The sequence below is a fragment of the Simochromis diagramma genome, unplaced genomic scaffold (assembly GCF_900408965.1).
Source record: "Simochromis diagramma unplaced genomic scaffold, fSimDia1.1 OVJJ01000618.1, whole genome shotgun sequence".
Lineage (NCBI taxonomy): Eukaryota > Metazoa > Chordata > Actinopteri > Cichliformes > Cichlidae > Simochromis > Simochromis diagramma.
In genome coordinates, this window is record NW_024387423.1 from 7,013,852 (window position 1) to 7,158,030 (window position 144,179).

The window sequence follows — 144,179 nt, forward strand, 5'->3', positions numbered from 1 at the left end:
TATGTGCATGTTGTTGTGTAAGAGGCTTAGAAACGTGTTTCTATGAGTATGCAATCCCCCTGCAGAGTTTATGAGTGGGAGGCCTCCACTAGCAGAGGGGTAGGCCTATCACATGGACTACGTTTGTATTATTCCTCAACCCAGCGCAATAATTTCACAACTCAGTAACATAACACCATAACCTCATCAGCAGCCTTTTGCTTGGATGATGACAGAATGTCGTTATAACACTTTCAGTTCTGTCTTAACAATCTGTTCTGGTGGACAAATGCATCTCCATAGCATAAAGCACTAAGAAATCTCTGAGTTCAACTTTTCAATAATAGGCTGTGAAATTTAATTACAAGTAGATAAATACTCTTTATTTATTCAGAAATATTCATTATTATCTGAATATTTATTATAAATAAATTATAAGGAGCATTATACTGAGGGTTTTTAATGGATTCTTAAACGTCTTATATGCCAGATTTCTAGACTATTCATGTCGGTTAAGATTTTATGTCTTTATTTTAACTTTAATCAGTGTAATTTTATTCATGTGCAATTTTTTTAGGATGTCAATCCTGAAACGTTGCACAAGTAACGGCCCGATATACATTACAGCAACTTTAGCATGTGACTGGATTTACACAGAGGTGCCTACTTCACTAAATTCCCCTGTGGATTTCACAGCAAAGTAACAATTTTCCTCGCTGTCACAAGCTCAGCTGATATCTGGAGCACAACAACTGAGGCTGGAGGCAGGCATTTTTGTTCCTCACAGGGGAAACTCATTACACACACTGACTTCAATAAGCACTCAACTGCCTACCTTTCAGAAAAAAAAAAGGAGTTTTCTTTTTGTCTAAAAAAAATTACTTTCGTGTGACATGTGACTATTTTAAGAATGGCTATTAATAAATAATAAAGCAATTCAACAATCAATTTAAGGCAAAATAAAATCCAGCAAGTTTAAAGCTTGTGTGCATGCCAATACTTTCATATGCTATCAGCATTTTACTATGGTGTTTAGGCTAATTTAGCAATACTACAGTATAATATTTGGAAAGGATGATTAGAAATGACAACTTCATGCTGCAGATAATTTCTGATAATATCGAACAGTGACATTGGCCCGGTTTTCTGTCTATGCTGATGTTACTGTGATGATTCGGGATAAAGGGTTTTGGTATTAATAGAGGAAGTGAGAATTAAAGAGAGGCTTGAGTGTGTGAGTTCAATGAGGGTGTTATTTTTAGATAGATGCTCATCTCTCTCCTCTTACCACCTGTGCATATAGTTCCGCTGCTGGTGCTCATACCAGTGAATGTGATGGGAATGAGATTTGGTACCCAAGAATATAGACTTGTAAGTTGGCATTTCTTCTGACAGGACTTTGAGACTTTCAGCTCACAAAGCATTTCTTTCCCATCCACAGCTGCATTTCAGTGTAGTTTAGTCTTCCTTTGGGAGTTAATCTGTGAGTCAATGAGTAAGTATTGTGTAACTATTGTAGAGATCATATCGTATTGTATAATTTTTGTACTGTACAGTACTGTGCAAAAGTCTTGAGAGGCCCATCTCTCTTAATATTTTGCTTCCAAACAGCCAGACTTTCTTGTAATCTTTTAAGCTGATCTTGAGCAGTAGTTTTACAGGCTTTCTGAAAGTCTTTCAAAGTTTTTCTTTGGATTCAGTGTAGTTCTTGTTTGTGGTCGTTTTCAGAGGAATGTTTTTTGTTCGTTGTTAAGCCACTTAGCAATTATTTACTTGGATGAAAATAAATAATTGTTATATATACACACAGTATGCTGAATATAAACTACTTAAACAGAGATACAGATAATCTGCATGTAACCAGGAGACAGGACACACTTTTACGCCAGTTATCACCTTCCTTTGTTTCACAAAGCACAGTTAGAAACCTTGACTGTCACATAAGTGCCTTGATGACGCAGACATCTGTCACTTTAATTCAAGTAAATAATTGAATATACCAGAGGAAAGAAAGAGGGTAGAAGTGGGGGAAGGGTGTGACTGTGTGACAATGCAAAAGGGACTGCAAGCCCCCAAACATCTGTCATCCTATCCTGTCCCAAAGTGGTGGATTTGCCCTGCTAGACAGCATTTTGTCTGGTGATTAAACTGTGATTACAACACAGAACCTTCTCTGTCTGTCTTTTTAAACAGATATACTGTTGCAAAAGCCTGAAGTGACAGAGGCAAATGGATTGTTCAGACGTAGGAGGCCAAGATCTGTGGTTTGTGAAGCCTAGAAAACCCATGCCATAAAACCTTCAGAGCATAGCAAATCCCCACTTTTCAATCCAAGTCAATCCTTGGCTCTTCCTGCATACTTGTTATTTCACTCACTGTGGGGTGATGCAAACAACTATTCACCACTTTAGCTGTGTATCTTGGAACCATCATGCAACACTTCAGCTATATATGTGCTTTCTCTTATCATCTATAAGAGAACTACTGATGCATGGCCAAGAAGGAAAACTTCAAATAACTGGTCAGTCTGGCCTTCATGGTCTGAGCCACTAATAACATAATCAAATTGAAGTTGCCTTGAGTTCAGCCTGTTCCCAAACAGAATAAATTACCCTCAGTATATATTTTCCCTGGGACTAACACACTAACCTGCTTTCAACCCATTTCCATTTTCTCACAACAAACATCCAGAGAAATTTGCTGGGAGAAATGGACAGCACACAGATTTCTCTGTGCAATTTCTCATTTACTCCCCCGAAAGCAGTACATGAAGGCTGCCTCTATTCTCTCCAAGCACTAACTAGTCTGACTCCTGGGAGTGGAAGAATTTTGTGCATCAACTTCGGTTTGGGAAAAAGAAGGCAGCTGCCAAGAAGACGTCATATGGGAACTACCAGTGTAATTAATGTTTTAAACACCACAGAGCTAAGAGCTCATATGTATTCCGCTTAAAAGCCACAGAGGGAAGTGTGACTTCTAATGTATAACCAAAAGTCTAATAAGTAAACAATGTTACACATTTGAATTAGAATATTTGCTTATTTTATGGAATGTTGTTTTTAAGTGTCTGTACAGTATCTTACTGTATATGCAAATATACATCATGCTGCATAACAAAATATGCAGCATGATGCAAAATAATATGCAAAATATATAAATGATGGGTAAATGATGCTTATATGCTTTTAAAATAGAAGACAATCATACGCCCTGCATGTGCAGACAGTCTAAAAAAATTAATGATTCAATACCAGGTTAATATAATGCTGCGAGAACCTGTGTCCAATCACAATTCAGAGCGAGGCATCGAAAGCAGGACAGACTGAGGCTCCTGCCTTCTTCCAATGAGAGGAGCCCAGCTTCGTTTCCGTGCAGTTCGGCCCCTCCCTGCGATGATGTAATGTGATGAATATTGAAACAGGTTGCTCGGTGGTCGGGAGGCGCTCGAGTCAGCATCTCTTCTGCCTCCCCATCATCACTACCCTTTAGCATCCGACAAAAAGAAGAAGAAGAAGAAAAAAATTCCCAGAAAAGGTAAGAGATGGATTTGAAAGTGCATAATTTCCACGTGGTGATACCTTTTTTCTTTGAGTACTCAGGCGTGTTTTAGATGAATGTGGGCAACAATAACCTGTATGAAGGGCAAATGTCTGACTGTATTCCACATTATGTTCTCAGGCAGGCCTCCAAGGTGGGATGATTTACACTTGCTGCTGCTGTTTGTTTGTAGAAGACACATCAGGCAATACATGAGCCCGTATGAGCAGTTTTTTTCCCCTCAGTTTGGACTGATTTAGTATTCTTTGGTTTTTCGGCGCTAAATAGGAGACTGTGAGGCAGCCAGTCGATTCCTGGTCCATTTAAAACTGAAGCAACAAAGAGAGAAAAAAGCATGAACAATGCCAGCTGTGTAATAGCTTTAAAAGGGCGTTTTTCTTTTATTGCCTCTGACACTTTTGTCGCTCATCTTCCATTCAAGTAATGAGTCAGCGGGCATGTTGGAAACGAAGAGTAAGATGATGGCTGACAGGAAACAGCTATCTCCGGATGAGTGTGAGAGTGGTTCTTAGTGATCCATCACGAGGCTGGATCGCCCTTTGTTTCTTTCAGGGCGCTCGGGGATCAGATCAGGGGCCACTCTGAACCGGCTGTCTGTCAACTGAGCAAGTAGCGCTGCTTAATTGGCTGGCTGCTGTCTAAGGTTTAATAGCCAATGACAATAGGTTACATTAACCTCGCAATCTCTCTCTTTTTCTCTCTCGCCTACTTCCCACCCGTTGGGTGCGTGTGATGTAAATGTGGATTGTCTAATTACCCGGCCGAGCTGCAGCTGATCTCAAACACATCTCATCTAACAGGGTCTGTATGACTGACTGCTTAATCAGTGGTGCTCACAACACAACTACTGGCAGCTTTCCTCTGGCAATGGTGTAACCTAATTAGCCTTGCCTATACACGGTGATCCGTGGTGCCTCCCGGTGAATCTCTGCCAGTTCCCCCCCCCCAAATTTTATATATTTTTTCCCGCAGGCTTTACTCCAAGAGGCAAATTATTTGATCGACCTGTAGAGCATCGTTCTTCAGCCTACATCCTCTCTATTTTTTATGTCTAAAAAGTCAATTGTCCCCCAGGTACAAGGATACTGGTAAAGGGGATGGATGTTGTTGATGATGAGCTGATCCTCTGACACCATGATGAACCCATCATCTGCCGAGTCGCCGCGGCAGCCAGACAATAGCAGCCGGAAGCAGCAGCAGCAGCGATCGTCGTCTCCGGCTGGGCTAAAAGACGCTGCTTCTAAAGCTACGCAGAAGGGCAGCAACCCATCAAAGCCCATCACATCAAAACAGGGTGGAGGGGGAGGAGGGGGAGGAAGAAGTAGCCGAGGTCATTCTCCAGTCTCCACGGGCAGGGAGCGGCAGGCCGGAAGCGCTCCTGCCACCAGAGGCGCGGCTGCTGTCCAGCCTGCTGGTGCTGAAAATCCGACGCAGAGCAGGCCCGCGGCGGCGGCAGACAGAGGAGCCGTCCAACCAGCAGAAGACGCTTCCTTGCCCTCCAGAGCTGATCAGAACCGCGTTGTCTCCGACCAACCCTGCGCATCCAAATCCCCCAAACTGAGGAGCAAAAATCCGAGGGGAGGGGAGGCAACTAGCAACAAAAAGAGCTCGAAAGGCACGGTGGGCTGCGGACCCGGCTTCTGGAAGGAGGGATGCTTGCAGTCCGAGCTAATACAGTTTCACTTGAATAAGAGTTTAGGAAAGAAAGGGACAAAGATGCAGGCGAAATCAGCATCTCCGCCGGGCTCTGAGCCCGAGCTGTCCCCCGAGCGCGACAGTTCGCAGGTGGCTGCACAGCCAGACCAGAAACTACACGAAGAGCTGGAGAGACTGGAGGATGAAAACGAGGATTTGAAGGTAATGCAATTCTACGCCAGGGTTTAAATTTTCTTAAATAATAGGCCATGTTTTTTCTATTCTTCTTCTTTTTTCTTTTGGCGTGTTCAACAGTCGCACTTGTTGTATTTGCACGCTTACTGCATGATCATCGCTGCTGTAGTGCTGCTGAAAACGACATATTTATGGAAGTGTCAAATTTACCGAACAGATGCTGGATTCGATTATTTCATCACGCATTTCATTTCCACGTTTTATTAGAATGAAATCGAGGAGATGCGGGCAGAGATGGATGAGATGCGGGATACCTTCTATGAAGAAGACGCATGCCAGCTGCAGGACATGCGCAGAGAGTTGGAGAGAGCCAACAAGAACTGTCGGATTCTCCAGTACAGACTAAAGAAGGCTGAGAGAAAGAGGCTCAGGATCACAGAAAGTGGCCAAGTGGATGGCGAGCTGCTTAGAAGTCTGGAGCAAGACCTGAAAGTGAGTCTTTGGATGTCCCATCCTCATCATCCTCATCCTCATCATCATCTAAATTAACGATCAAAACAATGACTGGACCTCCTTCCTCTTTTTAATTTCCTATATGCTTTTTTTCTTTATTCTGTCTTGATTCCTCTCCCAGGTGGCAAAGGATGTGTCTGTGCGCTTGCACCATGAGCTGGAAAATGTGGAGGAGAAGAGGACAAAGACAGAGGAGGAGAATGAGAAGCTTAGGCAGCAGCTGATAGAGGTGGAGGTCACCAAACAGGCCCTGCAAAATGAAATGGAGAAGGCCAAAGAGGTGAGAGGCTGAAGCCAGTGTGTCTTCATTTGTTCGACTATCTGGGACAGTTACACAATGCAAATTGTTACCTGAACCAAAAGTTAGACTATAAGATGCCATTTGAATATCACTGGAGAAAATGTGAAGGTGAGGTTGAAGAACGGGGTTCAAGAGCAGATCAGGCAGTAATTCTTAATATACTTTCAGAGTTTTTCCACAGTTTTCCAATGAATGTATGAGCTCCAGATTAAAATGAGCTAAAATGTAAGTAAAATAATCCAAAACAAAACCAGAAAAACCTGCTTTGGGTACTCTGGGTTTATAGCAATGTAACAGCCAGGTTCGTTGTCAGTGCAGCAGCTCTACTACCCTGCAGTAAAATTACATATTTAGGACAAAATGTCTTTCTTATGATGTGATGTGTAAGAAATATTTATATTCACAAACCAGTTGTTTTTGGGTGTTTTTCTTCAAGGCTCTAAAATAACAACTGCACAGACAGCAGCGTGCTTTGAATTTGAATATCTTACCAGAAACATTCTGGAGGGCGAGTTTAAGCAGTCCTCTTTTTCCATTAGTGAGTGTTCAGTGTTCCATAAATCTGGATGATATCACTGCCCTCAGTAAGAAAACGCCAAGCTGCCGCTGATGGTGATGTAACCACTGTTTCCCCGCAGCTCTCACTCAAAAGAAAAGGCAGTAAGGATGGGCAGAAAGCAGACAGAAAGACTCCACAGACCCCAACAGAGGTGAGTCAGCAATTTATAAGATTATAAAGGTATAACCTTTGGCTGATATGTTTAATAAAGAGGTTATTTTTCCTGTGTAAATCTCCAAATGAAAAATAAATGTGATAGACTGGCTGGATAGTCATATTTCATAGTGAGTAAAAGTAACATGGAGTAACATCAAACCTGGATCTTGGGTGTAAATTTTTAAGCAGGCTACCAAAGTCATGAGAACACCAGAGAAGCTATATTGCTACTGTATTGTCTCTGGTTTGTCTATGAGACTAAAATACAGAGAACTTAAAGAATGGGCAAAAGACTTAAGACGTACTTCATTTATCTCAAAAGTTGGGAAGTTACTGAATGAAATAAATGTTCCATCTGTTCACAGGAAGAAAATGAAGATCTGAAATGCCAGCTAGCTTTCATCAAAGAGGAAGCCATCTTGATGAGGAAAAAGATGGCAAAGATCGACAAAGAGAAGGACCGACTTGAGCAGGAGCTCCAGAAGTATCGGTCCTTTTATGGGGATGTGGACAGCCCTCTGCCTAAAGGTGAGGCTGGAGGGCCTCCCACCACTCGTGAATCTGAGCTGAAGCTCCGTTTACGCCTTGTGGAGGAGGAAGCAAACATCTTGGGGCGAAAGATTGTGGAGCTCGAGGTGGAGAACAGAGGGCTGAAGGCTGAGCTGGATGACATGAGGGAGGACAGGTACTTGGCACTCATTCATCAGAATCCTGATGAGTCAACCGGCAGCTTAGTGGAATGACATGATAGCTGTTATGAAAAGGAAAACTGGGGACTGGGGAACATTAAATATGTAAATTCTGACAAAGATAGTTATTGAAATTATTTCAAGTTTGATTTGCAGAAGCTGGAAGAGTAAAAGCACCCGACGTCCTCATTAACACTGCTCGTCTGCTCTTTACCCCCTAGTCTGGCAGCAGCTGGAGTGGATGGCTCTAGCAGTGGAGGTCAACAGAGCAGAGAGCAGGGTGAGGCTCTCTCAGAGCTCAGGCAGCAGCTTCAGCTGGTGGAAGACGAGGCCGAACTTCTCCGCAGGAATCTAGCAGATGTGGAAGAAGAGAACAAAAAGGTAAAAAAAAAATATATATATATATTTTAAAAAAAATCTACAAAAAAATTGAAACATTTCTGCAACATCAAAAACAAACAAACATTTTTTTGCAGTAACTGCGAAAAATGTAAATATTAAAAAAATAAAAATGCTGACAGCTTTCTAGCACCAATTTTCATGAAAGTTGCAACAGACTAGATCTAGTACTTGACATTTTTAATCTTAGCAACATAAGATGGCAAGTGTTTCCTTGTTTTTCTTTTGGGTAAATGACTCTGATTGATGTTAAACACACATCAGGATAACACTGAGTTTCCTCTTCAGGTGACAAGTGAGCTCAATAAACTTAAATACAAGGCTGGGTCCCACGAACCTGGATCAAGACACGGAGGAGGTTTGTATGTTTTTTAATATTCTAAATGCCTGTCATTGATGTTGTAGCAGGAGTCAAGCAACTGCACTGCAAGTAAAGAGGCATCTCTTCTTTTTAAGCTTATTAAATCTGAACCAGGTGAAAAAAATATGTGAAAAAAAACCTCCAGGAGCTGCACATTCAACCCTAATTTGAACTAATGCTCCATTTTCCATTGTTGCATTATTTCAACCCCAGGAGGAGCTGACCCTGCTAAAGTGGAGGCTCTCCAGGAGGAGCTGAAAGCAGCGCGTCTGCAGATCAACGAACTGAGTGGCAAAGTTATGCAGCTCCAGTACGAGAACCGCGTGTTGCTCTCCAACATGCAGCGCTACGACCTGGCCTCTCACCTGGGCATCCGTGGCAGCCCTCGCGACAGCGATGCAGAGAGTGACGGAGGGCGGGACGATGACACACCTTCAGCCTCGGCTTCCTCCCCTCGCCTCCTCCCGCCACATCGCAAACGCGAGGGCCCAATTGGAGGAGAGAGTGACTCAGACGAGGTGAGAAACATCCGCTGCCTCACCCCAACGCGCTCTCTTTACTCACCTGTAGATAGTCGTTTTTTATCCAGAAGCCTGAAGGACCGGCAGCAGATGATAGACATCCGCATCGAGGCGGAGAGGCTGGGTCGGACCATTGACAGGCTCATCACTGACACCAGCACTATCATTTCTGAGGCCCGAGTATATGTCACCAATGGGGAGCTGTTTGCTAGGTTGGATGAGGATGAGGAAGGTGGCAGGTAATTGTTACATGAAAAAAACGATCACAGTTTTGTGTGATCACTACACTGTCGTAGTCTCCTCCAAATTTACCTGATTTTGAAAGTCCAAACTTGTTCTTCGTCAGGATCAGAGAGCACGAGCTGCTGTATCGTATCAACGCACAGATGAAAGCCTTCAGGAAAGAGCTGCAGAGCTTCATAGACCGCCTGGATGTCCCCAAGCAGGACGACAAACAGGCAGAGGAGCCACTTTCTGTAAGCTGATAAAAACAAGAGTGACTGTCACATTCCCCCCCCACCACCACTTTTCTTCTTCTAATGCTCATCATTCTTCTCTTCACTCCCATTTTTCCTTCAACTGCCATCGCTCCAGATGTTTCAGCCCATCATTTTGCTGATCCTCATTCTTGTTCTGTTTTCCTCACTGTCTTATGCCACCATTTTTAAACTGGTATTTCTTTTCACCCTGTTCTTTGTACTGTAGAGCACACTTTCTGCATCACATTATGTTTATTTTTTATTGCTTCTTTTTTTTTAAACATATTCATTTATTTCACTTTTTGTTATGTTGAACACATTACATAAGGTCACACAAGGTACAGTTTCTTTCATTTTCCAAGTATGACCCACTCATCTGTTCAGCTGCTTTCAACATTCCCTGGAGACCACACACCTAGAAGCGACAGTGGAGTTTTAGGTGAGTAAGCCATTCAATTTTCCTACTGTGAAAACCTGTGATAGAATTCCCTTCACAGGTCAATCTAGGTTTAAGATGAGCATATCTGATTCTTTGAATCAGAAAGAAAAGCTGTCTGAAAATATCTGTGAGGGGAAAAGTTTACCCCGAGCTGTGCACGTGCCTTATTTATGTGACTACAGGAATAAACAAACTTTTATGAATACACTGTCAGGTCTGTGAAAATGCACATAGGCCTACACACACTCAAGCACCCTCCCACAATAACACTGACACTCATACTGTAGGACTACATCTCCTGCAAGTTCTTCTTCTTAGGCAGCTGTGCTGAGTCACCACCAAATGTCAGCCTAATGTACAACAGATCATCCACACAGTCACGGGAAGCATAACAGGAGCACTGTCATTTTACCTGCATTAGTGTTGCACTGAGAATCTTACAAAATGCCTCTGGGTGAGTCTGCAAAAGCATACCGTTGGTGGATCTGTTTATCCAGCGGACCTGACCACCAGGACGGGGGCGGAACCGGTCTACTGCTTTCATCCCACCGGTGGGATGTTTTACGTCACATATTAGGGCCAGCTGTGGAGGGAGAGAGGAGGAGAGACGTTGAGGGAAAGGGAGAGAGAGAAAGGGGGGGATTTTATTCCAGTTAATGAAAGCATAAATTCAGCGGTAGCCTCTCGCTCTCCGATCTTTTTTAACTGAACCGCCGCATTCCAGTTACTTCAGCCAATTTTGCTGGCTGAAATGAAATGTGTATGTTTGGGGGATGAGGACATTCACTGCAACACTCGGGATTATCAGAGGAAAAACAGGTAAGAGCGCAGTGTTTGGTTAAGCTGCACGTGCTTCGTATTTTTGCGCGTGAACATAGCATACTAACACAAACGCTATGTAGTGCATGTAAATGTAAGCCGTTACTGTTATTTCGCCTGCTAATTACAACGTTAATAATAAAAGCAGCACGAGTTAGCCCACGTTTTACAGGCCTGAAGTTACAGACAAGGCTAGAGTCACAGTGGTGGCTCTGAGGATGAATACAAACACACCCTTCGTCGCTTTCCTCGTGATAGTCACCCCCTCTCATGCTAAGACAGCGGATGAGAAATGGCTAAGAGAGAAGAGATGGGCAGGCTTTGTTTACTGGGGAGGTAAGTTTCTTTTGCAGGAGTTTGAGATATCGTGTGTTAGTATTACGCTAACAAAAAAAAAAGTTTCCAAAAAAAGAAAGAAAGAAATTTATGTGCGCCGTTTCTAAAGAGTAAAGATTAGCTGTTTTTAGCTAACAGTGAGGTGATTTGTTGCCATGGGTACAACACAAGGTGGCACCTCTTGCGACGTAATTAGAGGAGCCCGGTGTAGATTAGAGCATCTCTTTTACTCCTTAATACCCCTGCAGGCGCCGTTCAGCTATTTGGCTTTAAGGGTATAAACTCATGGTTACAGGGGGTAAAAATACTCCGCAGCTCTTACATCAGTGCACTCCACGATATATTTTTGGGAGCTTCTCCCATTCGCCTCAGAGTGGTTACTGGGTGTCTTGTCATTGCTTGCTCTGGATTGTCGCCTACAACGTCTCTGTGTGTGGGGCAGAGACGCGGCACGGAGCTGAGCGTCCCGGGATGTATTTTTTTATTTTTATTTTTTTAAACATGTGAAATTAAAAACAGCGCAGGTTTAGGACACAGCAGAAAACCTGCAATTTATTTAAAAGAGAGAGCGAGAGAAATTACCGTAGGGATTTGCTGCAGAATGAGGGCTTAACTTCACCCCAGTGAAGATATGGAAGGGACTCGAGCGTCCTGCGTGAGCGCTGCTGTGACTGCTCATCCGAGCGCTGCTGTTTGGCCGACGTGGGATTTGATCGGGTTTGGATAACTTTTTCTGCCACTGGTCACCACTTGAAAAGCAGCTGGAGTTTACGAGAAAGCATGCCGAACTATTTGAAAAATGTTTCCTACTTATCCCATACGGAGAATCGATGGATCTACTTAAAGATTTGCTTTGTGATCGTACTCTAACAATCGATCCAGTCAGGTTATTGTTTTAATGTGTTCTTTTAATGCACTTGAGAAATGTGGAGCGCTTTTGTGAACGGCGCGGGGCTGCACAGTGGGGGCGGTGCTGGCGGGGGATACGTCCCTTCTCAGGGATGGGAGTTTGTCCCGTGCTCCAGGATGGAGAAGACAGACAGAGGCAAGGGAAAAAATCGCAACCCGCTGAGGAGGATCTCTTCCCCACCCACGGTCTTCAGTCAGATCTACGACACGCAGCTCGGTGCTTCCCCCGCAGGTGCAGAGGGTGAAGCGGGGTCCCAGCTTGAGATTCGTAGGGGGCAAATGTGGCCAGGTCCAGAACCCCAGCAGCAGCAGCGGGAAGCCCAGCATACACGGCTAAAAAAGAAATTTGAGGATCTAAAAAAGCGACACGTACATGACAAAGAAGAATGGATGCGCCAGAAGGAGTCATTGTTGAGAGAAGTGGCTGACATACAAGTAATTGAGAACATTACCACTCACCTTGAACCTTGAACCTTGTCTGTCAGCTATACTAAAATACGAATATTTTGTCAGTAGCACACAACTATAAATTGGTGTATTTAATGTTTAATGTTCTTAGATTATTCTTTGGAGTGAAATTTAATGTTTAATCTTTTGTTTGTGTAACCAGCTGTCTATTATCAAACATCCGTCTTCTGAGAACTCTTCTGAGTTCTTCTGTGATTGTAAAGAAAAAAAATTGGTTTCCTGCAGGGAGGGGAGAACAGGAGGATTCTGTTGGACCTGAAGACGGTTTTAGAAGAAGTGCAGGTGGAGGTGAAGAGAGAAGAAGAGAAGAGAACAGAGCTCCAGTTGCAGTATACCAGAGACAGATGTGCATGGGAGCTGGAGAAAGCTGAACTTAAATGCAGGATTGCACAGGTAAGTGAGGGATGATGGTGACTTTATTTTTAGTATATATGTACACACACAGACACATCTTATTTTAATAATTGCATATTTTCTTGTGTTTGCGCATGGCTGGCATTCATTGTGGTGTAAATTGGACTTGCTGCCAATATGGCAGGGTGATAAGTCACAGTGGCTTCTATCCAACTCAAGCCTCAGCTCAGACAAAAGATTTGCATGGAGGAGACAAACTTAGTTTTCCCACCGAGCCAGAAACCAACACCAAACTTGGCTTTCAACTGCTGGCTCTGGGAAAATGAAACATTAGCCTGTTTTGGCAATGGATAGCTATTGTTAAACGTGGTGAAAAAGGACAGAAACTACTTGAAGTTAAGTTTGCATACCAGTGCCATGCTGTGTTGGGCACTGTATGGATCACTTGAATGACCATTCACAGCTATTCTTCAAAGCAGTGTGGCTTTAGGGATTTAGCATTTTTTTCTGGTTATATCAGAAAATGGATTTATTTGGCTGCTTTAATGCCTAAATCTTATGAGACTTGTTCTTCCTTTGTAGATCAAAAGAAAGGATGAAAACTTTTCATGCTGTGAACTCTGTTAATATTAAGACTTAACTGCACGCTGACTGCTTTGCATGTCTCTTTGCTCGTTGGAGCTATAGTTTCTCTGTGATGTTGTGATGGCAGCAGCTTTATCTGCTAGATGAGCCCCATATCATTCCTATCACAGACTTTAAACTGATTGATCTCCTTCTGAGTGAAGTCATGAATCTCCTAAATTCTATAACATGGTGATAGAAATTAAGGGGTTGCTGCAATGATACTGCTGAGAAGTAATAACACTAGAATTAAACTAAGTTCCAGGGATTTGTCAGATCACACACATTGGTTTAACTATCATAATGTAGCTTCTCTGTATGTGAGTAGAGAGCAGACTGTGACTTCTCAGCTCTTCTCTTTGTCCCCCAGGGCCTTTTCACAGTGTGGTTGAAAAATAGCCAAATAAAAACGGACATTTACTGTTCTGCTTTGTGTCCGTAAAGCTCAGTGAACCAGTGTGAGAAAGACAATTCAGTTTCTGCAGAGCATACCATGATACCAGAGAAACACACACACACTGATGTTTTCACCAAGATGCTGTAAATGTACTTATCTGTATTAGAGACAGTTACCTGCCACCTGAGAGCTTTTTTTTGGCACAGGTGTCTGTCAGTGTCTGTCCTTGCTTTATGTTTGCAAAGGCCTCATAGTAGTTTGTGTCATAGTGTTTTGTGTTTGTGTCAAATGAGAGTATTTAGAATGTTGCCTCTCATGCACACTCACAGTTTTCTGTATGGATTGCACAAACAGACAAAAGTGAAATGTGACATGCTGAGTAAGATTTACTCCATTGTAGTTGTTTGTCTTGATGCCACATCCTGCCACAGTTTATGCTTTTGGGCACGTGTTTACCAAGAGTAAAAATAAGGCCGCTCTTAAAGATCCAAATCCAAACTATTTACAGCAGAGAACTCTACTAACTGACTTGCAGACTTCTAATTACCTTGCATATCAAATAGGGGTGGGGGTCTATTGTTTGTTTCACTCTTTTCACTTCTGTGTGAACTACAGAACTAAACAAATCTTAGTTGTCTGTGAAACACTTCACAAAGGTTGACAAGAACGAATGCAAATCAATGAGTGGAAGTCAGTCGCGCAAACTCGGTGTAGCTTCATTTCACTTTGAAGTAATATGTGAACAATTTCAGCATGGGTGACAAACTCCTCTGTCATTTTCAACATGTTGGTTTCATTGTGCCAGAAGCAGAAGTATCAGTTTTTTAGTGAGACAAAGCAAACACATGGTGTACTAACGGGCAATAAATCGCTAGGGCGCTTTGAATGTGACCTTTGATCACGTTGATGACAATCTATAATAGTAATGAAATGAAGAATACAGGGAGTGCAGAATTATTAGGCAAGTTGTATTTTTGAGGAATAATTTTATTATTGAACAACAACCATGTTCTCAATGAACCCAAAAAACTTATTAATATCAAAGCTGAATGTTTTTGGAAGTAGTTTTTTAGTTTGTTTTTAGTTTTAGCTATTTTAGGGGGATATCTGTGTGTGCAGGTGACTATTACTGTGCATAATTATTAGGCAACTTAACAAAAAACAAATATATACCCATTTCAATTATTTATTTTTACCAGTGAAACCAATATAACATCTCCACATTCACAAATATACATTTCTGACATTCAAAAACAAAACAAAAACAAATCAGCGACCAATATAGCCACCTTTCTTTGCAAGGACACTCAAAAGCCTGCCATCCATGGATTCTGTCAGTGTTTTGATCTGTTCACCATCAACATTGCGTGCAGCAGCAACCACAGCCTCCCAGACACTGTTCAGAGAGGTGTACTGTTTTCCCTCCTTGTAAATCTCACATTTGATGATGGACCACAGGTTCTCAATGGGGTTCAGATCAGGTGAACAAGGAGGCCATGTCATTAGTTTTTCTTCTTTTATACCCTTTCTTGCCAGCCACGCTATGGAGTACTTGGACGCGTGTGATGGAGCATTGTCCTGCATGAAAATCATGTTTTTCTTGAAGGATGCAGACTTCTTCCTGTACCACTGCTTGAAGAAGGTGTCTTCCAGAAACTGGCAGTAGGACTGGGAGTTGAGCTTGACTCCATCCTCAACCCGAAAAGGCCCCACAAGCTCATCTTTGATGATACCAGCCCAAACCAGGTACTCCACCTCCACCTTGCTGGCGTCTGAGTCGGACTGGAGCTCTCTGCCCTTTACCAATCCAGCCACGGGCCCATCCATCTGGCCCATCAAGACTCACTCTCATTTCATCAGTCCATAAAACCTTAGAAAAATCAGTCTTGAGATATTTCTTGGCCCAGTCTTGACGTTTCAGCTTGTGTGTCTTGTTCAGTGGTGGTCGTCTTTCAGCCTTTCTTACCTTGGCCATGTCTCTGAGTATTGCACACCTTGTGCTTTTGGGCACTCCAGTGATGTTGCAGCTCTGAAATATGGCCAAACTGGTGGCAAGTGGCATCTTGGCAGCTGCACGCTTGACTTTTCTCAGTTCATGGGCAGTTATTTTGCGCCTTGGTTTTTCCACACGCTTCTTGCGACCCTGTTGACTATTTTGAATGAAACGCTTGATTGTTCGATGATCACGCTTCAGAAGCTTTGCAGTTTTGAGACTGCTGCATCCCTCTGCAAGATATCTCACTATTTTTGACTTTTCTGAGCCTGTCAAGTCCTTCTTTTGACCCATTTTGCCAAAGGAAAGGACGTTGCCTAATAATTATGCACACCTGATATAGGGTGTTGATGTCATTCGACCACACCCCTTCTCATTACAGGGATGCACATCACCTAATATGCTTAATTGGTAGTAGGCTTTCAAGCCTATACAGCTTGGAGTACGACAACATGCATGAAGAGGATGATGTGGACAAAATACTCATTTGCCTAATAATTCTGCACTCCCTGTATTTATACATGTTACTCTGTGCATGTATGTTTTAAAAACTGCCGTTAAATGCATTCGACTGAGTCATAAAGTTAAAGTGGTATCAACTGAGCTCTTTAGTACAGTATCCTGCTAGCTGAACAGCTAGATGCTGTTTATTTATTAGTGCAGTTTAAGGAGACATTTTGAAAGCAGTATCAGACTTTAATTTATTCTCTTTTGGTCGTTTTGTAGGTGGTGAATCATAAAGAAGCTGTGAGATTTAGCCATATGAGTAGTTTTTTTTAAAGTTTGGTTTCACTGATATGTTTTGTAGATTAATTGCTGTACCAGAGATTGTGGGCTCCAAGCCAAAGTGAGTCAAATAAAGGGCTGCAGTATTTTATCAGCAGTTGTATGTTTGTGCTCATATATTCATATATTAAAGGCACATAATTTACTTTGGTGGGCTTTTGTATTTTGTAACTGCTATATGTTGTTTCCAGATACCAAAGAAGCATCCAGGGTCCCAGGCAGAAGTCTTAGACCCGATATTTCCAGGCATATTTCCCTGCATGCCACTGATTTATGAATGCTGCTGGCAGCTAGGAGACATCTCATTCTGCTTTAGCAGCCAACGCTCCCTTCTCCCTTTACCCCAGCCTCCCGCCTCCCCTTGGAATGTAACATTGTACAAGCTGTGTGTTCGCTATTTATAGTGGGTCACCCTGGTGACACAGTTACCTTTATATACCCTGTGTGCCATACAGTGACTATCAGGGTGGCCAAGAGTAGTTGGAGGTTGTGTATCAAAACTGAATTTAAGGATGTGAATGAGTATGTTTCCTTGTGCTGGAAGAAATGCTGGTAATCTGCGTCTCTGTTTACATGTTCCTACAGTATTTCCTTTATAAGACAGTTTGACTTCCTTTGTCAATCATTGAAAACTTTGCTTGGCTCTTTATTGTGACTCCAAGCATGTTATTTCTGTATTTTCACAACTTGTTTACATGTAGATGTTTAAATAGAGTGTGGACAGCACCCATCATCATCCATCTCTAATTGTGGAGAATTTTGAAAAGAGCTACAGGCAGATTGTGTTGACTTGTTTTCCTACTCCATAATTTGTTGATCCCAGGCCACAGGCAAAAATAACACCATGACCGAGGTTTTTGGTTTGTGTCTGCGGACGGACACTGAAATAACGCATTTGTGCAAGCTTATGCATTATCTCCCTCTTTCTAACAAACACTACATACAAACTCACACACGCACAACCACACACACACACCCAGGCACACTAATATACTGTATGCACAGGCGTTGTCCTGGGCTCTTTCCAGCACCAAAGCCTTTTTTTTTTTTTTTTTTTCTTTTTTTTACTAGCAACAAAAATGCACATTTGCCACGGAATGCACAGATCTGTGTACTGAAACATCCCCCTGTCCTTAGTTCTGTAAAAAAGCACATTCTCTACATCAGATGGGTTTTCCCCAACACTGCTATATTAAACTGAGGCCACCAGTGCTCTAGTGTTTGTTATTTTCAGGCTAAGTCAGTTTTCTCTTTCTATCCTTTTCTCTTACAGTTCATAGTTTTGCGAGATTTCTTTTCATACTCAGTAATTCGATAACATACTTTCAGTGTCCATGTTTGGCTGTTCAACAGGGAAAATCCCAGGGGAAATGCCCATCCTATCTTATTTAAAAAGGACCTTTATTTAATTAAAACAGAAAATTCAAATTGAATCCAATAAGATTGGCATATTAGTAATGTTTTCAATGCTATTTGCATTGAAAGGAATCATGGTTGTATCCTTATTTGTGTTTAAAAAAAAAACATCTTAACACAAATAACTGGATTACCAGACTGTCATTTGACTGAGGTCACATCTGCAGACATATTTTCCTGTGTGTGAAAATGCCATATCCTGCACTGTATCCTGTGTTCGTTAAGTACCATAGAAAAGAAAGTTGAACCCTGAACCTATGAACCTGTGTGTGGGTTCTTACAGGATATTTTCAGTATTCAGTTTTTTTGTCTTTCTCTCTCTTCCTACTTGTGAACCCACTCACACTTATCCCCATGGTGTATTATTCCCCCACTTCCTCCACCTTCTCTTCCTGCCCCTCCTTCATTCTCTTAATTCCACATTTAACATTTTCTCCTACTCCTGCCTTCATGTCTTGTCATCTGGCTTTCATCCTCTGGTTCTCCAATTGCAATTTATCCTTTATCACGACTGTTTTCTACAATGTCTCTCCCACTCTTTTTCTTTCTATCTCCCTGCTAACTTTTTTTCTCCTCCTCTGCAAACTGTGCACTCCCTGTCTGGCTCTTTCAGTTGGAGGGTAGAGAGGCTGCTGGACTGGTACGTGGAGGGGTCCAGTCAGCAGCAGGACCTTGCTCTTCAGCTTCACGGTGCACTCGAGAACAGCACGGTGAGACATTGACGACCTGCAGGGAGAGGGAAGAGCAGCAGAGGATCCTGGCAGATACATATTCTACGGCCATGGACCTGCGCAGCCGCATGGAGCACAGCGAGAGGGACTGGTTGAGAGAGAAAGCTGAGCTATTGGAAAGGTTTGACGTGGAGAGAAGAGAGTGGGAGAGCCAGCTGAAGGATATGCAGAAGAAAATAGAAGAGGTAAGATGCTCTTAGTGTGAAGGTATGTCTACATTTCATTGGATTTGTGGTTAAAGGTGAAAGTTGTCTTTACAGTCACAGTCAGGGCAATTTTGTTTTGCAGCACGTTTATATAACAGTAAACACAACAACAACAAAAGCTTATCACAGAAAAAGTGAAACATCCCACCAAGTATGCAAAAATTACAAACGTTGTACAGTAGTTGTTGAGTAGTAGTTAACTTAGCCACTTTTAATTGTCCATCCATAGCAGGAAATTATATGATGTATGGCTTCATATAGCTGCTACAGTGTGTAACACTTCCCTCCTTCACATCCTGTTCACCATCAACTGTGTGAAAACATCCTCCCCGATCATTACAACGGAGTTTGAGGAAAGAAAGGCATTGGAAGAATTAGAGCGCTCTGTTAGTCCTCTGGACTCTGAGACAGGCAAGAGGCAGTGATTAGGACTGTCAGTGGCCTGGTGTGCTGCAGTAATGAACTCCTCCATATGTAAACATCTATGTTAGACAAGTCTGCAGCAGTCAGAAAAATTACTGGTTTCTTATTTCTATTTGGATAATAGAATGTGCTGATATGGTGCAATTGGTCCCACCTTGGTGTGAAATTATTCACACTTTTCTAAAGTGCAAATTGACTAATTGAACACAAGTTTAGGAAATCCTTGATCTTTAATGTTTATGGGGCGATTGTGGCTCAAGAGTTGGGAGTTCGCCTGGTAATTGGAAGGTTGCCGGTTCGAGCCCCGGCTTGGACAGTCTCGGTTGTTGTGTCCTTGGGCAAGACACTTCACCTGTTGCCTACTGGTGGTGGTCAGAGGGCCCGGTGGCGTCAGTGTTCGGCAGCCTCGCCTCTGTCAGTGCGCCCCAGGGCGGCTGTGGCTACAATGTAGCTTGCCATCACCAGTGTGTGAATGTGTGCGTGAATGGGTGGATGACTGGATATGTAAAGCGCTTTGGGGTCCTTAGGGACTAGTAAAGCGCTATATAAATACAGGCCATTTACCATTTACGTTTAGAAGTATACCTGTTTATGTGAGAACAGCAGAAAAGGTCAATGGTGCCTTACTTCTAACACTATTGGACATCTACAACAAGCACTGCATCTGCAGAAGTCTGGGCATTGCAAATGATCCCACTCATCTTTTGTGCAGTCTGTTTTCACTTATGCAGTCAGGGAAAAAGGTACAGGACCATTCGCTCAAGGGTCACGCTCCTGTTAAACAGTTTTTGCCCCTACATCAATCAGGCTGCTGAATTGAAACAATAGACTAGACATTACTAGCTGTTTACCATCCTGCTATTTTGCACTATATACATTTTTATTTTTGTTTAAATGTTGTTTTGTTTTTATGTAGTTTCATAAAGTTGAGAAATTAAACAAGTGGATTGAAATCTGACATGCCCAGAAAAGCAGATTAGTGTTTTTATACCCAAGTAGTTGGACAGAGAGCAAAAGCACTGGAACAATTTGCTATGAAAAGAACATGTGGCTCTAATTTGCCCCCTTGAGACCAGAAAATTAGAGAGGAAAACAACAGAGGAATAAAGAAGGCTAAAGCGCAGTAGTCCCATCTAGACATTGCATGATGGGAAGGGAGCCTAGTCGGCATGAATTGCTTACTATTTTAAGATTTCCATGGTAGGAGGCCAAAGGTTATCCAATGTTATTTAAGAGAAGTCTTTGAATGTTATTTTCTTTAGTCTGCCGTGGTCTAAAAATGTTCATTAGCTATCTTGCCTGACTTCTCATCATTTAACGTGAAGTTATCATTATGCATAAGCAGTGGATCCAGAATTTTACTGTATAATCATATGGTGCCATTTAGTCTTCGCACTGCTTGAGCCTTTCATGAACTGTTTTATCTGTTATATTTAATCTCATCCAAAGGTTGAGGTTGGAGTATGCTGTAGCACACTAGTCTGTTAAAAGATGCATTCTTGTCACTAAATTAATAATATCACTGGATAAAAAAAATCTTATTACAGATATTATTTTTCAAAAATATTTTCATTCCAAATGAAATATTTGCCTAGATTAATAACAATATTGCATTTCCTTCACTATTAGAAACCTGAAAGTCTGTCAACATAGCTGTGCAAATTCTGACCTCTATTTCCTCTTCTCATCTCTAGCTGTACTGTGAGGTGAGAACCAAGCGAGCAGGGCCTGGACTGGACAGTGGCAGACCGGATGTTCACAGTGATGCCGTGCATAGACTCAGCATCCGCTCCACCAGCACAGGGTCGAGTCTTCTCAGCGATAACTCCCACTCGGAGCCACTCAGCAGCAGCAGTCAGTCAGAACCAAACAGACATCCATCTTTACCTGGACTTTATCACAACAGAAGCATCAGTGTTGATGGTGGTTGCGGTAACAAAAACAGTCACCACTCCACCTGCTTCCAGAAAGACAGTCTGTGTGATTTTATTGTTGGTAATGAGTTCGCTCGGAGCCAGTATTCACAACCTAAGCTTGTGGATGTATTGAAATCTGCAGGGACTTGGCAGCAAAGCTCAGTCAGTGATAATAAGGAAGATGTGGATACAGCAGAGCTTGATGCTGATTATCACGGAGCCCCAGAATGTGGAGTTAAAAAGGAAAATGTTTGTAAAGGCAATGAGGAAAGAGGCCTGAGCGACGGCAGTGACAAGAAGACAAATACGATTGCTCTTAATGCTGTGAGGGTTTTATCTATTTTTTAATTTGCTATTAACTCTAACACTAGATATATTACATTGTATTTATCACTGGTGATGTTAAACAGTATACCCTTACTCTGCCCTGTACTTGTATTTTAGTCATCACTTGGTGACCTTTTGCAGATAATCCTCTTTATGTGACATACCACCAGCTCTAGGTTTTAGTGATAAAATACTCTGGCATTACACAATATTCATCTTGTCTCATTGTCTTTCTTTCTGCAACGTTTGTCTGTTTCAGGCTCTCAAAGAGATTGCCCGTGTAAGTGAGGAGCTTTGTAGTTACCAGGATGAGATCAGAAAGAAGAACGGCGATAAGAGGTAGATCCCTGTTTTTATGTTAACTCTCTGGCACCAGCATAGGAGTAGGATAATCTGTGTCTGCTGAAGCTCACCATGTACATAGTGTCAATGCCATGTGTGTTTTATTACAAAGTGTAAATACATGACATTTCTCTTCAAACTTCAGATGTAAATTGTCTAGATTGATTTTGTAGAAAGATACTGGACTCAGTTTACACTTTATTTGCTTTCAGGAATCGATCTGAATCTCTGTGCCTATCTCAGGAAAGTGACATACTCTTTGGCCATAACGAAACGCGCCTAGATGTGGATGAAGCTCCTTGTGACCTCAGCCAGATCTACGATGATCTCCTGGCCTTGGAGAGGGAAAATTGGATCACTTTGTCTCCAGGTAACACCTGGCAAGTAAAAAAAGGGCTGAGTGAATCCTGGACAACAAATAACACTGATCCAGATGGCTACACAAACACACAGACAAGCCATGGAGTGCACTCTGAAATGGATACAGCAGCCCCACCCATCCCTCCTCGGACCTCCTCCTGGAATCTGAGCACTCCCACCCATCCGGACACAGAACTGCACATCCCAGAATCTCCAATATCAACTGTGAAGAAGTGCCATAGTCCCTGCGCTTTAGTGGACAGAAAGTGTAGCAGCCCATCCATTGTCAGGAAGTTTGGGGCTATGCTACAAGAAAATGAAGGAAAAGTTTTTGTAGATGGTGTGGTAGCATCGTGCTCGGTGCCTGCTAACTCTAACTGTAATATGGCCTGTTGCCATAACCGCTGGTGCTGTGATACAAGCAAGTTCACTAACAGTAAGTTGTCCACATATGGGTCTGTGCAGAAAAGCTTCTCTGAATCCAACATACGGACTGCCAGGAAAGATCTGTGTTCAGATTACTGTCCAGGTGTTGGAAATTTAAAAGGTGCTGAGGCACAAACACCTCCAACTGTCAGAGAATTACCTGTAGAGTTGCTCCTGTCTTCACCTGTCAGCCCCAACCTTCAGGGATCCAGAAGAAACATAATGCTGGAACAAAAAACAGCTGAGTTCAACCGAACTTTATTTCAGGCAGAGATGGGCCGTGGGGTTGATGGAGAAGACAGTCTTAATGCAACGAATACCAGCTCAGTGGGTTTCCAACCGGTCCATACAGAATCTGAGGTTTTACCTTCCAAAGAGACTAAGTTTGAGCCACATTTTACTGATGCAACCTCTAGCATCATGGGTGTGCATCCTGAAGCAACTGTCTCAGAGTCTGCAATACAGAACCCTGAGGTCCAACCAAGGTCAGTAAGATGCACCACTAAACCAGAGGAGGCTATTATAAAGCAAGAACCTCTTTCTGTATTTTCAACTGTTCCACCACAGGCTGTTCTTAGGGTAGCATCAGTACCCTCTCATAATCCTGCACACCATTGTGAGGTCAAGCACAAAGTTCGAACAGCAAGCAGTCCTTCGAAGAAAACACAACACAGAGGAGCAACAGAGGGTCTTTTTTCTGAACCGGTCTTGCCTGCAAGTACTCAGCCAGCTCAGCCTGTGGATGATTCCAGCTCTAAGAAAGAGAATCCCCATGGAGCAAAGGCTCAGCCAGTCAGAGCTGCTGTTTCACTCCAGCAGCTGTCTGCTGAGAACAAACAAAGACAGATGGCACAGCCAAGACATGTTTCAGGGTCTTCCTGCCAGTCTGACTCCTCCAGGCCTGGGCTTCGAATAATGAATGACCATCCGTGGAAACCCCTCACTCTTGCTGCATACCCGAGGCCTGAGGGATCCAGGTCCAACTATGGAGCAGTTGAAAGAATTCTAAAAAATTATGAAAGTGCAGCTCGGGCACAACAGAACCAACAGAACGAGATGCATTCTAACTCTAACCCATTCTTCAGTGCTGCACATGAGAAGAACGCCACAGAACTGGACATGCTGAATGTGAACCCTCTGCCTTTACCTCTTACTTTGAGACACACACAGAGTGCCCCAGTCATGCACCCCAGTCATGCACAGCTAAGCAGCCACAGTGCCAGTGGTGTGAAAGAGATACAGCTTGTAGTGCAGGTGGGTGGAGCTTGACAGAATTATGCACACTTGTATTAATGGAAATGCTTTTTTCATTCAGCAGATCTTCACAATGATGATGTTAATATAAAGAAAGTTCACTTGAAGAAAGTCTGCAACTATGTATTTAAGTTTGAACAAAATCTATTTAAGTAACACTATATTTTTGGGGCCAGTTGGATGGACCAGGAAGTTGTACATTTTGTTCTGTTCCATTATGAAACACTAGGCAATTACCCTTGACTGAGGACAGCTCCAGTGGGAATGTTGTTTATTTCTGGTATGTGCTAAGAGACAGAGGCAGGCCAAAGCCTCCATTATAATCTGGGCATCTGGGCCATTCCATTGCTTAAAGGCTCTTAACAAAAGGAACTGGCAGTGTGGTATATAAAGTTTAAAAAAGGGAGGTCTGCTCACCCTCACTGGCTTGTCTTTCATCTTTCAATGGTTCTATAGTGGAAGTGTTTTTCTGGCCTTTGTGTTGAAATTACAGAAGTATCTGCAAGAAACCAGCTGACTAAATGCCCTTGGCAGATTGCAGAGTGGAGTGAGCTGAAGTGATTATGCTTCTTTCAAGTCATGCAAATGTTTAAGAAATTGTGCAAGTAATTATCAGCCAGTTTTATTTGACCTCGTGAAAAGAACGTAATTGGAGGCACAACTGAGGAGCACTACCCAAGATGATTCTGAAGTGCTTTTAAATCGGTTCAACTGCAGCATATGTAAGATATTCAGTTTCACTTTCCCCTCGACCACCATGTGTGACTTTTTCCACATAAGAATGCTTTATTTTAGTGTTCCTGTTTGAAATGTGCCTGTTGTTTTCCCTAGGGTCAAGAAGACAACTAATGGAACACATGACAGAATGTAAAGTATCTAAGTGTGTGAATTTGATTGAAGACAGGACGGTGTGATGATCCTAAATGTTAATTCATTTTTTTCCTCTCAGGAAAATGAAGAGCCTTCCTCCACCCACAAGAGCTTTTCAAGACCTGCCCGCCCAGCCAACCGTCGTCTCCCCTCGCGATGGGCCAGCCGCTCCCCCACTTCGTCCTCCTCCACCTCGTCCTCTCCCTCTACCACTCCTGTTGTGCCTCCATCCATTCCCCTTCAGAAGCTCTCCTCTTCTTTTACATACTCACATGCCTTTCACATTGAGACTATCATCATTTGATCTTCACTGTGTGACCGAACCAACCAGAAGCCTTGAATAATAACCTCTGAATTTTGAACCTTTGCTTTTTACTGTTGTATATAAAAATCCAGACTGCCTCTTAGCTACTCCAGACTAAGAAGTGCTTTAGTTGTGAGTTCATCAGCGAACTCTTAGAATGTATGGTATCCAGTGGAGCCTAATTGACCAAGAAAGGTAAGAAAGTGTCTGAAGCAGCTTCAGTAATTCAGCAGTACACTCTGATTAATCTGCTAGGAATCATACCTTACATCCGACGTTGAATACATCACCTTCCAAGGAATAACACAGCCGGCGTGTCATTTATTTATATTAACCATCTGAAAGGATAATCTCTGCTCAGGTCTGGATTCTAGCTTTGACTAGTGTAGCCTTGCTAATCCATCAACAACAGACACTTCACTTCTCACTCTGATATATAAACTGTATTTACACATTGAAAGTGATGTTGATTCATGATAAAGTGGTTAAACTAAGTAAAATCCAAAAGAATGTGTTTACAATGTACTTTATTTTGTATTTTGCGTGCATCGTGTTTATGTGCTTTTTTAGCACAAAGTGTGATATTACATATACAACATGTAGCATCATGTTGACTTCAGAGATAAAGATGGTGGATTTTCTTTTAGCATTACTTTCTCCCAAACAAAAGTGTCAGTTTTCTGCCTTCTTGATCACTATCTTCAGTACATGCCTGGATTGTACCTTGCCTGTGACTAAAACACATTGCTTTACACTTACTTGTGGTTTTAATTTTTCTTTACTAAGCAAAAAGAACATTTACTTGATATCAACAGGTTAAATGTGAGGTTTTTTTTATAACTTGGTACCAAAGGCTGATTTATTCAACATTTCCTCTTTTTTTTTTTTTTCAATTAAATGCATTGTTTGTAATTACATTTCTTTTGTCCATCCACTTCTGATGTTTTCTAGAGTTTCTGTCAAAACTAATTCTTGAGCTCCTGCTTAATTGCATAACATGGCTAACAATGCATATGAAAGACGTAGAACAGCCTTTTTCTCTACTTTTCCTAATTCTGAATGGTCACATATCAGGACATTACTCAGCTGAGTAGTACAGTATTTTTGAGTCAAAGTGGTAAATCATGAAAGTGATGCCTTTGCTGTTCATTTTGTGTAATAAACATAAGGATTTTGCTTCTCTTTTCACATGACATGTCAAGAGTGTCTTTGTAATATACCTGTAATATATCTAGGATATGCTATATGTGCTTTTGTCATGCTCTGTTTGTTAGCGACGTTTCTCAAAATTGTTGACAGCTTAAATCGTGTTGTGAAAGCAACAGACCAACATAACACAATATGAGAGGCGTGTTATTATACAGTAGAATAGAAAAAATAATAAATTGACTAGTCCCATAAACCCTTTTATTTGACCTATTTAATATGATAAATATGTATAAGCACGGTGGTTAGCACTGTTGCCGCACAGCAAGAAGGTCCTGAGTTCAATTCAACCATCAGGCCGGGGTCTTTCTGTGTGGAGTTTGCATGTTCTCCCCGTGTTTGCGTGGGTTTTCCCCGGGTACTCCGGTTTCCTCCCACAGTCCAAAGACATGCAGCTTGTGGGGGATAGGTTAATTGGTTAATCAAAATTGCCCATAGGTGTGAATGTGCGAGTGAATGTGAATGCCAATGGTTGTCTGTCCCTGTGTGTTGGCCCTGCGACAGACTGGCAACCTGTCCAGGGTGTACCCTGCCTCTCGCCCTATGACAGCTGGGATAGGCTCCCGCGCCCCCCGCGCCCCTGAAAAGGATAAGCGGAAGCGAATGGATGGAAATATGTATAAGCAATGACTTATAACAACAGTTGCCTTGTGGCACTACATGTTGCAAATTAAAGACTCCACAATATTAGAGAGAAAAACCCAACAATCACAAAAATCCCCTGTGAGTAAACTCATGACGATGGCGGGGAGGAACAACCCCCTTTTAACAGGGGGTTGTTCTTCATCCTCCCCTGAGTCTGACACAACCAGAGGCAGTAAAGGGTGGGCATTTGTGACTGGCAGGTGGTGAGGGTAAGAAGAAGAGAAAAAAGAAGATCATAGGTAGATAAGGTCAAAACACAAACTACAGGAGAGGGCAGACATTGAGTAATTTATTTCTCAGCAATCAACCCATGCCTGATTCCCAGGCCGCATGTGTCTTCAAACCTTATCCTTTCACTATGAACAATAATTTAGTACATTTTGGACATTGGTCAGACTTTGCGCATAAATAATTATGTGAGAGAAATCAAGTCACAGTGCATGATGTTTCAGCTCACAGAAATGAAGCACCAGAATCAAACGACTGTCTGGCTCCAGTTGCTTCAATCTTGCCGGCCAAGATCTTTGGTAACACTGTGATCTCTTCCTGTGAGTGCAGAGCAACGTGACATCAGGAACTGTCTGTCTGACACTAGACACTATAATGTCAATGTGTAAGCACTTCTGTTCCCACCTTTTCTTTTTGCAGTTTTTCCCCACATTCCTTTCTGTAAATATGTTTCCATCACATGGAGTAAATATGCATTTTTGTGTTTATTTTTTCCTTGCCTAAACACAAAAACATGAAAAGTACCATGCTATTTATGAATGTCAAGGCTCTGTTTGGTGAATGCATTAGTTATGCAACTTCACACACACTCACACACCCTGAAACCTTGCACTCTAGGCTGACTGAAATAACAGGTGCGACAATGTTGTGGTGCCAGAAATCCTACCAGGGGCTGATATAAATATAAATATTGTCATTCTCTTCTGACCTGCCCAGTCTAGGACCATATTGGCTGTCTGACCTGTTTTACTATGTCAAGGTTGGGCAAGAGTGCACACTTGTGCTATCCTGTAGTCAGATCTGGAGGTTTCCAGATGCTAAAACCATTATATAACCAGTGCTCTTTATCCTGTTGCTGATTAAAATAACACTGAGGGAAAGAATTTAGAGAACAATCTGTATTTCATCAAGGAGGCAAAGAATGGTAACACTTAAAATTACCGTCACCAAGTGTTGACACATGAGCTATAAGAGACTACTGGTTATTCTTGTAATAGTTAATGGAAAATTGTCTTTAGCAAGCCTTTATTTGTAATGTCATTAGTGAAAGATCAGAAAGATAAATATCAGAATTTTAATACTGACCAGCAGTTTCACGGCCAGGTGAGGCCTGCTTCCTTGTTTTTTTTTTTTTACTGACAAATGAAGTAGACATAATATCTGAGGTTAAGTCACATGAGTGTAGTTTATACCTTTTAACTTAATTTTAAATATGAGACCTAAAGAGATCTACCTGCGAGTGAGAGGTTTATAATTAGGCTGAAAACGCCAAATAAACCTATGAGAGAGATAGCAGAAACTCAACAATTTGGTGCATCGTTAAAAAGAAGGAATGCAATGACCAGCTCAGCAAGAGGCCTGGAAGACCAAAGAAGAATACCAAAGTGCATAAAGAAAGTATTATTTCAGTGGATAAGAAAAACAACTTTACAGCATCTAACCAAGTCTTGAGGAGGCAGGTGCATCACTGCCAAAGTCTACAAGAAAGAGACATCCTCTTGCAAATTGTTGACAACAAGGTGCAAACCAGTGATTTCACTCAATTAGACTTAGCCTGCTGGAGGCAACATTATTCTGTATGGGTATAGCAGCCAGTGGAACCAGGTCACAAGTGTTTATTGATGATTGATGAAAGTCAGAATTCTGAGAGTAAAGTCAGAATTCCAACTTTTTTCTCAGAATTCTGACTTTAATCACAGAATTCTGATTTTTTTCCTCACAATTCTTTTTCTCAGAATTCTGACTTTAATCACAGAATTCCGACTTTGATCACAGAATTCAGATTTTTTTCTCAGAATTCTTTTTTCCCCCTCAGAATTCTGACTTTTCTTTTCTCAGAATTCTGACTTAAATCACAGAATTCTGAGATTACGGTTCTGACCTTAAAGTCAGAATTCTGAGAAAAAAGAATTCTGACTTTTTTCCCCTCAGAATTCTGACTTTAATCACAGAATTCTGACTTTAATCTCAGAATTCTGAGATTACAGTTCTGAGATTAAAGTCAGAATTTTGAGATTAAAGTCAGAATTAAAAAAAAAAAAAAATTCTGAGAAAAAAATCAGAATTCTGTGATTAAAGTCAGAATTCTGAGAAAAAAAGTTGGAATTCTGACCTTACTCTCAGAATTCTGACTTTAATCTCAGGATTCTGAAAAAAAAAAAAGTCAGAATTCTGAGAATAAAGTCAGAATTCTGACTTTAATCTCAGAATTCTGAGATTAGGGTTCTGATCTTAAAGTCAGAATTCTGAGAAAAAAGAATTCTGAGGAAAAAAAATCAGAATTCTGAGAAAAAAGGTCAGAATTCTGACTTTTTTCCCTCAGAATTCTGACTTTAATCACAGAATTCTGACTTTAATCTCAGAATTGTGACTTTACTCTCAGAATTCTGAGATTACAGTTCTGAGATTAAAGTTAGAATTCTGAGATTAAAGTCAGAATTTTGAGATTAAAGTCAGAATTTTGAGAAAAAAGAATTCGGAGAAAAAACAGTCAGAATTCTGAGATTAAAGTCAGAATTCTGAGGGGAAAAAAGTCTGAATTCTGACTTTAATCTCAGAATTCTGGAAAAGAAAAAAAAAAGCCCGCTCTTTTTTTTGGTGGTCCTAATCCTCTTCCGTACCATTCTCATTGAACCCCCTTCTCTGGTAAAAGAGAAAATATACACACAAATAAACAAGGCACACGATCATTCAATACACATCATCAAAAGAAGAAACCAAATAAGTATCTATCAACAAATGACCCACTTAACTTAAACCATAACAGACTTCTTTCCACTAAATCCAAAGCTTGCTTTTATCTATTTAAAAGCAAAATACAGTTGTTTCTTATAGTACAAATATAAATCAATTACATCATGTAAAACGATTAATTGTAGAGTAATCCACCCTAAAACCAGCGTGCTTATCTCCCAGAAAACCCACTGCAGTTAAATAAGACAGCTAGGTTAAACTACTTCTGACTGCTGATAGAAGTAGCAAGATGAATTGTGAAGTGTACATAGTAATACGCTCGGCTCAGATTCAGCCCAATGCTGCAAAAATCAGATAGAGCTTCAGTTAGTAAATGGAAAATCAAAGCATACTTTAAAGCAACCCAAGGTTTTCTCAAGGCAAAGAAATTGGATATTCTTCAGTGGCCAAGTCAATTTGATATCAACCCAACAGCACATGCTTTTCCATTATTAAATACAAAACTGAATGCAGACAGACGCACCACAAACAAGCAGAAACTGAAGGTGGCTGCAGTAAAGAGCTAGCAGAGCAACTCGAGCGAGAAAATGCAGCATTTGTTCTAGACGTCAGGCACGCCTTGCCTGCAAAGTTTTTTCATCCAAGTAGTAAAAAGGTTGTTTGTCCAAAATTTTACAAGATTTTTGTAAAACTCATTGAAATAAAGATGAAAGCCTGCACTTCAGCCACATATTGAACACTGTGAACATTAAGCATGTCCGAAAAAAATAACTTAGTATTTCTTAATTGAGAAATTTGTGAGTTGTAAAGAATGTAGTCTGCATAAAAATTGGTTCATAATGTGTTGTTTCAAATGCATGGTACACATTACAATAGGTGTCTTTTTGTCTGCCAGTGTTTCAGTTGCATCTTGAATGGTCACGTCCCTGTTGCTGCCTCCACTGAAATGTATCCACAGCCTTACCAGAGTCTCCTGGCACTCTGCCGTCCACCCCCACAGACCTCTAAGCACTCCTCACAGGAAACCTCTGGGCCCCAGAGAACCTCTGGCACCTGCAAACCTGCCATTCTTTGTGCTCTGAAATACACCCTTACAGGCTCTTATCTCATCTCTGAGTGTAGCTGAGATGTTACTCAGTCTATTGGACCCCCTATTATAGGGTATTGTGCTCTATATGTGGACAAAAAACAAACACATATTTTAAGGATATTGTCGGTCAGATTTCCAGGAATTGTACTTAAATCAATGTAATGTCCTCTGAGTGTGTATGTGTGTGTGAATGTGTGCCTGTGTGTGTGTTTCCTTATCTTGATGTGTTGGTATAGAGCCATGCTGACTGCGGCACATTCCCCGACTTCCTGTGGAGCCCCAGACAGCTGCATATTGATCAGTACACTGATGCATCAGTTTGAAGGCCACATACAGTAAACACACGGCCACACACTGAAACACACACAGACATACAGGGCATGCAACAGCATTTGTGCATGCATATAGGCAGATGTGAGAAATGTATCCCTGCCTTTCTCCCATTAGCGAGGCTGTAATTTCAGACAGCCTTCCATTATCAGTCCGTGGCTGCATCACTGATATCCAGATGGATAATAAAACAGGCTAAAAGGGCTGAGCAGACAGTGACTGAAAGTAGATGAGCACAGTTTGAAAGATGGAAGATACCACACCAGGCTACTTGTTTATCACACACTACAGAGAGACCAATGCATATGCAAACTGCACAAAGCCACGATGTCCTTTAGGTTCTGCACTTCACACAGTGATATTTATGGACAGGTTGCAGGTTAGCTGACCAAGCTTAATGCACTATGCAGAGCAAGAAAGGGAGTCAACGTGTCTGGAATGCCTTCCTGGGAAGAGTCCCACCAACATTTGAATTCCTTCCCCACTTTTAAATAGACTGGAGAGGGGTGGACTTTTAAACAGAGTTGACTCTATTGCTGCCTTGGTTACAGTGCAGTGTATCCTTGTTGATGACCTTTTTACGTTTGCACTATGACTGTGTCTGGCTACAATAAACCATTTAGGGGAAATTACACTTTGATCCAGACAGCTGCCGCTTGTATGTGCAAAATATTTTCCTTTGAACGGTCCTGTAAAACAGTATGCGATGACAGTTTTAAATAAGGCCACTGCTATCTGATCAGCTGTGGTTCTAGGCATGTGAACGCAACAATATTTTGACAAGTTCTTCTCAGATAACCGTTTTGTGTCAAGTGAAAAGGAATCCTCAGTAATCCGAACGAAATGAGGGGGGTATTTTTGGTTCCTCTGCTCTTTCCACAGAGATGCTATGGGCTGTGAATAGCGGTAGAGGATGTGTGGATTGAAGGGAAGGATTTATGTGTCCACTAACCACATGCCAGACCACGGGGCAGGAAGTGTCTCAGCCTCCTTCTGTTTTTGGCACATATTTTCCACCTTTTCCTTCACCAACTCTTGCTATTTACAGTAAATTATCCTCTCATTCTTATTTATTTATGATTATTCACTCTCTGCAAGCCCATGATTTCTAACTCTTACTCAACCTTCTCTCCTTTCTCCTTCAAATGATGATAAGACTGTGCAAATCTTTACAAACCTCAGTTTTTTCATTGTTGCTGTGACTGTTGCTGTGAAAAAAATGTAATGAATTGTCTTAAAGATGTATTTAAAGGTAATCCTTGGACAGTACTGTGATCTCAGACACATTTTTGTCTATCACTCACAAAGGTTTTATGTTTTTTGTGAAGCAAATAGTTCCTTAGACAAAGCACATATCATAAATTCACTGGGAACCAAAATACATTCAAAACCAAATAAATATGTAAATATATGCGAATAAATCGACCCCTTTGCCATTATAGTATTGCTGCTCAGGAGAAACTGAGCGGAATCTTAACCCCCATCTTGATCTTATTCCAGCCACCTATTTCATATGTTTTGCAATGCCTACTTTGTGTATACAGTTTTGGTTGTTTGACAAAATGTTGACATAGTGCTAGATTAGAAAGAATCCACTGCCATGACCTGCTCACTGGTGTCAAGTAAAGATGTTTTATACTATAAATCATCACCGGTTATAATAGGGTTTTACCATGAAAACCCACTGTACAATAGTGACAACTTTACAATAGGTCATGTTATTATGAATGCCAAATGCCTGTGCCGACATGGAAATATGAGTCCTGGGTGCTTTTTGAAGGGCTGGTGTCAGTGCTACTGAATAAGGGCATGTCTGCAAAAGCCAGAGTCTCAGTGTGCAGTGTTTACAGACATGTGATAAAGAGCAGGTCTCTCTGTGCAGTCCATAGGCCTATGATGGATAACATTATAGTTCAACAATAAATTATAATTTTTTAAAATATTGTTCAGTCTATGCACCAGCATTATATATATATTGTTTCTTTAAAAAAATATATAAAATCTGTTTATATATTTATTTTATTTAAAAATGAACAAAAGTGCAGGAAAGGAACATGAGTATTACTCCGCCCCCTGGTGGAGGACTTAAACACCTACAGTCACACGTTGGCTATCATACTTGTTTCCTGAGTTCTAGTTTCTAGGGGGGCAGATTTCAAAGTGACACCACCGGACTGTCATAAAGCAAGGTTGGTTTCGCGTTAAGTGTTTTATAATGGAAATAGCGACATGGTAAAATTTTATAAACGAATTTTACGAAACATATTTCATTCGTTATTAAAGCTAGAAAAGGACTCCTAACCCAGTGTATTTCATTTGCTTCACCTCTAAACAGAACCGTATAAAATGATTTCAAAGTTTGATTCTTCGTCTGGGAATTTTATTGATAAATTGTTTACTAACTCTTTGTGTTGATACTCTTGTATCGTACTGCAGTAGTTTCAAAGATGTTTTCCTACATGTACTGTATGCCGGGCTGGGTAATACTACAGACATGTTACAGATGTCAAATGCTCCGGTTGTTTTTGCCCATTTCATCTTAATGCTACCCCCCCCCGGCTACAATACATTTTAATGTTCCTGTTTTATTCACAATATGTTGTGGAAAGACAGTTTATGTGGGTTTGTCTCTGTACACAAACACAGTGGGTTTTAAATCAAGCAATCAACATGTTATTAAAAAGCAGATTTTTAGCTTTAATTCAAAGACTTTTGCAAATATTTTGAATAAACTGTTTAAGAATTACAGCAATTTATACACATACACATTTACCTATTTTCAGTTTATGAAAAATATTTGTGAAATGCATTAACTGAAAGCTCAAAGTCTGAATTTCAGTCACAGTGATTGTTTAAATTAAACCTCACAGAGGCAAAACTGAAAAAACTGTGTCCTTGTCCAACAAGTTGAGGACTTGTGAAAGAATACATCAAAGCCCTTGTCTTCTATCATTTTTGACACAGTCCTGCTTTGAAAAGCAAGAAAGTCAATTTGTGTGAAGGGAATGAACATGCACAGTATGGTTAAAAAGATTGCTGTTGTTTTAATCAGTCAGCAGATTATCTTAGCAAAGGTTACCTCAAAGTGTCCATTACATATTCCCACTATGATTCTATATAAAGTGATCTGTCTAAGTTAGGGGAGAGGCAAGGTATTGATAATAAAATATGGCACTCTATCCAGTTTAATTAACAGAGGTCTCTACTTCATGATCCTTCATGGTGGCATTAAAGTGAACTACAGTTAACCAGCCACAAGTGAAGAAGACACATTATTAAAGCATATCATTAAATCAAGCATATTATCATATTAAATACTGATAATATGCATTGATGCCATAATAAGGTGAATAAATATATAACTCCTATTATGTGAATCCTTAGGGCTCTTTTTATTCACTTTCACTCACACAGATAATGTGATGTGTTGCTTATTATCATCTTGCAAAGTATCCTAGTATCATTTTATCATGATACCATCAGTATTGTACCTAACGGTGTGTCGTATTGTTTGGCCACAAGTCTGAGGCAATTTCACTGAATCTAGCTAAATGCAAATATTTTCTCTCTGTGTTTCTCTGCCATCATGCAGCAGCAGGATGGTCCTCTGTGCGCTGAGGCAACAGGTCCTGAGGTGCAGCAGTCACTGCAGAACCTGGGCCAGGTGATGGAGACTAGACATCATTGCTCATCGCCATAATGGCAACAGCAAATAAAGAATGTCAACCATGCCAAGTTAAATCCATTTTACGTGTTCACGTATTAAAAACGATGAATTTCATGTTGATCCTAACATCACAATTTCAGCTAAACTGGATTATATATTTACCATTTATTTGCATCACTTAGCAACATACATCCCCCATGCTGATTTAAACAGAGGTTGTAGTTGTTTTTTTTTTTTTTAAACCATTCCTTCTTCCTCTGTTTGTGAGTGTAAGCATGCAGTTTGACCTTTGAGCAACAAGAATCTATTTGGCTGCTTTGTAAAAGCTTTCTTTAAATGACAGTTATTGATATCTTAACAATCAGCATCATTAAACTCATTTAACCTGCAGTACTCTCTGGTCATATCAGTACAATTTAATAAAACCTTATCAGCTAAAGTCCTAATAAACGGTCAATAAAAATTTGGGCCACGGAGCACATGTGTTATGCAGTGTGTGTCCTGCATAACCGCTTTCTTAAAACCCTTCCATATTTTCATTAAGATTTGATATAAGAGTATAGCTAATGAATGGATATTACTGCCTGCTCTGTGCTTTTGTACTTGGAAGTATCTTTTTAAAAAGTAGACTTTTAAAGAAATAGCCTCTTAGGTAGGTAAACTTACACTAGCCTTGCACCTTACACTTAATAGGATGTGATTTAAAAAGCACTGATAGTATGCAGACATTCTGTAACTGTGTTTAAAATTATTAGAAAGTCTGAGATCTTTCATGTGTAGACCCTTCAATGACTCTGATGCCATTGGTTTGTACATTTAACATGACTAACATGTCATTTAACTTTAATGCACATATAAATAAGAATGGAGTTTAAAGACAAAAAGGCATTTATTCATCCATGAGTGTTTCTCCAAGGCTGCCACAGAGGCAGAGGAGTAGCTGTGTTTACTCCAGCATCCACGGCTTCAACCAGGATGAGATCAGAGAGAAGCTTCAGGCCTTTCATGGAGGCTCCATTGATCTGCTGAAACAGGACTCTGGCATTGCGGTGCTGACCATCAACAACCCATCTCGCATGAATGCTTTCTCTGGTAAGGTTACTTTACATTTGACGCAGACTGACAGATAAAAATTAGCCTCCCATAAATATTTGTAAGTGAAATTGCACTTTGGTTTATTGCTTTGATTATTTTTTGCCCTGCTGGCAGGCAGTATGATGATAGATCTGGAAGAAAGGGTGAGCCAGCTGGAGAACTGGCCAGAGGGCAAAGGCCTCATAGTTCAGGGTGCGGCTGAAACGTTCTGCTCTGGGTCTGACCTTAACGCTGTCCGAGCAATATCTAACCAACAGGTAACAAAGGGGACAAATTCTTTACTGCATTCATGTCTATCTTGGTGTGACTGTCTGCATCCCTCTTGCTGAAGATGCCTAAATGATGCTTTTCTTGTCTCATAGGATGGGATGAAGATGTGTATGTTCATGCAGAATGCTCTTACGAGGCTGCTCAGGTAAGGACTCTAGTTTTCCTCTCTAGTGCTTTTTTTGCAAACTACAACCGTTACCTTTATGCGCTTAAAGGGGTCTTAGTTTAGTTTTTATATAATGTGCACCACAGTATGCTTACAGGAGCATTTTCTTAGTGTAGGCTCCCCCTGATCTCTGTTGCTCTGGTGGAAGGGAGAGCATTGGGAGGCGGCGCAGAACTCACGACTGCCTGCGATTTCAGGTAACGCTCCTGAGAAGTTTCTGTTACATAACAGCATTTTATCCAAAAGCTAATAATCTAGCATGCGTATGTTATTCCTTTCTCGCAGATTAATGGAGGCAGGCAGCGTGATCCAGTTTGTCCATAAACACATGGGTCTGGTCCCAGGCTGGGGCGGTGCTGCCCGACTTGTCCACTTGGTTGGAAGCCAGAACGCACTGAAGTTGCTTGGCGGGGCTGTAAAAGTGGATCCCGAGCTTGGTGTAAACATTGGACTGGTGGATGGAGTCCTGGAAGGCCATCAGAAAACAGAAGGTGCTGCCCCTCTCCTGCAGCAGGCTGAAAACTGGCTCAGTCGCTACACAAAGGGACCTGCCCCAGTGATCCAAGCTGTGAAGAAGGTGGTGCTGTCAGGCAGAGAGCTTCCTTTGTCTGAAGCTCTGAGGACTGAGAAGGACATATTTGGGATGGTGTGGGGCGCTCCGGCTAACCTGGAGGCCCTGGCGAGCAAGTCCAAACACAAATGACTTTTGTGGAAACTAATTTTAGGGGACTGAAGTTATATATTTGTTTTGATTGAGGACTTTTACTAGGTGCATCTGTTCAAATGCAGTGATAGTGAGAGATGAGTCATTGCACAGTGCTGTGGTTGTGATTCTTGTTGCATCTCTTTGACTTTATGCCTACAAGTTTAGATGTTAAGAAGCAAAAACACCCACTGAAGCTTCCTTTTTTAATGTTGTATACAGAACTTCCAGGTAAAGTAAATAAATACAAATCTGGATTATGCATCTGCCCCTTTGCTAAAAATACAGCATCTGTGGTGCACTGTCAAGTCATAAGAAATGTAGTATCATTCCCACTGTGGAGACTGAAATTATTGTGATTTGTTTACACTGATGTCCTTGATAGTAACAGTGAACATGCTGTATGATCCTGTTGTGTTAGGGATTTAGTTTTCTAAACCCTTTCAGTGCCAATTCAGCAGATAAACAGTCTGTATCCTCCAGCTCCTCTGACTATGCAATTATGGAAATGATTAGATCACTCCAGGCTGATTAACACTGAAGCAGTCAAGACACTGAGGTATAATCAGCATGAGAAAGACTCATCTTTCTGTAGGACAGAGAAACACTGCAGTCATCTACCCTCTTGTGCGTACTTGTAGTTTATATCAGCTGATCCTTCAGATTTCCTCAGTGTCCATGTCGCTGTGGCCTATTAGGAAAACCTTGGCTTTAGGAATGTTTTCCGAGTGGGTATTGCTGCTTTGCTCAGTAGCTCTCATCTTCTGCATTAGGAACATTCAAAATTCTGAAGCGCTGGGCCAATTAAGCATTTCAGCCATACATAGTAAATATCATAAGTTGTACCCCCCCCCGTCCCCTCCCCCTCAGTGTGTTGTTCATTTTTCAGTAACCCGCAGAGCAAATAAGGCTCTGTAAAAAGTACAATGTTCAAGGACTGCAATGGAAAAGGACAGGTCCCTGGAGCTTGCTGAGCTTGTATCCCCTGTTCCCCTTCCAAAGGTCATGTTTCCTGGCAAGACAACCAGCTGGAGTGTTACTCTCTGCTGTGGTCAGAATACCAAACACCATGGATGTGAGTGAAGGGAAGCCAAATACTTGGTGTAGAGAAAAGGTGGATGAAATGTTACGTAAAGTGTCCCAATTGATTGCGCTACTTTTAAAATCAGGATGGAAATATTTTCCCAGACTATGCACTGTCACAGAGACGCCAAAACAACAAAATACAGTCTCCAAACAGAGCGAAATAACTTCTGGATGTTGAAATGACACTTTATTCTTAAATTACGAACCATAAAACAAACAAAAAGGTTACTAAGCAAAAAAAAAGGTTACACAATGATTTATTCTTCCAAATGGAAAGTTTAAAACTGAGCCGATGACTGAGGCATGTAAGAAATAGAAAACCAATGCAACTTGAAACTTCTGCAGGATGACCAATAGCAATGGTATAGATTTGTTCTCTTACTCCCCCAGACATAATATATAAGAGGGTTTACAACCATAAGAAATGCACAAACACAAAATTAAAACATTTACTCAAACTGAAAACATCAATTCTCCACATCCTGCCAACCAGTAGTGTTTAAGTAACTCTCTCTTCAAACACGCACAGATTAGAATACACATTTATTGAGAATACTTTAATCTGGGACACTAACATGGAAGCTTCAGAGGCATCAGCAGCTTTAAAGGCACAATGCTGCTACTCCACAGTAAAATGCCAATTCTTCAAAGCTGGGAAAAGTTTTACACATTCATTAAAACATCTTAGTTGTCATAAAACTGCAGGCGAAATCAAACACAAAATCTTGGCATATAGCCAGATAACCTCAGGTTTCCAGATATTCTAGATTGCTAATCATTAAGTGTCAAATTTACAATCCCATACAGCTTAAGAGCATCGTGTTGAAAATGTTTCCGTTCTTCATCATGAACAAACTATATTCTTTCTTTTCAAACCACAATTAGCTCTGAAATGAAAGACACTTCGAAAAAGTTCAGTTAAATTTAAAACTTTAAGAAAATGCTTCATAATTAGTTAAATGTGAAGGAGACTGTTGAAGTAAGGTGGAGGCTAGGAATAAGGTATTAAGGGTTAAATTCTCTGCACGAGTAGGCAGATGACTTGAGCTCTAATGAGCTCATTTCTGCGTGCTATGTTAGCTGAGAGAGTTAAGTGCAGATGACCAGAATGCAGCCGTTCATAATGGCTGAGTTCCAAAATCCCATTATGCCTTCTTTCACTGGAAGTCACAAATCTGACTGGGGCTAACACTCTGCCCCCCCTCTGGGTGTTAGCTAATAAATGTAAACAATAGGTAGGTTTGGCCGAAGTCACTTTTAACTTCCACTTGCCTGCAATTTGAAAAAAGCAAACTTTATACACCTGCAGCCAGTAGTGCACAGACTGATTACAGCCAAGTCTGCTGCACCTCCCTCAAATGATGTGCTGAACAGAAAACGCTGTGTATTCATCTGTTTACCAAGCTGTACCCTCTCTCTCTCAGAATGAGAACACTCAGTTCCAGAACATGAAAACAAACTTCTGCTGACTCTGTATTTTTGTGATGAGACTGTTAGAATCACGCAGATACCTCCAGATCATTGTGATCCCAGAATGGGGCACACAAATAGAGGAAAACGTGGTTCTGTTTATTACTGGATGTGTAGTGCATCATTTCTGCAGAAAGTATTCCACCCCCATTTGATCTGTGACCAAGTGAACGACAGCATAAAGCGAGGAACAAATTAATGAGGAACACAGCCATTTGGTGATAATATATTAATGATCGCTTCACACCTCAGTCACTGTACACTGGCCATCAGGCATTCTGGACCTTCCACTGCTACTGGATGAGGGAGACGGGGAGGCAGACTCTGAACGAGGAGGGGCTCTGTTCTCTGGATTCAGTCTTTGTCTCCTTGGCCTACCCTCCCACGGCTCCACACGCTCTCCATCTCCCCCGTTCTCTTCTTCATCCTCCTCATCCTCATCATCACTCCAATCTCCAGAGCCAGACTCATCTACAGAGGTGTGAGGGTCAGAGGACCTGGAAGGTGAGGCCTCCTCCTCCTCATCTTCCTCTCCTTCCCCAGCCTCAGACCGCTCATGAGAAGGTGTGGGCCTGGGGCTGATTTGCAGCTGGGAGAGAGCATCCTCCAGAGGGGGGCTAGTACTGGGGCCTGGCTGACCACCGAGGGAAGTGGGAGGTCTGGCAGGAGCTGAAGGGGCTGATACAGTAGAAGAGATACCTGTAACCTGTTGCTGTATATTTGTTAGTGTGGTATCAGCCCCATCAGCAGAGTTCTCTCTACTTGTAGCCCCCACGGCCCCACTAACACCCTCAGTGTCCAATCGCAGTCCTGCCACCCCCTTCTTGGGAATGTCTAAAACGTCTCTTTTCATCTTACGTCTGCGACCGTGCTCATTACGCCTATACTGCACCATGTTCTCCAGGTCAGCTACATACAAAAAACCAGCAATGAGCATTTCGGCTGTCTTCTTACCCTTGGAGAAAGCGTCCTCCAGCTCACGGCTGGTTCGCTCATCATACTGCCACCAACCATTACGCCCCTCATAATACCAAGCGTGATCACTTGCTGCCCCACCTCGACCTCCTGCTGATGCTTTCAGCTCCTCTGGAGAGAGAAGTGTAGGCCTTTCCAGGAAGTCATCAGGTACTTCTTGTCTACAGAGAGCACATCGTTTGCTCTGCCAAGATGCTCCCTTTACACAGAGGAAACAGAAGACGTGATGGCATGGCAGTTGGACTGGGTGGACGCAGCTCTGCAGACAGATGGCACACTCAGGAACTGATAGGGCTGGGGATGAGTTGCTGGAGCCAGAGCATGATGATTCTGCACTGTTCCCACTTCCACCACCACTGTTGCTGCCTTTCTTGCTGGATGGGAGTGAGCTAACAGAGTGGTCTACCTCTCCACAACTAGCCATCATGAGGAAGTACTGAAAAAAAAGACAAGAAATATCATAAAGGAAAATGTTACAATGAAGGTGTTCTACCCATTTGTTTATTAGTAGTGTTAATTTCAAAACAGATGTATATTGTGTGAAATTATTAATATTACTGGAGATATTATTCTGTGGCTATCATGCCTAGGTAAATGAATATATCTTTCAATGAAATGGACACTATGCAGCTGATTTTTTTTTATTTTTATTGCTGTCATGACTTCACTTAACACAATGTTACTGTCACAAATTAGCAAACAAATAAAAGGCTAAATAGAACCAGCTTTTAATGTTGTTTAAAGGTACACTGGTACCATCACAAAATTCAAATACACTATCCATTTTGGACTTACTGGAATGAGCTTAGTGCTGATGTATCATCAGGAGAGCTGTTCGACCTTGAAACTTGCCACTGTCAAAACGAAAAGAGAAGTGAGCGAAAATGTGTTTCATCTTAAAATACATACAACTGTTCGGTACAATAACAAGCCATTTCTTATATGCATACATTTCCTCCCAATCAAACCCTTCAGCTCTGGCGTTAAAACCGATTACTTACAGGTTGGGATTAATTCACTAGTTATAAGTGAAACCTAAGAGGCTACTGTGTGTGATACAAAAGGCTGCTCAGTTACCTCACAACAATCAGTGAACTGTGCTTTGTGACTTAAACCTTCTATCGTTAAAGCAGGGCTAGTTACAAGCACATTATTTAATTAAATTTAACAGCTAACGATGTGATGGTTATAATACTCACATTAACTATTAATAGTATATACAAAAACTTGTCTGGCTGATTACCCAGCAGCTGGTCAAACAGTACCGTTTTACTCGTAAAACGAGTCGAACAATAACGACACAGAGGCTTTTCTCGACTGACAAAGCTTCCATAACAATGAAACCTGTTGTAGTTAGCTAGCCCTGGCTAATCTGACGGCAGCATTGTGACTCCAGCAAATAGACGGCGTTCATTTGATGGCGCTAGCTTATTTTAGCAGGGGCGACATAAAGAGTCAGAAGACGTGTTTTTCTCACGACACAAACACCGCAACGACCGTACACGTACCGTACCGCTGTGTTGAGCTGGTTTTCGTTAAAATTCTTTTGATGGTACTAATGTCCAATTCTAATTTGCCCACTTCTGCTGTTCACTGGCTTTGTTTTCCTACGAAAAAGAAGCTGAGACAAAGACGACGACGCAGCCGTACGAACTGACGCAAATCAGACGTAAAATCGCGCGACCATTATCTTCGACGCATGACAACTCGGTAGTCTTCCGGTTTGCTCGTGGCTAGAGGACGTTGGTGTCACGGAAGAGAGGGGCTCCGAAGGCATTTCAATTTTCACTCATTTCAGTAGCTGAATCAACATTCAAGAAGATGTTTTCCCGTGCTGTGAGACCTACCGTTAGCCTCGTGCGGGGCTTGGCCACCTCGTCACAGAACAACGCCAAGGTGGCGGTGCTCGGGGCTTCGGGCGGCATAGGCCAGCCGCTATCGCTGCTACTCAAGAATAGCCCCCTGGTGAGCCACCTCTCCCTGTATGATATCGCACATACACCCGGAGTGGCTGCAGACCTCAGCCACATCGAGACGAGGGCCAAGGTGACCGGCCACATAGGCCCCGACCAGCTCGGCGCTGCGCTGCAGGGTTGCGACGTTGTGGTAATTCCAGCCGGCGTGCCCAGAAAACCAGGCATGACCCGCGATGACCTTTTCAACACCAACGCCAGCATTGTGGCCACCTTGACCGATGCCTGCGCCCGCACTTGCCCTGAGGCTCTGATCTGCATTATCGCCAATCCCGTCAACTCCACCATCCCGATTACATCAGAGATCATGAAGAAGCATGGAGTGTACAACCCAAACAAAGTGTTTGGTGTCACAACCTTGGACATTGTAAGAGCTAACACCTTTGTTGCAGAGCTCAAGGGCCTGGATCCTGCTCGTGTTAATGTGCCGGTGATTGGAGGCCATGCTGGGAAGACCATCATTCCCCTCATTTCCCAATGCACACCTAAAGTGGAGTTCCCTGCTGACCAGCTCTCCGCCCTGACTGAAAGGATCCAGGAGGCCGGCACAGAGGTGGTCAAGGCCAAGGCTGGAGCTGGATCTGCAACCCTCTCGATGGCCTATGCTGGCGCCCGTTTCACCTTCTCCGTCCTGGACGCCATGAATGGAAAAGAGGGAGTGGTGGAGTGTTCCTTTGTCAGGTCTGAGGAGACAGAGTGCAAGTACTTCTCCACACCTATCCTTCTGGGGAAGAACGGCATCGAGAAGAACCTTGGCCTCGGCAAGTTGTCCGCCTTTGAGGAGAAGCTGGTTGCTGACGCCATCGGTGAGCTGAAGGCCTCTATCAAGAAGGGCGAGGATTTTGTCGCCAACCTGAAGTGAACAGTTGACCCCCTTAAAAAACAGCTGTGATTGAGAATTTGTTCAGTCTATTTAAAGGCATCTGGCTAAATTTCCATCTGTCAGTGTCTCCTCTGTCGTTTTTGATTTAGACTCATCTTGATTCAGATACCATCCTTTTGAACTTGGTTGTATTTGTCATGTATAATTAATGTTCTCTTCTCAAACATTGCTTTATCTTGCACTTAAGATTTGTGTACATACTGTAATGTTGTCTATATTTTGCAAAAGTACATTTAAATCAGAATTTCATATATTTTCATGTGCAACCCCACATTAGTGGAGACTTCTCTGCTAAATGAATGAGGAGGAAATACTGTCATGCCTGATGCAAAATGCAGTAGATGCTGCTGTTGAGCAAAAATAATCACTCCACCAATAAACAGTTTAGCTTTAAAATGTTTCTTTATTTATTTTTGCATAAAATGGCTTGAATGGGTACACCCAGATGTGACTATCCTACATTTCATATCTCATATTCGCTTACTTGTTTAAACTGACCAAATTGGGTTATGGATTATTCAAAAATGCACACAAATTTAATAACGCACTTTAATAAATTCAAGTATATTTTGCCAGAGTAGCTTCAGCTACAGAAAGATGGGCTCCCAGTATCTTTTTTTTTTTTTTTTTTTTAAAGTAAGTTTTTAAGGCCATAGCTTCTTACTACTGCAATCAGATCTAAGCCAAATGGAGAGCGTGGCATCTGTGTACTGAGTTTCACTTCCTATTTGAGATCAGCTAATACTTGTTTGGATTGCACAAGATGAAGGTGAAGGGGCAAAAAAGAGAGATTAAAGCAGTCACAGGTACAAACCCATTATAGTTTTATTTGACATACAAGTGTTTTGGTTTCTAGTCGGAGCTGTATTGAGAGCTTCTATTTACACAAGAAAAACCAGTGGTAGATTAGATTTATCACTTATCTGGATAAAATTAACATTTCCACCAGACATGCATACACTTGAAACTTTATGACCATAATCCTTTTATTCATACCAAGCGGGTTCCCCTTTAGCTGGACACACCAGATAGTTTGCTTACAGTGAATATTCTAATGATCTTGCAAATACTGCAAAGATGCAGTTGCCTACAAGGTAGGTCGCCCTCAGCTGTAGTGATTATGAAGATGTCACGAGATGGAAAGAGCAAAAAAAAAAAAAACCCTCACTTTTTATTTTTATTTTTTCTTTACAAAATCTGCACCAAATAAAGAGATCTAAAGAACAAGAACAACAATAATGAGAATTCTTCTACATAATGCTGGAAAATCTACATTCAAAATCCAAGATGCACAATGTTGTACCAGAGCCCTATTAAATAACCATTTCAACAAACGTGTAATGTCTTTGTCTCTCATTACATTTCTCTGACAGTCCTCCACACTGTCACAGACAATTCTCAGTGTTCTGCAGTCCCAACAGCAGTCTCAGCAGTGTCTCCTGGACTTTTCATAAGAGACGCTCTCAGCGGTTGAAGAGGAGCTGAAAACAATAGTGGCTCCAGCCTTTTGGCTGAATGTGCCCCGTCCTGCTTGTGCATAAACAGTATATTCAAATCATACAGGTAGCAGCAACACCCCTGCAGAGAGAGGTTATGAGTGGGGCAAACAGAGGTGAGGGCGGGGAAGTTTTGGAGCACGAAGGATGGGAAGATGACAGAAGTAAGGTGGTGAGGCATTGGATGTTATCTCCCCCGAGCACTACTGGATAGGGCCGTCTACAGGTGAGACTAGCTCTGTCTCGTGGCCTCTGCGGTGCCTGTGCTCTGTTTTGTTCCTGTTAACAGAATCTTCACGTTCACCCGTGTCTCTCTCCTTCTCTCGTTCCCTTTCTCTCTTCCTCTCCCGCCTCCCCTCCTGATTCTCCTTATCTTTCCGGTTGTTGCGATTCCTTCCTTCTCTCCGCTCATTCTTCTTCCGTCCTGAAAATTAAGAAGATCAAAAAAATTAAGATTTGCAACGTCAGTGGATTGTGGGAGGTGTCAGTAGAAATGACTGCACAAGTATTTTCACAAAGGAATTTGGAATAAAAATATTGTTAAAAACTGCAGTAAATATAGTAAGATGTCAATAATATTTCAAAAGATTGTCCTGCTGGGAAACCTCTTTGAAGTAAGAAATGCCAATTCCAGAAAGTATGCACTTGAAAGTAAAGCATTTTGCACAACTTTCTATTACAGTGCAACATGCTAAGGTTCTCACTAGATGTCAGTGTTTAACCAGCGGAAGCAGCTACACTGTCGGGTCTATCAGCTGTTGCAGCCCTCTCCGTGTGTGATGAGTAGACCTTTGTCCAAAATAGAAAGCCTTTAAATAAACCCCCAATTTATCTGTTCTTGCAACACCATCTCATAAACAAAACAGAGAATTTTGGAATGTTGAAGGTTTATCTCTGCTCGAGCCATAGTTAATAATGATAATAACAAGATCCAGCCGCAGGGAGTTTTGGAGACAGGACCTGCAAGTGAAAGCAGAGGAGGCCCTTTCCTGTTGTTGTACTGCTGCCGCTCATGTGTGAGTGGAACGGAGCAGCACGGCCTGCTCGGCTGTTGGCTGGCCGGTCGGGGATTGTGAAACTGCTGAAGTCGGCAGTAGGCAGAGACACAGGGAGAGGGGAAAGAGAGATAAAGTGGGAGAGAAAACGAGATCCCTGTCTCTCTCCTGTCCGCTTCACGTTCACCCCCCAGCCTTCCTATGCTCATCATCTCCCACTCCATTCATTAATCAAGGCAGGTGTCTGCTTGGACCAGGGATCAAGTCTGACCCACACATTTGGAGCTTGTGATATGAAGCTCTCTCTGCCAGCTGTGTTTAACCTTCTAGAAATAATGAAAGAACAAGAGGACAGGAGACAGACACCACAGTGAGCAAAAAGTAAGTAAAAAAAAAAGAAAAAATCATTGCGAAGACAGGTGATTTTAGTGATGGATGGTTGGATAGATGGACGGATGTAGTAATCTGACTCACTGACTCATTCGGGGTATGCCCCCTGTCCTCTGTAAACACAGGAAGTCCCCTTTGCTCTCATTGTTTTCTCTGCCCTGACACCATAACTATTTACAAGTTCAGTGGATTAGTCATACTGTAGCCCCTGTGCTTTTGTCGAGCCAGAAGAGAAACCTAATCCATGCCAGTGTTGAGATGATTACGAGAGTGTTTATCAAACCAACCTGCGTTTGGTTAGTTGGAACAGTTTCTGATGGGCCTTTTGTAAACTGTGTGTTGACATGTGTATAATGGTCCACAAATGGGACCACCTTAAGAGGTTTTGGAACATTTTCAACCGACATTTAGCACATTCCCAAAAGTCAAGTTTTGATGAAAAATATCGCAGAGTCTTAAAAGACTTTCAGTGAAGGATTTTTTGGCTGTGGGGAAAACACATGAAACACTTCCAGTAGCGTCATAATGTGGAACTTGAGCACATGGACCATCAGCTTTCTAAACCACCGTGAATTTAGCTTTTCTTTGCACAAACACTGGAAGCGATCGGAAACGGTAATTTCTGAACAATGCAAAGGTTGCTACTCTTTTGGAAATAAACGGGACGTAATATGTCATTTTTTTTTTCTGTTTGTTTCAGGATTTAAATTGGTTGCATGCATTATTTGGTGAGGTTCAGAGGCACTGACCGGCAGATTTTTAAACCTTATGTCAAGTCCTAGGGGCCAGAATTGGTCCAGCAAAGACTCCAATCTGCCCCACTGAAAGGAGTACATAGGTTTTGAACTTTTAGCTGTATTTTAATACATTTTACAGCTTTTCCTATTAATAAAGACCTCCCCCATTACCATTCAAACTGTGCCAAGGTAGATAAGAAAAGATTTTCTGTAAATTAACCACAAAAAAAGAAAAGGAAAATAGGTCTTTTATAAATATAGACAGTCTGGATGATTAGTTAAGTATCTTTATGCTGACAGAAATGAGTTTCCTTTGATCCAGCCCACTAAAGATCAAAGTGGTGATAAAAAATGAGTCTGATATCCCTGCGCTAGATGTTCAAGTTAGCAAGCGAGCAGTGTCCTGGCATCTCAGCACATAGCTGGCATGCTTGACAGTCATATACATTTTGATATAGTGTTAAACCATTAATAGTAGCTACTCTTTACGGCTGAGCCAGTTGTGGTAACTGCCACAGCTGGGAAGCAATGGAAACATTTATGATTATATGATATATGACATTTCTGGCAAATCTGGATCCAGTAAAAATCTTGCCTGTAACTACTCTCAAATTCAACATAAGACGCCACAGATGACGAACATTTGTCTTTTGTTGTAAGTTTCCTGTAATCTATCATTAAGGATCATCTGGAATATATGCAAAAAATATGTGAGTTGGCATTTACAGGAGCTTTATAAGGCTCTAAGATTAATGCTGCTCTAGTCCAGTAACATGGGATATATAGGTTATAGCTTAGGGGAAGCTGGGCACTGAGGCAATCATATTTTAGGGGAGGGCTGTGCAATCCTATGCGCCCCTCTGGAGACAGCTCTGTTATCAGGCCATGTTATTCCCTTTGAAATGCCTGCCTGTACATTATAAGTTAGTGTAGATCTGCTGAACTGGCTATGATATAACTGCAAGAAATCTGTTACAACATTGTCACAAAGGACAGGATTCAAGAGGGCTTTACTGACTGCATACACAATACTCTGTGTGTGTGTGTGTGTGTGTGTGTGTGTGTGTGTGTGTGTGTGTGTGTGTGCGCGCGCGCGCGCGTGTGTGTATGCTGGAGCAATAAGTGAGCAAGCATGCTACACTAAAAATATCAAAATAAAAAAAACCCAGCAGAAGTATAGAGTGGTGAAGGAGGAATAAAAATCACAGACCGTATTAGATGACTCTATAACTGTGGTGCGAACAGCAGACAGACAGAGATCAAATGAGAAAGTAAAGGGGCAGTGAGGGTAAGGGGAGGTTTGTGTCTATGTATGTGAATGTTTAGTGGGGGCACTGTAGGTTTTATGGTGGCACATCCCCTGTGGCAGGCGTTCTGTCGTCCGGGGAGATTTTGGCGAGAGCCAGGCGGGGATTATAGGCTATGGGCTGTCCCACAAGTGGAATGTTGGCTGCATGGTTGGCAGAATGTCATGGGGGGCTGTGGGTGTGTGTAAACCTCCGCCCTCGCTGACTGCTTGCTGTTAGTGGGCTCAACTGTCTCTAATATGCATGAGTGTCACTGCGGGTGTATATGCTGGAGTAAAAGGGGGGCTAAGGTCCATCCAGCTACAGCGATTTTGAGGTGAACTGCAGGCTAATTGAAGGACAAATCAGACATTACAACTATTGAGAGAGAGAAGGCAGCAAATGAGGTTGTGTATGTCAACATCAATAAATTAGCTCTGAGACTTAGCATGTCTGCTTCCCCACAGTTTTACACCTCTTCCGATTTTATATCACTAATTTAAAAACAGTGCTTAATCAGACCCAGGTGGCATTTGGGATTTTGAAATTGTTCTGCAGCTTTGCGGATGTAGGAGCTACAATAGCTGACACCTTTGGAGATCAAAAGCTTTTTTCCCCTAATATCAGTCATTTTGAAACAATGCATATGAACTGTGCTGTGATTGGACACATACAATCTATCATGCATACACATATTTTGTATATATTTACATTTATTTGATTATTTATATTGAAACAGGTTTTAAACAAGTTGCTAAAGTTGTCGTTGGGTTAGTTCTTTGTTGCACTGCAGTATGTGACAATTCAAAGATATACTTAGGCTAAAAAAGTCGCTCGTGGTCAAGGTAGCCATTCGTGTTACCTGAATCCTTGTTGCTTGCACGAGTGGCAAAAGTACAGACATTCTGTACTTAAGTAGAAGTGTAGATACTTGTGTTAAAAAGTACTGTTGAAGTACTGATTCAACTTCTTTACTCAAGTAAAAGTGAAAAAGTAAAGTCTCTGAAATGTACTCAAAGAAAGAAAGTAAAAAGTAGTTGCTTAAAGGACAATTTTGCCATCCATTTATATGCACAGGTAATAGGACCACAGGTAAATGCCTGGAATGCCACATTACCAGTCCATTCCTGGGGGCACGTGAGAATGCAAATGTCAGCACGGTTAGATGGGACAGTAAGCAGTCTTTAACCTGCCCAATCTTGATCTAGTACACCTGAGTGTTTACATACTACCTCCTGCCATGTGCTACATGTGAGAAAGGGTTATTTTTGACAGTTTCCTGGGATGAGTCGCGCAACTTCATCTGAAGATTACATGCAAAATTATGAACACTTACCCTGCAAAGTACAGCACAGCCCCTACCTTCTAACTGGTTTAAACAAAAAAAAGAAGGAAAATTATCTTGCCAACATGTCAACATTTACTGATTATGCATGCCCGTAGCCTTTTATGAACTGATTAAAGGTTCTGTCGCATATTTCCTAGATTTAATACACAGACATTTGGACACAAAGTATCACAAGAGTTTAGGTTTGCGGTACAGATGAGTGAAAATAAAAGCAAGAAGAATAAGGAGAAAGAAGAGCAATGGTAAAGAAAAAAAACACAACAGGGTCAGGCCAGATTGGATGAAATGAGTGAAGGACTTAGTGTTCTAATGTGGAAGAGTAAAACAATGTACTGAGAGAAGCAGGAACAGAAGAGGATAGAAGGGGGCTGGAGGGGCAAAAGAAGAAAGTGCAAAAGAGGAGAAAAGGATGAGGACAAGAGGAAGGATGTATCAGTGTCAGAGAGCTGTTGGAGGATTACTGGAGGCTCTCTGAAGTCAGACACTGACCCTCTAGCGTGTGCAGAACGTAAACAGCGGGTAGAGGATACACCGAGGCAGATAATTAGCTCCCACGCACCAGGGTTTCTCTTGGAGCTGGGGCAACCGGGTTATCCCACAAAGGAGCAAAGTCGATAAGAAGGGTCTGTACTGTGTCTGTGCACAGATCTTTCTTTCTTTCTTTCTTTCTTTCTTTTTCGTTCTATCTGTCGCTCTGTGTCTCTGTACCCCTTTCGTCAGTCTCTGGGTACATCAACAGATCCGTCGACTCTACGCTAGACTCTCGGCACCGACCCCAAAAGACTGGGTGCGCTAGCTGGGAGCTTATATGGGGGTCTATGTTTTCTTTGGTTTGTTGGGGAGTGTGTGTGTGTGTGTGTTGGGGATGATGATGAGGGGATAGATCAGTGAAAAGATACAGCTAGGAAATGTGTGAGAGAGAGACAGAGGGCATATTTCACAGTCTGCCTTACAAATCACGCCAACTCAGTATACTGTCTTCACAAATTACCACTCTGAGTAATGGCTGTGTAGTTATTTCAGTGAGACAATGCTGGTATGTGTGTGTGTGTGCCTGCATGGAAATGTGAGTATGTGCATCTATCGCTCTTGTTTGAAATGGAGAATGGCATATCTATATCTGGAATTGTTTGTGCCTGTGTTGGTTTGCATATGTGTGTGTGGGAGAGAGTTATTGCATATGTGTGTGTGTGTGTGTGTGTGTGTATTGGCAGCTGTGGGGATAAACCAATACTGATCCCCTGGTCGCCGCGTGCCTCCCAGGGGGAGGATGTTGATGTTGAGCTGGCTGTTTCTGCTCCAGAGTCAACTGCTTTTTTGCTGCATCACACACACACACACACACACACACACACACACACACACACACACACACACACACACACACACACACACACACAGTGTTTGTTCTGTAAGTGTGAGGCCCCAGGGGGCTGGATCTCAGCCTCCTACCCTGTCTGCAATCTGTCATTTAACACTACAGAGCCCAGGCGAAAAAACAACCAGCCGTAGCCACCAACCACCTCAGCAACCACACGCTCAGTACACACAACACAAGATGATTGTAAATGCACTATAGCTTCGGGTTTAAAAGGGGACGAGCCCGTCTGAAAGCAGTTTGCACTCTATTCATTAGAAATAATCACGCTATCCCCTGTTTACTAGGAGCACAGAAAGCGGTTTTACTGTTGAAAATCCAAAGAGCTCTCGTGGGAAAACACGCAGCATAGCCATTGCAACATCACACATGTGTTCTCCCCACTGTCCTCACTCTAGCGACAATGACAGTCCTCTGAGTAAACAGTCGTAGTCCTGAGCGGAAGAACGGCTAGCTCTGGTTGTTCAAGCTTAAGCAGTGTGGTCTGGAATTCATAGAGAATTGAAACCATGCCATGTAGCTCAAATACAATGTTGGCAGTAAGTGTGATGGGTCAGCAGCAATTACCAAAGACAGTGTAATATATAGTAAGCATCTTCTTTGATAATTCCTTCTGGGGGGGAGGGTTGTGTGTTTTTATGTCGCATCACGTAGGATTTAAGTTGGGCACAAAAGCAGTGCTACTCTGTCACAGCATCTTCTCAGAAATTATGGTTTGTTTGTTTTTTCTTTACCTGGACATTTCCTCCTCCTGACCATGCACTCTCTGATCTCAGAGACCTCAGGGCAGGGTTTGCCCAAGGACGACGGGTACTGCATGACCTGCCTTGTGCGGGTCTCCTGGCCCCGCTTGAAGCCACAGGTTCTACCAGATTTCGAGCAGGGGCTCCACTCGCTCCATTCACCCACCTCACAGTGCACTGACAGGAGGAAATTGGCAGAAGGGGAAATATAAGGATAATAAATATTTTGCAAAATTTTGACATGGGGTTACTCGCTTTTTCAAAATGGGTATTTACCAGACATTTTTCTTTAACATATCCACACTCACACTGGACTGACCTTGCGGTATGCACTCCATGAGTTTGTCATTGGGCTCATAGTCCTCTGGACAGACATGGTGACACATACCACTGAGCTGGTATAGGCCCGGCCGGCACTGCTTACACATGTCGCTGCTCACACATGACTCACAGTCTGCAGGACACTCTGCACAGACAAAATGTAATCTGGCATGTAATATGTTTAATGTAGTTCTATATAAACTAGTTCTGCAACCCAAATAAATGAAATAAAAGGCAAACTTAAAAAAAAATCCCCATGCCTGATTAATGTAAACTCTGAGTACTCACTGAGAATACACTCCCTCTGTGCGTCGCTGCGGACCATGCCCTCGGGGCAGTTCTCCTGGCACTTGCCCAGGTGAAGGTAGAATCCTGCTCGGCAGTGCGTGCAGAAGTTCTTGTTGAAGCAGGAGTCGCACTCCGACCTGCACTCTGACAGAGAAACACAGACCCACCGCCAGCGTTTATTTAAACCATACAAGTTATCGTGTGTGTCCTGCGCGTTAAATATACAGGGTGTCACTGTGTCTGTGTGTGTGTGTGTGTGTGTCAGGCTGGAAAAACAATATGGGACACTGCGGGGAAATTAATGTTTACAGGCTGGATCATGATAAATGATTTTAAACAAAGCAACTCTTGATTTCATATAATGTCACCAAAAGGAAACATGCTAACAGGGTCAGTCTCATGTTTTTCACTTGTTCAAGAACATGTAGGCCTCTACTTCATGCCATACTACACTTCACTAGGCAGGGCATATGATTTAATGATACACACAAAGTCAAGTTACGCTTTTAAAGACACCATATTTAGCCTGAATATTTCAGTGCTTGTGCTCGTTTAAATTTGGATGTTCTTTTTTTATTGGAATCATGCAGTCAGTTAATAGATCCATAAAAATTCTTTTTAAATTTTTATATTTGCAGTTCATTTGACTCACTTGTACAGGTGTTTCTTTCAGGAGAGCGTGTGCCATAAAAGCCTGGCGGACAGGAAGTCATGCACACCCCGATCTGCTTCATCCCAATCCTCTCCAAATGCATGAAGAAGCGCGGCTTGCAGGAGAGACAGCCATTGTAGTCAGAGCAGGTCAGACAGCCACCCTGCTGGCACCCTGAGCTCACACCAGAGATCGCTGTCGAGAGGAGCGGGTGGATGGGTTTCACATTAGATATAGATCTCACACACAAAAATATTAGGATTCTTATAAAAAAGGAATATTTATGAATAAATATGACATATTTTTCCAGATATTTTAGGGCAACTCAAAGTTCTGAGTGCATGTATAACTCATTCCTTCAATGTTCCACCTTTTTGTACTGTATAAAAACGCAAAAAGAGAGAGAATACCAGTGCTTTTCAAAACTACAAGAGTGTTGCTTTTCTTACAGAACCTTTTATATCTTTTTATAATTGAGGCAAAACTCACAACAAGCACTTGATATCTGAGTTTTGCATTCTCAAGTTTCTGTCTACGATAGCTTTAAAATCTTGCAGTGATGGTAATAAAACAGGGAATGAAATGAAAATGGAGAAAAGGTTAAAATCCACATCTTTAAGTGTGAGGCCAAAGGTAAATTTAGCTCCACCGGGAATTAAATATATTTACAAGGGTTGCATTACAGAAGACAAACCACTTAATGTCACATTAACTTAAAGCCCAGTGCCAATGACAGCAATTTATTCCATATTTGCAACTCTGTTTATGTGCATAAGTACTGAAGTGTTTAGTTTATGTTGATATATATTCAAGAGTAGAGTTGTCCTCCCCAACTATATACCAGTTTGAGATGATTCACCACACTTTGTCTTCCATGGATGAAAGTACAGGTTGTAGGTTTTAATCATTTTAACTGTATGTTGCAACTTTGTCCCCGGCATGTTTAATGTCTCTCAAATTCCAACATGTTTGCATCAGTGTGATAGTATTTTAAGTAAACGAATCATAACAAAGGCTAATAGTGACAAATTGTAGAAATATGACTTATTTGAAAAAACATAACAGCCTTGTATAATATTTGCTCTTTGGTGTCTGATTTAAATTGGAGCACAATGAACAGCGATAAAGTGGACAACCACAGAGGTGATTTACTGAATACAACCTGACATGCACACCAGGTCCCAGGCACCTACAGTGTTGCTGTCTCCATGAAGACATTGGTTAACACACTTCTTTAAATAATGGCATGTGTAAGTTAATGGAGGGTTTTGAGAAACCCTCTCATGGACAGCTATGTGACAGAAACATATTAATCCATACAAGGAGTGACTCCTGTGTGAGTATATAGGCAATAAGAGTCTTTGAGAGATTTCCCACGTTTTATATACTATTATATTCACCTGCGCTGCTGCTTCTGTTTGAGAGGTGTTGCCATAATCACATATGTCAGGTAAATTAAAAGCAACCCCTGCAAGAACGTCAGGAATTGGTTTTCCTCCCCAGTCTTGGCATTGCATGCCATTGGCTTTCATTGGCCAGCATTTTCAACTCAGGGTTTAGCTGTCAGTTTACCATAGATCATGGATACTTTGTTTGAAATATCCTGACTATCTTTACAACTGCTGTCCATTTGCCCACATGTGTTCCTGCCAAGTTGCCCTGATTCACAGAAGCCTTAAAACACAGGAATTTGGCCTTCCCCTGGCTTTTGCACCAACAAAACCTCAGTTGGACAGTGGTAACTTGCATAACAGCAAGAGTTACACATATAATAAACACATTTGCACACATATACGTTTTGTTTTTCTTTTTTTTTTTTTTGCAAAAAAAAACCCCATTTCATTTTAATCCATTGTGTTACATGCTTACCTTCATGCCTCTCAATTCACCCAGGCTTTACTGTGCACAAACTCTGTTGTTAGCCATAAATCAAAGCATCCTCCATGAAGCTGAAACGTCTTCATTAACTATAACTAATATTAATGTAATTCCCACTATTAACCCGCCCCCTTTGTTTCTGGGTGAATCATCACAGACAGGAAGCTCACAGCTTGGGTTCTGTCTCTGTGTGGTGATTTGGACCTGCTAACTGAATGGTCATTGACCCACCCCCACTCACTCTTACCCCCTGCTTTCCCTCTAATGTCTGTACTCATTCACCCTTTCACCAACTAATCCCTCCATCCTCCCTAATATCTGCTTTCTTAGAGGAAGTTGGGATTCATAGAAGAGCCTATCAACTGATGGCTACTGAGTCAGTCTGTAAGAAAGAATATTAACCTACTCCTTAACACAAAAACCAATTAACATTGGGTCAGTATGTCAATATATGCTGAGGTTACAATTTTTTTAATCTTTTTGAGTAAAACAACATATTTTAGTGTATCGTCCTGCACAGAAGTTGTTGACGTTCTCGTTTCATCTCTTTCACACTCTGCTGAGAGGCTCTTTAATATTGTTTAGAGGGAAATAAGCACAGAAAGTGAAAATATGCGGGGGGTCTAAAGCAAACACTGATGTCTACATTTGTGTGGTACAAACACACGTTTAAGGGAAAATAATCAACTCATTACATGCCCGATAGATTCGACATCTATCTGGTCCTGTGTGCAGGTCTGAGCTCTGCAATCCAATGTAAAGAGAAACAGGTGTAGTGAGATCTTTTAGCCCCAGGTGGCAGGGATAAAAACATCACTCCGAAGGTCCATTGTTGTAGATCACAGACAGTTTTGACCATACTGGCAAGCGATACATGGAATATTCCAGTTATCACCGCTCATCTCAAACGGAGTTAGTCACAGAGCACATCTGGAGACCCTCAATGATAAAGTGTGCGTAGGAAGAACAGAAAAAATACTTTATTGATAATTATTTCATAGTGTCATGGAAAAAAGCTGCTCATTGCCCAAGAGAGGAGACATATTGTTGGACCCCAGAGAGATATATGAGAGCCGAAATACCTTCACAGTCAGTGTGGAACTTCTCTGCTGTTTGCTGGAGTCAGTTTTGCATTGACTAACATTTTGCACAATTACAAGAGTTACATTTTGGATTCATATTCACCAGAACATGAATCCATCAGAATGTACCCTGCTGATGTGCACCAACAGATTAAAAAAAATCTCCAAAAAATGTTTTTTAATACTTTATAGTATAAGGCAGCAAATTCACGTAAATCTCACTAAGTATATGAGCTAAAGCTTTATTATTCACCAACCCTGAAACCAAACAAACAACAAACTCCGCGCATGAAGTCTGCTCCGCTGACCGCTAGAGAGCGACGGGAACCATGAGACCGAGCGCACAGGGAGGCTGCTGCAGCCTTCAGGTGAATGAATCCAATTAAGGAAAAGGGGTTTTAATAGAGAGCTTGAGTCGCTCACCCAGTCTAGGCATGGGCAAAATATATACATTTAATAAAAAAAAACAAAAACGGAAATACTAGTTTTCCAAATTAAGCAAACATACATAACATTATTGCAGAAATTAGAGTTGGGAGTATGGATGATGGTAATGTGTTGTTGTTGTTTTAAGTATTTTGTTTTTATCTATTTATTTATTTGTTAATTATTGCTTTTAATCCTGTTTCATATGCAGAAAAATTAAATGTCACCTGAACTTTTATTTGATGATGTTTTGATTTGGTGATCACTTTAAAAGCGCATCAGGAGGATTGTTTGTTAACTTTCATATCTGCCAATTTATTACACGGCGCAAAATTAATGTAACCGATTAAGAAATCTGACCAAAGACTAAATATTGGAAGATTTGTTTTAATGGCAACAGAATGTACGATGCAGATCTTCGTAACTTCGATTGAAATCGGTTAATAAATATTGTTGAGCATAAGCTGAAATTAAGTGAATATCAATTAAAAACTAGAAGAAATAATATACAAGCCTAATAATAGGACTTTGTGGCGCGGAACAGCACTTTACTCACGTTTATGTTGCCGGTGCCTGGAGCTGCTGTGCTGCTGACAACCAATGTAATCCATGCAGTGCAAGATGATCAAAACAAAGGAGAGTTGTAATTGCATAGTAGCCCAGAGGTGAGACTCGTAAAGCCAATGTCAATGTTCGCCAAAACACTTATTAATAAGATTCCGTTTTCTGTCCCCAGACGAAGACAGAGGCGGGATTGCAGGTAATTCCTAGACACAGCGGGACCCCCAGCAATGTGGTGATATGTGGTGATGGTAATGTACAGTGGCCCAATGATGCCTGGGCCGCTTAGACTGTAACATCCTGGATAAGGTCCACATATGTGCCAAGAAAGCCAGACTGAGTTAGGGATCCGTTATCCTTGTAGTAATAAAGAACATCCCCCCCAACAAAAAAACCCCAAACAAAAACCAAACAACCACGCCAAAAAGATGGATTTTCATCCGTTGCGAGGAGGAGAAAATTAGAATCAAACATCAGTGAAGGTCGCAAAGAAAAAATAGAATGATTAATGAAGCATTATCGTGACTCTCGAGAAGTTTGAGGGATTAAATCCATTTGTAGACCTCCAAATGAACCTTTCCCTCCCTCTCCAAGTCTTTCTCAGAAGAGATGCGCCGTGCGTCCCGGTGTACAGACTGCGCTAATATGCCGAGGGTCTCGGCTTCATCTGACCATCAGCTGACGTAAAAGCCACTACAGGACCAACAACAGAAAAGACAAATTAAGTTTTTACGTTAAACAGCTCGCGTTGCTCTAACCACCAAGCGCACACCTCCTCCTTCTCGCTGAGCTACAACTGAACCAAAGTAAATCTCCACAGTTTCAGCGCTTTTCTGCTTTGCGTGCAGGACCCATTCACTTCCCTCAGCCCGCTGATGACTTCAGCTCTCTCTCTCTCACTCTCTCTCTCCCTGTCGATCTCTCTCTCTCTCCGAAGCTTGGGGTATGCCCTCTAAATAAACTTTGGAGTTCAGAGAGAGAGAGAGAGAGAGAGAGAGAGAGAGAGAGAGAGAGAGAGAGAGAACCTTGTTTTTCAGCGAGGGTTTAGTAATGTGAGCTGTTGCTTCTCTGTGATTCCTATTTGGTTTTGCTGTGAAGCTTTGGATGATCATTACTCAGTTGTTAAAAGATGTAATCAGATGTATACTTGAGTTTTGCTAAATCTTTTGTGCAAATTAATTTCTGTTTGATAAGCAGAAGAAAATGATAGACGGATGACTGAATCGATGGGTAATTTCTACATCTCATAAAGGAGGTATTTCCCATCCTAAATAATATAATAAAACATTAGTGCCGATGTTTTTGAAGATGTTTTTGCTTTGGCTGACATTCTTTGGACAAATTCAAATCAAAACAGTTTTTCTCCCACTGAAGTGACATTTTAAAGTCACTCTAGTCGTACTGAAGTCTGCTGAGTACGTATCTGCCAAAAACTGTTATTTCATGCATTTGAAGCGTTGTGAGATTGCTTAAATGAGGCAAGTGGTGCAAAATGGTCTCATAACGTTCTTGATAAATGCAACCTTTTTCTTTTTCTTTTCTTTCTTTTTTTTTTTGCGACAGGGAGGGATAGTTCAGCAGGGAGGTAGAAAATCCCCAAAAAGCAGTAGCACCTCACTGTATTGCCTCTAGAGGGAGTTCCATAAAAGCTTGTGGCACAGATTCTGCCCAGAAAAGCACGGGGATCAGTAGGTTATGGGGAACTTTACACTTGACCTTTGTTTGATGAGTCACCGTGTTTTTTCTATTTATACAATGTAGAAGATTATTCAAGAGAATAACAACAAAGTTTAAAATAGACACATAACCCAAGAATAATATTCAAATCTTGTTTTGGCCTCAAATTATTTAACATCAAGGAAATATAAATACACTATCAGTCAGTGATACATATGTCGGGACGACCTAAGCACGCAGACGCAAACAATGCAGGTTTAGACATTTTGGTGATAAATTCTGTTAAATGGATGGACTTTGTGATTTACCTCTACGTTTAGTGAACTACAGCCTCTGGAGACCAGAGCAGAGCAGTGGAAAGGGCAGCTGAAGCTTCATTTGTCTAACTAGTGTGTTGATGTTTAGGGGAACAGTATCCATGAGTCCAGTGCTTTTCCTCCCTGTGGCTTCTGGTCTTTCATCAGTCACTGTGCTGAGGAAAGCAATACAAACACAGTGTGGACTAGTTTTTTATAGCAATACTTCCCTGTTTGCCTGTCTGTACTAACTCAGGACCAGGACGGTGAGACATAACAGAGATTGATGCATTGTTTTAAACCCTTTCACCTCCACCGAGGCGGACTCCTAGATCCAAACTTTGCCACAGATGCGTTAATGTGGAACATGTGACTCTAATACACACATTTGTGTCTTCTTGCCTTCCTTTTTGTAAACTGGTGTGTCTTTGAGCAGCGGCATAGTAACGCCTTTGTTAAACTTTGTCAGACTATGAAATGTAATCTCATGTGTCTCTCTTCCATGATTTTGCAAAAAAAAAAAAAAATGGGGGGGGGGGGGGGGGAGTGTTGCAAAAACATTCAGATACAATGTTATGAAAAATTATGAAATTTGCCACCTTGCTTCCTTTAGTCCCATCAGTTTGGTATAAGGGATATGGAAGAATAATGCTGGTCTTTGTGTGCCAGTCTGAGCAAGCCCATGGGAATAGGCACGTGTGTGTATGTGTGTGTGTGCGGGTGTCTATGTGGCACTGGGGTGTGGAAGGTTAAGGTCACTTGGTCAGTCCCTGAGACCGTCCAGTGAGAGAATCACTCGACACCTGTAAATGAAGTCGGGCAGGTGCACAAACCCTCTCGACCAGCGATGGATGTACGCGACAAGATTTTTTTTTCTTTTTAATACCACATCCAGTCCTATTTTAGCCTTAATCCACTTTAGGCATTGTACGAGACTTTGTACCATTATACATGATGACACAAAGTCTGGCACAAATTAATGTTAACATAAAGAACTTTTAAATTCCCAGCTGTTGCTTCTGGTGTTTTGTTTAATAATATGTGCCTAATCCTGACTAGAATATATTGAGTCTGGGTTGATCTGTGGAGCATTAAATTCTGATCTTATAGTCTCTTAAAATATTTGCTTCCAGTATATGTTAACTGCAAAAAATGCATTTGCTACATAATGGATGGGATCAGTTGTTGAACCTGCTGCCTGTCATCCAGCCTTCCCTAAACAGTTAAGCCACAGCCATCAAACGTTCAAATGTCCTAAAAATGAAAAGACATTTTGAAAGAAACACACACAGACACTTATAAACTTAAAATTAGCATCAATTTGGATTTATGTAACCACCAAAAATGAAACAATAAAACTTGCTCTCCTTTTAGCTCTGTTTTGGTTTCTATTACCACCTGAGTGAGATATCTGGTTCTTCTCTGCATTCACCAGCTAGTTGCTAACTTTATCTGTTTTCATGTTGGGCACCCCACAAGTTTTGAATATAATCTGCCTGTTATCGGCCATGCACGGCCTACCAGTAATCTGTATCACATCATTCAATGCTGAAAAAGTGTAAAAGTCTTCAAACAGTCTCGGCGACTAGGATAGTGGTGTAGTGATTAGCTCTGTCGTCTTACAGCAAGAAGGTGCAGGATTTGTATCTGCTTGCCAAGATTGCCTGTCTCTTTCTAATAACACATAATGCGTGTTGCTCTCTATTTATTACGTATTACAACAGATGATAACCCAAGCAAGACTGGGATACCTACTGGTTATTGTGGCGCTATAACAACTAATCATGGCAATTTGATGGGCTTATAACACATCAATCAGCTGAGGTGATGTGTGCCATATATAGCTGATTTATCATTTTTTAAGCACATCAATATTCAGGTGATTTTCAGAACATGAGAGACTGAACTTTAATGCATGTGTGGGAATGTCAAGAGCTAATTACTTTTGCCATTTTCGAGTTTAGGCTATAAATAAGCCAATCTTTAATATAAACAGATATGTGCTTTGTTGTAACCAATGACATTGCACAGCCCTCATTAAGAAGCCATACTCCTAATCTTTAACTGCATCAAAGGATTGAACATACCACAACATCACAAAGCCATTACCTATGATCTCCAAAATGTTCATTCCCAGGCCTATGACTCATAAAATTCCCATTTGACAGTGACAATGCTGATCAAGTGTCCTGTCATCAGCTTAGGAATTAGGCTAGTGTGGACTTTTCTGACATTGCATCTAATAAAGCTGCAGATATCCCAGCAGCTATCCCGCACATTCTCCCTGCATGAAGCAAGCAGAGAGGGAGACAGTGACATGGGGCAGCAGAGGGTGTACAATGTTATGAAAATAGACATGCAGGAGCACACACACACACACACACACACACACACACACACACACACACACACACACACACACACACACACACACACACACACACACACGTGTACACATACACATAAATAAAGGCTCTAGAAGTTCCAATAAATACATAGTGATTCTTGAAATTCTGTTAGACACAAAGACAAAGAGGATTAGATTCGTATAAACAAGGTTAAGACAGGTGTGTGTGTGACTGTGTGTGTGTATCTGTGTGTGTGCTGGGGTGATTGAGGGGATCATTTCATACTAAGAGGGATTGAGAAGGTAGTCAAGGACAGATAATCACTGCGAGCAAGAGCTGTCAGCTGTACACACAGAGGGAAAGCAAGTTAGAGTTTTGCATAGAGAAGGTCAAAAGAGAAGGGCACCATAGCTGTGTGTGTGGGTGTTCATGTGGGTATGTTTGTGTTTGTGAAAAGGAGACAAATTACCACTGATTCTCAATATTTAAGCGTGTTTCCCTCAGATAAGCAAAAAATGCAAAAAATACACACAGATCCGTGTTGAGGATTGTGACTTTTTGGTAAATGTGCTTTGCTTTCGTGCCAAGAGTTTGATGAGAAGTGTGATACCATTTACATATCTGCCAGGAGATGATTAGCTTAACTTAGCATAATGAATGGAAACTGGAGGAAATGGCTATCCTGCATCTGTCAAAGCAGCAAAGCCTACCTACCACGTTGCATTTTGCGCAACCCCCCCCCCCCCCCCCCAAACGATGTACTATACAATATCCGAAGTGCGGAAACAATCTAAGACTTAAAAACTGGAGTTAAAGGGGATAATGTACTGGAATATTTCTTGGCTGGTAAATGTGAATTCCCAGCAAGTCATGTAAAACACCAAATTGCTGTTTTTAGACAGCCAGGCCTGTTGTTTTCATGTTTTCCACTTGTGCAAAACTATGCTTAAAGTTTCTCGTAGACATATGAGGGGTATATTAATCATCTCATGTTTTAATCAGACTACAGGGAGTGCAGAATTATTAGGCAAGTTGTATTTTTGAGGAATAATTTTATTATTGAACAACAACCATGTTCTCAATGAACCCAAAAAACTCATTAATATCAAAGCTGAATGTTTTTGGAAGTAGTTTTTAGTTTGTTTTTAGTTTTAGCTATTTTAGGGGGATATCTGTGTGTGCAGGTGACTATTACTGTGCATAATTATTAGGCAACTTAACAAAAAACAAATATATACCCATTTCAATTATTTATTTTTACCAGTGAAACCAATATAACATCTCCACATTCACAAATATACATTTCTGACATTCAAAAACAAAACAAAAACAAATCAGCGACCAATATAGCCACCTTTCTTTGCAAGGACACTCAAAAGCCTGCCATCCATGGATTCTGTCAGTGTTTTGATCTGTTCACCATCAACATTGCGTGCAGCAGCAACCACAGCCTCCCAGACACTGTTCAGAGAGGCGTACTGTTTTCCCTCCTTGTAAATCTCACATTTGATGATGGACCACAGGTTCTCAATGGGGTTCAGATCAGGTGAACAAGGAGGCCATGTCATTAGTTTTTCTTCTTTTATACCCTTTCTTGCCAGCCACGCTGTGGAGTACTTGGACGCGTGTGATGGAGCATTGTCCTGCATGAAAATCATGTTTTTCTTGAAGGATGCAGACTTCTTCCTGTACCACTGCTTGAAGAAGGTGTCTTCCAGAAACTGGCAGTAGGACTGGGAGTTGAGCTTGACTCCATCCTCAACCCGAAAAGGCCCCACAAGCTCATCTTTGATGATACCAGCCCAAACCAGTACTCCACCTCCACCTTGCTGGCGTCTGAGTCGGACTGGAGCTCTCTGCCCTTTACCAATCCAGCCACGGGCCCATCCATCTGGCCCATCAAGACTCACTCCCATTTCATCAGTCCATAAAACCTTAGAAAAATCAGTCTTGAGATATTTCTTGGCCCAGTCTTGACGTTTCAGCTTGTGTGTCTTGTTCAGTGGTGGTCGTCTTTCAGCCTTTCTTACCTTGGCCATGTCTCTGAGTATTGCACACCTTGTGCTTTTGGGCACTCCAGTGATGTTGCAGCTCTGAAATATGGCCAAACTGGTGGCAAGTGGCATCTTGGCAGCTGCACGCTTGACTTTTCTCAGTTCATGGGCAGTTATTTTGCGCCTTGGTTTTTCCACACGCTTCTTGCGACCCTGTTGACTATTTTGAATGAAACGCTTGATTGTTCGATGATCACGCTTCAGAAGCTTTGCAATTTTGAGACTGCTGCATCCCTCTGCAAGATATCTCACTATTTTTGACTTTTCTGAGCCTGTCAAGTCCTTCTTTTGACCCATTTTGCCAAAGGAAAGGACGTTGCCTAATAATTATGCACACCTGATATAGGGTGTTGATGTCATTAGACCACACCCCTTCTCATTACAGAGATGCACATCACCTAATATGCTTAATTGGTAGTAGGCTTTCGAGCCTATACAGCTTGGAATAAGACAACATGCATGAAGAGGATGATGTGGACAAAATACTCATTTGCCTAATAATTCTGCACTCCCTGTATTTAACACAATCCTGGAGACTGGCGACCCCTAAAGAGACCAGCTGACAGAAGAAGAAGAAGAAGATCAGTCATTTCATTCACCTCTGTAGGACAGTCTCATTTCTCAAAATGTTGAACTGCTACGTAAAGAGTTTTTTCCTTAAGTTTGCTTAGTAAAACATATTTTTCTTAGTTTTTAATATGTGCATGTTTAAGTTCAAAATGTGCCTGTTTAGCACGAGTGTAATCAGGAGTGGCTTTTTAGGTGTTTTCTTTTTTTTTTTTAGCCTCTAGAAATTAGAGGAAAGAAAGCAACCCCTTTTTGACAAGAGTGAGAAAGTTTCAATATTCTCCCCGTTCTTGCTGCCTCGGTTTTGGGTTTGTTATGAAGCCATGCGAGACAATGACAGCGTACAGGGGATCAAACACTGCTTCCTAGGAAATTTTAATCACTGGAGCACCACCAGCTTTTTTTCCCCCCCATCACTTGTTGCCAGGCAACAGGTGTGGCAAACCCAAGGTATTCTGTATGTGTGTGCGTGTGGTATATCTGTTGAGAGGAATAGGAGGGTACGCAGATCAGGGTGTGTATAGAAAAACCTTGGGGCTATTTTATTAATCTGCATGGGGAGCCCTTTCTTTCACTGCTCATGCTTTCTAGCAGGCGGCCTGTCTACCCTCGACTTTTGTCCTGTGATCTTTCAGCTCTGCAGGAACCCATGTCGCCCTCCAAGACAGCCTGTGTGAGAGTAGCTGTGTGTGTGTGTGTGTGTGTGTGTGTGTGTGTGTGTGTGTGTGTGTGTGTGTGTGTGTGTGTGTGTGTGTGAGAGAGAGAGAGAAAGAGACTTTCAAAACCCTCCAATCGTTATGGAAAGTTTGCAAAGCCACATCTCTCTGGAAAAATCTAGTTTAACGTGCAAATACTGTTAATCACTTTTGTTGACTTTTTACAGAACACATGGTTCAAGAACAGCCCTCGAGAAATGTCAAGCTTACTCACTATAGAAAGTTGAAAGAAGGCAGATGGCCTGAGCTTTATTTTTCTAGTGAACAATTTCCTCTCAATATAAGGGCTCTAATGGAAAGAGCCTGAATTAAAACATGTGTGAAAGTACAATTTCCCCCTTCGCTTCTCACCCAGGCAGAACAACCCTGGTGAACCACACTGCAAAAAGAATTTGTCTTTTTATTAAGTAAATTAATTCAAACATTTCTCTGTCCAAAGAAAAAAAAATTAGGACTCTTTCCCCTTTTCCAGCATTGCTCAGTGTTGGCCACATCTGTTCGGCCCCAATTACCAGTGGCTAATGTTGGGTTGTTGATTTGAGGAACTGTTGAGACAGTGCGGTTTTAACAGTCAACAAATAGCTCCTCAGATGTTCCAAACATTAGGTCAGTGGAGTGATGCTTCTCTGAAATGCACTGGGCAAAACATAAATCCTGTTGCTCTTTTGCCAGTGTTTTTTGACTTGGTTCAGTTGGTTGTTTTTGCAAGGGAAGTATAATTCCATATAACTGGATGCACAAAAACTACCTGTTCCATAGTCAGCCAAGCGCAGTTTTCCAAAGAGCTTGTTTGGGTGCTAACACTGAAGACTTTTGAGCAAAACTAACTGCAGACGTGCAATTGGTCCTGTTATTTTGTGCTTACTAGTGCCAAACAAAACATGCTAACAATGAAAATTGTATCATGCTAATAAAATTTTAAGCGCATGTAAGGCTGAACTTGTTCAACTTCTTAGTTCATAGAGTTTGCACTGGCAACATTTATGAGCACTAAACAAAGAAAAAGGTTAGAGGTCAGGGGAATGTCTTTAACTTTGTAGGGATTTGGCCTCCAGATTACTGGAAAAGATCAGAGGTTCTTCTTGTAGTTGGCAAGAATCTATATAATCTCCCAGTTTCAATTACAGTTAGTCACTGTAAAACTTTAAAAGTTGATCCCCGTAGAAAAGTTAAGGAGTCACCAAACCCTTTTCCTGTTAACCATGACTGCTTGTACAACATTGCATGGAAATCCATGGCTGGGATATTTTGTCTGGGTAAGAGCCACAAGATTAATGTGGGAAAAAAAAAGATCCATATAGTGTTTTTCTTGTTTTGCTATGTCCCCAAATAAATGAAGAGATGAAAGTTTGTTTTTCATTTTGCCCAAGAAGTGGCCCGCCTTTTATTATATAATATCTTTGCAATAGTCAGAAACCCAAATACAAGGAGACAGCAATGTTTACAAAAAAGAACAGGAAAAAAAAGCTTCACTTATCTGTCAAAGCTCTTTTCTAGTTGAAGTTGGTCACACATTATTATAGTAACCAACAAAAAAGAAAGAATCTCTCCACCCAGAGGCCAGAGGCTCTAAAAAATTAACAAGTGTTGATTATTTGCACACAAGAAATCCATCTCATGTTTGAAAACCAGTCATATAAAAATACCCGGGACCCATAAAACAGCTGGATTCATGGGCTGGTGTTTTTATAATTAAAGCCAAAGCTTATTTCTACTAATGACCAGAGTGGGAGTGTTTAGCGGGGACAGTACATGTGTGCCGCACACAGGGAAAATCCAAATGATCTGCAGCAGTTATAGGAAATGAAGTAAAATAAGAAAAAGAACAGCAAAAATGATTTAGGGGTTAAAATGTGAGCAATGTTCCTGCAGTGCTAAACTGATCACAGTTTGATGATGACTTGACTTCACTAACAAACTAAGGCAGAGGTTATTAGTGCCAATGCAGTAATCACACAAAATCTGATTTATATTGAAAATATTACTGTTGTTAATAATAATTATTTTCAGTTCTGAAACAGAATATAAAACCTGTAATCACAAGAAATTTGAAAAGGAAAGCACAAAGTTTTCAACACTGGAACTATCAACCACTACAATTATAATAAGGTTAGATAAAAACTGTGACCGTTCCCAGAATTTTGTTTAAAGTCATCATTACTGTGGAGTCTAATTAGGGATGTTTCTAAATGTGCTCTCAATGTACATGTGAAGCATGCCTACAGTATTTACCCAGAGTGAACCTAAATGCAGCTGGACAGCACACATGTGAAGCACATGAAGCCAGTAAAACATGACTGATTCTGCATCCAACCAAAAGAGCTGGGCAATTGAATACAGTGGCTGTTTATAGCCAGTGATAATGGCCTACATATAAAAGCAACAGTAGGCTAATTATGCTTGTGAGCTTGTGACATACGGTAATTCTGTCCTTAAAGAAGTCGCATGACGCAAAATGTCAAGTACACCCTTTATCTGATATTTTGTGTTAAAATATAACTTTTTGCTTGATGATAAGTGCAGTTTAAGCAAAAAAAATTCCAGTGTGGTTAGCCAATAGAAAGTTAGGTAGATAAAAGATCTGGAACTGATTAGAAGTGCTCCAGTTGCATTTGGTAGCTACTCACTGCAACACCCAATGAAGTCCAGTGACATGTGAATGCAAGTGAAGGAGGCCATCATTAATCTGAAAAAATAAATAGGGCTATTAAGATTCTAAGACCTTTACAATTGGCTTAATCAACAATGTGGTTCAATGTTAAAAAGAAAGAATTCGCTGACTAGCTCAGTGAAATCAAAAGTTCTGAAAGACCACAGAAGGCAACTAAAGTGCATTTAGAAAAACAACTTTACAACATCTAACCAAGTCAAGAACACTATTGAATAGGCACGAGTATTATTGTTAAGGATGTCTATGATTAAGAGAAACATTTATGAATGGAATCACAAAGGGTTTACACCAAGGTGCAAACCACTGCTTACTCTCAATACCTAACCAGATTGCACATTGTCAGAAAATATCTAAAAAAGCTCGGTTCTGCAGAGTACTGAAAAAAATCTTTGGACAACAAAATCTCGGAAACCAAGACTAACTCGTAGCAGAAACAAATGTGGACAGAGACAAACAGTTCATGATCCAAAGCATACCACATTATCTGTCAAACATGATGGAGGCAATGTTATGGCATGGGCATGTATGGCTGCCAGTGGAATTGGGTCATTAGTGTTTACTGATGAAGTGACTGTTCATAGAAGCAGCAGGATGAATTGTAAAGTGTAAAGGGACGTACTCTCTGCTCAAATTCAAACAAATGCTGTATAAATCGGACAGAACTTCACAGTATGAATGGATAATGACCCAAAGCATGCTGCAAAAAGCAAACAAAGAGTTTTCTCAAGGGAAAGAAATGCAGTATTCTTCAAAAAACAGAAATCAAACGGCATCTGAGGGTGGCAGCAGTCGGTGCGTGGCAGAGCATCTCAAGGGAGGAAACATTCCAGGGATCTCACCAAACAAGCATTTTGTGAGATCCCTGGAATCTACACGTCAGGCAAATATTGGCTGCAAAGATGTTTCATTTAATTATTAACCAAAATGATAAAAAATGGTGGCAAGGTGATTAGCACTTTTGTCTCACAGCAAGAAGGTCTTGAGTTCAATTCCACCATCAAGCCAGGGTCTTTCTGTGTGGAGTTTGCAGGTTCTCCCCATGTTTGCGTGGGTTCTCCCCGGTTACTCCGGCTCCCTCCTACAGTCCAAAGACATGCTGTTATTGGGAAATGGATAATTGGAAACACTAAATTGCCCATAGGTGTGAATGGGGGAGCAAATATGAGAGTGAATGGTTGTCTTTGTCTATGTGTTAGCCCAGCGATAGACTGGTGACCTGTCCAGGGTGTACCCTGCCTCTCGCCCTAAGACAGCTGGGATAGGCTCCAGCGCCCCCTGCGACCCTGAAAAGGATAAGCGGAGGCAAATGGATGGACAAAAAACAAAAATAAAATAAAAGCTGAAAGTCTGACCTACAATCAGATCTTGCTTGATTTAAAATCCACTCTGATGGCATATGAAGAAAAAAAACTTCAAAAGTTACTTAACTGACTAAAAACCTTTGGGCCTTACTATAAGATGATGTTTTATTTATTCTTTCCTTAAAAAAGTGAAGATTACAATAATGATTTCTGCACCGATCAGCAATCCCGCTACAACGCCCGGTCGTTTTGGAAGTGTGGACAGCAGGCTGGATTCCAAAATGGGTTTTGGATAATCCCCAAATGACATGAGTTCTAGTGTGTCAACCTGAGAGCCAGGGCAATTATTTCTGTGACTGAATCTTGAGCGTTTACTGTTTATTATATGAAGTTTTGGCATATACCATTTTTTTTTAATCAGTGGACCTTTATGTTCTCAGAAGAACTCTTATCCAGGTCGAGGGGCAATCTTCCCTAGACATACACTGACATGCAATGTGGGACTGGCTGTTGAGAGGGGCTAATGCAGCACAGATCTGGGGGCTCGGAGGGACTATGGTTGGATGTGAGTGATATGGGCAGGTTTGTTGTACTTGGACGATGTGTTTGGCAGAAGATATTCCCATCCTTTATCGTTACTGAAACGAGCTGGCTCTGATGGTTCACACCAGGAAATACCACTTACCTTACTTTACAATAATAAGTGTTTTATAATCAGGTATGCTTTAGTTTACCTTGGGCTATGCAACTGAACAAAAAGAGAAAGGGATCTGGCTGCAAGTGCAGACACACAAAAACACACAGAGAGAAAGAGAGAGAGAGAGAATTTGATGGATATCATCGACCTCCTAAGAGATGACTCATTGTCACTTCAACTTGAACTTACTGGAATATCCAAATTATCAACAGGTGGTAAACATGCAGTGGAAGTGTTTGCCTGTGTGTGTGTGTCTGCTGTGTGACCTTGTGAACCAAATATGGGGTGCGATTCAGGGAACAGATGGAAACACACGGCTAGGCCTCGAGCACTTTTGAAAACATTTTAGCATGAACATTTTACAGTGCGCAGATATATATTATGACATCAAAAAGGACTAGTGCAGTAGCAGTGGTTAACAGCAGCTTCTTCAGTCTCAGAGTGATTATAAGCAGTGACCTCAAACAGAACTTTTTGCTTGCCTTATCGACAGCCTTGCCCCTTTATTTTCCAGCCGTTAATTTGTCTTGGACTTGTAGTGATTAGTGTTTTTGACAAGTGAAGAAAAACAAAAAGCTCAACAAATTGTTGCCAGCAGCTGTGGCCTAGACTGAATTAGTTGATTCATGTGTTTGTTATAAGGTGTTAAATCAAAGTTATTAGGCTATAATCATATTTTACAAGACATGACTAGCAGCTCAGTTCCTGGCCGCTGTCGTGTCGTGCATGCTTGGTTGTGGGAGATAAAAACATTTTCTTCTTCTATGCTTTTTTTTTCTTCTTCTTCTATGCTCTGTGCCAAAAGGAATTTATGATTTCCTTGATTGTTTTTCTTTCTTTCACTCTGGTTTCACAACATCTTCACAGCCAGTGGTTGTTGAATTATTTACATCACATACCATGTTTCATTTAATGCATTTTTTTTTTTTTTACTATAGCACAGAATTAAGACAACAGTCACCTTAAAGCTGGGTAGGGTAAAGCCCCTATAACATGAGAGTGAAAACACCAACAATCAGATAACCCCTTATGACTAAGCACTTGGTGACAGCGGGAAGGGAAAACCAGGCTCAGGTAGAGGTAACCATGACCAGCTAGGGAGTGGAGGGAAAGAGAAGAGAGCAGAGCGAGACAGAACAAGAGATAAACTTAATTAAAAACTATTATTTAATTGCAGCAGTAGTATATAAAGACATGGACAGTTAAAAGAGGTGAGCGATGTGGTACTCATATAGTTCTTTTCTACTTTAACTGAGCACTCAAAGTGCTTTACACAACTTGCTTCATTCGCACAAGCACTTTTTTCTATGCTCTTTCTGCATTACACTCTGATGGATGCATCAGAGAGCAACTTGGGGTTAATATCTTGTCCAAGGATATTTGGCATGCAAACTGGAGCAGATGGGGCTCAAACCACCAGCCTTCTGATTAGTAATTGACCTTCTCTACCACGTGAGCTACATCCACCCCAGCGAGAGAAGGAGGGAAACCCAAGCAGTCTAAGAGATGATTCAGAATCATCAGTGTCAGCCTTAACCATAAGCATTATCTTAAAGAAAAGGTTAAGTCTAATCTTAAAAACAGTAATTGCATCTGTCTCCCAAATCCAAACAGGGAGCTGGTTCCACAGAAGAAGTTGAAGAGTCTGACTTTTAGAAACACTGGGAACTGGGTAGCCAGTGAAGAGAAGTTAATATATCAGTACTCTCGCTGCCATGCTTCGGATTAACTGAAGCTTTTTCAAGGAGCATTTGACTCCTCCTTGAAACAGCTGACAACTGACAATAATAAATTGCAGGTGTCCGACCTAGAAGCCATGAATGCATGAACTAGTTTTCAGGATCATTCTGAAACAGGATGTTTCTATTTTTAAATAGAATAAAACAGTCTTACATATTTATTTAATATACACATTGAAGGACATATCTTGGATATAAATGTCTCCAAGATTCCTCACGGTGTTGCAATCAGTGGTATCGACTGCTCCTCTAAGGTCTGGCAGGACATACACACAAATGAGTCCAGTATCAGAGGCCATGATCATCATTCAGAACCATCAATAGCGCTCTTTCTTGTTTTATTATGCACTGAAATGCTTCAGATACACCACTTCTCTGCAGATGATCACCCAGCTGCTTAGAACTAGACTTTTAAGAAATTAGAAATTGGCCTGTAATTAAGATAGACTCATCATGTTCATAACTGTAGTATCAATTAATGGTAAGACTTTGTTGAGAAGTCTTGTAGAAAATGAACTGTAATGGTTTAGCTTAAGTAATTGCTGATGTTGGAGCGAAAGGGTCTAAATAAATACCAGCAGTTTTAAAAGTTGCTGTACTTGATGATACATCAGCAGGACAGCTGTGAATCATTATTTCTAGAATGGTTACATTTTTTGTGTTAAGAATTTCACAAAGTCATTACTAGTTAAAGCTAGAGGAACGCTTTAACTTTACTTCTGGACTTCAAATATTTACAAGCAGACATTGCAACCAAGTTACTTGGATGTTTTTAAGAAAAGTGGAACATTTTAAAATTGCTGGATTTGTTATGCCAGCTGTGAAATACCTGCATTAGATTGTTGGAACTTTAAACACTAAATCATGTGGAACACATAAATGTCATAAGTCTTTTCGTGGTGTTAATATCCATGTTGTTTGCATTACTCGACTATTTCTTTTGAATTCAGCTATGATAGCTTAACAACGCTTAATCAAAGACATAACCAGAAAGCGGAAGACAAAGCAGAAAGCTGAGAAAGAGAGGAAGAATGCAAGAAGAGACACAGAGGGTGGGGGAAAGATGAAAAAGCCTCTGTCTGCAAATAAATCACACACCAATAGCATCCTTGTGTGCCAAAGTGAGTGATGACAATGTAATGTAAGACACAGAGAAACTGAATTAAGCAGAGTAACCGTGAGGCAGACATTTTTTGATGTTTTACTGTAGATTAAAAGCCATGAGGTGCATCTCCCCTGGATTAAAATCCACAGTGTGACACTCTCCCAGGCTGCAGTATCAAGCAGTTGCCGTTCAGGTAATCAATGAGTAATTTTTTAGTGTCAGTACTTAATTACTAAAGATTTATGGGTGTGCACAGGGGTGTTGCATGAGAACAGAAAAACATGAAAACATGAAAAGCAGTCTTGCTTGCCCAATCATAAAGCAGAGCAGTGTGAAGAAGATTGACAAGTTTGGGTGGAACTTTACCTTTATGTCCAACTGGTCTCACCAAATCATGTCTGCATGTTTACGTGTTTATCATCTTACCCCTCATTTACAACTGCATTATAATGAGCTTAACAGGAATAGCCTATAAATTTAATCTTGAACAGCTAACAGCTACGCTGACAAGTCTGTGTGCGTGCATGAGAACACACACTGAGAATGTACGCAGTCTTGGAAGAACACCCGTTGTCGTAAATATGTCTGCAGTTCATAATGCAGGGACACATTCCAGTGTTTTCATCAGCAACTGAGTAAACAAATACACTGAACCAAGTGGAGCTGGTGGAGAACAGGTGGAGGGTTCACTGGCAAAACAATGTAAGGTATTTATTTAGCATGAATACTTCCATCATCATTTCATGCATAGCATTTCTATCACAGTTGGACAGCTGCGATAAAGAGAGAACACCCGCTTTCAATTCTAAAGCTTTACATACCAATACAAAACAATGTGGTCCTCAGTAGGTTTTAATACATTCTTGTTTAAATAAATCCTCAAATACAATACAACTTTATTTATAAAGCACATTTAAAACCAAAGGATACACCAAAGTGCTTCACAATAATACAATAGATCAAAATAAATTAATATAAAAGGCATTAACAAAATACAAAACAAGCACGAGCATTAACACTAACAGATGGGAAGCACTAATCAGGTCAGAAGTGTGGGCTAAATAAGCTAGGTATCATACCTCAATTCGGAGATAGGGTCAATTCATACATACAAATGATCAATAATACACAATATATTACAATGTCATTATTTACATAATGCTGAACCATGTTTACTGACAAATAAAAAAAAAAAAGGAAATTCAATATTAATTTGCATAAATTCATTTTAATTAGTATCAGTTGCTACATTCAGCATTTTTGTGCAATTTCTTGCATAGGAATTGGGAGGGTAAGTGGCAGCCAGGTGCTGCAAATCAAATAGACGTGTTTAACCGATCACTCTATAAAACCAGGGGTTTTGGCAGTTTGCTGGTCTGGAATGTTCAGGTGTGTTAATTCACCCCAAAGTCAGCATAATCCTCATATCGTGTCGTGTTGTGTTATATGTAGTGCCGATGTAGGACAGTTTTCCAATTTCATTGTACTACTGTACTATGTATGACTGTGCAATGACAATAAAGAGTTATCTTATCTTATCTTAACTACAAAACACACCCAGGAGATACAACCTAGACTCTACAGGCCTTAGTTTGCTCAGTTCATGATATCACAATTAGAAAAAGACTGAACAAGTATGGCTTGTTTGTAAGGATAGCCAGGAGAAAGCCTCCTCTCTCTAAAACAAACATGGCAGCACAGCTTAGGTTTGTAAAGTGGCATCTGAACAAACCACAAGATTTCTGGAGGAATGTCCTTTGGACAAATAAAACCAAAGTGGAGATGTTTGGTCATAATGCACAGTGTCACATTTGGCAAAAACCAAACACAGCATATCAGCACAAAGACTTCATGCCAGCTGCCAATCATGGTGGTGGAAGAGCACACTGTAGTCACTGTAGTCAGTGACTTGGCCACGATCACCTTTTTATGCCAAAGTATTCTAAAGTTACATGTGAGGCAAACAGCTAACACTGATTCCAAGCTCGGCAGCAAATCTACAACAGAATGACTGAAAAAGAAAAGATTAAATTGCAATGACCCAGTCAAAATCCAGACCTCAATAACATTGAAATGCTGTGGTCAAACATTACAAGGGCTGTGCAGAAATAAATGCCTGCAAACATCAATGAACTGCAGGAAAGAAGAGTCAGTCACAATTCTTGATGAAGTCAAACTCAAAATGATTCCTTCAAGCTGCAAAACGTGGTTCTACAAGCTACAGAATTGTGGGCTATATGTAGTTTTTCAGGTACTGCTTTTGCATTTTAGCTTAGTTTTGGTCAAATAAACAATTTAGAGAAACATTTCATGTGTGGTTATTTATCTGCAGTTGTATTTCAATAATTTTAGAACTTGTTAGGGACCAGATTATGTTTTATGATACATAAAACCTCAGCAATGAAAGAGTTTGGACTCTTTGCATCTATGTGCTTAAATATGAATACACACACAAACATTCACACAAACAAGAAACAGTTTTATGAGACAACTGCAACTCATATTACTCTCTTACTATTACTCAATAAAATGCACAATGCGAATCAGTGACATGAAACAACATTGTACATGTTCAAAATTCAGATAAATAGTTAACCACACTTTACAGTTTATTACAGGGAACTACTGTCACATAAAAGTGGGACAAAAGTCACTTTATTCCCATAAAGTGTGCAGCATATTTTGGCTTTCCTGGTGCTTTGTTGCATTTGTTTTGTTCTTGTTGTTATAGTAAAGCTCCTGCATAAACTTAGTGCAGCAATCATTTTCACAACATTTGATTTAACATAGAAACGCAGCACTGATGCGCCAGATTTTGCCCCTTTAACTAAAAATGAATACTTATATTTAATTATAAGTATATGTGTTCTGGGCAGGTAGCTCAGTAGGTAAAGTGGTGGTCCCATGATCGGAAGGTCGGAGGTTCGATTCTTCTTAACACTACCCTGAGGTACCCCTACCACAGTACCATCCCTACACACTGCTCTCTGGGCACCCAATAGCTGGGTTATTGGGTTAAATGCAGAGATGAATTTCCCCATGGTGATCAAGGAAGTATGTATAAGTGAACATTTTAGTGAAAAGTACACCTTATTCACACACGCTGTTGACATCAAAATGTTATAGTGAATCATATCATATTTAAATCTTTTGTACAACTAAAAATAATGTTCATAAGTGTAGTATGACAGGTGCTCTCAGCAAGCACCTGCGCAACTCAGACAATGAAAGCAGGAGTCTTGGGTTGTCCCACAGACTGTGGTCCTTGCCAAGATAAACTGTCTCCTGGAATGTGAAACATAACCTCTGGCGGGAGGATGAGGGCAAAGATTTGTTGTAATTGGTTGTACAATAAATTTGCTGTTTTCAGTAACACAGCTCTGAGCAGGTAAGGGAACTGCATCGCTTTCAGCTGGCAAATTGGCAGACAGTTTGAGAACAGCAACACATGTGTCAGAGGTTAGGGTGTCATGACAACAGCCTAACCGAAGGCTGCTCTTCGTTTTTTAAAAAGAAGTGAAGCCCACCCAGTACTTGTCTCCCTTGTACAACATCCCACTGCTGTATGGTGGCATGGACTTACAGTTCCCACAATTTGATTCATTTTCTTCAGTGAATTTCAGTAGGATTTATTTTGTCACTGGGTTCCTGTGCATTATGTGTGCTGTTTTCACCCATGTGCACTTTTGTAAGCGTGTGTGTTTGCAGGGTTTTAGCAATATGTATTCAGTATCAGCTTTCAAGTTCAGCTTTAATTGCTGGGATTGATGCAAAACAGCAAACCTAATTTCTTTGATTTATTTTTCAGACTTTGGTATTCTTTACTGTGAATTTTTCTTTGCTGTGGGAAGGATCACGCAATGATTCAGAAGGGTGGTCTTCTGCACATGTTTAAATCTTTTTTTTACTAGTGCATTGTCCTTTTCTTGGATGGCTGGAGATGCCCAATTACATTGCACAATAAGGAACAACATATACACATTGCTTTCATTTCTTAAATATTGCTGCTCCATTTTTGGTCAAATCTCAGAGATCTGAGGCCTAATATTCACTGTAGCCCTGTCACTTGCATATGAGTTGGTTCAAAGCTAAAATAACAAAATTATGGATCTAAATGTAAGTTTGATTAGTTTGGGATGAAATTGTCCTCAGGGTGTAAAAGGGGATCTCCAGTCTCAGATGGTAACACATCAGCTGTGTGTCTGTGTGTCTCCATGCTTTGCAGTGTTTACACACTTATACCCCCCTCCCCATCAACCACCACCGCCCACATACACACATGCACACATGCACACATTTTATGAGCTATCTACAAAAACAAATAAACAAATTCCACAATCCCACCAAGCAATAGCACACAATCAGGCATGTTCTCACTGCTGATTTATCTCTCTCTGTCCCTCTTTCTCGCAGATTCTCTCTCTTTATTTGACAGGCATGCAAACTTTGCAGAAATGATGAGAAGGATGAATATAATTAGGTATTCATTTCATTATTTATTCAGGAATAATTCCAATTAGTATAATGCTTGCCAGTAACCCCCATCCCTTATCTCTTCTCACCCTGCACTCCTCTCTCAGCCCACTCTCTGCTCCTCTTTCTCTCAGAGTCATGGCTCATTGGAAGACAAACATCCTGACCCTCTGCAAACACCCCCCCCCCCCCCCCCCCACCGCCCACCGCCACCACTACCACCACTCCCCCAGGCCCATCTATAAACTATTCCTTCCCTCCCTCCTCCCAGCTTAGTTTGTAACCATATCCTACCTGCAGCGTATCCTTTACACGCATTCATCAATGTCAGCTTTTTAGCCAAGCTCTTAGAGAGCAGGAAAAAGACAACACAACATTAAATTAGTTTGGGAGAGAGTAAGTTGTGCGATCGGAACAGGAGGTGTCCTGGAGAGAAGGCATGCATGGAATCAGTAGCATGGACCCCTTGCTGAGCTTCTAAGTTACTGATTCAAGACATGTCAATATATTGTCTCATATATATATATATGTATATATATCTGTGAAATTTCACAGAATTTCACTTCTAAAGCACAAACCACAGCTGATGACCAGTTGCACTTGAAATAACAACTTCATCACAGTCTGCCCATTTTATTTCTTTACTAGAGCTGCTTGTGCAGTTAAATTAGTCTACCTTCTGATAAAAATCAAGTAAACATTTCAGAAGAAACAAACATGTGGGTTTCCACTTCTATGGACCACTTCACTCTGCTGTAGAGTAAAGTACACTCGATGGTTGACCAGGAGATCAGAGTTATAGTCTCGTCTGGCAAGACTTTTAAGTCATTCAAAAATACATTTTCTAAAGTTATGATTCTGTGCAGGACTCCAAATCTCTAAATTGCCTGCTAAATGCAGTTCAACTATTTGACTTTTAAACAAAACCCTGACTCCAGTCTTTGAAGGTAAGGCAGCATACTTTAGAGAAATCACAGTTAATGTGGAATAAAATAAAATAATATAAAATAATAATTTTAAAAAATATTTTCAGCACTAGTTTTGGTTTAAAAATGTTGTGCTTGATTTGGGTTACTGTTGGCAGACATAAGACCCCTGGGCTATAGAGCCACCACAAGCCAGCCACCATGCCCTTCTCCTTCCTGAATCAATTCCACATTTAGCAGACCACACCACCTGAGGTAATCCTCCATGCTGGCTGATGGCTTCATTCTCGCCTTGTGGAGAAATGACAATCAAACTATGGGAGATAACACAGAGGAAATGCTTACTCGAACTCTGTGTTTGGGTGCAACCTAAATCGGCTTTTAAGTATTATTTTTCCAGTCCTGTAGGTTTTCTTTGCGCATATGTCGATTGTTGAAATTATAGCTGAAAATATGGGCACAGTTAAGGGGATGGTAGGAATCAGAAGGATATTACATGGACTTTAGTAAAGAAGTAGGGAGTCTGCATGCTCTTGTCTGGAGGGAAGTTTGTCTAAGCGAAAGTAATCCTGTCTGAATTGTTTTCTCCTCTGTGGCTCAAAGCAGCTATTTCCTTACAAATAGCATAATTGCTTAGGAATTAAATCAAACAATATCTCCATTCATTCATGCTGGATTCTGGCTAAAGAGCGTTTAACGCTGTTTCCACTGGAGAAAAAGAGGTAAGACCTGGCTGTCGCAACAGATAAAAATATAAAGAATGATGCCTCTCTTGCTGAAACAGTTTTTTAACCTGTTGCTTTTGCTGTCTGGACCCCCCCTCACCGCACTAAAAAAGTTTTATTTAACTCATTAGCGAGAACAGACACTGTCGGTTTTGTGCTCATATAGTATTGTGCATGATGGCAAATGTTTGGCACTGTTGCCTTCAGACAAAACTAAATGTCCTGATTGTTGAAAGAAAGCTCTTTTAAGTTGTTGCTGGATGAATTGGACACTGTGATGGGATCAAAAGTCCCCCAGTGGTGCAATATTTTCCTGTGTGTCTTTCTCTGGCTTTAATGGGAGCGTTTGAAGTCAAACCCCTTCACTGGTGAGAAGAGTGCATCCAGAGGGTGATGTGTCACACTTTCATCTTTTACCTTCTTTCTATTGTACATACGTAGGTTTGTCATGACGGGAGTACTTGAGATTGACTGAGTTGTGCGAACGACTTTGAGGTCACAGGGAACAAAGAGAGGCTGAGAGCAGGAATAACTGCTGTGAGAAGAGAGTTCATTACAGGCTCTTTAAAACAGCACTGCATCAATGCCGCAATAAGGCCTGGTCACACTCCATATGTGTATAGATTACATTACATTGAATATTTTGTTAATCTTCTATGCTGAACTGGAAATGTACACGGAAATTTGGACACTAGATTTTAATACCCTCTTGCCTTTTAATTATAATGTCCAGTTCATTATATAATAATCGTTTGATAAGTGGTTTGGGTTTCTACCGCCCACAGTTTGTTGCCTTTTTCCCTATAATGTGCGTTTTACTGTTGCAGCTGTGAACTTGGGGAAATTAACAGGCAAATAAAATGCCCTTCCAATTAGGATTCAGTTTCACTGCATTTATCTCAGTAATGAAATAAATATAATGGTGTAGTTCTCTCATTAGTCAGAAACAAAAAACATCAACTGTGCATCGTAGAGTTTTTGGCTGGAAAGTCTTTTTTTGGGATCATGACCTGCAACAGTGACTGGGGGGTTACTGCACCAGTAGGTTGGAGTGATTATATAAAGAAGTGGTGGGATTTCCATAAAAAATATGTCGAACCTCGTGCCAGTGAAGCCTTTTTGAGGAGGTTTATGGCTTTATGTACTGACAGAGACACATGAATATGCTTACCTTCAGGACCAAAGAAAAAAAAACAAAACAGAACTTAATCACATAAACCGACATCACTCCAAACTAACCGTAACCCAGAAAATCTTCCATGCATAATAAAGTGTTTCTTTAACCAAACTGGCCATTGTTTTTTTCCATCTTGATGAGTAAGTCGAGTGAGTAAACACGTGAGCATCTACTCTTGGCTTTAGTCTGCGTTCACTACTGTTGACAGCTAAAATTTCTGGAAAATTTAGATATTATCTGTATTTGTTTGTTCCAGTCCTGTCCCAGGAAAGTCCCAGAAATACTCTTTTTTTTTTTTTTTTTTTTTTTTTTTTTTTTTTAGGTCCTCCTATGATAAGTTTGTGTCACTATAGATGATTTTTCTCTGCCAATAGTGATATTTATACACAAGGAATATCTTTGTAATTCTAAAACTTAAATGTGTATGCACTGAAGTACTAGCCACTGTTCCTGGGCATATCCATACTTGTAAAAATCCAGATTTATTGTATTAATTGTAGAAACTTCATTTTAATTTTGGGATTTCTCAAAAGCCACACAAACAACACAGATTTGAAAACTTATCTTGAGCACCCACTAAAGTAACAACTGCAGCAACCCAGCACATGCTCGAAAGAGGATTTGAAAGACTCCCCTATGACTGATGGAAAGAGCACGTAGGAGAAGAGGGAGAGGTGGAGAGATGAGTATATGGAGGAGGGGATAAGAGGTACGCTTGGGCTCTGTGACCTGTTTGTTTCCGTTGAGTGTTGAAAGACTATCCTTTCATCTCTGCTCATATACTGGTGTCTGTCGTCACACAAAGGGAAGCCGCCTCGATTTTATGTTGTTGAGGTTTACAGAGAATTATGAGGTGTTCTTTGAGTGGTTTGACTGATAACACCTTCAGAGATCCTTGTCTGTAGCAAAGTGTGGTGATCTGAGTCAGTAATGTTAGAGGTGAAATTGTAGCAAGAATTCCACAATATGCAGAAGAGATTGCAGATTGCAGGAATGGATAAATATGTTTTTAGATTCTGATTAACCATATTGTGACCTTTAAATGCCAATGATAGAATTTAAATTAGTTATTAAATGAGAGAACCGTTTTTTTTAGTGTTATTGCACTGCAATAGCCCCTTTAAGTGTTGCCTTAATTCAAATTGAGTACTTTGAAACAAAAGCAAAAGCATATGAAGGTTGTAATTGAAGGCTGGTCTTCTACAGATCTCCTAATAAGCGTTAAGTTAAATTATAACGTCAATATTGAGACGGACACTAGATGATCGGTATACATTTCTAGTGGATCAAGTTTTTTAACGTCTGAGATTTGTCAAAATTGTTTAACATACACTTTGGTGTAACAATTATTAATGCACGCCAAGTAAGTTTTCTGATTCTGTCGTGTGTTAATTACACATTCGCTGTCCAGGGTGCTGAATTATGTGCTAATAGCTCATACTGTATGTTTAACAAATGTTAAAGCGATGCAAAGGCCAACATTAAATGCCAGTGACGCTGTAACAGATGGAATCGTGTTCTAACAGCATGCAGTGTTTTTGGACACTTTGTGTTCCTTACAGATGCTCCGTGCAGTTTGTGTGATGTTGGACTAAGGAAACAAACTTTTTCTAGGCTCAAACAAAACACTACTTCTTCCTTAACTTCAATCTGCAATATTTGGGTTAGGTGTGTTGTGATATACTGATAATTATATTGAAAAAATAAAAAAATGATATAATGTCAAGAACAAACATAATGCATAATTATGTCAAATGATTGGGTCACTGTAATGTGGTGCACTTTAGTTTCAATATATTAACTAAGTGTCACTAACTAGTGCATGTATTGATGACCATTGTTGTTGATGTATAAGCCTTGTCTTTCTTTTTCTTCTTATCTGTATTATTAAAGGTCATTCATTTCAAAGTATTTTTTGTTTTTATGTTCTGGTGTCGTTTATCTACCTTGCTGGTGTTATTACACTCTGGTAATGGTGTTTATTCTCATTACATATGTCAGGTGTGACCATCAGCCTTCACCCAGCTCACTTTGCCCCCATGCCAAATTTCTTCATCCATTAAACACTGCAATAAATGCAAGCGATGGTATTTACTTGTTAAATTTTTCATATATTTTATAATTTTTTTGGCTACAATATTATGTCAGGCAAATGTGATGTTGTAACTGCCCTGGCTCGGATTATATCAGATAAAATATTTGAATGAATGTGTAGCTGTTTAGATAAACATATGCACATAGCTACAGGTTCCTAGAGAGGTTTGATTTGAGAAACACTTATACCAAACAAGAATGTGAACAAAAAAAAAGTTGCTTGTTTTCATAGCTTCTTACAGCTGGATATGTGCAGATCTGCACGGCTCCTCACTCACCCTGTAGACCCTTTCCTTCACAATCAGATGCATTGTTCTGGAAGATTCTTCTTATCAGTTAAAGGTTAGGTTGTTCTGTTCAGCTGTGGCAGGCTGCAGCCCTGCTGCAGGTCGTGGTCTAGCTCCAGAGAAATGTACACTAAGTGCACTCACCATGAAAGCTTTGCAGATAGTTCACAGGTGGAGATGAGATCTCTGTGCATTTGTATCTGACAGCTGCTTAAGTGTTTGTCTGTTTGTGAACTGGGTAACAGTGGTGGCTGAGGAGCAGGGTTATTGGGTTGGATGACTTGGATAAACATGGTTACAAATAAACATGGCCATCACTGTGTGTGAAAATTGTACTGATGCAGTGCCTGCATCAGTACAATTTTCAGACTCACTCATGCTTTGTAGTGATGCTAAATGCAGCAAGTATAGGAAAGTCTGGGATTTAGGGAAATACTGTATGCCTTGGTTCCTTCGGTCTTTCCCAGGAAGCAAATACCCTCCAAATAAATAAATGAATGAATAAGGGAACAATTTTTAAAATAACTTCAAGTCAGTTAAACTTGAATTGATCTAATCTGGTCAGTTAAGTGGCAGCAGAGGTTGTTAATCAATTTCATGCTGCTTTGATGTTAATGAAATTAACAACAGGTAGACTAGAGGGACAACAATGAGACAACCCCCAAAACAGGAATGGTTTTACAACTGGAGACCATTGACATTTTCCCCCTTCTTTTTTCTTACTCTTATTTCATTAGTCTTAAGGGCTGGCATCACTTGGCCAGCTAAGGCAGTCAGCTAACCGCGAGAGAAAAGAAAATTCCGTTCTTCTTCCCTCTGCTCTTCTTCGCTTTTCTGGGAGGCAGTGGGGAGGTAGAGCGTACAGCTCGATTCGGCGGGGAGGTGTGGGAAGCCAGAGCCCCTTCCGGCTCTCCTCTCTGCTCTCTCCTATCTTGTCCCTTTTGTATTACTTTGAAGAAATGAGGCTCCATAAATGCTGAAGAGGTAAGTATTATTTCTCAGGTTGCACTGAATAGAAGGAGAAAATAAACTGTAGAAAACTAAACAGAGGAAAGAAGAAGAGAAATAACAATTTAACATAAACCAGTGACACCCTCCGGGGCCTGATCAACCCTGGCAGGGCCTCCTTGGATGAGGGTGTCTAGTGATAATGGACGAAACACCCGATGAATCCAAGGTCCACGACTGACGATGTGGCCCAAATCTTAATATGATAATCTAGATCAGATCTCTAATCACTAAACCTAACCAAGGAAGAAAAAAATTGCAGATTAGCTTGGGTAAAAGACCGAAAGTTGAGTCACAGCAATGTGTGCTGCAGGTGAAGTTTCTGGGCTGGCCTTTCTCATAACAGCATTCCCTCAAGATTCTCTCCATTTAAATCAAATCCATTATCAGGGACTATAACTTCTAGTCTTTTTACTGAATCTTGCATTTGGCTAGGGTCAGTGTCATTATTGGTAGCATGAGCACCCTACCGAGGTTGCATTGGTAAACCAACTCCCACTGCAGTTCCAGAAGCATGGAGGAGATTCCAGGGGAGAGCTGGACAGGAGTAGAAAGTTCATAATCCCTCAGTAGGACTGGTGTCTGCTCCTTCGTGCAATGAGAAGCAGTTTTATACACACATACATACAGTTATAGAAGTTACAGAGCAGGATTGCTGAGGGACATTGTGAGTCATAAAAGTTTCTAAAGAGAGTGAGAAACAGCATTTTATAGAACAAAGATTAAAGGCCTTTTAATAGACCCAAATGTGTGAATACAGCCAGAGACAGGGAAACAGTACAGACACAAGCCTGCATCACTGTGGTTTGATGGAGGTGTTATCGCTCTAGTTCTTCTAATGAACTGCAGGCTTTGAATGCTTGAATAAACAGATGCATGCACTCGGACCGGACAGTACATACACACATGCATGCATAGGCAAGAAATCCACACGCAAACAGACTCATCCAAACCTTCACCACGTGCAGACAAAAAAAAGCCTTAGTTCAGAGGAAGAGCTAGTGAAATCAAAACTGGTTCTCAGATCATATCAAAAGGAAATGGGAGGTAACTGGCTAACTGGCTTCATTCTTTCAAACACCCCAACTGACCGCTGTTTTGACATAGTATACACAATCGGTAAATCTAATCACTGTTGCAAAGGATTATCTTTTTAAGACCTGTCTTTTTGAAAAATATAAAACAAAAAACAGTTGCATGATTACATAAATTGTCAATATGGTTCATGCAGAAAAGTGGTATATCCTTTAATATCTCAGTGAGGACAATTAATTAAACAACTCCCTTATTTTGAGAAGAAGAAAAGACACCTAACCTATTTTAAAGCAGATGAAAGAACTGAGTAGTGGGAGAGATTGATGTTTTATGACATAGGGCTTTGGCTGGAATGCACAAGGACAAGTGAAATTTCTGACAGCGCAGGCCTTGTAACAGACATTTATGTAGGCTTAATATCAGATTGATCTGAAAAACAACTTCGTGCTGCTTTGCCGGCCGGCCAGCCAGCCGTCCAACCCACGATTAAAGAATTTTTTCCTCTTTTCTTCAAAATTGCAAGCAGGTGTTCGTCCCCGGTTTTCTCTCCTAGTGCTTACCCCCATAACCTCCCTCCTCAGCCTCCGCACTTCATGCGTGTAAAAGTGTAACATTAGTTCCCAATCTACCAGAACCTGCCTGGTTTGAACAAATTTTCAAAACCAAAGTTATCGTTAAGATGTTGACCTGAGGCATGGACAATCAGGAAATAAGATTAGCATCACTCTCTCTCATTTCTTCACCGCATGAAAAAAATCCCATTCATATCATAAGAGTTATATTATTTATTAGCTGTGCAAAAGCAGAAGAGGTGAGCTATGAGCAGAGAAATGTTGTTTGATGGTCAGCCAGACTGGGATGCAGTTCACTTTTGCTGAAAGTAAGGCAGTGTTTACTTTGAAAAATGAAGTGAGAAAGAAGGATAATGATGTTTTAGTTGTCCTGGATACACGATTGCGTGACTGTGTTCCTTTATGATTAATATTTTTTATGAGTAAATGAGACACACCATTTGTTCTCTGAGTAAATATGCTGATCAGGAAAGGAAACAAACACTTGGTTTTTGGGTTAATTTTTAGAGCAATCCTAGATAACTTACAAGAACAACTGAGCCCATAAATGTGGCAAATTATTTTCTAATTAATGATAAATGCCAGTCTAACAGCAAGTGAAGAAGAGAAGCACAATAAAGATTACTTAAGTAATGTAGTGTTATGACAACTTAAGTAATGCCACCTATCTGCGGTGATTATTTCTAAAACATACTTAAAATGCAAAAAGATTTTGCATATGTGAAAAAATGTCTCTCACTTGAGTCCTTACGTGCAGTGCAATACCTCTTACAGTATTTTAGACACGATCGCAGATGAGAAAGAAACACAGGAGGTTTTTAGCAAACATGTTCATTCTTTCTCTGAAACTTTTTTGCTCCTTCTTGTTCGTGCCTCTCCACAGTTTTTCCCTTTCCCTGTGACTGCACTGTGAACTGAGATAGCACAGCGAGGAAACGGATGAAATGTTTCAATTCAAAACTGCTGGACTCCATGCCTCTGCCCTGAAGGAACTCTCACTTTCCTAAATTCAAATCTTCACTCTCCACTTGACGTTGCTCCCGCCCTCTCCAGTCCTTTTTCTCTTGTTCTCATTCGTTGTCCTTTGTGCCCTTGGAATTTTGTTCCTGTTAAAAACATTGTTAAGTTATCATGATGTATCTCAGCAATGCCCCCTAAAAAAAAGGTGCAGCCAGATCCTTCTGATATGAAGAAGATTCTTGTCTTGTTCTCCACCAATAGCAGGTTTAGATTTATGGGTCACATAAGTGGTCTTGCTCTCTCCAACTATTAAACACATCCATCGAGCATATTCTCAGTTAATAAGATGAGAAAAACAACTGGTGGTAGATTGCATAGTTACTGCCACTCCTTCAAATGATTAATTAGCATTTAAGAGGCTTTGTGGTCTTCGCTCATCTCCTTGTTTTTAAATGTACTGATGGGGGATTTCACAGTAGAAGTCTTCGGGATATTTGTGTGTCTTAGCATCAAGGCTGAAAGTCATCCTTTGTATAAAAACTTTTACCGAGTTGAGCTGCAAACTTTAAACTCTTGATGAATTGCTGAGCAGATTGAGCTTTCAGGAGAAATAATGCTCTGCTCTGTCCGGCTCATTTCCTTTGAATTAAATCATGGTGAGGTATTCCCCACGCTCCTTTGAGACGGTACGTTCTGCTTTAACAAGATGCTTGTTAAGTTAAGAGCTTTCCTTCAAAACGAGCATGTGAATTAATACCACGAGTTTTAAAGTGGCATTAACATTCAGCGAATATTGAATTTACACTACAAATCAGGATATCAGCTGAAAAAATCTTTATATTTGGAGTATTACTCAATAACTACATTATGTCTTTAATAGTGCTTTGTTGCATATGCAAGAGATCAAACAGCAATGATATAAGGAAGAGGACATTTAGTTGCATTTGCGGTAATTGTTTGTTGTCATCACTCCTTGGGCCTGTACCCTTTAGCATCTCAATGACCCCTGATCTGATTGCCTTGTTGGGTTTTGAGCTACAGCCCAATGGCCAGTCGTTGTTTGTGTGGAAGACTCTGCAGTGCACCAGCCCGAGGGTGGAACATCAGGTCAGGAGCTTAGGAGTTAATTTTTTTATGCAACATTTATAATGTAATTAATAATGTAATGTTGTGAGGAAATGGCCTGAGTTGTGGTGTGTGCCATCACATACTGGCACAAAGGAAGGTGAAGCAAAGTGGACACAAGTCTACAAGGTGAAGTTTTGGGCACATCAACTCCAAGACACCAAGACTGATCCAGAAATAGCAGCAGTGCTGAGGGCAGGGAAATGCTGCCAAAGAATATCTGTAAGAGCCATGTATAAATCTAGTAGGGTTTTAGATTATTACGGGCAACACTGTGAAGATTCTTTTTGTTGTTGCCGCACTCATGTTTTTCCCAGATTTCAAATATTTTGATTAATTTTATTATTGTTTGGTCTTATTTATTTATTTTATTTTATTAGCATTTGTTGAAGTAATCACAGGTCCTGAATTACAAAAATAAACTTTAAAAAATCTGCATAGAAAAAAAGTTATGCCATGTAAACTTTCTTGCATCCACAACACGCTTTCATTGCCACGCTTATAACCCAAATAAACACAGTTATAGTGTTGCTTTCACCTACAGGTTTCATTTGGTACTAATGAGCTTCTTAAGTGGGCATGGTCTCATATATAGTGTATCCAGACAAACAACTACACACAAACACATGCACACACACACTTTACTAGGTGGTTTTCATTTGCTTCCTGTAGCCTGCTCACCATATATTGCACCGCAGCATTCCACCAGAACAATTTATGGATTTTATTAGATTTCTACGGATGTACGCTTGTAGCATTGTTGGAAAACTATGGCAATGTCCAGGCTGAGATTTCTTTGAGGCACACACACACTCACACAGACACACACACACATGCATATGCTTATATATGAGTCCCATCTGCTCTTGAGAGCTATCAAGGCCAGCAACAGCTCAGTCTAATTGGAGTGTAGTCCCTTTGGCTTTCTGGAGTGTAACCATATCTACAGCTTCCAAAGTCTCAGCAGGAAATTCAGAAGGACAGGTCCCTTCCAAGCTCTGCCAACAGGAATATGTGCTTTTTAGCAATTTGCTTAAAAAAAAAATGAAAGAAACACACAAACACACATATATTTTACTATTCCGATTTGGACTGCCATGTATGTGACCTTGAAAGCATCTCTACAAAAATCATCCACCTCGCGTGCATAGTTTTTTTTTTGTACATCTTTTATAGATGTGTGTGTGTGTGTGTGTGTGTGTGTGTGTGTGTGTGTGTGTGTGTGTGTGTGTGTGTGTGTGTGTGTGTGTGTGTTTGACAGAAATTGATATATGCTCAGTTTTTGTTCAAGTCACCAGGTTCTACAGTCAGTCCATTTTCTTTTCTTTTTTTGAAAATATGTGCTTCTAGGCACATGTGGACACTCAGCGCATGATTCGCCAGTGACAAAAGCAGCTGGAATCCCAGAAACTCCCCACAAAGACAGAGGGAGACAGGCACGTGTTGCTGTTTACCGTTTGGACATCGGTGAGTAATTCATTTTTTTTTTTTAATCGTTTTTAAAAAGTCACAATAAAAGATGAAAGTTTGGCGGTTTGACAAAGTCCTAATTTTATACTCTAAATGTCCAGTGGACACAAACTGAAGACATGGAGTTAACCTGAGCATGACTGATACACCCAGAAATGCTCATATAGCATTAGTGCCGTCTCCCTGGCATGCTAAGAATCCCAACGTCATATCAATTAAGAGGGTGAGGCATGGCAACATTGTCGAGTGCTTGTTCAGAGCCAACTGGGCTGTCACCCTGTTAAACCACAATTGCTGGCACATGTAGAGATTTAAAAGCATTAACTTCAGTATGTAGGCCTGAAAACCACTTCCTCTGCCAGAGTTATGCCCCTCAGCTGTGGACGTCCAAGATAGGTACAGTCAGGACTGTATATGTCTGAAGTTTTGCAACACTGATAATCTGGAACTTGTTACAGTAAATGCTCTCAGTAATTCATCTGTTTCTTTCAAAGACTAAGTCCAAACGCTGCTTACAGAGAGATAAGATGCAGATATTGCCCAGCAACATCAGTTTGCTGGTGACTGTAACAGAGCGTGCGAGAAAAGTGAGGTTTCTGATTGGAGGGTCTGCAGGATGCAGTCCTGACTATGCAGAACATATTGTAGTCAGACTACAACACTTCCTCAAAGAATAAACTTCTTCTCTTCTTCAGTTTGCGTTTGTTTGACATAGCAATCGCAGATCACTGTATAGCTAACCCCAATGATTTATATACAATAGACTTGTATATATAGAAACGAGGTGGGTTGGGTTTGCTTTTTAGAATATGAACCTTTTTGTGCACATCTTGCAGGCATCAGCTTCTACGAGAGCCAACAGTCACACTATGCCCTTCTTCTCCCTGTCTCGGTGCTCCAGTTGGTCACAAGATAATCACAGAAAGTCGCACTACCACAAAGCAGATTATGAAGAACAATGGGTTCCAGCAAAGGACAAAAAACAACTAGACAATAGAAAAGATGAGAAACAGCCAAGGAGCATGGGAAGAACCACAAGTAACTAAATAAATAAAGTAACATCAGTCTGTTTTTACAGAACCATAGTGGAACATTTTTCCTGACTACAGTTTAAAATAAATCTCTGATGATCTATTATTATCATTTTTTATTATTATCCGTGTATGGCATCAATAAAGACAACCTTTAAGTGTGAAATAAATGTTAGCAGGTTTCTTCTTAAATGGCTATATCAGCTCTGGAATGTGTTAAATTCCACATTATGGGGTTAGCGTCTCTAATCATTGTATCACATTCAATCATGATATGTATATAAAACCTTCTTCTCACGTGGGAGGGTACATCTGTGTCTCTCAATCAACGAGCCTGGGAGTTTGAGGGTCCTGTGCAGTATCTAAGCTCATGCGAGGACTTCACTCGTGCCGACAGAGACCTCAGACATCCTGTTCTGACCACCTGCACTCATGTATAACACTTGTATATACTCCTCGCAAGTGCTTTTACTCAGCCAGTTCAAGTCTGAGCAGTCATAACCGTGCAATTGTGGTTTTCACTGCAATGTTCAAACCGTCTGCGCAATACTTCATTTTATGTACATACAATAGTGTCAAACTAAATCAATCAATCAAAAAAAATTAAAGCAGCAACATCAGTACTGCTGCCATTGAGTGAAAGTTTAGTTTAGGTCATTAGTGAAACATTTAGACAGACAGCACTGGCATGAATGATTACACTGAACTAACTGAGCCCCGGACAAAGAATGTGAGTGGTGGTTGGTGAGACAGTCTAATTGATGTTAAATGGAAAAGAAGAAAAAAAGTTCAAATATGTTGTAGACAGAGCTTCCATACATCACACCGGATTCCCTTACATCCCCTTCTTTGTTTAACTTTGGGGGAAATAAATCCCATTGCTTTCTCTGGCTTTCATAACTCAAGCAAAGCTGACTGATTTATTTATTTATGTAATTTTTTTTGTAATTTATGTAAGTTTCTTTCCCTAATCATCAGTCTTGTTACTGAGTATTCTTCATACACGCATGTATCAACTGTATGAAATGTCAACGTGGTATCTGATCTTACACATGTTCTAAAAACAAAGCTGCCTTTCACACACACACACACACACACACGTATTTTAATTTTACATGAAGAGATGCCCGGCAGACACATATACTCTAGGCCATCTCTTTTAATTCAATAAAAGCCTATTTTTGTCTATCAGCTTGGCCACTTAAAGGAAAACATCACAGTGATAAAAGCATTTGCAAATGATTTAATGAGCTTTGTTCTTTGTTTGCTTTGACAGGTATATTAAATAGCTCTTAGAGACTGTTATCTATAAACACAGAGGTAGGCAGGGAAAACAAAAGAACTTTTTCTAATATGTTGTTTCACCTTGAATGAGAAACATTTTTCTAGCATCTAATTTGGTATATCTGGCTCCAATCAGGGATAATTCAGGCAAACGCAAATGGTTTCGTTTCCTAACATTTAAGATAAACAGCTCTTTGGCCTGAAGGATCAGCCAAAATCTTTGAAAAAGAGGGGGGAAAAAAGAAAAACAAGAAAAATTCCGTAAGTTTTTTCTTCTGTTGCTCTGGTTGAAACCTTTATTGTTATTGTGTGACTTCCTTTTGAGTTTGAGCACTTGCTTTCCCATCAGAATCAATTAAGGCTCCGAGAAAACAGAGCTGGGCAGCTAAACACCATCCAGAGCTGATCTGTCAGAGTCTATGTCACTGGAGGCTTCTTTGGATTTATTTTAAACGATGCACACCATGGCCAATCATATACAATATATAATAATATGCAAAGGTCTTGAGCCTGCCCTCATTTCTTTATTTTGCTTCCAAGAAGCCAGACTTTCGTGAAATCTTTAGAAGGCGTCTTGAACAATAGTTGGACTTTTGACCAATAAAGCAGTCCAGTGACCCATGACTCATCCAAATATAAAAAAGGCATCTAACTCAAGTGGTGAACCAGTGTTGGCACTACACATAACAGACAAATTAACAAAGGACCAATATTAAATTGCATTTTTAGGCACTTTGTTACTAGCACAAAAACACATCATTAGTTCCCATTTCTTTGGTTGAATCCATAAGGCTGAAGGCTGCTTAAAGAAATTATAGGAAAGCTGCCTAAGAGACTGTGTTGAAGAATAAAGGTGATCATACTAAATATTGACTTTCATGCTCATTGAAATGGTACGGCCTGTTTTTGTTTTTTTGGGGGTTTTTTTTGCCTGTAAAGCAATTTAAAACATAACAGGAAGAGTAATTTGCCTGATTACAAAGAGCTTTATAATCAGGGGCTATTGAATAACTCATCCACTGCCATCCTCATCTACTACAGCTCATAAATATATCCAGGAAAAGCAGTGACCGAGAATGCTGCAATGTAGACAGGCTGTGAGCTATGGAGATGAAATGTTTAAACCACAAATGATGTGTGTATGCCAGTTATACATTTGAATCGCTTTTCATAACCTTTTCTTTTGCCCCAAAAGTTAGAGGGCTCATTTCTGTTACTGTAGCAGTCCACAAGCCAGGAGCTTAAAGCCAAGATGTTTTCATAACCCTACGTCCCCATCTTCCCTTAGTCCAGGTTATACAAGTTTATGACCCTTGGATGAGCTGTGGAGCATAGGTTGATGATGCCAGGCTGAGCTGTTGCTGTTATTCCTTCCACCAGACAGCACGGCTGTGCAAACACAGAGGCAAATGTTATTTCCTCAGAGACTAAAGCACAGGCCAATAATATGTGCCAGAGAAATTAATCATAAATATTACTCAGATTTTGGAGGTTTTGATTTAAAGGTGGCAGGGCTTTAACCTTTTAATAGGATTGTTTTTCCCCATCAGCTCTTACATGATGCTAAGTTGAACCAGCCTAATCTTTAGTGTTGCACTGGGACTGTCCTTCGTTTTCTCAATTTATTTGGCATTTTCATGATATTATTCTTAGGCGATAGGCAAAATAAAAGATGGACGTAGGCACCACGACATAACCCTCTGGTTAGCCTACTGCTACATCTTTAAGTACGAGAGAGCACCATTGGCTTTTTGACTGTTTCTAAGACCATTTAACCACATTAACAACTTTACAGACATTGCTTAACTATACCTGAGCAGAAATGACCAAATGTTAGACTGTATATTTGAGAACAGATCACAAAGTCCTGTCTACCAAGCTTCATCTTCATCTCTGGCTGTTGGACCTTTATTGGCTACTATATATCCAATTTTCCACCCTCTGGATTCTGACAGAAGCAATCCTGAGTATGTATAAACAGTTTAATGCAGTATCTTTAACAGTGCAGGGGATAAATAGACTGATATCAATGCTCGATAGATAAAAGGAGTAAAGAAGGAAAAGTTATTATAATCAGCTAAGGTGCTATATGATGAAATACAGAGTTGATGTGATTGAAATATTGGTGTTCCTAATTTCGATTAACTTTTACTGTGTAAACAAAACAAAAAATATTTACATTTACAAACATTTGCGTTTACTCATTAGCTTCTAAACCTGCAGCTTAGGTTAGATTCAATAAGTGGGGCAAATTAGTGTAAAGACAGAACGCTCAGAATGATTAAAAGAATAATCTGCCAATGCTTATTTTCAACAGGGGCTAATGCACTTGATCTCACACACTCCACCAAGAGAAGCACAAAAGAAAAACAATCAGATCAAATTTAACAAATAAAATAACACGGATCAGTTATTCCACCATATAAACCTGAAAACCATGCAAAAATGAAGCTTTAGGAATTGTAGCAGACAAAATCTGACCCAGCTGCGTGATAATGAAGTTACCAGTTCCAAGACGTAACTGTGCACATCACTTTTTTTAGCCCCAGCAGATTGATTAAGGCTGCAGGTTTTTATTAAAGTCAGTATCAGTATTGTGACATTCAGAGACTAATCGCACACACTTTGGATTCATCCGAAACTCATCCATTGATGCACGTTCATTGCTGCACTAAGTATGACCTTAAACCAGGAAATTGTCTGCTGGGAAAGAAAACTAAGGTCCATTTTCCCATTTACACTTCTATGCATCCTGAAATCTTTCACAACCAGAGGAGCTTCACCCCGCTGGTTGTGTCTCAGATCTGACTCTTGACTTGTAAAATAGGGTCAAAATGGGTGAACAGGTGCACAGCAGCTTGAGGTACTTTTAGCAGACTGGGATGATAAAAACAGAGCAGGCAGACAAACTTTTGGAGTGTTTTGTGTAAAGGCTGTGTCCACTTTTATTCGGTTTTTGGCCTTCTGGAGATATCATGAGGGTGCAGAGTCTGATTGTGTCCCCAACCCAAGATATTCCTAGTCAACTTGTAGTTGATGGTTAAACATAATCGTAACGTTAACAATGTTTTATTTTGTAATAATTAGCTACCTTCTAATAAAAAAATGCCAAAGTCATTCTTCCAGACGACGCCATTTAAGGTAAAACATCAGTGCAGCGAGTGTGGAGCAGAGTTCACCAGATGAACGTTATCAGTCAGGAGGATAAACAAAGAGACAAGCTTAAGTCCGGTTAGATGGACTTCTCCATCTCTCAGCTGATAAGAAAGATGGGAGTGGAGGCGGCTGCGATCATTACACACATGAACTCCCCATCCCACCAGGGAAGTAAGGACGAACACTTGGAGTTTAGTGATTTCAATAGGAGGCATGCACTGTGTTTTGCAATTTTATTCAGAAGTACTCGTGACATGTCACAATTTGACCCTTACTTTGGACTTTATGAAGGCAAGAGGTGCCATGACGATAGAAATATGGCGCCTCAAATGCTTTGTGTGGCTTTAAGAACACTGAGCAGGTAGAGAAATTTACTAAAATGAATGACAATTTAACAAAAGTAAAATCACACCTAACTGCAGACATTGCTGTGCTCTGTTTCTGAAAACTTTGTTCTGAGGCACTAATTTGAACATTTGCGTAGTCTGCTGTTTATTCAGAAGAAACGATTGTCCATTTCTTGTTGTTTTACATCTTGCAGCCAAAGTGGGTTGCCTAAAGCTTAAAGTAAGCAAACTGCGTGTTGGGTAGCAATTAAATGCACATTAGCTGACAGATATTTGTTTACACCAGCTGTTAGCCTTGTGAAGACAGAATTTCAGCTTCCACATATAAACACAGATGAGCAGGTTGGTTATCTCACTTTCCATCAGGTTAGCCATCCATGGATCCAAATAAATCGCCTCTCCATCACACACTGAAGGAGGTCTCAGACATGTCTGGATTTGGGACCGTGCTAATAGGACAAGTTTTATAAACAGACAAAGAATTGTGTATTTTGTTTATGCTGAGAAAATAGGCTTAGATGAATTCTGGGTTACGTCCTCATAAACTGAGCTTAGGATAGCCCAAACCAGCCCAGTGTGTCTGACTGTATTCTCTAAATTGTTCCAGTAAAAATAAATCAGCTACAACTTCCTACTTCTCACAGTGGAAATGTGCGTGTGTTGTTTGCTTCTACTCTTTGCTGAGTTACCTCCTTGTTGTTTACCTTGAGATGAAGTACTGAGTGCCGGGTCATCAGTGTCCCACTTCTTCATCAATCATCCTATGCCTCCATCCGTGCATCCATCGGCTCTGGAAAAACACTCACACTCCTCAGATTCTGGGGTGCAGTCATATGTGCAACAACAACATGATGCTGCAGGAACGCACACATTCCTCAAATTCCTCTGAATTTGTGTGTTTGTGTGAACGTTTGTGTCGAGGCAGAGGGGGAAAGAATAAAGGCAATTAAACGTGGTGAGTATGAACAGTTGTCAATGCAGAGGAGAGTAAAAGAAAAGAGGAAACTGTATTTTATAATCAGGTAAAGAGGTTGAGATAAGCTGCTTTTAAGGAGGCGAGGTGAGGAAAGCAGAGGAAGGGTAAAAACGAAAAAGGGGAGGAGGAGGGGGAGAAATGTGAGAGGAGAGCTAGAGAGAAGTTAATGCTTATCAAACAAACAAATCTCACACTCTCACACCTGTGCCACGGGCCTGTGTGGGTTCTCTTTCCATTTATACCTGTTATGAAATTGAAATGAAGCTATATTGACATAATCTCCCATCCTATAGTGCTCATAGGTTATTTCACTGGTTAACTTTCACATTGCTATCATCTGGTTTTTAGCCTTAATTAGCTGTTTGTCTCAAAAACCCTTTTAGCCAAATACAGGCATGTCTCAGAAACTACTCGGGTCTTTTCCCCCCTCCAGTGTTATATTAATATTTTGGTGTGAGGTAGTGTTGCTTTTATTAAGTCAGGCCAGGGCTTTCTGGGATTTTATGTGTGGTCATGAAACAAATCACCTAGAAGCCTGTCAGTGAGCTGTAACGTCAAGTCCAAAATATATAAAAACACTGATCATTATGCAGATAGGCTGTGCAGACGGACAGATGATAAGCAGCCAAACATTTGTGGATAATTGTTTGAGAAGATTTGTGAAAATGAGCTGTGCAGCAGCAAAGTGTTAATTAACAGACAAAAATCTTCCGGGAAAAAGATTTTTATCTTTTTAAGCACCTGTCTGTCTTGCAGAAAATTTGACAAGTGTGTGAAGAAGGCTTCTTTGCAAGCATACATTAAAGTAACCACACATGGAGATAAGAAAGCAGTTCATTATAAAGTAGATGATAGAAATTACTTTTACTTTGCATGAACAAAGACATCTGCAAAACCTGACAAGCCTCAGATGTGATGAAACATGGAGGCTCACTCCTTGAATTTATCACACTGTGTTCTTGTAGCTCTTTACATAGTCACAAAAAAGGGGGAGAAAAGAGGAAAGTGGTTCTCTACTTGAGTGTCCCGAGCTGATGTTTAAACCTCAATGTGTTCCAGCCGTGCAGAGCAAAGCAGAGACATCTTGATGTTTCCACTCAGAAATCCTATCCGCCTTTGTTTTAAGTACGTATGTGTGTGCACATGTGAACGAACATACATTCTGGTCATTTTTTTTCTCCTTCTCATGACCTTCTCTCTATAAGTCGGGTCTAATTCCAGTTGCTCCACATCCTGTCCTCTCCTTTGTCGCGATCGACCAATCGCTCTCCCGTTTCAGGCCAGGAGATCCAGGAGAATGTATGCAATGCAATTATTTTTTACTGAAGCCCTTATTTTTTTCTGGGTTTTTTTTTCATTCCGCAAACAAAACAAGAACTAAAAACAGATGTAGTGGTTTGTTTTAGACATGCAAAGCAGCTGAAACCAACCCCAAGGAGTGGGTGTGATATCCCATGAGTCTCTGGGGCCATGCACATTCTTTTGGCCGAGCCCAGATACTAACACTCACCTTCAATTACGCTCTGTGACTAAGTGCAGTCCCATTGTAAACACATTGTTTCTTGTTTCCCAGATAAGACAAACATAAGGGATGCTATTATGTGGTCTTTTAATGCCGAAGAGGATTGTGTGAATCGCTGTCTTTTTAGTGTACAGGACAGAGGAGAGACACATAAATGCAAAAGACAAAAAGATGAAAAATGATACTGATTTAAGATCAATCGGCAGCAATTCTTAACGCCTTCATGAATATGCGACCCATGTTGTTGTACTTACCTGGTGTATGTTTCAAATGACTAAAACATGCAATTCAAAACATGTGGGCCTACTTTAAATCATTATTATTCACTTTTCCTCTTGATACCTGAGGACCACTTTAGCCTCTGTTCCAAAAACTCACTATTTAAGTAAATAAATCTTAATAATTAATGATAATTATAATACAAATGTTATTATTTCTACTAATAAAGTAGTAAATTTGGATTTTATGAGTGTTCAGTTTTCAAAGATCAGCCTTTTTTTTATGGCAATGGACATTAAATAGGACAATCACCTGCACTATAAGAAAAACTATAAGAAAAACTCAGTTGCACTTTCACCAAGTGAAGCTGAAACAGCTCCAATCGTAGGCCTGATTCAGTAATACCACATAGACAGAGGATTTTGATGTTCTCATGACAGCTCTGTTTGGTGCTGCTGTCACACACTGACTGAGTCATCAACCAAAGAAAAATAATTATTTACAATCGGTCGGTACTTCTGCAGATCCACTTTTACTTCGTAAGCACTCGAAGGGGAAAACTTGTCTTGGTGAATGCTCACCGAGACGCCTGAAATCCTTAAACAACCAAGGAAAGCATTTTTTGAAACAATAACTGATATCTGGTCAATTTGCCTGTGGCTTCTGAATTACATGGGTCCCTCCTTGTATATTTTAGTTTGTTTTTGCAAGAAAAGCAATTCATCATAAATGCAGACATGTCTTGTATTACAGCCAGTTTTTGTTTTTTATCCGTAAATAGGCTTTTCTTAACTTTTCCTTTCATGCAACATTTTACAGTACTGTAAAATCCAAAAATGGGAAAAGATCAAAACTGGATATTGATATATATAAAGAACGTTGTTACCCAAAGGATGAGTTTCTTTTAAATAGTAACTGACTTTCAAAAAAAGTTACACTGAAGATAAAAACTGCTGTGAGCTAATGTTTTTCAAAGTAGCAGTATCACATGTCCTGTATGAATTTCTGAATTGATCAGCTGATACAACATGTAAAGGAACAGTATCTGTAAATCTACATACACTGTTTCTCTGTTGCTGCATCACACGTTATGTGCATTAGGCTCTATTTCTCTAACAATGGCATAAAGATTCCAGGATGCATTAAGGCCACTAAAAAGTGAGAAACTATTTCCCTCACTGACTGAAATGCACAAAACCAGATGGAAAATTTTCTGGACAACAAATTGAAAACACGGACCCATATATTATCTCTGTGTCCTGTTGAGAGATGAGTGGTGCTCACTGCAAATTTTCAAATGACGAAACTTAGTATTTTTGTAATTGTAGGATATGTATTACCTATCCAGGACTCTTGCTAATAATAGCAAAATGCGGTCATGTTAAAAATCCCATCCAGCAAGTTTTTTTCCCCTCCCTTTCTGTCTTCAAGCATCATGTCACGTCGCTGTGTGCTGTGTATTTGCATCTCTCCATGCTCTCACACTGGACATCTTGTTTAAAGTTCATACAAATGATTGAATGCTAAATAAACTTTAAAAAACCGCATTCAGGCAGCGAGATATGTCTTGCGAACCCCCTTTCTATCACAACTCGGAGACAGAAATCAAGCAAAAAGCACGTGCATACAACTGAAATGTTTTGTAATCTGTCTACTTTCCACAGCTGTTTCCATACCGCTCTGACCACAAAGCCTCTTTGTGAAAAAATATAACAATTTGTCCATGCATCATACAATAAAACATGAAAAGGCACGCTCAAAATAATGACTGATTAAGGCTTTTCAGAAGCAGCACTTTCATGCTACGCGTGGGTCTTCTGGCTGATCAATACAACACTGAGCTGGACGGAGTGAAGAAGTCGTCATCTGGATCCAATGAGCTGCTTAGAGAAAGTCTGCTTGTTGAACTTGTTGAAGGGGCTTCCTGACAGAGTTACACAAACTCACTTCTCTGATTCTTCTGTTCTTTGTTCTGTCCCTCTTATTCATTTACCTTCCCGTGCCTTCTGCTCACAGGTTCTTTCTGATCTGTTGTACTCCATCTCCTTTCTCCTTTTTCTTCTTCAGTCAATCTCCCACTTTGAATGGGAAATGTGGTTCTAATCAGACACTTCGCTAAGCCAGTCTGTCTTGGCCAGACACTCTCAAAAGCACCTCACATTTGTCCTGAACTGGTTTTCAAACCCAGCTTGTAGTTTGGAAACACAGTATGAAGCTTTCTCTTTCAAAGCTGGTGGACTTTGATGTGCTTGAATGAAGTGTTTCTCCTTCAATCACCTTTTATATATTTTTCCATTTCAGCCACTGGGGTTCTGCAAGTTCCTCCAATCGGTTCCTTCATGTTTGGATTACTGACAATCAGTGTTGGGATGCATTACACATTACTGATTACTTTTCCTAAAAGCAATGCAGTACTTCTTTCAATTACCTCCCAGAAAATGTAATTTGTTAAACTATTTATTAGATTACTTTCGTGTTACTCTAACGAGGGCACAAAAGATGTGTCTTTAAGTTTTTATGCATGCAAAAAAAGAGACAACACAAAGTCACGATGAAAACCAGCTCAAAGAGACTTTAAAACCACAGCCATTCTACTTTAGAAACATGGACAGGTAGAGGGCTACAGTGCTGTAAGTCTGACCTCTATGACTGTGTGTGTTAGCTGCTGAAGTTTGGGACCTTGCTGCTAGACTGGGGTCAGCCTATAATCAGCTTTAGCATCACTCTGAGTTCTTTGCTAGCTCTGTGTTAGCATGCTGTCTGTGCAGATACTTACAAAATTGTAGAATTCTGGAAACAGCTTGAATTTCCCCATCATGCTCCTGTCCTTTAACAAAAACAAAACTAATGCCAGCATCTCCACTGCTCAAAAGGTGTAGACCGCTCCATCTTTGTCCTCCTCTATGCAAATGAACTGAGTGAGCAGGAAGAAGGAGGAGTTTGGCTGATGTGGTTTTCTTTCTATTCACCTCACCAGGTAACTGGAGAGCTTTTGTAACACAAGTAATAACATAATTCTAACTGTAAGAATTTAGTAATGCCTCACAGTACTGCAAAATGTTATGTGATTACTTTTGCTGGTTACACCCAACACGGTTAATATTAATACAAAAGAAACAGCTGTGCTTTTATGCATTTTAAGCAACTAGAGGATGTAATAATAATAATACATTTTTAAAAAATGAGCAAAACTGGACTCGTGAGTACTAGTAATTTAATTCACTGTTACTTTTACAAAAGAAAAAAAAGCACAAAAACATGTACTATTGCAGCCAGAAAAAACACAACGAGCCAAAGAAAACAACACTGGGTTAACTCAGTGCCACACATGAGATCTATTAGTCAAAAAAAAAAATGCACTTGACATCTATGCTGCTGCAAACACAGCCATTGCTGGGTACATAATTGTTTCATTTATCGTTTTTACTGCCTTTTCACATGATTTTCGTGGAGTTGCCTCTACAGTCAGAAGCAGAAATCATCTTGAGATCTGTGAAGGCTTTCTGCTAGGAATTAGTGTGTGTGTGTGTTTCTATAACACAGTGGGTTAGTGGTTGGGTTTGGACAGGCAGGATCAGCTGTATCATGTAAAGCTCTCCAAACAATAAACTCACTGTTTTAAACTTGCTTCCCAAAATCCTTATGAGAAGGGCAGTCTTTCTCCCACATAGTGTGCTCTGTCATCACCTCATCCACTGCTGCATAAACGCTGGCTTAATTGGAAAAAAAAAAATCCAACATTTTCCCAAAGTCTCAAAACAAAACAAAACAAAACAAAAATGTTTTGCTGACCAAAGAAGCCAAAACACAGAAAAAAACCCAACAACAGAAGTCCCAAATTTCTGACCAAGTAATCATCTCATACACGTTGGTACCTTCTTGCTGTCATCATGGTCTGGAGTCAGTTTATTAGATCTTCCTCACTTACACCCTGAAAATGCTATAGTCAATCCTTTCCTCCTTTCTTCCTTATTTAAGTAGAAATTTTTTTCTGCTCTTGTCACTTTGTGCCTGTGTGTTAGATTTGGCCATTGATTCTTGTATTATCAAAGTTTTTTTTCCATCTGCTTCACCTAGTGGGTAAAAGTGTCTTCAGGGCGTAGGAGGTTGCAAAAAAATTGCTTTTTTTGTATGTGTGGGTCTGTGTGTATGTGTGTGTGTGCAAAGCCGAGGTCAAGGGAGGCACATGGGAACGTCAGTCACAGTGAAAGAGCAAACTAATCTCCACCGTGGTTTGGCCTGACGAGGGCGTCGTGTAAACAGACTGTAATTAATGGCAGACATTGCTTCTTAATTCACGTTCTCTCCCACCGGTCTTTCTGCATCCTCAACCCGTCTCTTCATGGCTGTCTGGGGCTACCCATGTTAGTGCTTTTGCCTTATTTTCTGTCTGTCTGTCTTTGCAGGCCTCAGCACCCTTGTTCAGACCTAATCTGTCTGTCTGTCAGTGCCTGGTAATTGGAGCTGTTTAGGGGGTCATCCAGCCCAGGTGGGCGGGCTGGGGGAGTGTGTCTGCGTGTGTGTTTGTCTATGTGTGTGTTCATATGTGCACTTGGGGACAGGAATGCGCGTCGGACTCAAAACTGCTGCTTCCCACGGCCGTCCCACCCGTGAGCCGTGCATGATAGGAATACTGAAGGGCACACGTCATGCTGAAGAATCCTACAGGTGCACTTGAACCTTAATTCCATTGTTCAAGTATATGCTAGATTCCTGTGGTAACCCACAACACTCCCTCATAGTTGTTTATTGCAATTTTCCCAACACTATTAATAATTTGAATGATTCTTACCCCCTCCCTTGTTTTTCACTCTGATAAGAAATACAGAAACACTACCAAAATGCATTCTGTGCAGGTTAAGTGACTTTGATGCGATCTTCCAAGATGGAGCCAATCACAAATGCTGGCACTCCAGTACATTTATTGTATTTGTCACTCTGGATCAGAGCTTCCAAATTGGATCAAGGGGTGTTACACTCAATAGAGCATGTGAGGTTTATCGGGATGTTAATTGGAGGGTATTTACACTATCAGCATTGTTTCAAAGTTTGTGAGCCTCCTTTGCTTGTTTTTGTCAAGAAAACCTGTGCTGTGTTGAAATCGCTGATGGAAGTTCTTGATATTATTGTGCACACATGTAGTTTCAGGAAAGACTTTCCCAGGGATTGTATGCCTCAGTTGAAATGTAATTATGTTGATAAGGCGCATATATAACAGAGAAATGTGGGGCAAGAAACACGTACCTTTGACACTCCATATGGGAAATACTGGAAAAAGGAAGAAAAGTAAAGGAAGAAATGCTGTTTTTTTTAATATACTGAATGTTAAAACATTTATACATTGTTTTCTATCTAAAGAAAAACACAACATTTAGCTGTACATATGTGTTAATGACTGAAAAAAGATTTTTAATTATATGTAAATTAAACGCCTTTGTAAATACAAAGCTTGCAACAGATCATCATGTCAGTAGCAACATTTTAATTAGCCTGTGTGTAAGCTGAGGCAGACAGAAGTTCAAGTATGCTGACTTTGATCTATGCTGCCGAACACACAACAAAATCCCCGTGTTGCTGCCTCTTTCTCATCTTGCCTTTGGTGTTAAGATGAGAAAGCCCGGAGTTTACCAAACCAGCCCGACACAATGGCAGTTTGTTGTTGCGCTGTCTCTATCCATCTGTCTGTGTGAGCGAGGTCGAGCTGCTGGGTCAGGAGAAGCCACCCATACTCTGCTGGAAAGAAATGATCATTTATCACCTGGTGATTCACGGGGATAAGGTTACCGGAGAAACTGGAGGGGGACGCTCAGTAGAATGAAGGGTGAAAAAAGGGGAAAGACGTGTTCCAAATTTGCAAATGTTACATACTGGAGTTAATTTTAGTGTTTTGAAGCTGTGCTGTCCACAGGACACAGGGTATGATGAACGAATGGGGGACTGGATTAGATCTCTGTGACATTCCAGTTCAGTTACCTTACCATGCGCAGGTGCACTCTGACCAAACTGATGCAGGTGACAGATAACAGCTTCCTCTGACAGTCACATATACAGTATGCTTCTTAATTTAAAGGCTTTTTAGGCAGGCACCCAAGCTACTACAGCCTCTAATCCATGATGCCATTTTAACAATGTCACCATGCATTTGATAAAGCTGACTCAGTCGTTTCTGATGAATTGATAATTTATAATAAATTTTAAGTTCATTGCGTACATTCCAGGTCTCAAAGCTAGAATAGTTGAAGACTGCAGCCATGAAATTACAATTGCTTCATCTCATCTGAATTTCAAGTTCTGTAGAGCATTACACCTTGCAGTATGCTAAGAGTTAATCTGTCAACACTCACGCACGTCTGGGTATGTTGTACCAGGTAACAGGCACAACGCACACTTCTGCACCCTGCACCAGGGCAACAGGGCAACTACTAATGTTACACAGAGGTACGTCTACTTTAGCACGACAAGAGCTGTTAACTGCTGGCAGCATCAGTTCTTTGGGAAATTAAGATCAAACCTCAGCCCTGCTTACATTTGTCCTTCAAGCACCTTCATTCTGTGTGTTTGTGTATGTGCGTGTGTCTGTGTGTGTGCATGCATGTGTGCGTGTTTTTGCATGGTAGGACTATAAATGAGTTTGTGTCAAAGCTTCATTAGACCTGTATTTGTGCCTGTGAGGATGGCAAAGAGGAGGAAAGAGAAGGAACATCTGAATCTGCTATACACACAAACCACTGTGTGTGTGTGTGTGTGTGCGTGTGTGTGTGTGTGTGTGTGTGTGTGTGTGTGTGTGTGTGTGTGTGTGTGTGTGTGCGCGTTGGGTTATCCTCTGAAGTACCCTGCTGACAGTAACTAAATCCCTGTCAATGTGTCTAGCCAACAGACAGATCAGTGAAGGCTACATGTCAGGAGCAGTGACCCTGGCTCTTTAGTTGTGCATCCACCATGGAGACTGCAGGTCAATGACAGGAGTGTGGAGAGGTGCAGACTGATGTAGGATTGCCTAAGATAAAAGCACGTGTTTCAACACTTCTTCCTAACACAGACTGCTAGAGCTCAATTTCATATATGTAATCCATACATTCCAAAGTAATTTTTAATTACCCTAATTTTACATTGGTTTTATAGTCTGATATCGTATAAAGTGCAAAGTGCAAAATCAGTGAACATCTTTTACTGTTGTACCAAAGAACTTACATGTTTGATGGAACCACTGTCAGATCTACCAAATGAGGAAACATCTGTCAAGCAGTGCTCTATATCAACAAACTCAGCAAACCTACATCATCACAGAGGGAAAGCATTTGTATCCTTTTGCAAGGTTCCAGGTTTCCATACAGTTCTTTCATCTTACTGAGGAAAAGCAGTACTTGTTACTCTGCCACTGTTTGCTGCTGGTTGTACAACAACTGAACAATTGGTTGCTGCGGTTGCTGGTAGTTTGCACAGAAGACACAGACGTGTTTGCAAGCGGTAGTAAAACTGTGCAAAGCAAACCAGAAAGAGAGACCGATCTATTTAAAAGAAAAAGTTGGGCCTTTTGAAAGGTTTAAAAGTTGGTTCTACAACTTTGACGTGAACATTCTCCTATTCCACTTTGAATCGCTTTTTTTGAACTTTCACTACAGCTCAGAGATTAAATGGCAAGTTGGTGACAAGTTGCAAAGTGAAAACTATGGGCAATCTGCTTGCTGTCAAAGCAGGCACAAGAAGGTTTTTGGTGTGCTCAGTTACACCTAGTGACAGGCAGCAACCTCGAGCAACCATTCGTCAACATGAGTGAGGCTTTACATGTTCCAGCCAAACAAACGTTGTGAGATGGTGTGTACTGCACACCCAATTTCCTAAATCAAGGAAAGGCCCAGAATTAACCTCTGGTACATTACTCCTGTTCATGGAACTGACAAAGATGATCACACAAGATACTGATGCAAACTTAGTTTCAGGGTTCAATGCTTTGTAGCAGAAGTTGGTGTTACCAGACAAACTGCAGAATTTGCTGTATTGGAATGATGCTCCCCTGAGCTTTACTCTTGCAAAAACTTTATCTCAGTGTTTGTAGTTTGCATTGAAATGCAAGACTTTTACGTTCTATCAAGGTCAAGAGATTTTAGTGGTTACCTAACATCAGCCCAAATGTTTTTATTGCGCACTTTTCATGTATCACATAGCCCAGACCATTGTCGTCAGTAAGTACAGTTGCACGGAGCATGGCTATCAGTTTGAGGGTCTTGTTTTGTAAAATCTTTCTCGTCAAGGGTTGGCGGGAGCACTGAGGACAAGGCTGTGGAACAGTATGTGTGTATAGAGTGGAGTACCACCATCTAATTTGTGTATTTTATTTTAAGAAATCAGATTCTTGCTGGGCACATTTAATCATCAGATATGGTGTCAATTCTTGGTTTAGTTGCGGATGTGGGCCGCATAATACGGTGAGTTACCCTCCCATGCAAAAGTCAGCAGACATTACGACTTATTTAGACTTTTTCTAATCAGGACAATCCTTCGACTGCTCAGATCATGTTTCTAAATCTTTGTCTAAACCCTTTTTCTGTGATTGTTCTCTCCCCTCTGACTTCCTTCTTTCCCCATTTCTCAGTCCATCTGTTTTGTAATGGGATCCCTTCATCGTTATGAGTTATAGAAAACAGTCGTGGTGGCTTCCCAGTTATGTGACTGTTTATCTGCTCCGTACACCACAGTGGGACCATGTTATTGGGATAAAAGACTAGCAGGACAATAGACTTGGCTGCACTTTCACATTTCCTCTGAGTCAGATCCACAGTCTGGCAGGTCTAGTTCGCTTGAATAAACCTCATACAGAATGTCACATTGTTAAAAATGTAATGTGAATTATAGCTTTGCTCCAAATATGAAACATATACCTTTTGAATCTTGTGAGGTTAATGTTGTTTTACCATTCTGTTTTGGTTGAATGATGACTGATTACACAGTACAGCCACCGAAAGCCAAGCTTGGTTCAGCTCAAAATTTACAACATTTCCTTTGAGCTGAAATTTACACGCCCTGTGTTTAATTTGATAAATCGTCAGCGATGGTGTAAAATTATAGATAGTGATATTTTTTTCACTACTTTAAATCACAGGAACTATACGGTGCAGTATTTTCACATGGATTGTGAAAACCATAGATTAAAATGTACCCAAATGACTAATACACATTCTTTTATGGTTGAATTGAAGCAGCATTATGTTTGCTGGCTTACCCATTGTGTGAGAAGCATCTCACTGTGTTTTTTTCCAACCACAAGACAGCCACTGGGAATAAAAAATCTTTGCGTCCATAAAACTCTAGCTCCTTGCTGACAGTTTCTCAGCTGCATGTGCTCTGCAGTATCAGTTGTTCTTTCTAAATACTCCATTACTTCACATTTCAATTGCTGATGGTTAAAGTACATTTTAATTGATGGATCGGTGCGGTGCATAAAGTATATACACACAGTATGTGTCCTTACCTCATTTATCCACTTGGAATTATGTCCCGCATGATAATCATAACAGTGCGTCTGTCAAATATGTCTCCAAATCCAACCATATAAGTAAGCAATCTCCTATTTTGTTTGAATATTCAGTAACTTTGAGGAAACCCTGGTATGGTGTGGAACCTTTTTCTTTCTACATGTCAGCAACTTGGTCAAGGTGGCCTGGAAATACACTTACCACGCACTGTAACATAACAGAGTTCTTCTTAGTTTTGCAAAGGCATTAGTCTCATGTCCACAGGACCAGATCTATTACCCACAAAGTAAAATCTGGAGGGCACCAGCGGAGACGTATGAAAAAGATATATGAAATAAAAATAAATGATATCTGCAGATGGAAAAGAACATTTGCTGAGATACACACATGTTCATCCAAACAACCCGGTCTCCTAAAAATACGTGCATTGTTAATTAGATTTTTTGAAAATAAGATGATAACCCATGAAGTTCAGCTACCCAGGTCAAAAATCCCAAGAGCTAGACGGTACTAGACTGTCTCAGACTGTACAGGCCTCTCTTAGCATGTTAACCGTTGAAGTTCATGACAGTACAATTACAAAAAGACTGAACAGGTGTGGCTTGTTTTTAAAGTTTTCCAGGGGAAAGTGTCGTCTCTAAAAGAACATGGCAGCACAGCTTAGGTTTACAAAGTTAGATTTGAACAAATCACAAGACTTCTGGATCATTAGGCTCTAGTCATGAACAGTGTGTACTCCCACAACTGTACGTACAAACGTTTCAAACACAAATCAGTGATTCATCAATATTTTCTTACCTGAATTTCTGGTCTTCATTCTATATATGCCCCCTTCACTAAAACCTGTTGTTCTCATTTGCATGCCCCACCATCCTACCCCCTTTTTTCTTTTTTCTTTTTCATTCACTTCTTGTTAGTACAGCCACTGCCAGTCCGCTTCAAGGCCTTCCCCAAACCGCAGCATCAATTCACGTTCCCTCATCCATCATTATCCATCGTAACTGAGGATCTGGTCCCAGCTGGTGAATAATAATAAGAAGAACCTGCTTTGGGCCTGTTTGTTATTTACAATTCGTTACCATGACTGGTAGCTTCGCATGTTTTTTGTTGTTGTTGTTTTTTTTACACTGGGTACCCTTCCTAATGCAACCAACAAACGGGTTTGTATCTTCTCCCAGATTCAAACCAGGGATCTTTTGCTTGTGAGACTAATGTGCCTCACACCTAATGCCAATTTACAATCTACAGTTACCCCAGCGTGCATGTTAGGGTAATGTGGGAGGAAACCCATGCAGACACAGGTGAACATACAAAGTCCACACAGAGAAGCAGTGAAAAACCAGAAGATTCAAACTTAGACTGTTTTTGCTCTGAGGCGACAGTGCTAACCTCTGATAGAAGATGACACTAAGGACACCAATGATTGAGCTTCCATGATGTCAACGAATAGACTCCTTCATAGTTAACGGGCTCTAATAGCAGCAGCTCAGTCACCAGATCTCGGAGTAATCAGCAAAACCCTTTTCATAGCTCTAAGTGAGTGTCCTGAGTTAAGTCCTTTATTTAATTTGGAACAAAGCCATGCAGTGCTGAAAACTGAAAAGAAAAATTGTCAAATCACTGGAAAGGTTAACTTGCAGCCAGCAAAGTTTGGTAAGTAATATGCTTATATCTCTTAGTGCAAGTCAGTGGCAGTCAGAATGGACCTAATTCTGGAGCACTTTTTCATTTTCTTAAGCATGAAAATGCAACAGCATCACAAACAACCGCCACATTTCTGGCAGACTGCCGAATCTCTTCGGTCACTGGAGTAGTGCACTAGAAAGTTTTTGGGTCAGTGATTAACGCCTAGACTCAAACTTATCATCACTGAATTTTTTAATTTTCAAGTGAGCCAACATTAGATACCATTAAAGCAGACAAAAAAATGGATGCTAGCAGGGGAGCTGGAGTCTATCCCAGCATTGACTGGGCAGGTAGCCAGTCTATCAAAGGGCTAACACAGCCAGACATTCATACTGTATCTACTGGCAATTCAGCGCACACTCCAGTAATCCATTTGACTGGTTCGCCTTTGAAGCCCGTGTCCCTCTTTAGCATCCAAAGAATACCTATTAAGTCCAGTTGGGAAGGGCAGAAGTTTAAATGTACAATGCCTCATGTGTTATGACTTTTTGACATTGCCCTATTTGAATTCTTTCCAAAACACAATCAGACCCGATCCCTTCTGTGAAACATCTTGAGAACGTCTCGTCTGTTTAAGTGCCTTCCAGTTTGCACAGCCACATGGAGACGTATCCTGACCTCATGCAGCACAGGTTGGCCTAGACCAGGTCTTACATTTAAGAGCACTGAGTATTGGGTTACAAACATGTAGCTGGGGCAAGTAAATACCATCTTTATTGCAGCTCATCCATTTGGTTTTTGCTTTATTAAATTATGAAGTAGGCATGACAACAATAGGTAGGTCTTAAATACTTTCCCCCCTCGAAGTTTATATTGTTTCCTTTTGGAAGTAGCAAATGGGGCAGAGACTGTACTGCCTTTGGGGACCAGAGTAAAGCCTGGTACGTAAGCTGGAGAGTCTCTGTATGTCTGCACATTTAAACCAAAAGACCCCCACATATAAACACACCAGTAGGCGCCCCTGGTTGCTCTTTGCTGCTCAACAATGATTTACTGTGCATGCAATAAGTTATGTGACATAAATATGATATCTGTATTATTTAATTTGAAAATCTAATAAAGCCATCACTATCAATTTACTCTGTGGTCTCAAGACATGTTTATCAAAACTCACTCTTTAGGCCAGTAATCTAAACTGGAGGATAGATACCTGCCACTCCCACATTGTACATTTTTTTATACAGATAGAGGTTTTATCACAACAGCATAAAGTTGGGGCTAACTGAAGCTTTTGGATCAGGTCTCACAATGCATGTGTAACCTTTGAGGAACCACCAAAGAAGTTTCAATAAATTAACCATTTTCATTTCATCTTTTTGTTTCAAAGCAATGAACACCTTTTCTTTTCTAAAAGTGATGATTCATAGACATTTTATTTTCTGACTAAGAAAAATTTAAATCAGCGCAGATGATGCTGGGTGCTGATGTTGGCAGAACATCTTATGTAAAACACTGAAATAATACAAATTCTGTTATTTGATGGATTCACACACTGACACGGTGAGAGAAAGCGGTCTTTATTTCTAGAACGTGGCAGTCCAGGGGCCGGCTGTATAAACAAAGTGTACAGACAAAAAGCGTATGGCTTTCCCCTCACATAAACTGGTATTTGTAATAGAAGACTATGCGGTAAAAGTGTGTGGACTTCACACATACTTTAGACCGTGCTTATGCATGTTTTCTAGAACAAGTCAAGGCCAGTATGGTCAAATGAAGATGGAAATGAGGTGAGACAGAATGTAATACAAAACTAAGCAGCCAGTTGGTTTCTGTTTAGAAACACATCTCCCAATATCAGTATATAAAATTTACCACTCTCACTTCACATCAAATAAATCACCAGTACTCAGTTTTATTAGACCTTACTTTGTTATTGGTTAGTAGATGCGGTTGCCAATATGAGCAGTGTTGAGGTGTAATGGAATACATGTACTGGCATTACGTATTTAAAGTACAAAATATGAGTAACTGTATTCCGTTTAAAAAGGTGATAATTAGAATACAGTTACTTTGTTGAAATAAATGGATTACATTTCCTTTTTCATATGTTAGGCTATCCCCTCTCTAATTTTGGTAATTAAATGCATTGCCAGACATCCAAACAAAACACAAAATAAGAGGCTCTAAGGTAAGCGTCCTGTTAATGTTGGTCGCGTCAGTTACACAATGGACCTGGAGCCAGCACAACAGAGCCAGCAGTGCACGGGCAGGAATGCATTTCTTACTTGGAAATTCCGACACCACTTCACATTTAAAGAAGAAAGAGATGGGCCAAATCTGACTGTGCAATGCAAACTCTGTTTGCAAGCAAACAAGTTGCTCTCAGTGTCAAGAGACTCCAACTCCAACCTAAAGAAACATCTGGAAGTAAGTTCTTTTTTAAAAAAAACTAACATTAGCCTGCTGCAACTACCTTGTTTTAGTTGTGATAGCTACTTGGGTTATGTGCCACTTCAGTATCTTTGATGCACTATTGCTGTGTGATTTATTACTATTACTATTATTAGAGCGCTCAACACAGACAGCATCGTCAGAAGGAAAGTAGATAAAATAAATTAAAAATTTTGTATTGTTCGATACATATGCGTACCGAACCGAAAGCACTGTATCGAACGGTTCAACATCGATACGAGTATCGTTGCACCCCTAACACACACACACACACACACATATATATATATATATATATATATATATATATATATATATATATATATATATATATATATATATATATATATATATATATATATATATATATAAATGATGCAACAGACAAGTGTCTAAATCCATCCATCCAAGGATGGGAGTGGAATTTATGAAAGTGATGAATAATTGTTATCCACATTTCTGCCTTTGTTCAGTTTTTTCATTAACCTACACTGACTTTTATGCGTCTGGCCCTGTGTTCATCAAGTTGTACACACTTGTTTTACTGCAACTTCATTAGGGCAGGATAAGATTTTGGCATAAGCTTTAAGCTTTTCCATCAGTGTAACAACAATAATTCACCAGGCGCCTTACACATGAATTATTTGGCCCTCTGACTTTTAACATGTAGCACACTTTGGTAATACATTTCATTCAATGTTAAAATTATGACTATTTGTATGCTTGATGCATGCTCCACGCTAAAAAAAACCATGAGTTTCATTTCATTGTTGTGCGTACCTTTGATATTTTGTCCAGTTGCATAATTGCTTCAGAATCAGCCCCTAGCAACCCCATTTAGCCTCCACCATACATCTTGCCCTTCTACAAACATATTGTACCATATATAATCCAGTATATACATTTGTTTAATGAGTGTGTACACCAAATCAAACAGGAAATCATGGGCAGAAAAAGGAAAGGTCAAGTTCCTTCCACATGCGCAGAGACTGACCTTGATATATCAGTGTTGTAATTAAAGCTACATTTCATGTCTCAGTGGCTTTCTCCATAATATTTACACTCCTGTTGCTGCAGTTCAAGAGAAGTCTCCCCTGTACATGATACAGCAGGGAGGAGAAATCAAATAAACATCCACTCAGAGGTAACAGGTTTAAGATGTCGCAGGCAGACAGTCATCCATCTTTTGGCTAAAGTCTCTGTCACCTGTGAGTGAACAGGGGAGCCGTGAGTGTGTGTGTGTGGGCGTGCAACCGTGTGGATACATAAGGAAATATGGCTTCCCCCAACATCCCTCCAAAGATCAAACATGGAAATAATTATGCCAACAGTAAATAAAGTAAAGATGAAACAATAAACAGTGAGCAGCCCCGTGACAGATGTGGCAGACGAACATCAGGCCTCGCTGTTTGATGTCTGATTTAACCAACTGGCTGTCAACAGTACATGTAAGACACTGAACACAAGCTGTGGATGTAAGGCGGCTACTGCAGCCTCTCTTACAAGGTAGGTGAGCACTGTTAAGTTTCACAGGCATAGAAAACAAATTCACTTTAACTGTGGTAAAGTGAATTTGGTATTATTTAAATATAATTACAATGTAACAATAAAATAAATAATTTTGTCATTTTCTGGAGAAGGTCTTGTGTAAAACCAAAGAACCTGGTTAGGAACATAGGGACATAGCCACTGTCTTTAACCTTTTGGTAGTGAATGTTATCAGTGAATAAAAATCAGATGCTGCAAAATACTGAATAGTTTTAGGGGATTCTGCAATAGCTTAGCAGTTTGCATCGCAGGGTTTACTTTACATCTGATCTTCGGTATAACAGGAACTGATGGAATGAATAATGACCAGAGAATAGCTGTTCTTATGAACAGAAACAATATTAGTGCATTTTTAAAAATCTGATTTCCCATATCTAGTAACTATGTTTGTCCCTATTATTGCCTCAGTGTAACTGATACACATTAGTGATGGTAAGTATTACACTGTTACGGGAATTTGTGTCACAGTGTTGGGTAACGTTATTACCTTGGGAAAATGAACAAGCTTGTTGCTGGTTATGTGGTGCTGCCATACAACCAGCTTCCCACTGAGAGACAAGCTGTAAGCTAAAATCCAGCTGGAGGAGTCAGGGGAGGACAGAAACGGTGTGATTGCACCAGGAATTTCACTTCTATTTGTTTGGTTTCAGGAACAGGGAGACGCAGCACATTAAACAGGCTGCTGATGAGACAAAGTAACTAAATATCTGATTACTTCAACTGCAAAACTAACATGTTACATCACCCATTACATTACAAGAGTAATCTGAGTCCTCTTACGAGCTACTTTGCAGTTGCAATTTTACTTTGCGTGTCATACCGATCTCGGATGACACGCGATCTTTAGCCAGTCAAACTTGGAGCTTTTCTCTTTGTAATTTTGTGTTTAGTAAAAAATCCAACTAAAATGATCTTTCTGTCTCTGCTAAGATTTGTGCCACATATTTTGCTCACTTACCACAATGTAGCATATCACCCTTTGTTTCCATTTCTTTCTTTCTATACATCTGCCCATCTCTAGACACTATATCCTGTTGATGCTGCAGTGAAATGGTTATCAGGGTGCCAATTTTCACATCTCCAGCTGACAACTGATTTGATTTCCAAGTGAAAGAATTATGTGATGCACCATCAATGAAAGATTTTATCAGGTTATGAACTTTAATTTATGCTAAACAACATATAAACAATCCTAAAGTGATATAGACGGACATATTATCCAGAGTTCAAACACAACTGTCTTACAGCTACAGTTGGGCCTTCCAGACACACACACACACACACACACACACACACTTGCAAAAGATGGTGGGTCCCCTACACTGACCAGGGATTGTGGTGATAATAGCAGCCACATGTTTCTGGACCTGTTATACTGTAAATGCGCACACACCAAGTCACGCATTGAACACATGCAGAGTAGCATGATGTTAGAGTTTGTATTGTTGATTGTCATTTATGCTTACAAATATTTAACCATGGATGCTTAGAGGTGTATGTTGTCTTCAACGTTCCAGCGGAAGGGTTCAAGCTACAAACCTATCACATGAGATCTAAGGGCATGTGTAGGTTTCCCTTATTTTCCAGTGTTTTTTCTAATACCAATATAGTTCTCCGTCTTTCTACCTCCTATCCCAGACTTTTCTCCTTCTTTCTCTCGTCCCAACATCCCATTGCCTTAAGACTGATTTGTGGCTTCCTGAATACTTCTTTGAGGGATATATAAATCTAGAGTTACATCAGGTCAAAAGCCAACCCCTAAATGAAGTCAGTCATTTGAACTTGCCAAGATGCTCACATTACCCGGTGTATCACCAGGGGTCATTTGGGATGAAGAGATTAGATTGACATACCGTGTAACATACCACATGATTTCAAGCTGAAGTCATGATGCAGGGAACACTCAGCAGATGATTTTGATTGAAGCATGCTAACTATTAACTGAAATATTATTAAATATGATGTTATTATAAATGCCTTCCTGATTCAAACTATGCAAAAATGTATTATGGAAGGCTACAGCAAGTTGGCAAGACGGTCATACAGAGTACCTGTAATGGAATTACATTCTAAATAAAAAAAAATACATTATATGTCATGGTTCCCTGAGTTGATGACCTGGTGTTTTTAATTCTGTGAATTTGTGATTTGTTGTAGGTTTATGAAGTGATTTTATGTTTCGGTTCTACAGTGTTGCAAGTATTTTATTATTTCCCCGAACTTCTGAGTTTGTTAACAATGTTTCTAGTTCTGTTCCTGGTTGTTAGTTCCTGTTGTGATCCCAGTCTCCCTGGTTGTGTCCCAGTGTGTTTCTGGTCTCTCTGTCTTCTGTCTCCATTTCATGAGTATCAGTATGAGTAGGTCACTTCCTGTTTTATTTTGACAGTCCCTCATCTTGTGTGCAATATCTTCAGTTTTGCTTCCCCCGTCTCATCGGTTAGATTATGTTCAGCTGTGCTCCCCAGGTGTGTCCTTTCTGCCCTGATTCCCTCCATCGTATACATTGTCTGTTTCTCCCACTATTCTTTGTCACGCTGTTGTCATATTCCCTCGTGTTGTGTGTGCACTAGTCTGTCAGTCAACAATTGTGTGTCAGTCAGGTTGTTCTAGTTTACTCAGTTTCACAAGTATGCTTGAATAAAAAATCAAAAGCTTTACCAGATTCAAATTAAAATTTAAATCTTTTATTTTGGTAAAGAACAAAGTTGCATGGAGCCATACTGGGCAAGGAGGGCACAGTGTGCATGCAAAATGTGGCACACACCAAATATCAGGATATCAGTGGCCTCAAAACAAAATTCCACTTTAAAGTTCTGACAGTCCTTGAATATGTAAAAAAAAAAAAAAAAAAAGACAAAAGACGAGCATACTGCTTGCTATGCTCTTGATGTGCCACCTTTGGTTTTTTGAGGGGGACTTAGTGAACATTTGATCGAAAGGAAATTCCCACGGTTGTTGAAGAAATGATCGGTCAGACACAGGGTGATCAAGCTCTTCTCTTTGACAAGTTGACCAGTGATGATGAAGAGTACATTCTAGCAAAGAGGCAGCTGCAGCCAGGGTCAAAGAGCATGTGTTCTATTTCGTGAACACAGTGAAGGGTAACCATTTGCCAGTGTTTGTAGCAAATGCAACATGTTTCAAGTTATATATATAAACCCTTTTTTCACAAAACAATCACATAGTTTTCCTAACTCTAAACAAATCTAAACATCAAATGATTTTTGGCAGATTTTTTCAAGGACTGCCACAAAGGCAGTGAATACTTATTCTACAGTCACACTAGTATATACGGTGGTTAGAGATTATGAATGAACTTATCGCAACCATGTGCGATCAACTTGTGACCTCATTGCCTTTGAACTATTTGCTCTGAAGATTTAGACCAGTTCTGCAACCACTTGCAGTCAGTTGCTATCTTGAAAGTGACTTTGGTTTATCAAGATGATAGTAAAATGGCAATAAGATGGAGTCAGACTGCTATCAGTCTGTTATCGTCTGCTATCAATTTGTGATTGAATGGGACCAAGCTGGCAATTACATGCAATACTGTAAACCTGTGGGCTTCTGTTGCAAGTCACCTTAAGTTACGTTCAAATTCCAGCCAGAAACTCATAGATTTGAAACTCCTCCACAAATAAAGAAGTAGTTAGGGTTGGACAGTGATTACCTGACATAGGCACTCTGCAAAACTGCTTCTTTAGCAATTAACCAGAAAATAACCAGTTGGCAACCAGCTGACTTTGATGTTGCAGACAGGTTGAGAGTGGATGTTGTCACTCAAAGTCAAACCAGGATTTTTTTCACCATGCAATCTGTGCAAATGGCATGCAATTGAAAATCAGAAAGTGGTTGCCGCAAGCAGTGGAATCAACAAACAGCCACTGATTATTCCCAGTTCCAAGGAGGTCTCTGTCCTTTTTCTAGTGTGACTGAGCCCTTAGGCAGAATTATAAGTGCCTGCTGATCTATACAAACTCACAGATGTGTAGTTCATGTCAAAATGCGTGACGATGGGTGTGGTCCAACCCAGGAATGCCGAGTCAAGGTTTTGCTTCAGTGAAAAGTTACATTGTTATGTCCCCATTGCTGATTCTATCCATTTATTTTACCTTCAATCCATTATCTAAAGCCACTCCTTTGGCTTCAATCAGTAATCAAATTTGAAATTACCGCATCAGGGAGGCTTAGTACACACTGAGTATAGGGGGGGGGGGGGGGAATAGAGCATATGGGAGACGGTAACTTAAAACACAGTGGAGTATTGACATTCCTTCACCAATGACTGATGAGTCCATTTGTGATGAGGTGGAGAAATGCAAGAAACTGAAAACCCTATCAAGAATTCAGCAACCAGGGGCTGTATGGCACTGCTACATGTATATATGTGTTTGAAGAAAAAAGGTATCAATAATTCCCATCAATTATTCACTTCCTGTCTCAGTCAGCAGCTGGTATGTAGGAGAGAGCTGTGAGGATCATTAATTACACACACATAAGCTCACACACTACATCATTACTCTCAACAGCTGCTAAGCAGGCCTCGTGAATACCCAAATAACATATTTATCAGAAGTATTCTTCAACAACGTGGCCCTTTTTAGTCCCCTTGCCCCTTTGCGCCACAAGGAACCAAAGGGAATACTCATGAATTCCCCGGTTTGGTGCCCTAAAGAGACCCACAGTTCCTTGCTTTCAACCCCCATCCGTCCTTCAAGCTCTTTGCATGGCCGAAGCGGCCTTTGACCTTGATGAACTTGTCAGAGAGAAGTCAGGGTAAGCGCCTGTCAGAGGACAGTGGCTCAGGGGGAAGGAGAGATAATGTTCTATAAGTGTGTGTTGTGAATGTGTTTATGGACAGTATTTGTCTTCTTTTTTCTTTTTTTGGGGGGGGGGGGAGCATGTACCGTATGTACATATGGTGATAAACTGGCCTGTCTGCAGTCCAGTCATGCCACCTATTATAAATATTTGCTGCACTATAAAATTAGAAACAACACAGAGTAGGGAAATTGTTGGGCAGCTGTAATCCTAACAAATAAGAATGGGAAAACATTTCACTTGCAGAACTACAGCAAACAGTCTCCTTAAAAGACTGCAACAATAGCTAATGCGCCCCTGTCCTAACTTTTTTGAAATGTGTTCAAAATTGACCTGTATTTTAGAATCTATTTTACAGTTTCAAGATTTAATGTGTATTCACTGGAACTCTGATTATGCAAGTGAAAGGTCAGTGGCCATTATTAGTATGAAAAAATATGTGAAAAAAAAATGTGAAAACGATAAAATAATAAATGCACTGACAAGCTCAGCAATGCCAAAAGGCCTGAAAGAGCAGAGAAGACAACTAAAGTATATGATGACAGAATTATTTCCATGGTTGAGAAAAATAGTGTCACAACCTCTAACCAGGTCAAGAGTACTCTTGAGGTGTATCACTGTGAAAGCCTATAAAAGATGGCTTTATAACTATAAACTATAAATACAGAGTGTTTATGACAAGATGCAAACCCCTGGTTACACTCAAGAACAAGAATGCCAGATAAAAAAAATCACCAAAAAATATATATAAAGTGGCATGTTTCTGATGTTAAGAGAAAAGTTTTGAGAAGGATAGAAATCAGATTTCCATTCAAGTATTAAAAACAATCATTATGTTAAATGTTATGCTAGTTTGTCTTTACAGTCTTTTTTTTTTAACATGGAACTCAGTGATAAAATAATTCTGTAATTTTAAACAGTTAATCCAACATTTTTGCAAAACTCCCATAAATTAAAGCTGCAAGTCTGCACTTCAGTCACAGGTTGAATGTTTTAAAATCCATTGTGGTGGTGAGCAGAGACAAAAAAAATAAAGACCTCTACCTGTGCAGGTAGATATTGTGGATATTGTAGAAAAATCAGTCAGAAGACAGAACTTTAACTCTACTATTTGCAATTTGAGGGAAATTAGTTACTCAGAAAAATTAAAATAAGTCTGTCTTTTTTTTTCTGAAGGCAAAGACACGCACACAATGCACTAATCATTCTTTAAAGATTTAATTTATCAATCACAAATAAGACTTCTACTTAAGTACAGAATGTCTGTACTTTTGGCACCTCTGAAAACAAGTAAGGCCTTTAGCAAAGAAAAATAAGTATACATAAAAAATCATTTGTGTTATGAAGTGCACTCCATTTATTATTTTGATATTAAGTGACGTGCCTAATCCCAGAGTAGGTTATGCCAGTTGAGCTAGACCATGTCTTGACAAAATATGTCCAAATGTTATTGTGTACCATGCTTCTCACACTCAAGCCCTCTATCAAATGACAAACCACTGGGGTTATTTACTGGATCAAAGCACACAGTTTTGCTTTGTGGTGGTAGGCAAGACTGAAGTCAACTCGGGTATGGTATGTGAACGCACCCATATATGGCAGTCTTCTGTCCCAGTGGTCCCTCTTACTTATAACAATCGAAGTCCAATATCACAATAGGCTGGCTGTTGCTGTTTTTCAAGAAACAGAAGACGATGGTTGCAGAAAACTGAACACTTGAAACATTATACCAATACTAGAGAATTTTATAATGATTATGGCAGGAAGCCAGTGAAAAAAGGCTAATTGTATTTTATGTAAAATGGAACTACCTCTACAGTAAATATGAAGAGAAACATGGTGCACTTTTGTTTTTTATTGCTAAAAAATATGATGTTTAATATGAGACAGAATGTCATATTATGATGAATTTGTCTGACTTTTTCGATATTTTGTTTATACAATACACATGTCATTTAGTACTGTATATCCCTGTTTGATCTAAGATGTTGTAACTTTTTAGTAGCTGTGTTTTGGCACTCACAGTTTAATTAGAAAGAAACAGAAAATGCTGCTTGAAGATCGTAATACTTTTGAGTTACACATGTTGAATTACATGTTCCAAAATTTTGACTTAGTGACGATTGCGAATGTTGAGTTACTTCTCAGTAGGTTTTGCTGCTGACTGTTTGAGGTTTTCTTTCAAAACCTTCACATATTATTTATTCATGATTTCTTCTACCTTGATGATCAAGGTCCAGATACACTGAAGCATCCACACAGCATAATACTCCCACCACCATGTTTCACTGTGGAGGCACTGTTCTTTGTGCTGTATGCCTCTCCCTTCTTTGACCAAATATAATCATTGTCTCTGAGGCCAAAGACCTCCAATTTCGTCTCATTTGACAAAAGGACGCACTTCCAGTATGCATAATCTTTCTCCAGGTTGAACTTAGCATACTTCAGTCTATCACGAACATGTCATTTCGTCACAGTCCATTCCTGTGCACGGTGATTGTTTCCTTGAGACTACAATCCTGACTTGGCAAAGTCCATTACTATAATTATTATTATTATTATTACTATAATAATGTCTAGGCAGTTTTCTCAGGGCTTTAGACACATCTCTCACTATTTTTCTTACCAGAGTCTTCCAAATCTTTGGCTTCCTACCATTTCCAAGCTTGTTCTGTACTGTTTTGCTCTCTTTCTTGACGATACATCTCAATCCAGTTTTTGAGACTTTTCTGAAGTTTTTATACTGTGTGTACATTGCAAAACAAAAACAAAAACAAACAAACAAACAAAAATAAAACCTGAGTGTTAATTTGTCTTTAGCTTTGAGTGTTACAAAGTTAAAGCACATCATTGCACAGCAGTGGTTTATGCTGTTGGTTATTATGAAGGTCAGTGTGTCGGGGAGCTAATTATATTGACCAGTTTAATTCTTTAAATCGTGTTTTTTTACTAAAATAAGTCTGTTATTGTGTGAAAATAAAAAATACTGTGCTTTCCAAAGAAAACTACAATGTTCAGAATGCTATGTTGAAAAAAGATTTGAATTTTATACGGGTTTGTTACTTTTCTCCTCATCTGTACCTGATGGGAGATTTAATATTTTCCCCATATGTTTTAAAAAATAAACCAATTAGCCTATGTATATTTTAGAAGGATTGTGACAGTCTAGTCACTAGTCTAGTTTATAGCCACAGAAACATTGAACAATTAATATAATTTCACAAGTGTTCCACACGACCCTATTGAGTTTGTTCCTTCTGTTCTCCAGAATAATGTGCTGCTACTTTCAGTTCAGTGTTGTTTCTATCACAAAATGTCAACCCTGTCAGAGACACAGATCAGATCGGTGCCTATCGAATTATGGCTGAGGTATAATAACATCAACTGATGGCTCACAGCCTAATACCCTGCAGTCCATGTGAGTCAGTAGGTAAAATTGACAAAATGCAACTGACACGTCTCCCTTTAGTAACATTCCCTCTGCAATCATGATCTCATCTCGGTATTAACATTTATCAGGATGTTTATACTAAGTTGTATTATAACGTCAGACCATTACACAAAATGTGACCTTTGCCCATAAAAGTAAATATGAAATATTTAAGTTGATTTTTTTGTCATTCTGTTTATGACTCCCTGACGTTATCTCTTACCTCATTCATCCCACTCATGTCGAAATACTGAATCTAAGTCATAAATCACAGTCACATGTTCTCAGTGACAAGCAGATGCTCATTAAAGCAACCTGCATAGTGCTCCAAGGAAAGCAAGATGATCACAAATGTGAAAATGTGCGTCATGTCTCATATCTCAACACAATCTCAAAACAAAATAGGATCAAACATAGAAACAGATTTCAAATGTTGGTTAGGACTTGTTTTTTGGTTGATTGTCTATTCTTGACATCTAGTATTGCTTTAAAAATTGTTTTGTTTTGTTTTTAAAAAAAAAATCAATATATTAACAATGTCAGCGATATTCCTTTGATGTCCTTGAAAGTTTCCTGGATGTCTTTGTTGGACTATCTTTTAATCAAGGTTACAATGTGTACAATACATTTTATAGTGTCCTTTATTGAGTTACAAAAATGTCAAACAAAAAAATCACTTGAGTGAAGAATTCCATATAATTATGCTCCTCTATGATCACAATCATGCTCAGGATCCCCCACATCAGTATCATTCTAATGAGCCAACCAATCAACCCACTTGATTAACATCAGAGGGCCTAGAGGTAACAGCTGTGTCAGTCCAGATGAGCAAATTTACCAAGTAACAACACATAACCTGTAGATATATGTAAATGTTATGCACTTTTTACAAATAATTTTTTTCAAAATAGAAGTTTATGTATGCGGAATGACATTGTTAAGCTGTCTACTCACAATGATGTCAAGTCCCATAAGGCTCTAAAACAAATGCAAATCAAAAGCAGAAATGCATGCATTTGTTTTCTTTATTGGAGGTTATGTATCAGAATTTCAGGAGCAGGACCATGCCACCAAACATGCACCGGAAAGAGGTTGTCATCTATATAGGTTCCCCCAGTTCTGCAAGCTGTTCATTCTCGTTTACGTTCGCCACCCTCCCTCCCTCCTTGTTTTCAATTCTTTAACTTCTTCACTTCTATTTAGTGCAGGGGATCTGCGAGGCCCAGGAGCTGTCGTCAGTCCCCTTCGAGGCCTTCCTCAAACCGCAGCTCAATTCATGTCCAAGCATTCACCTTTCCCTACTAAAACACTGTCAAACCTAAAACGAGGACGTGGACCCAGCAAGTGAATTGCAATAACGTTAGTGGAGAGTCTGACAGGACCACTGGTATATGTGGAAAGGACGTCACTGTTTTAATCATATTTGCTGGGTGTGCAAGAGGACTTAAAGTCTTGTCAGTGCTGCTGTAGTACCACTGCCTTACTCATCTTCAAATAAAAGCCAAATCATCACAATTATTTTACCTTAATGCATACCAGATGGCCAGTTAGAGACTTCACAATCCACAAAGCCATATAATAGTATCATGTTACTTTGTATGGCAGGACAAACGTATGTCATGGGAGGTTAGTCTCAATAGCTTTGGCCCTGTGCCCAATATATGCCAAGTAGATATGATAGTGACCGAGTACATTCACTGCCATTGTAGACGGCCATTGCACTTTGCAACAGCGTCAAATAACATATCACGAGTTACAAGACAGTATGTAAGTGGCCATGATATTCCAACAATGAGTGCACTGGCTTTGAGTTATAGAGAATCCAAATACCTGCCTGCAGTTGACAAAATAGAGTTGTGCTTATGAAAAAGGAATTCTTGTGTATAATGATGCTATTGATCAGTGCTGTCCACAAAGGTATCAGCTATCAATTCTGTATCCCAGCTGGTCCATAAAATATATAACTCACATTTTTAATATATGATTGACTAATACATGATTGACTCATTGGTCATTTATTGTAGTCTATGTCAGAGACATCAAGACAAAGACAAAGTGAAGAAAATAATGAACATAAAAATGAATTTCCCCTGCTACACATGAAAGCAAAAGCTGTGTCAGCCCGCTGTTAGAGTGCAACTTGAACCCTCTTTCCTACTGCTTTCTTACTAGCTGTGCAAACAAGTCACTGAGGTCAAAACTATTGGAAAGTGAATCAGTTGGTCATCAATTGTCGAGTCACTTAAAACCCAAGAGAGATACTTCAAAAGAAACCGTGAGATTCAAGACTTGTTTCTAAATCCTTCAGCCTCCATGTGTCTTAATATTTTAGAATTAGCTTTTCCTCATTCTATTTTTTCTTACTTGCCTTTTCTGCTGTTGCTCCTCCTGCATCATCTCTTCCTCCCTGACTCGACAGACCTCGCCCAGTCCTAGTAAAACTGCCTTTATGTTTGTTTGGTTTTGTTTTCTCCACCTCTTCTTTCTCTTCTCCTCCCTAAACCGTATTTCTGGGTGTTGTGAATCCGATGGAGCCATAAAAAAGGGAAACGCAAAGCTCTGAGCCATAACAGCAATGCATCCCCTGTGAAATTTTAGATGGCCATTAAGCTAATGGGGCTCTCTGGCCCAGCTGGTGGTATAACTCAGTTCGCAAGCTGTAAGGCCGGGACCAGGCACAATGGGGCCCCGTGTTCCAGTGTGTTGGTGTAAACATTGCACAATGAGTCGGCTTCACGAAGCATTAAATAGAGATGAATGAGGAACTCTCACGTAAAATAGGATTAAACACAGCTGTCAATAGCTTAAAGGCTCCATTTCCAGAAAATTATTCAGAAATATAGGCCTACTGTATTTTATGCGAAGAGTGTTTGTGATGGAGACTCCAAAAGCAGAGAAGTTTAGGAATTAGCACTTTCAATGGCACTCATGTAGGTCAACACAAACCAACCTGTGGCATTAAAAACAAAACAAAAAAGACAAATGGAGCCAAAACAATAATCCCAATCTATGCTTCACTAAAACCGAAATTACATCTTGTCTCAGTTTTGTCTCGGTTGGTTAGTTCAAAGCAAAGGGCTCATGTCGCTCCCTCCTCGTGAGAAAGGGCAGCAGAATTTAAGCTTTTACAGTCAAAACCATTTACTGTGTTTACTTTTAGTTAGCAGGCCAGCATGCACTCACAGACCCCAGGTAGTAGATCGCTTGCTCTCTCCCTCCCTCCTGCCTTCTCTCTCCGTCTGTCTGCCTTCTCAGTTTGTTTTTAACAAGAAGGGAAGGAGATGATACCACCTCAATTACAGGGGAAGTGCTTTTTTATGGGCCTCTCTGGGACTATCACACATGCACACAATGTGAGTGTAAACTAATGAATTCAGAACGATGAAAATTTCTCTACAGGGGAATTTATAAAAGACACCCACTGTACACTGGAGCTCACAGACAGACACTCGTGGAGATAACCTTATTGTCACCGTAGCAGTGGTGACATGACGTCTGTTAAATGAAGGGAAATTGTCAGTGTTTTGTGGCACAGATTAGGAGAACATCAATGTAGACATTCAGAGGAAAAAGCAGTTTGAAAATATAAGTTTCAAAAAACAACTTTAAAGGATACATTTTTATTTAAAGATGAAGATAATTATAGCAAAGTTTTCTCATAGTTGATCTCCATCACCGCAGTATTCAGAGAGGCATGTTGAGAGGCATGAGCACTAAACCCCCCTTCCAGACGAGGGAAATCAGTTTCATTTCTCCTCTCTGTGTGTTCCCAGTCTCCTCCTCCTTCTGTGTAGGCCTAGAGCTCGCCTACTCCTCAACAATAGGAGGGTGGAGGAGTGTGGATCCTGTCCGTTCTCAGGACCAGGGGTGTAAATTCCAGTGAAGCCCCGGGGCTCCGGATAGAAGGAGAACCCGAACTCTGTCTGCCCCCACCTTCTTGGAGTCCTCAGGGGGGCCGAAAGGTAATGAAGCCAGAGCGGCAGGGGCTTGTTGAGGTGGAGAGAGGACGAGTGTGTGTGTGCGTGTGCATTTAAGGGCTTCTTTTGGGATTTCTTCATGGACACAGGGGAGGGGATTCCTGGGCCTGCTCTCCTCGTCACCTCTAGTGACCACATGTCTAATTACACAGCGGGTTGGATGCACACACACAGGCACGCAGACACATGCACACACTCCTGTGTCACATAGCCATTTGCAGACATCTATGATTTAAATTGTTCTTGACTTTATGTTTTTGGACTTTAGTGAAACATTTCAACAACTATGTGATGGATGGCCAGGAAATTTTGTACAGATACTGTTGGCCCGGAGAAGATCTAGCCCCGTGACTTCAGTGATTTCGTGACTTTTTCTTGGGCACTATAAGGTTCACATTTCTCGTTCTGAGTGTTTATACAAAGTTCATATTTCCCTCAACTCCATCCCCTGACATTCTGCATGCAAGTAAGTGTGCAGATGTTTTATTTGTACAGCTTCACAGAGTCACTAACATGGCATTCTATGCAAAGCAAATGAAGCCTTATCTGCACTCAAAATATAAATAGCTTATATAAATAACTCCTTTAATATCCCCCTACAATGAGGGGCATTTATAAAGTTAAAACACACATTGCAACAGTCTGAATTAGACCTTTTTCACGCTCTCTTCTTCATGCACACACGAACCCCCCTGTCTCTGTAAAAGTAAATTAACACTAATATTGTGCTACCATGCCAGTCTCCAGGGTGGCCTTTGCTTTGTCAGACAAAGGCAGAGCAGAAACAGCACTTTTTAGTGCTTTTAATTACTGCTCTTACAGTTGTTTACGAGCCCAGTCAAATCTCCTAGGCCGCTTCAAATTACGCATACACACTTAGCACACAGAGCCTACTACTCCGCTCGCATATGGAGGGTGAGGGAGTCAAAGAGAAGATGCAATTTTGACTGCACTCCCTATGCAATGCAGCAGCGTAAGGGTCTAGTTGTAGACAACATAGCCCCAAACCCACCACCCACCTATCGGCGGTAGGCCCCACTCAGCAACAAAACAGCAGGAAATGCACTTTTATATCTTTTACACCTATCTGATTGGCCTGTGAGGCTCTTCTCAGTCTGGGAACATCTACACATCTACAATTGTGGAAAATATACAGGGCAGCCACACGACTGCTGCACTGGTAACTCAAATCTGTGATGAATTATCAGAAAGCTGAATACTATGTACACTGAATGCTAACTGGGGATTTATGTTTGAGCGGGAAATCTACTTTACTAAGCTACGCTGTAACTGTAAACACCTCTGAGACAATATGGAGTAACTTATGTTCTGAAACTGCACATCAGGTTGGGGCATCCGACAACTGCCGTGGTGATTGATTCCTCCTATGCGTTACACGCTACTTTTCCGCCACATTTTTTGAATTTATTAGTGATAGATTAACAATCCTTGTCCCAGCATAAGGAATAATAATGATATCGTCATTATAGGGGCGCACAAATGTCAGAAAATTCCAGGAATAAGATTGCTGTAACTATCAAAATGGACGTAAAGGAATATAGAAAGAAATGGAAAAGCTTGAGAAGCAAATATGTTTGCCACAACAAGGAGTGAGGACCCTGGAGGGAAAAAAATACCACCATTTCATTTTTTTCTATCCACTAGTACCACATATAAAACACCGGGACACGCCCAAGCAGTAATTAACACATAATGCACCAGCACAAGCATAAAGGCTGGCAACCACCCACTTGTGCAGGTTATGTCATAGGCTCTACAAAGATTCTCCATATTCTCCTTTTGAGTTTTATTGCTATCATTTATTACTGAAAGGCCTTAGTTTTAAAGCATTTTCTGACATTTTGAAATCCCAGTCACTTTTTCATGATCTGAAATTCCATGAAAAAAATAGCTTCAAAGTCTATAGTGACCATGACATCAGTACAGTGCCATCACCTCATCAAGACTACACTAGAAAACATATATTTCTTTGAGTGCTGATGTGGGTTTACCATGACGTAGTTCTTGGTAAATCTGAACGATTGTGTAGCTAAATGTTGCATGGTCATACGCATATTCAATATTTTAGTACAGTGTACGTCATTCGGATGAATTATGAGACAGGGAAAGTGTGTTTGCCAGTATTAGATTTCCTCATTGTGGAGGAGGACCAAGAGTTTCCAGTATTTGAGTGAGTGTGCAGAACTAAGATGACTCATCCAGCTGAAAAAAGCCAGTAGGTCTGACTTCTCCTGAAGCTTCTTCGGGCAGCACAGCATTAGGAAATAGGACTTAGTAACCTCACCACAGGTTACCCGTATGTGAACCGGATGAAAGCATGGTGATGTGAGGAAGCAGCAGATCTGTGGTGGTAACCACCATGCTAACTCATTGTATGAATGTGTGTGAGTGTAGTTAGAAAGCACTCAGTATAGAGGGAGTGCTTGTGAGAATGGGTGTGACTGGGTGAATGTGGCGTGTTGTATAGAGCGCTTTGAGTACTCCGGGAGAGTAGAAAAGTGCTATATAAGAATCAGTCCATTTACCATTTACCATTTGCCCCTCAGAGTTTGAGGCCTTTGGAGGGAATGCAGCTCTTTTTTCACGTTGTCCTGCATGAGCAAGTCATATAATGAAATCAAAACCTCTGTTTATAAATCTGCAACCATTAGTGTGTTTAGAGTGTCTCTGGATTAAAAGACTAAACTGCTGTCTATAAAATTTGTTCTGCAGTGAAGCATTTTCCCTCAGGAATAGTGTGTGTGTGGTGAAAGTGAGGGGTTTTGCAGTTTTACGGACTGGAGGAATAGTGTGATCGGGGTGATCGTAGCTCAAGAGTTGGGTGTTCGTCTTGTAATTGGAAGGTTGTTGGTTCGAGCCCCGGCTCAGACAGTCTCGGTCGTTGTGTCCTTGGGCAAGACACTTCACCTACCGCCTACTGGTGATGGCTGGAGGGGCCAATGGCGTGATATGGCAGCCTCGCTTCTGTCAGTTTGCCCCAGGGCAGCTGCGGCTACAACTGTAGCTTGCCTTCACCAGTGTGTGAATGTGAGAGTGAATGAATAGTGGAATTGTAAAGCGCTTTGAGGGGTCCCGAAAAGCACTATAGAAATGCAATCCATTATTATTAAGTGAGCGCATCAGTATGTGGTGTATCAGGGGAAATGTGTGTGGCCACCACACCTACACATTCACCAGCTTTGCAGCTGACAACTGTACAATGATCAGTCCTGATTTTTTAGATTGAGGACCTCCATTTTTATCTTGGCCAAAACAACAGGGCTACTCTTAATTTAAACTTCTAGATGTCTTTGACATGTTTATCTACAGAAGGATGACCCAAGGTTTGCTTTTTGCAGATGCAAAGCATGAACAGCAGTGTAATGTTTGAAACTTGTGTAACTTATTATTTAGTGTTTAAATTGCAATTAATGACCCACCCGCAATAGTACAGTACTTTCACGTTACTGCAATATTTTAGTGGATATCTCATAAAGTACATTAAGATGGGAAGAGACCTGCAGATTGCTTTATGAAAACCAAGACACCACATATGTAATCATTTACTGCCACCACCGAATGAGTGAGAAATTACAGTGACACTAAACAACCATAGACTACAATGATAGAGTCCTGTGTGTGATGGCAAGGAGAAATGGACAATCATTAAAATACAATTTGGCTTGCTCGGTTACGTTACAATGAATGGAAAAAGGAAACAGATTAAAAAAGCCCAAATTTGGGTGAAATGGTGGATGGAGAGACATTGGCAACAAGCACGAAAGTTAGAGGTGAGGTGAGTGAACTCTGCTTCCTGAGATCTGGAGCGACTGGATCTATATAATAGCACTTTAATAACACCCATGACAACCCATGTTTGCATTTTAGGAAATGTTTAAATGCAGATTTCTGGATTTTATTAAAAATTCTGTTACAATATGCATCACAATGAAATTTTATGACAGAAAACAACTTTCAGCACATGCTAAATTTATGTTTGTTCTACATCTTGATGGTATACTGCTTCTTACTGAACTTTTATATTTTATAGACTAATAGTGAATGGACCATTTCTTGTATAGCATTCACTACTGCTCTACATGAGCACTCACAGTGCCTTAAACAACATGCCTCATTCACCCATTCACACAAATATTTTTTTGTCCAAGTCCTTCCTATCTAACATTCATACACATTTACAGTTCGATGATCGCACAAGTAGTGACTCAGTTCAGTATCTTGCCCAAGGAGCAGCCATGAATTGAACCACTCATCGCCCAATTAGTAGATGGCTGCTCCACTGTCTGAGCCACAGCCACCGTGTGATAAGGTATTTATTCCAGGATTTTTTATTTTCTCTCTCTTTGAAGAGTTGCATCTAAGTCTAACACTCAATCCAGTCCTCCGTGAAAAGTCTAAATTAGCATGACTGTCATACTAGTTTTAGCTCCAGTATTATTTGTTCTTTAAAGAAACACAGACTTTGTGTAGCACTTATTCTGTACTTTCTCTGCCTGTAAAATTATCTACTTTTGCTTTTATGTAATATCTCTATTTAAGTGTCACTTTTGGAAAGCAATGAAAACTTGTTTGACTTCATGGATGGCCAGTGGAGAGAAATCCCCTGCCTTACCACCCAGGTATTTGTTTTTCTACAATCCTTTGAAGAGGAAACAGGTACCAGGTGTCCTCTGAAAGTGCATGTTTCCTGTGGAGTCCTGGGACCAGACGTGCACAGTGTTCAACTTGTCTTCCCGGGATGCTGACGCTGACACTTTTAATTTGACTCATGCATGCTGGTTCCCTGTAAAGAGTTGTACACACCAGATGAAACAGTGTTTGTGTCTGGCACAGACACAAACACTGCAGGCAAACATATTTGCTAGTGAAACCTGAGAATGAGATGCATGTTTATGTGATCATGCTGAGACATACAGTCTGATCATGTAGTCTCATTCTATACAATAATTACATCCTAATACTAATATAATCATTATTGGTTATCTATTGACTAGAATCAGTTTATACATACACTATTAAATATCAATATATCATCTGCATATTAAGATGTTAACATCACAATTACACTTTGCCCACTTAATAATTAATTAATAAAGCTCTCTGTGTATTCTGCTCTAAAAGCAATAGGTTAGGTGGAAATGGTGGTCATAATGGTGATGTCAGCTTTCAGCTCATTCGGGGACTTGTGGTTTCGGAATAACTGCTATTTGACCAGAAAAAAAGATAATCTTACAGGATATTATCTAAGTGCAAGTAATAAACGTAGCATAAAGAACTGAAGAGCGAAGGAATTTGAGGCGAGGCAGCGGATAGCAAAAAGTCTTTGAAAGGTGAAGCCACCAGCTTCTTTCACTGTGACCATGCACTCCATTGATGACAAGACCAAGATGGCATCTGCTGATAGGAGCTGCTCATCAGCACCTTCATTTCATGGGCCACAGATGGGGAGAAGAGTGGTAGTGTGTATGTGTGTGTAAGACTGAGACAATAGGTGCTTTAGAGTTTATTAAAGAGGCTGTGTCCTCCCTTGTAGTTTTGGGAACACATCCACAAATACTTCAGTAAATGGATGAAACATTTATAAAAATGCAGCTTGAAATGTGACCTAGTTGAGACAGCTCACCAATCTGCGGGAACGTAATTTTCAGTTAGATCCCAACTTAACCCATTATCTTATTTCAATGATTTTAAGCAATTAATAATAAAGTAATATTAAATAATGAAGCTACTACAGTGTACACCACTCATGCATTTGAGAAATTTGATGATGGATCTTTCCTTAATACATAAAACCTTTGCTTGGGTGTTTGTTTGTTTGCTTGGCTGCCAAATCCTACGAGGAGGTAAGCAACCAAACTTGGTACACAGGTACATCTTAGGCCAGCTTTAGACTCTCAAGGTTCATATCTATATCAGAAAGTGTGCCTAAAATGATCTGTTTTGACCATTTATGCATATAGAACACAGTATTTAAAACATTGTATTCAATTCAGTTTGATTTATATAGCACCAAATCACAACAACTGGTGCTTTTTTATTGCAAACGCTCCTATGATAATGCAGAGAAAACAGAGAAAATTCCATCAAACACCCCCCTATGAGCAAGGGCTTTGGCAACAGTGGGAAGGAAAAACTCCTTTTAACAGGAAGAAACCCCCAGCAGAACCAGGCTCAAGGAGGAGCAGCCATCTGCCGCAACCAGTTTCGGGTGAGGGGAGGAAGATAAGATAAAAACATGCTGTGGAAGAGAGCCAGAGATTAATAATAACTAATGATGAGCTGCAGAGTGCATAAACACATAGTGACTGAAAAAAAGTGAGAGAAAAAAAAAAAACAGGCAGTGAGAAGCCAAGACCTATTGCAACGTAACTAAGGGAGGAATCAGGGTCATCTTACCCAGTCCCAATTATATGCTTCATCAAAGCTTTAACCCTAATCTTAAATTTAGAGAGCGTGTCTGTCTCCTGAATCCAAACTGGGAGTTTGTTTTACAGAAGAGAGGCTCAGAAGCTGAAAGCTCTGCCTCTACTTCTACTTTTATATATGCTAGGAACCACGAGTAAGCCTGAGCTTGAAGTGCTGTGTTGGATTGATACAGCATTATGAGATCTTTAAGATAAGATGGGCTTGATTATTCAAGACCTTGTATGTAATGAGAATGATTTTAAACTTAATTCTGGATCCCAGAAAAGCCATTATGGGAGCAATGGTCTGTCTCTTTCTAGTCCCTGTCAGTACTCTTGGTGCAGCATCTTGGATCAACTGAAGACTTTTCAGAGAGTTTTTAGGACATCCTGATAATAATGGATTATGATTGTCAAGTAATAAATAAACAAGTAATAAACACATGAACTAGTTTTTCAACATCACTCTCAGAAAGGATGTTTCAAATTTTAGAGACATTGCACAAATGGAAGAAAGAAGATTAGAGGTCATCCAAGACATTCCTGCAGTTTAACTAATTGGTGTGTGTTATCTGGCTTCATGGACATATAAAGTTGGGAATCATCTGCATAGCAATGCCTTCTAATAAAGCTGGTCCTAACACGGAAACCTGTGGATTTCCATATTTAACCACAGTGTGTAAAGAAGTTTACAACTACTCTTTCAAGAATTTTTGAGAGAAAAAGAAGCTTGAAGAATAGCTTATAATTAGCTAAGAGAGCTGGATCAATTAAAGATTTTTTTAAGTAATAGTTACTGCCATTGGGTGATTTTTATTTCACCAAATAACATCTATTTTACAGCCACAAAACTTGTGTTATGCATATTATATTATGACACCATCAGGCTGGCCAGCAACCACCTAGCAACGGGTAAAATGATGTGAGCTATGTGTCTATGCACCTATAATATATGAAAGAGCCAATAATTTTATTTTCACTTTTATAAGAACTTATTTATACTCAAAAGAGTTGCTTTATACATATACATACACCTAATAAAAGCATTGTATCATTTTTATTTCATGGCAAATACCATGAGAAAGATTTGCAGAAACATCAGAAAGCAAGAAACTAACTTCAGCTCCTGTAAAAACAAATTACTGGTGACTCTTGTTGATCTACTTTTCACAGACTCTGTCATCAACGTAGTAAAGACTATCATAAAGTTGTATTTCTAAAGATTTCAGTTTGCAAATTTGAACTTGCAGAACCATACAAGCGAGGGGAAAACTGAATATACATAAAAGCTGGTGATTTTGGAGAGACTTGTGTGGGCTCTGGCAAAACTGTGGCTTTGGCACTCTGTGTGATATTTATGGACCAGTACTAGTAATGAAATGTGGTAAAAGCCCAATGTTCAGACACTGTCCTGCATCCAGAAAAACAGCTAGTTTAACATTTTTATCAATTTTTTCAAAATTGAATTGCTTTGTGTGTTCATTGTGATTAGTCTAAGGGTCCACAATCATACATGACCATTGTTCTTCAAGTGCTTATAAATTTAAAACACTACAGCACTAGTGAAATAGATTGTATGCATATCTTTTATGTCTCAACATGCAGAATCCAGCTCAGTATCTGAACAATATCAGCTTCTAGCGGATGTTCTGCACCTAAGAATTAAAGTTCAATATCGATGCTTGGTGCTTGAGGTACCTGTTGCACCCTAAGCTTGATTTATGGTCCCTTGTTGTTTTTCGTATTCACACTTCTTGTAAAATCCAGAGAGAAACTTCAATTCAGCTCAATTCAGTTTTATTTATACAGAGCCAAATCACAACAAGAGTCGCCTCAAGGCGCTTTATATTGTAAGGTAGACACTACAATAATAATACAATGCAGGAGTTAATGGGAAATCAACCAATGTGGACGATAGATGCACTTTAACCAACACACATTTAAAAACCCTATCAAAAATCAGAGCATGGTTAAAAACTTGAGTGAATCAGTATTATAGCTAAAAGTATGTCAAAAAGTCTTGTGCTATTTGCAAATTAATGGACTCAATTTTCCCAGTAAAGTGGGCTGGAAGTTTCTCAACCCAGACATTTTACTGTGGTCAAAATTTATGACACAAAATAATGCCCTTGGGTTGTGACTATTTCTGGAGAGAAATAAACATATCTTTAAGTGCTTTCTGGCAGTTTTACATACATAGATTCCCTTCAAATTGTGCGCATTACTGACCTCCATTACAACTGTAATTTTCTGCATTGCAGTTTAAGCAATTGTGTATAGTAATTCAGCCAGGAGAGAGAACTAGCCTTACATTTCCTGCATTTAAATTAAACAGTGCTGTTAAGAACTGAGAGAAATCATTAATAAAATCAAAAGCTGATCAGGATGTTGTAAGAAGAAAGGCTGGCACAAATCAAACTACTTATTTAAGTAAGAGCTGTTTAACATACTTCAATTCCAAGAGCTTTACTTTAGTCCGTAAATTGTCACGATGCACAAAACTTGTGTTCTTTTGTTCTCTTTTAAACGTACTAAAAATATTTTCCTCCGTTTTTTTGTTTGTTTGTTTTGTTTTTTAATCTCCTTTCTTTGTCCTTTGCAATTATGGCAATATTCTTTTCTGCCAATACGTTTTGAATTATTAATCTTACAATCTCTATGAATAGCCCAAGGTATCTTTATACCAAGAGTACTTCATACATGACCCTGATCTGATTAACAGCACTGACGTTTGAGGTGGTGGAGGTCATGTGTAAGGAACATGTAATGAAATTAGATGGAAACAAATAGTAACAGTAATAATAAGCGCTGGCTGAACAACTCTCTAAGAGCCTCAACTGGGCCAGCCTATCCTTTTGCCTTCGACACCCCATTAATAAACCACCTTGCTCACACACATTTTGTAGAAGGGTTTCAAAGCACATAAATAAACCCTCGGGATTGAGGACAGAGGCAATAAATAACACTACCATGACAGATATGGGTGGTGGGGGTGGACAGACAGAGAGGGGGAGAGAGTGAGAAGGAAAACAGAGATGTTCATTTTGACCAGCTGTCAGTAATGACCTTGTGGAGCACTTTATTTTCTTTGACCACTGCTATTTTTCCTTAATCTTGAGTATTAGTAAGTCATAGTAAACTGAAATTTAGGGTATATTACAAAAGCTTGCACAATCTTAAGGTTACATAACCTTGAGACTACACATTTGCTTATAAGATGGATATTTTCCAAAACATAGTGGCAAGTCCCTTGAAATAAGATGCTGAAAACTAGTTATGTGACATATTGGCTCAAACATAAAATGCATGCATTAAGTCATAAGCGCTCTGACAAAGTGATACTTAATGTCACCAAGTAACCAGATTTACCACTGTGCAAAAACAGAACATGTTTAAACAAAATCTATTGGACACCAAAGTGATTCCAAGATTCCAGTTTTTTTCCTCGCAGGGAAAGCAGATACACTGTTTATTTAGTTTGGCACCAGGCTTTAGTCACAGCCAAACATGTTCTTTCTTGGAATAAAGAAGCACACTAACCCACTTGTCAATATGACCTTACAGTCATCATCATACATTCACTAGGAGCTGGTGCAAGACACAGACATCTTCTTCCATGTCTTGGCACACTGTATCTTCCCACCAGCTGCTGGGCAGGTGTCATGCTAACAGTCAGCTATGTCTCCAAACTAAATGTCTTTCTCCCAAGAGTGTCAGAGAGTTGCATTTAAAATTACACATCTTCATAAAGTGGTAAAACTCTCAACACAAGACATCAACAGAATTTTTCTGCTGACAATCACGGCATAAAAATGATGGGATAATTGCATTTTTCTAGCACCTGTGCGTGTACCCTAAGTCCCTGCTTGTCTGTCAGTGTACTAGGGTGCCACTGCATCCTGCCATTACACTCTCTTCATCTTTCATTTGGTGTGTTAATCTGTCTTCTCTCGCATCAATCTGTTGAGCCACGGTTTCCACATTCCTCACTGTGCTTTACATTCATCCTTTCACCCATCAGGACAGTTTGTCGCTTGACTTTGTTGTTTTATATGTGTCTCAACTGGCCTTTCTAACAGACTTCCGATCTCTCTGACTCATTTACAGTCTGTCTAAATATTTGTGTGCCTGCTTGCCTTACTGTTTTGTCTATCTGTCCATATGACAATCATGTCTGCATGTCTGTCACTCGTTTTCTGCTCTTTTCATAAATTTGAACGTGTTTGTTTCCCATAATAACTGCCCCAAACAGGCAGATTAAGAGTTGCATCAACAACATGTTTTGGGAAAAAACAGAGAAAGACTCCAGTCTCTGGGGTGTGCCCATATCACATCTAAGAATTCAACAAAACACATTCTTTTACATATTGCTGCTTTGACAGAATATCTAAAATATGTGTTTCTTTGCATAAATGAACCCGTGATTAAAACTCATGCAAGTAATTTGGATTATCTTCTTAGACAGCTCCATTTACAAATTTAAGATTTTAAAAGTTAGTTATCATTAACAGACACAAACATCCAGTGCTGTCTGTAGTTTTGCTGTTGCATTCTGCAAAGTCCAAAATGCTTTGACATGCTGCAAGAAGCCTGCTTTCTACACGTGGTGTAAGCAGACATGACTGAACCTTGTTTAAATGGAAGGAAACCAAAAACATCTTTCCTTGTCCTGCTGTAGGTGTAGGTCAGAGCAATGTGTTTTCCAAGTGCTGACAAAGCACACATAGTGTAATACACTTACACCCACTGGGACCAGCAAGGGGTCAAATCAAGCAACTGCTGTGCTAATGTCTAAAATCACAAGTTGTTGCAGGCAATGTGATGGACAGCTGTATTACTGCTGAGCTTTCCAAGGATAACACTTCTCCTATACCTCATTTGCACAAACACAATGCTAGCACCTAATACAGTATCCACATTGCAGATTCCCATCAAAAACTCTGGTGCTGGCACCAGTATAGGAGTACAAAATACTGTGTTAAAAATTGGACCAGTGGTGTTGAAATGAAGGCTGGACTTCAAACATGGCAAAGCAAGCACACAGTACACAGTAACCAGAAATGCACCGGATTTATCTACAAAGCATATGTAAACCTTGCCAAAAAAGAGTTCTGCAATTGAGTATGCTGGTTTTAAAAATTGGCATACAATTGTGAATGCTGTATGCAGATCACAAGTGCCCAAATGTCACAGTGTGCTCACTTTTGGGGTTCCTTTTTCTATTTTTGAGGGACCTAAATATTTTTATTTGGTAGCTAAATGGTGTTAGAAACAACTGAAAAATGGGCAGGCTGCTCTACAGCAGCTAAATTCATTTGAAGTCCTATCAGTTAACCACATTTTACTTTCATCAAGATGCCCACTTGCTTAAAGGTACAGTGTGTAAAAGTTTACCAGTAGATGTCAGTAAAAATGGTAAATGGCCTGCATTTGTATAGCGCTTTACTTAGTCCCTAAGGACCCCAAAGTGCTTTACACTACATTCAGTCATTCACCCATTCACACACACATTCACACACTAGTGATGGCAAGCTACATTGTAGCCACAGCTGCCCTGGGGCACACTGACAGAGGCGAGGCTGCCGGACACTGGCGCCACCGGGCCCTCTGACCACCACCAGTAGGCAAACATGGGGTTAGTATCTTGCCCAAGTATATTTGGCATGCAGCCAGGAGGCAACCTGGGATCAAACCACCGACCTTCTGATTAATGGCTGACCTGCTCTGCCACCTGAGCTACAGCCAACCACAGTAGATGGGAGTCAACTGAATTCTGTTTCCCTACCCTTCATAGCGAAAGTGTATAATTTTATCTTTGATGGCTACTGTACAATTAGCTGCTCATCATCATCATTTAGATGTCCACTTCTATGCAGTCTGGAGGAGGCTGTAAAACTTTGTGAAAGGAGCAAGATACCAGTCGATGAGTCAGTGAAGCTCACTTCAGTCCAATAGCAGTGATACAGATATTGAGGAGATGCTGAACTTCTCTGTCAGTAAGCATGTCTGTTTTCGCCACTGTTAGCTGCTGTTAGCCTCAGGTAAGCTGCTCTTAGTTAGAGTTTGTAAAACTTTCTTCGCAGTTTCTTGGACTCAGAAACTTAATGAATAAACTCTCATATCATGTAGAAAATATAATCAAACGGAGTGAAAGTGTGATTTTTAGGACAGTTGAACCTAGCATTAGCTGACATAATGTTAGCTTATAACTAACTGTTGTCATTTAGCTGGCTCTTTGTGAGCTGCCAGAAATGGGAGGGTGGCCTGTCTAATGTGCTGAAATTAGTAATTGTGACAATATCAACAATAAATAAGCACATTTTTTGTGTTAGAGTCCTGACTTCAGTTCAGAAGGTGAGACTTGAGCTGAGGAGGAAGAAGATGTGGTGGAAATGACAGAGGAGGGGGAGCTGTGGTGTAGGAAGCAGATAATGAGGAAGAGGAGAAAGACATAATGAGAAAGAGATGTTGACAGTACACATGTACAATTGTTAAATGGTCATTTATACTTTGAAAGAGTTATTTGTGATTAATGTGTGATTAAAATTAACTTGTAAAGTATGCTTTGTATGCGGCCAGTCTCTAGCCACATACATAAAACCCAATTAGGGAAACAGCGGGACAACTTCCATGAACCAGTGCCTACTTCTATGTATTATTCTAAGTTTCTATGAATGCATCAGTTTTTTAGAAGACATAATTACACGCTAATCAATGTATATCTTTGAGTACAACATATTTTCTATGAAATAACTCTAAAAAAAAATGACTTACTGTACCTTTAAATCCATAATGTAGTGGTGCTGTCTTTTTCAGCCTTTGTCCTCAGCCTAACTTTCTCTCTCTCTCTCTCTCTCTCTCTCTCTCTCTCTCCTTTTCCCTTTCCTTTAAAAATAGTTTTTTAAACAAGTGGTTCTCTCACACAGCCAACATCAACATCTAATAAAGCTCAAAGATAAACATGGACCTTAGTCTATGGCAGAGTTGATTTCATCCCCGGAGAGCAACAGCCAACTCCCGTCCATCTGCCCAAACACAAACCTGCTGTTTTTCACAGGGGAAAAAAGAACATCAAAATAATGCTGTTAGATCGGCATTACTTGGGCTCTTTAGGATTATGATTATGCAGCAGTCTGTGAATATCAACTACCATGGAATGTCTTTAGTGTTATTACGTTGGCTCTGAAAAGTCATCATGTCTAGGTTTCTTGATATGTGGTTTACTGTAGCCAAAAAAAGAAAGAAAAAGACAAAAATGGGGCCTAGAAAGAGTCACAGAAATATGAAAAGAAAAAGTTTGGTTTGGTTATCACTATCAGAGTCTGTCTCTCATTGTTCTTGACTCCACAGCAGTGAGAAAAAGAAAAATCTTTATGTTGGAGTGGAGTTCGGTGCAGAGCATGAACAGCAGGTGTTCCGTGTCATCCTGAACAGTGGAAAATGGTCTCTGTTGTAGATATACAACGTTCATAAAAAGCATGGTTTGAATAGAAAAACATGAGGGGGAGAGGCTTAATAACATATTTAGTCCAGAGAACCTGGGCCAACTGGAACAGTATCACAGCTAAAACAATCACATCTGTGTCCTGGAAATTAGGTGATAACCTTTTTTTCCTGCTTTTGTGCTCTTTTAGCATAATTTTGCTTTGCTTGTGTTTCACATTTCAAGGACAGAGTAGCTTTGGAACTGAATTTTTCATACTCATCTGTACTGTTTTCTTTCTGCCTGGTGATCTCAAGGTCAGCTATGAGTAGATGTAAGGTGTCCATAATTCTCAGCATGCCTTTCCAGCTGTTGCACCTCTAAGTCTTTGTTTGAAGCTGACTTTTTGACCACCTGCTATATACATAATCAGTGACTCTTTCTGAGCATGATTATGTGTTTGCATTATGTGACTGTACACGGCTGCGTATCTGTGAATATGTGTGTTAAGTATCTCTCTGCATTTTTTTCTGCACATTACCAGTCTCCAGCAGCTCTGTCACTGTTCAGTGCCAGCACACAGATGTTTGGCCACTGTCCTTTCAGCAAGAGTTTGTCTGGAATCTGTAAAGATAAACAGAGAGAGCAGTTCACACAGAACAATACGTCTCTGAACCTTCATGGAACTTGTACTACGAGGATGGATATTTAACAGCAAAATGATGCCAAATAAAGGGAAATAGACTTTATAGTTACATCTCACATTTTTCAAATATGGAATCAGAAAGCAAAGAGCATGTATTTCATGTCACCATTCAGTAACCACACTGAGATGAGATTTGCTTGGATAAACTGGTGAATGACATATCTTTTTAATCTGTAGTAATTACTTAAAGATTACTGAAAAGTTACTAACAATCAAAGGCTTTTGACTAAAAGGAGCGGACAGCAATCGCGATCATACACTTATGCACTCCATGTTAATTTGGGGATGGGGCTGTTGGTTGGCTTTGGAAGGGAAAGTTGTCAGCTTAAAACTAATGAAGTCACCTTATGGTAGTTTCTTTATCTGCTGAGCTGTTTGCTTGGTTTTAAGTGATGTCATTTTTATCAGGGAGAATTCAAGAAGATTTGTGGATATCCGCATGTCCCCAGTTTGGTGTTAAGCATGTGTCCTCTGAGTACACTCATATAGAACTATAAATAGAAACAGCTACTGGTCCCCGGTGTCCATAGCTGTTTTTGTGCGCTTTAGAAAATGAGTATAATTCTGGCCTTAGAGTTTGCTTGGGATGGAAACACATGAACCAAAAAGAAACCAAAACTCAGAATTAATGAACAATAAATACCACATATTGTGATACACGCACACACGCACACAAACACACACACACGCACACACACACACACATCCATAACATTTATCAGGTGTTGTTCTCGCTGTACATGTTGTCCTGGGGATCAATTTGTGAAAAACATAATGTCTCTTTTCATTGCTATGCTGATGATATTCAAATCTACCTCCACTTGACTGGGGATTTTCATCTTCACTACATCCTCTGTTTGATTGTTTGAGGGATGTGAAAGACTGGTTATCACGTAAGACGGAAATTAATGTTTTTCATAGACATATTCCTCAGGGACAACTAACTGGTACACTCGGGCCAGTTGCTAATCACCTCACTGGTACTGTTAGGAATCTTGGAGTTTTTATGGATAGTTCCTTCAAACTAGATAAGCAGATGCCTACTGTGATAAAAACTAGCTTCCATCAACTACACCACATTTCTAAGGCTAAACCTTATATACCACGTAAAGATCTAGAGAAACTTATTCATGCATTCATCACTTCAAGACTAGATTATTGTAACTCTCTTTACTTGGGCTTCCAATTTTCCCTCCTTCAGCGATTGCAATTAGTCCAAAATGCCGCAGCACATCTCTTAACCGGCACTAGAAGGTATGATTCCATCACCACTGTTCTAGCCAACTTACATTGACTTCCTATTAAATATCGAATTGATTTTAAAATCGTATTGTTTACTTATAAAATTCTAAATAATATGGCACCTAATTACTTGGCTGATCTCCTCTGTCTGTATAGCCCTAAGAGAGTATGATAGGATGTTAGGAACTTAGTGGGACTGTGGAAGATGGAACACCGACTCCCTGCCAATCGCTCAATATACCATCAAGTGGGGAATATACCACAGTGGTGCACCGTCCTCACTGCTATTTTGCACATGCCTCAACCCTCTAACGCAGCTCATCATTAAGAAACTATATGGATACAGATTCAGGAGTGGAGTTACCATCAGTAACCTCCTGTTCATGGATGACATCAAGCTGTATGCCAGGAGTGAGCAACATATCAAATCACTAATCTAGCTCAACACAATCTACAGTGAGAACATCAGGATGTTATTTGGACTGAGGTGTGTTGGAAAGATTCCAAAGAGAGATAAGGGACTGAAAGGGTGGAGGTACCAGAGGGCAGTATAACAGATATACAGGACAGCTACAAGTACCTCGGTATACCACAGGCCAACACCATGACAAAGATGCACAAAGGTCAGCCAAAGCCAAATACATCACGAAGGTAAGATCCAAGCCATCTTCAGATACCCAGCTGGAATAATATGCTGGACAGAGGAGGAGATAGATGTCAGTAATTTTAAGACACAAAACACCTCACAATCCATGGAGGTCTCCACTCAAAGTCCAGCACCCACCCTAGCAATGGAAAAATGGAGGATGATAATTAAAGAGGTAAGAGGCACAATCCAGGATAAAACAAAGAGGATCAGTGAATACATCAGTAAGATGGATCCCCAAGATGAGCAGGTGAGCTGCTCCAAGAATGCCTTAGGCAGCTAAAGATAAACAGTGATGAGGAACTATCATAAAAACCTCCCGAACCGGAGGAGGAACTATTATAACCAATCTGCTGTCTGGGATGTAATGGTTTGACAGATAGAGGATCACTGGCTGGAAAAGACCTCTTTAAAGGCAGAACAGAGGCTCTGATCATGGCAGCACAAGAATAAGCCATAAGCACCAACAGTATAAAGGCAGGAGTAGACCATAACTGACAAGACCCAGGTTGAAGACTGTGTAAAGGTGCCCCAAAGACTATCCAACACATACAGTAGCAGCAGGATGTAAGATGTTAACCTGGGATGGCATACACAGAGAAATATAACCAAGACACCGGGATAGCATACAGAACATCTGTGTTGCGATACGGACTAGAAGTCTTACGGCAAATCATCAACAAAGGTGGTTGAGAACAATAGGGCTAAGGTCCTTAGACTTTGCCAAACATAATATGGCACAAAAATATAGCGCCAAATCAGAACAACATGTGTCTCAAGGTACTTTATATTGTAAGGTAAAGACCGTACAATAATACAAAGAAAACAGACAAAACCAGAACAATCATTTGACCCCCTTTTAAGCAATCGCTTTGGCAACAGTGGGGGAAAAAATTCCCTTTTAACATGAAGAAACCTCTGATCTCTTGCATTATTGTGTATTGTTTAGTCAAAACAGTTTCATCAATAGGCTTCAGAGAGTATATATCACAACAGTGATGCAGTTACAATGGAAGTTATTACATTTCTTCAGCAACGTGGGCTGTTCATCAGACATAACTGGAACTACATGTGCTGCCAATAATACTTTCCATGAAGAGTTTGAAATGACTGGAACAATGAGTAGTATCAAATATGTCACTTTATCTGGAACCTACTTGCGTGACAATGTGTTGCATTCCTTACAATTAAAACAGGAAGATCGATTCTGTTCGAGAATCACGAAAAACAAAATTAAATGGAATAGTGAAAACAATCATCTTAATGACTGTCTGGGACAGTCAGTTCTCTGTAATCAAACCCAACTGAATCATGCTGGTTATCATCATGCTCTGGCTAAGATTTATATTAGTCACATTGGTTTAAAAAACACTTTCTAATTCTTTTGCAGACCCTTGTTAAAAGGTCAATGCAACACTTTATTTTCTCCAGGTTAAGGTTTTATTCAAAGTTATTATCATTATTGTCTTGATAGTAATGAGGTTAAAATGCTAGCCTGGAGGTTGGCCAGCTTGCTTTTATAATACAGTCAGACAGGACTCTATGCAATCATGTGAAAAAACACTTCCATAGAGGGTAAGTAGTGGCCAGGTGCTGCTAAACAAATTTACTTGATTAACTGATAATCGACTGAGCAGCATCTCTATCAAAGCAGGACTTTTGGCAATTTGCTGGTCATGTAGTTAGCATGTTAAAGTTAATGACAGTACAATTATTAAAAGACTAAACAAATATGGCTTGTATGGAAGAATTGCCAGAAAAAAAACTTGTCTTTAAAAAGAACACAGTAGCATTTATATGCTACTGTGTAAGTTATGTTAACTTATGTTAAAGTAACCTTCCCAACACTGGTGATGTGGGACTGTGGCAAGAATGAGGCATGATGCGACCACGATTCTGCATTCTGGAACATTTTTTTTTAATTTCACTCGGTTGCTGCTTACACACTTTCACGACTGCAGCTCCCTGCTGCCAGCCACACATATCTGCAACAACAACACAACAGGACCCTACACTGCTCTTAAGCTGGCAAGGCGTGATTGCGATGCCGCGCAGATGCATCCACCTTCCCTGCCGCGGCACCGCCGACCTCACCCCACCCAGGGACATTTAAAAGTTGATGTGTACCATAAACAAATGCATACAGATTGGTATTTAAGGTTTGACTCTCATCACCCACTGGAGCACAAACTGGGTGTCATCAGGACGCTACAACACAGAGCGAACACCAACCCCACAGATACAGCAGCCAAGAAAGCAGAAGAACATCATATCACCCTGACTAAATGTGGTTATCCCAGCTGGACATTTATCAAACCTGAGAAGGCACATAAAGACTGCTCCAGGTGATCAAGGAGAGAAGGACAACTGCCGTCTAAGTGAAAACCTTAAGTGATTTCTGGTGTCAGGAGTATCAGAACAGTTGAGACACATTTTCTCTAAATGACGCATCTCTGTGGCTTTTAAACCCAGTAAACGCCAGGACCGCCTCCTACAACGCGGGTCTCGCCACTGGCGATATGAGCGCCTACAAAGCGGCCTCATACGGCGTGCGGCGCGCGGTGAGAGATGCCAAACGCCGGTACCGGGAACGTGTGGAGTCCCGCTTCCACCAGGGCGACACACGGAGTATGTGGCACGGACTACGCACCATTACGGACTACAAAGCCAGGGACACTGCGCTGATCAACGCTGACTCTGCATTCACCAACGAGCTGAATCAGTTCTACGCCCGTTTCGAGGTTAGCCAGGCGGCTAATGCTATCTACCGCCTGACTACCGAGGACAGTGACGTCATCAGCGAGAGACCGGTGACCAGCATCGCGGAGCATGACGTCCGAGCGGCATTGAGGAGAGTGAACACAAGGAAAGCGGCGGGGCCAGACGGCATCATCGGCCGTCTGCTGCGCTGCTGTGCTGACCAGCTAGCAGGTGTGTTCACTTACATCTTCAACGTGTCCCTGGCAAAGTCTGTGGTCCCCACATGCTTCAAAAGATCCACCATCATCCCTGTGCCCAAGAACAGCAAACCCTCATCCCTGAACGATTACCGGCCAGTTGCACTGACCTCGGTAGTAATGAAAGTGTTTGAGAGGCTGCTGAAGAACATCATCTCCTCCTCCATCCCAGACACCACAGATCCGCTGCAGTTCGCCTACAGATCCAACAGATCCACAGAGGATGCCATCGCCCACGTCCTACACACCACTCTCAGCCATGTGGACAAGAAACAGGGTAACTATGTGCGAATGCTGTTTGTTGATTACAGTTCAGCGTTTAACACAATAGTGCCCTGCAGACTGTTCACAAAGCTCAGGGATCTGGGACTTAACAGCCGTCTGTGTGCATGGGTGTTGGACTTCCTCACTGGCAGAACTCAGGTGGTGAGGGTGGGCAGGTGCTTCTCCAACAGCATCACCATCAACACAGGAGCACCTCAGGGATGTGTCCTCTCGCCACTGCTCTACTCCCTCTACACTTCAGACTGTGTGGCCACCCATGGCTCCAACACCATTGTGAAGTTTGCTGACGACACAGTGGTGTTGGGTGCCATCTCCAACAACGATGAGGCGGCCTACATGGATGAAGTGAAGAATCTGGCATCGTGGTGCCAGGACAACCACCTCCAGCTGAACGTCGGCAAGACCAAGGAGCTGGTGGTGGACTTCAGAAGGGGTCAGCACAGAGACTACAAGCCCATTATCATCAATGGAGCTCCAGTGGAGAGGGTGCAGTCCTTCAAGTAT

The 144,179-nt window shown here is 40.5% G+C and overlaps 5 protein-coding genes across 9 annotated transcripts; 3 read left to right on the plus strand and 2 right to left on the minus strand.

Moving 5' to 3' along the window:
- The first annotated feature begins 3,390 nt into the window (after nt 1-3,390).
- Nucleotides 3,391-26,235, plus strand: LOC120722133 (protein SOGA3). 3 transcript variants are annotated; one of them, XM_040012968.1, is made up of 12 exons: nt 3,391-3,513; nt 4,612-5,394; nt 5,635-5,859; nt 6,002-6,160; nt 6,820-6,891; nt 7,262-7,581; nt 7,807-7,966; nt 8,273-8,342; nt 8,559-9,105; nt 9,213-9,342; nt 9,461-9,784; nt 12,542-12,655. In XM_040012968.1, the coding sequence occupies exons 2-11, from the start codon at nt 4,672-4,674 to the stop codon at nt 9,569-9,571; spliced, it is 2,517 nt and encodes an 838-aa protein (XP_039868902.1). In that variant the 5' UTR covers nt 3,391-3,513; nt 4,612-4,671; the 3' UTR covers nt 9,572-9,784; nt 12,542-12,655. The 3 variants fall into 3 exon arrangements, with proteins under 3 accessions (XP_039868902.1, XP_039868901.1, XP_039868900.1); XM_040012967.1 differs by lacking the exons at nt 3,391-3,513; nt 4,612-5,394; nt 5,635-5,859; ... (6 more) ...; nt 9,213-9,342; nt 9,461-9,784 and adding exons at nt 10,610-12,283; nt 18,500-18,802; nt 20,941-21,486; ... (2 more) ...; nt 24,703-24,738; nt 24,821-24,939 and having other exon boundaries at nt 12,542-12,709; XM_040012966.1 differs by lacking the exons at nt 3,391-3,513; nt 4,612-5,394; nt 5,635-5,859; ... (6 more) ...; nt 9,213-9,342; nt 9,461-9,784 and adding exons at nt 10,610-12,283; nt 18,500-18,802; nt 20,941-21,486; ... (1 more) ...; nt 22,044-23,871; nt 24,821-26,235 and having other exon boundaries at nt 12,542-12,709.
- Nucleotides 26,236-33,375: 7,140 nt separating this feature from the next.
- On the plus strand, nt 33,376-38,503 carry echdc1 (enoyl CoA hydratase domain containing 1). Of its 2 annotated transcripts, none has more exons than XM_040012948.1 (7): nt 33,376-33,427; nt 34,831-34,973; nt 35,822-35,997; nt 36,115-36,257; nt 36,363-36,415; nt 36,553-36,633; nt 36,722-38,503. In XM_040012948.1, exons 3-7 carry the CDS (start codon nt 35,982-35,984, stop codon nt 37,137-37,139), a joined length of 711 nt encoding a protein of 236 aa, XP_039868882.1. In that variant the 5' UTR covers nt 33,376-33,427; nt 34,831-34,973; nt 35,822-35,981; the 3' UTR covers nt 37,140-38,503. The 2 variants fall into 2 exon arrangements, with proteins under 2 accessions (XP_039868882.1, XP_039868881.1); XM_040012947.1 differs by having other exon boundaries at nt 33,384-33,427; nt 34,831-34,902.
- On the minus strand, nt 38,398-42,304 carry LOC120722113 (E3 ubiquitin-protein ligase rnf146-like). 2 transcript variants are annotated; one of them, XM_040012943.1, is made up of 3 exons: nt 42,179-42,304; nt 41,466-41,524; nt 38,398-41,106 (listed from the first exon to the last, which is right to left on the minus strand). In XM_040012943.1, the coding sequence occupies exon 3, from the start codon at nt 41,095-41,097 to the stop codon at nt 39,937-39,939; it is 1,161 nt and encodes a 386-aa protein (XP_039868877.1). In that variant the 5' UTR covers nt 41,098-41,106; nt 41,466-41,524; nt 42,179-42,304; the 3' UTR covers nt 38,398-39,936. The 2 variants fall into 2 exon arrangements, with proteins under 2 accessions (XP_039868877.1, XP_039868878.1); XM_040012944.1 differs by having other exon boundaries at nt 42,184-42,299.
- A 64-nt stretch (nt 42,305-42,368) lies between these two features.
- mdh2 (malate dehydrogenase 2, NAD (mitochondrial)) lies at nt 42,369-43,922 on the plus strand. Its single transcript, XM_040012945.1, has one exon. The coding sequence runs from the start codon at nt 42,492-42,494 to the stop codon at nt 43,503-43,505; it is 1,014 nt and encodes a 337-aa protein (XP_039868879.1). The 5' UTR covers nt 42,369-42,491; the 3' UTR covers nt 43,506-43,922.
- A 178-nt stretch (nt 43,923-44,100) lies between these two features.
- On the minus strand, nt 44,101-58,138 carry rspo3 (R-spondin 3). The gene is made up of 6 exons (XM_040012946.1): nt 57,103-58,138; nt 53,161-53,355; nt 52,509-52,652; nt 52,219-52,365; nt 51,891-52,076; nt 44,101-45,446 (listed from the first exon to the last, which is right to left on the minus strand). Exons 1-6 carry the CDS (start codon nt 57,197-57,199, stop codon nt 45,226-45,228), a joined length of 990 nt encoding a protein of 329 aa, XP_039868880.1. The 5' UTR covers nt 57,200-58,138; the 3' UTR covers nt 44,101-45,225.
- Between the last annotated feature and the right edge of the window lie 86,041 nt (nt 58,139-144,179).

Excerpts from the sequence above, each read along its gene's own strand:
- LOC120722133 (XM_040012966.1), top strand. The coding sequence starts at position 11,864 with ATGTGGAGCGCTTTTGTGAACGGCGCGGGGCTGCACAGTGGGGGCGGT. Across the intron at positions 21,487-21,748 it reads ATACGATTGCTCTTAATGCT|GCTCTCAAAGAGATTGCCCG; the intron begins GTGAGGGTTTTA and ends TGTCTGTTTCAG. Across the intron at positions 21,829-22,043 it reads AAGAAGAACGGCGATAAGAG|GAATCGATCTGAATCTCTGT; the intron begins GTAGATCCCTGT and ends ATTTGCTTTCAG.
- echdc1 (XM_040012947.1), top strand. The coding sequence starts at position 34,838 with ATGGTCCTCTGTGCGCTGAGGCAACAGGTCCTGAGGTGCAGCAGTCAC. Across the intron at positions 34,903-35,821 it reads CACTGCAGAACCTGGGCCAG|GCTGCCACAGAGGCAGAGGA; the intron begins GTGATGGAGACT and ends TGTTTCTCCAAG. Across the intron at positions 36,258-36,362 it reads GAGCAATATCTAACCAACAG|GATGGGATGAAGATGTGTAT; the intron begins GTAACAAAGGGG and ends CTTGTCTCATAG.
- LOC120722113 (XM_040012943.1), bottom strand. The coding sequence starts at position 41,097 with ATGATGGCTAGTTGTGGAGAGGTAGACCACTCTGTTAGCTCACTCCCA.
- mdh2 (XM_040012945.1), top strand. The coding sequence starts at position 42,492 with ATGTTTTCCCGTGCTGTGAGACCTACCGTTAGCCTCGTGCGGGGCTTG.
- rspo3 (XM_040012946.1), bottom strand. The coding sequence starts at position 57,199 with ATGCAATTACAACTCTCCTTTGTTTTGATCATCTTGCACTGCATGGAT. Across the intron at positions 52,653-53,160 it reads TGAAAGAAACACCTGTACAA|AGTGCAGGTCGGAGTGCGAC; the intron begins GTGAGTCAAATG and ends TTTCTCTGTCAG. Across the intron at positions 45,447-51,890 it reads CAGGAGGAGGAAATGTCCAG|GACGGAAGAAGAATGAGCGG; the intron begins GTAAAGAAAAAA and ends CTTAATTTTCAG.